Below are 135,046 nucleotides of genomic sequence, written 5' to 3'. Positions count from 1 at the left end.
CAACACCACACCCTTAGATCCCTGACCCACTTTACCCAATAACGAACCCTTTCAATTCCTCAGCAAACAGTGTGTTTCTTCAACAAATTTTATAGCAAGTATAACACTAGCAACAAAAAAAATTTGTAATAAACTTTTAAATAACTAAATCAATCATTACACTTTCAAAGTGACAACAGAACCTTCACAATATTCAAATCATGTCAGTGTTATATGCTCCCAAAGGAAGAAGCTGGGAAGGGAAACTTGCTTTGTTTAGTGATGAAATACAAATAGTAACAGAAGAGACTTTTATGCACTTTTTGTTTGCTGTGGATAATTGACTGAATCCAACTTGAGATTTGACACCAAAAAGAAAAACAGTAGTACACAGGGAACAGAAAAAGTAATCCATCAACAATTCCCCCAAGGTTTGTCCTTTGAATTGTCCAATTTTTGAGCAGCCAGGGGAGAATATTTCTGCTCTGTTTAAATACTTTTTTATTTAATTAAGCCTTTGTTTATTTGACAGTGCTGTTGCCCACCGTGACTATGTGAGAACGGAAACTTCTGAGGAAGCTAGGGTGTTAAAATTGTTGTTCCCTTCACTCAAAGATAACATGGATTATCTAGTCTGAAATGGAAATCAAACTCTTAAGGTAATATTGTCACTGAATTCTCAATATACAGAACTGCTTATTTTTCAATCCCTTAATAAAATTCCATTAAAATCCCCTTGAACTCCCATATTTGAATCTCCATTTGTCAGCAACAAGACTAAGAATACTTCAAGGCATTAAAGCCATTTTACATGTACTGTTGTCCAGAAACTTCTCACTGGGAGACTGCAACTCCCAAACAACTATGCAGACAACCACCCAAGACAATGGCCAGCAACCATCCCCCAAGTCTGAGTTAGATGCTTTCACGACTTCTGTACAGTTTCTGCGTTAACATGTAGCTAAGTAGCAGACTGACCTCTGGCTCCTGTGCCCTGACAAACTTTAAAGGTCCTATTGGACTCAACTTTAAGCTATTCATCTCAAAACACATTCATGATAAAAAGCTTTGTAAACAATTAGCACTGCCTTCCCCTCCTACATCATAATAATCATGATAGTCTGAGACATGTCACTACTGTTACTTGGCAATTTGAGGGGGATTTAGTTGTTTCTTACCTGAAGCTGTCACATTGCAGGAAAAACCTCACACTGAAACACAGCAAGTGATGTATGACCTCTCTGAGTGGGTTATGCTGCTTAGATTTGTTTTCATTGGCCTATTGAAAACAATGCAACAGAGTAGGATACCAAGTATATATAATCATACTATACTCTTTTGGATAAAAGCATTAGAGCAATATATGAGTCTGCTTCCAGCAGGCATCACTGTCAATTCAGCAGGACTTGTATTAGCAGATCCTAGCTAGAGAGACTGCCGCCTGTCACCATCAATTACTATTTGTTGGTTATCACATCAGGCATCAGGGACTGTCTAAGAAGCTCTTGGTATCCAATGAGCACCCAAACAGCTGAATTCAGTTCTTACTCACTTCCTTGATCTCAACCTCCCAGACAAGAATCAAGATTATCCCGATAAAAGTAAAGTAGCTCAGGAATGCAAACCTTTTGCTGAACCAAGAACTAGCAGCAAATCTCAACTATCAGAACAGCTATGGTTGACTGAAAAGTGTCTAGAAACCTGGCCCAAGAATGATCTGCAGGCCCATAAGCTAATTTGTCTGGCACTGCAGTTTCTGTAGCCGAAGGAGTCACTCCTGAGGAAAGTATAAGAAACATTCTGACCTACCTTGTTAGCATGTCAAAGATCGGCAGGGTATTAACTCCATTCCAGGTGACGGGGATAAATAGCCCCATTATTTTCACTGTGCTGGACTCTGCCTAAAGAAACCCTGGACCAGTTTGCTGGTAGGAGCTGCTGACAGCTCCAGTGCTAACACTCGGAGCCAGCATCTTATGGTTTAAACCGAAAGAGAAATAGTTGCTTAGAAAAATGTCAGTGAGAAGGCCTGCCTCACTTTCACAAAGCAAAAAGAAATTTTTTTTCCCATTTAAATAAAAAGGCATGGGTACTAGAGATGTGAGTCTGTGGTCATTGTAGGGATTAAGCTTATGTTGTTGGTTCAGATACATTTATCTGGGCACAGAGACCTCAAATTCAAATTTTTTCTCAGTGCACGGAAGGAATTTTTTGTTGGTTTTGTTGTTTTTTAATTCAGTCTCTCCTAAGAACATGAATTTATAAAAAATACTAATAATGCACTTGACAAGATTCTAAAACATATTATTCTTAAAATTAACATGAACCAGCAATCTTTTGCACTCATATATAGTAAAAATAATGAGACCTAAATGGAAGGATCAATTTTTCTATGGCCTTACCCTTTGTCAAAGTTTCTCAAAAGCCATACAACACACATAATAACATGTACAAAAAAACTGGCAATTACTCATATTTGATAAGAAAAATAGGGGGTACATTCCTAATATGTGAGGCTAAACCCACTCCTTTGCTTCAAGCAGAGTGTAAGCATTATAACAAGGAGTTAGAGCATAAACTCTAAATCAGACTGCCTGGGTTCGAATCCCATCTCTGATCCTTAACTGTGGCCTTTCAGCAAGTTACTTAAGAGCTCTATGCCTGTTTCCTCATGTAAAGTAGTGCCACACACAGTAACTACCTCCAGGGCTGGTGTGAAGATTAAATGGGCAAGGTATGCTTAGAACTGAGCCTATTATATGGTGACTATTCATTAAGACAAAACTGTCATTATTATTATTAAGCTCATTTCAATAAATATACACAATATCCAAAATGGAGATGAATTACTAAACAGCCAGGTATGGTGAAATATATCTATTAGCATCACAAATCTCATTTCAGGTAATATTTATAAGTAAGATTTTGCCTTAAGGCCTATGAGATATCAGCTCGAGGAGGTGTGTTAGTCACTGTTAATTGTCAGTCTTCTGCCTGGTTATCACTTGACACTTTCGACCCTGCCCTGCATTTAGCGGATCATGCAAGGACTCTAACCCAGGACTGACACAGAAGAGGGTAACTGTAGTAGACCTGATCCATGTGGTAGTTGGTGCATAGTTCAGGCAAGCTCAAAGATTCCTGCATGAAAACAAAATAACAGTAGTAGTAGTAGTAGTAGTAATAATAATAATAATAATAATGGAAGCCATTAATTTTCAGTCATGCTACACTAAACCAAAAAAGATTCAAGGAAGAAAAAAAAGAGTTACCTATCATGAACAGCTGTGCTCATTATCCAAATTCATGAACCATGTCTAGAATTCATGCTGACTTCTCAGCTTAAACATGAGAGAATACTGAAACTAATTATCTCCTTTCATCCCTGTGACGGGGATTTCTCCAAGCAAGAGAATATTAACTGAAACTTCCGCTCTCTGAGAAAGCGCAGAGAAAAACAGCTTGGTGAGGCAACAGCCACCCTAGGGAAGGCCTGTGGACTTCCACACGCCTTCATTCATTCATTCACTCATGAATGGTCTTGCCCCATCTTCCACGCAAATTCCTACCAGCCAGACCTAACCATTTATAGTCCCCGAGGGAGGCTGTGTTCTCGCACACCATGTTACTATAGATGCATCCCTCCATCTGCACATTCTTCCCTGGCACCCACCCTTAAGACCAAGGAAAATTCTCTTCTTCACAGTGAACCTCTTCCTTGGAAAGTGGTTATTCATGTTGGGTAAATTATTGAATCAGTAACACCACATGAATTAGCGCTAAAAGACAAGTAGTAACAAGTTGGAAAATTTGGGGAGTTTCAGTTTAGCAAAAAATGCTTTAAAAATGAAATTTTGGGCACTTTCTGCAAGATCCCAAATGAAATCAAATATTAAGGTTTAATAGTCTCTTAGACTCTTTTCTAGCTAGAGAATCATCTGTGGTCCTTCTCAACAAGTGGATAAAGAAATGCAAGGAAGCCCACCATGGTTGCTAGAAATTATTGCATATGTGAAATCTTCATGGGGGGCCTGGCATGGAGCTGAATGAGCTAAACTAAGTCTCAGTGTTCTGATTATCCTGTTCCTAGTAGAGGAATGAAAAGGAAGGAGGTCTCAGATTTGGGAGTAGGAAAGTATCTTCCCTTTCCCCCTGTGCTGGTTCAGCTGCAGGGCTGGAGATAAGGTCTCCCTCTAGGGCCCAATTGTGCCACTGTAGTCCTGAGGCACCACTGCAGCCCAGACCTGTGATTGAGGGAACAATCACTTGGTGCTGGACATTTACCAAAGAAGAGGAGGACAGATGGGCTAGAGAATTTTAGAAAATGGTGTGCTGGAGGGTTACCTTCAGAACTGTGACACCAGTCCAGTTTCTCTTTAGCCCTCCCCCATTTCACTCCTCCCTCCCCCCCAAAAATAGTTTCCCTATGCTCCCCAGCTTCTTCCACCAAAGTGGCCCACAAACAGGCCTGTCCTCTATCACATGAATCTTTTGTGTGCCAACCCCCAAACGGCCTGGTTGAACCGGTCTGTGCCAATATGATTAAATGTTCCTGTTATCTTCCAAGTGGCACCTCATTTTAACAAGGACTTTCTAAAAATAGAGCAGAACCAAATAAACAACCACATGGAATAATTGAGGCCCCTTGAAAATAACAATGACATGCAGAACACTGGCAGGGCTTTCCGGGCCCTGGGAACCACACCAGCACATCAGCTACCTTCTCCTGTCAGGAGACAGCCAGTTCTACCTGCACAGCCCTGGACCAAGAAGAATGCTAAGTGTTCACTCCTCCACGCAAGGCTGCCATGTACAGTTGGGCAGTGCACAACCAACCACTCACACCAGCCCACACTCCATGTTCCCTGTGCCTTCCCTCTCTATAACCAGAGCATAGACAACATCAATCATGAAAAGATCCCTCACTTATTTAACCCTAGGAAAATACTTGGTACCTCAAAAGCAATTTGGCTATGGGGACACATTGGTAATCACCAGCAACTAAGTGAGGCGAAGGTTGCTCCATGTCTCAGAGTTCATAGGATTTTTTTTTTTTGACCTAAGAATTTAAGCATAAATCAGAGGAGTGGAAGGCAGCAGACTGCAATTGAGTCCTACAAGCAACATAAACTAATGCAGAGACTCTTGAACTTCATGTGTACCAAGATTACTAAAGCTGCTTGTCAAAATGGTAGGTCCCTGTCTCCTACCACAGGATGCTGATCCTGTAGGTCTGGAATGGAGCCTAGGAATCTACACTTTTCATCAGCACCTCTGCTGCTTGCAAAGCCAGTTTTGCATGGAATACTCCTTGAGAAACATCGAGATAGTGCATGCAAAGCACTTAACACAATGCCTAGCATGTTAAAAGTGTTCAATACTTACTAGCTGTAACTATTAAGAACCATTATCCATCCCAACTTCATATACTCTACTTAGACTTGACCTTTTGCTAAGTGGAAATTGCACATGGGTGTGGCAGTGTGGTAGAAAGCCAGGTGCTGGTTTAGCACAAGGAAAGCAAACTGAGAAGAGGAATACAGGACAAAAACAGCCTAACTTGTATCCTTCTAATGATCTGTGAGCCTTTGATGAAAATTCTTGAGCTCGCAGTACCACCCCCATTCTACAGTATCAACCGCTTTGAAACAATAATGCAGGAATATTTGAAATAACTGCATATGGACCAGAAATCTCCAGAGTAAAAACACCCAAAATATTGGCATTTTCATTTTCTGCCGCAGACACCCAAGCAATATGAGGTTATTTGTTTTGTGGGCAAAGCAGGCCCCAAGTAATGAGGGAGTTTTTTAAATGGCTGAGTCCACCAACATTAGCACAGTATAGATGTAAATCCCAGACCTGATTGGCTGCTCTGCTACTGTGAGTCTTGGCTATTTTCCTCTGCTGATGATGTGGGGGCTCCACAGGTGTCTGGAACTAACAGTGTCCACTTACCACTTGGGATCATTCCTCATAATAAATAGGATGGCCCTTCAGGAAATCTTCTGTTTAATTTCCATGCTCCTGAGTATAGGACAAAGCTCTGTTGTTTAAGAGCATAAGTAACAAAAGCTTTGTTCTTTCAAACCAAGAGGAAAACTGTAGATCTATCCAAAATCACTTGGTCTTAAAATGTGTAAGGATGACAAGCATGAAATACTATTTTAGGCTGCCCAACAGCATCAATCACTCAATCTCCTCTCCTGGCTTCAGAAAACAATGACTCAATATGGTCTTTTTCTGACAGGCTGCAGCCTTAGGAAAATACTTTCCTGCATTTAAATCAATGGAAGCCATTCAAAGCCCACTTAGCTTTCTCTCTTTGAAGCTGGGGCATAGGAACACAGCTGTTTGTATTCATATAATGAAAGGAAAGTAGAAACTGTGAATGATAAAAAAAATCAAAGTATTTTCTTACTCCATCCCAGGTGGTTGACATTTGTTTTATTGCTTGATTCCCTCAGTGACCTCTAAAACGTTGACTTTATTACCCCCATTTTTACCGAGTAAGAGAAGTTAAATAAGTTTTCCTAAGGACACAGAGTTGATAAGTGGCAGAGCTGCAAGTTAAATAAGAAAGTAAAAGTAGCCTCAAATCCTACATGTTAAGATTTAAATTAAAAAACCTCCCATATTTCCTATGAAGTTATAGTTGGGAAAGGTTTAAAAAACTCCCATACTTCTATCACATAATTTTATATAAATGTGTATAAATGTGATCATTTTGTTTTGTAATCTATTTTGTATCACTAAGTATTTCTCCACATCATGTATATGTAAAACTCTGCATCATTATTTTTATCAGCAACACAGGATTTCTTGAAAGGTATTTACCATAATTGACTCTGCCTACTGAAGTTATTTTTAGTTTTCCCTATAAATATGCTTTTGCAAACTTTATTATTTTATTGTTATTCAATTACAGTTGTCTGCATTTACTCCCTACCACTCCCCCTCCACCCCAACCAAACCCTCTTCCCACCCTTTCTTCCACCCACCCTTGGTTTTGTCCATGTGTCCTCTATAGTAGTTCCTGAAAGCCCTTGGCATGTAGTTCTCTCCTTAGGTTAAGTCTAGACTGAAAATTGCAAAGAGACTACACATTTTACATTTTAGTACACATCACCCAACTGCCAGGTAAGCTACATGATGTGCTCATTTCTTCACACTCACAGGCATACCAGGTTGAACCAACCATTTATATTTCTGCTAAAATGATATGGGGAAATGATAGCATTATTTTTATTTCCCTTTATCTCATCATTAGGGCAGTAAGACATCTTTTTCTATGTGTTGGCCATTTGCAATTTTTCCAGAAATTAATTATCCCTATTCTTTTTCTAATTTTCTATTAGAATCTGATTCCAAAATTCATTGCAAATGCTTTCTCCTGACTCTTGCTGCTTTCTCATCATCTGTACGGATGTATCAGAGACTTTAATCTCTAGCCAAGAAAAGTTTGGCAATATATTGCCAGGGTGATTACTTGAGTTCCATAAAATATGTTCCAAGAAGAAAAACTAGTTAAGTCTAAAGAATAGAAAGCCATAAACTTCTCAATTATCTGCTTCAGAAATAGGTCATCCTCTGACTTTATCAGCAATTGTTTATCTTACAAGAAGCAATGATCCGTTCAAACTTAATCTTATTCTTTTACAAAGAGAAATTTGGATAATAGAAGAAGGAGCAAGAACAGTTTGGAGGAACATCCCCAGAACCAGGGGTGAAATGGAGGGAGGACCCTCATACACACACACACACACACACACACACACACACATATTTGCATGCCCTGGGCAGTGACCACAGACTCATAGATTGTGCCGAGACCCAGGTTAGAGATTCCCTCACTCTGAGGAAACTGTGGCCCACAGACATAAAGTGACTTGGCTGAAATCAAGTGGCCAATGGCAGTCCCTAAATTCCCCAAGCAGAGCTCATTCCACTAGTGGACACTAACCAGAAGTAAAACATAGCCCAAAATGAGTCCCCAGTGCTTAAAACACTAATCCTGCCTCCCACAGTTCCCAGATCATGTTGAAAGGCATTATGACAAGAGTACCCTCGTGCCCAGCCCAGGGGCATGTGCACAGGGAGCCTGGACCATATGTTTGGCCAGCACCTTGGCTGCTAGTGTTGGGCAGCATTCTGACTGCCTGTGGCCAGAGGGCTACAGGGATGATGTTAGGCTGCCCTCTCTTTTCTGTACTCAAATAATATTACCAAATCTCAATGGCAAAGTAGGGCTGCTGTCCAGCTTCTGTGGTAACCAGCTTTTTTCTTATAAAAAAGTATTTGTATAATTAGCTTTGTTTACTCATTCCTATCTGTCAGATTTAGCCAAATGCAGGCTCTCAAACAAAGTAAGCCAAGCCTAGACATTACTGTTCTCCCAGATGCGCTTCTGCCTTATCCCAACAGAGACCCAAAGGTGACCAAAGTGTCTGACAGGCAAACTGGACAAGGGCTGCCCTCTCCCATCTCACCAGTAGAGAAGTGGATGGGTCAGTGGCCCCACATTCATTCCACTGAAATGACCAAAGACAAGCAGCCAGCCAGCTAGCCAGTGGCATTAGCATCTTCTCTGTAGTACTCAGGCTGGTTCCATGATGAAGCTCCTACCACACCTAAACAAAGACTATATAGGGCGTGGCAAAAGTAAGATTACTGCTGTGAGTATGCAAAACGGAGTTTATTCTTGTATTATTATTTATCATTGAATTATTTTCCATATGAACAACTGTAAACCTACTTTTGCCCACCCTGTATTCCACCCAACACAGATGCTTGGTAAAGCCTAGAAAGGCAGGTTTCTCTAAATTTTCTCAATTCAAAAGCTTTTTTCTTAACTCTTTAGACACCATGTGGTCTAACAAAATAAGTAGTTCACATTGAAACTTAAAGAATAACTGGATAAGCAGACTTGTGAGAATGGCCTAGGATTCAATAGTGATGACTGTCCTGTGCCAAGAGACACACGTGCATTATACTATCTAATCCTCACAACAACACTCCAAGATGGGCCTTTTTTTTTCATCTGCACTTGATGCATAAGGAAACAAAGGAAACAGTAAGAAACACCTAATTTCTGGACTCAGTTGATACTTCTACAGAATTCCATGAACTTTCATTGTAACTTTGAGCAGTTCTCCCAAAAGAATGGAGGAGCCTATCTCGAATGTTAACCTGTCTTGAAGGTTCATCCCTGGCTGCTGGACCATCTGGTTCCCCTTAGCTTCCTCCCTGAAAAAAGAAGTGATCTCATGCTGGTGGCTCTCTTTGGGAATAGGATGTTTCACACACACACAAAAAAATCTTCCAAAACTTAGTCTTTATTTTAGGAGAATTGTATAGATTCCCAGCCATCTTCACACAGGAAGTTTGATACTCCTGAATCAAAGATAGACTCAAGTAAATTTTGGCAACCCTTTGAATCATTAAAGACTCAAACAGTAAACAAAGAACCAGATGGGGGAAGTTATGCTGGTCCAGAACATTTGTGAACACATTAATTCTCAGCAGAGATTTTTCTGATCCCTATGGTATATTTCTCTTATCTCCTTTCAAGTGTCCTATCAACTTACAAAGTTCCTGAGGTCTTATTTTCTGGCTCTGAAGATTGGACTACGTACAATCACATTTTGTTTCTTGAAACATTCATTCGATTTAGATTAACAGACTTGTTTCTATTCTTTTTTTCTTCAAAAAGGATCCAAAAGAAACAAATACATGATACCAAGGATGGAAGTGCCACCATTTGGAAATATTGAAGATTCATGTATAATATACCTTACACAATACAACATTGAGAAAAATACCTAATTCCATAGACTATCCAAAATGATATCTGACTTGGTACTAAGCACCTACAAGAAAATCAATAAATGCATGTTAATTAATTTATATTCTTCAGGATAATAGTAATAATGTGCATTTAGCAGAAACTTTGTTGTTTTCAAAACACTTTCAGAAAAATGTCATTTTAAATGAACCTCAGGGTCTCATGGAGGACTGAGAAGGGGCTTTGTGAACATAAACATGAAGCTTTATATCCCAGGTTTGCCACTTGTTACCTGTGTGACCTTGGGCAGGTTACTGAAGGGACCTGAGCCTTAGCTTTCTCAACTGTAAAACCTGAATGGTAACTATTCCTTCCTTGAACAGTTAATGAGAGATGTAAAGGTAACATATGCCAAAGGCACAGCAGAGTATCTGACACGTGGCAGGAATTTAGTAATGGAAATTTTTATTATAAAGCAGGACTGATTGAATTAACCCCCGTGACAGTTGAGGCAACTAAGGCTGAAAGAGATTAAATGATCTAACCCAGTTCCTACAGCTGCTAAGGGCCAACACTGGGACCAGAACCCAGGTTTTCAACCCACCAGAGGAAAGAGTTCTCTGCTCTGTTTCAAAATCTGAAGGGTGAAAAGTAGAATTATTGCCAAAACAGGGGTGTTGATCTCTGAATCTTGAAGACGGTTGATTCCACAGCAAATAAGGCAATTAAAGTAAAACACTCTCTGTGCTAGTGTCAATGGGAAGCAGATTTAATTCAGGAGAATCTCATTTCTCATTTTGACACAGGCAAAACTTTCTAACAACCTGATGAGTTTCATCTTTACCATCACCAGTATTTTTCTTCCAATCTGCTTTCAAAAATTAACTAAACTCATCCCAAACAGCTAGAGGAGTTTATTGTGATGGAATGCTGCATAGTTCAAGATCTAAAATGCAAAGCAGGTGCTGGAATGATATCAAAAAAGCACACATTTGGGGAACTCTGAGTACAGGAAACATCTGAAATGAATACAGATAAACAGTATTTTTGTCATACTCATTGGGGACATCTTCTGAATCCTGGAGACCTGGCGTTGGGGGTTGACTTGGCAAACTATAACTTAAATGATTATCATGTCAATAAAATGAAGTCAGAGTCCCCAATGTGGTATTAATCAAAAAGAGCTATGACCGTACAGAATATCAGTGTCATCGGAACTGGAGACTGAAAGAGCTTGCAGGAGATAGAGAAAACGTGGATACAGATGGTGAAAGGCAATACCAAGATTTCCTTGAAGATCTTGAAGGAGATGAGACAATTAGAAAAAAAAATGTAATCATTTACAGAGATTCAACCATTCCTGTGGAAAGTGACACAGATGATGAAGGAGCACCTCATCATCTGGCTGAGATGCTTGAAGACATTCACATTTCTCAAGATGCTACAGGTGGACGAAGAAGGTGACTCGATGACATAACGAGATCATGCTGCAGATGGCTTCCATGTCTGCAGGCCCAGGATGTTGGACAAAATAAGCTTTTCTGTGCCTTTTGTGCCTCCATATTCAGAGAGGAATAATTTAGTTTTAAACCTGAATAAGTATGACTATTTTGGTTACTCACTCAAAAAAATTTTTTTCACTAATCCTGACATTTCAGTATGGGTCATCAGCCCTTCAATTAATGAATATAATTCTGGACCAAACAGACCACAGAGTGAGAGAAGCTTGCCAACTCAGGAACGTTGCTGGAGGTCCTCTTGCTTCAGTGTCATTTAAAATACATAGCTCATCCCTCCAAAGCAGGAATAAAGGTCACTTTAAGACCTGGTGTGGCCTCTGACATGTGACTGGCAGAAGTGTTTTACCTGCATTGTTTCAGTTCTAGAACATAGTTGGGAGGTCTTCGTCTTGGAACTTCTTTGTAAGTTATTACATTCAGCATTATTGACAATAATTTGAGACCTGCCACAGGTCTCAGCTTATCAAAGGTTCAGAAATGTTCTGAACTTCACAAAAAGTACAAAAATTAGTAGTGCTTTCTGCAACAAGCCTAACAGTTTTTGTAAAGTCACTGAAATAACTGACTAAAGTTCAGTATCGCTCACAACTCCCTATTTTTTGACCATGCAGGTAGAACGTCTGGAGTGCAGTCAGCCACACTAGTACCAATATAAATCCTAGTGAACGAACACAGGGAGAAAGTGTTAGAGAACCCAGGTCACTCCCTCCCTCACTAGCTGGCAGAAAATAAGTGAAACACGCGGTGCGCTATAGTCACGTACTCTACGTGTGAAAAGGTCGCCAGCCTTGTAAATAACTATTTAACACTACTACCCAGTGTACAATTTAGTTAACTATTTCAAGTTAGTAGGAAATTCTCCTTTTTTTAATTCTTGGCTTTTTTGCTTTGCCTTTCTTTTGTTCTTTGGGTTTTTTTCTCTGCATTGCTTTAGTAGTCCTTGCATTTATTTCTATTCCTTCCTTTACCCCTCTGTTCTTTATTACACGAAAGTGCTTTCAGAAGAATCAAGAGCTAAACAAATGTAAAACTGTTGTATCATAATTACTCTTATTGTCTTTACTATTTATGTCAAGACTTTATTAAATGTCACTTACTATTGTATCTATATCCTATTTCTCCAGCTTTTATCTTACCTGGTCTTTACAGATTTTTCAGGATATGCCACATTGATATTAATAATAGGAGTAAAGTCAAATATCTTTCTATTAAATTTTTTTTCTTACTCTGGAAGTATCCAATGAATTAGGCAACATTGGCTAAACACCATCTGCAGACACAATCATTGTTCCATAACCATAGAGGAAATTCCAAAGATAAGAAAGACAGGTTACTTGACCTTAATAAGCTTAGAGCCTACACAGAGTGACAAGCTACACAATGAGTACCTCAGGGGGACATCTGTAAGATGCGCAGATAACTAGAGTTCAAACGGAGGAGGAAGTTTGAGTTAGCCAGGTAGGGGTGACTGTGAAAGGTTTTTGAAGGTGATTTCAAAAAGGAAAAGAAAGAGATGATAAATCTTGGGGGGAAAAGAGTATTTATTCTATCTAACCCACCAATGTTATTAAACCCTTTTCTATAGCTTTTAGCAGTCTCCTAGGGACTACCCAGTTTTCTGATGCCTTTCCTTCTTCTGTTCTAAATATATCATCAAAAGCTGCTTTGGAACCTAAGAAAGATCTAATACGTCTTACTTTATACAGATTTTTTGTGTTGTGTGTGTGTGTGTGTGTGTGTGTGTGTTTTCTACTTCCATGATCTTGCATATCGCTTTTGTATAACCACAGCATGCTTCGCTAGTTCTTTCAAGTTTTCAGGTCTTTTTCAGTATTCATTCTTAGCATGACATGTAAGAGCCAGCACTTTTTGAAAAGCAGCTCAGTGGCATCTGCTGTCTGAGGTACGTGGTACAGCACAGCAGCCTGGAGACTTTACTGCGCCCCTCACCAACACTCTCCACTACCCCTTAGTTTCGGTTTTCTCTGCAAAAAAGATCAAGTGAAAAAAACAGCCTCCTCCACACTGAAATGGAGGCGCCAAACCAAAAGGATCTAAATTCAGTCTGAATCTGGTAGACAACTTCAGTAAGCTCCAAGCCTGGAATGTAATTGTTTCCACCATCTTTTCCAACAGGCTGCACCTTCTTTTTCAAATTTATTGGACATTAAACTTGATGCAGTCACATTTACTTGAAAATGAAAATTCATCCTGGGAAGAAAAAAAGGGGGTATGCTTTTAAATGAGAAGCCAGACTTCAAATACCACAAAAGTTTCTGTCTAATTGTGTTCTTGATACCAAAAAGGGCTTGAAACATGGGCTGCCAATAGGAGAGCGCCCTTGAACCTGTCCTCCCCACCCAAAAGCATGAAATCCATCACCTCTGCTTGTAGGAAACATGCATTTTGTTCCAAGATACAGAATGTAGTGTCAAGTTCTAATATCTGAATGGAGTCAATATAATTACATTCCCACAAATGTGTGCTTGATTGATCATCCCTGAAAGCTAGTGTTGCTTGTGAAGGGGGCGTTTGACAACTGGGAGGAGAAATGTGGAAGAAGGTGCTGTAAAATGGGAGACTGAGGCAGCAAGATAAAAAGATCAACTTTTTCACATTATTTCCCGAGGTCAGGCATAGCAAGGGTTGCTTATGGCATTAGCATTATTCACCACCTTCCAGTCACAACAGGATCTTGTACAATTTGCATGCTTGTTTCCAATTGCATAATTTAATAAAATCTATTGTTCACCCATGTGACTTTGGATTTTAAAAAATAACACTGGGGTAAAGCATCTGTCTCACTGGCTAGCCCTTTCTCTACCCAGCTCAGTCTTTTGAATGGGAGTGAAGAACTCTCAGCCCCGGGCAGCACAGCAAGGCATGTTTTTCTCCACCAGGAGACACTGAGCTGAGCACTCTATAATACAGCCATGGGTGTTTGCACATCAACACATTTCCCTGGTTCTTTTCATCATAGGCTTGATTTATCAGGCAAATGTTCAAAGCTCAATGCTGATGGATCTACCCTGGAGCCAACTTCAAAGCCAGACCTTAGATTTATAGAAGTAAAATAAGCATAGCACTTCTGTGACAAATACCTACTTTGAATTCCAATTTACATGTAGAAATGTTCATCCTATAAATCCTAGCCTTGATTTTTGACTTGGTTAGAAAGTCTTCCAATTCGGTCCTTAGCTCCTTCCCCGAGGTGTCATTTTAATTCAGCCTTGCATTCAGACATACATAAATCAACTTCCACTGTCTTGGCTAATGTATGTAACTCTTTGCTAGTTGCCAGGCTTTGGGAGAGATTGAAAGTCACCCTGCCTGGCTCAGAAATAGCCTGGCAGCAGCTGGAGAGACCACAGAGTCAATCCAATTTGCACCATCTTCATCAAAGCTTTCAGAGTGTGGACACCAGCCCACTGGTACCAGAGTGCATTAGGGTGTCTCCCTCCTGTGCATAGAGTCTGAGCCCAGGTGCCAAGCTCTGAGAGGTCTCTAAGCCGCAACAGGCCAACAGGCTGTGAACACTACTGGAGTGCCTGCTCCCATGGAGCAGGTAGGAAATGACACTATTCCTGACCTGGAAGAACAGAACATGCATTCACACACATATGCACACACTTTGCACATATGTGCACACTCATGCATACCTGTGTACACACATGCACACTTGCTCCTGATATGGAGAAATACTTGTGAAATCTCAAAAAGAATAAAAATATTTAAACTAACACAAAAATACCAAGGCTCTGAGGTTTAGAAGGGACTATTCCATAAATGCTTCTTCTACCTTCTGAAATTAAAAAAAAAATAACAGAGTAGAGACAAGGAAAATGGGAGAAAGGGGAATGGTTCCCCAACAGATAAGAGGAGAAAAAGGCTAATTGTGCCAAAGAAAAGCAGGCAAAATTAAAATTTAAAAAGAAAAAAAGATGGGTGAAAGAACAAAAAGGAGAGGAGAGAGGCCAGCATTGGAAAGGGGGCAGAGTGCAAGGGTCTGAGCTGAAACGACACCGACCCCGTGGGAAGAAAGGGGCTGGAAGTGAATACGTGTGAAATAACTGAGTTTGCATTTTACCTTTAAGCCAGAACAAGTGATGAGACATTTTGAAATGTAGAAACTAAGAGAAAAGGACAGGTCTTCCCTTTAGTAATTCATAGTTTCAAGTACGACAAAATGTTATTTAACACTTTTTTCTCATTATAAAAATATACAGTCATTTAAAAAATTGAAAAACATTTTTAAAAGAATAAAGAAGGAAAGGAAACACCGATAGTCCCATTATCAAGAGATAACCTCTGGTAACATAGATGCTGCGAGTCACACGTTTACAACTCGTGATCACAGTACATACGTGGTGGTTTTTTCCATGTGGTGTCACCACAGTTTTTCATTATATTTAATCATTTAAAAAAACCTTTTAGACACTCACTTTGATTCTTACTTTTTATAATCTAAACAATAATGCTGCACATATTTTCATACATAATTTTTGTCCTAGTTTCTAATTATTTCCTTAGAATAGACTGGTTTTTTTTAAGATTTTATTTATTTATTTTTAGACAAAGGGAAAGGGAGGGAAAAAGAGAGGGAGAGAAACATTGATGTGTGAGAGAAACATTGATTGGTTGCCTCTCGCACACCCACAACCAGTGGCCTGGCTCACAACACAGGCATATGCCCTGACCTGGAATCGAACCCATGCAACCCACTGAGCCACACCAGCCAGGGCTCCTTAGAATAGATTGTTGAAGGGCAAATTTGGTACTTGGCTCAAGAGGTGACAAATATCTTTTGTAGAAATTTTGTACTAATTTATACTGCCACTGACAGTATAGGCAGGTATGTTTCATCACACCCTAGCCAATAAAGAGCATTTTCTGGGAAAAAAAATCCTCTATTAAATTGATAGAGGTGCAAAATACAACACCAAAGGCAGTAATAACCCTAATCCAGTTTACTATTTACTATCTATTTACAGTCAACTTCTGAAGATGCACAAAATACTTAAACTTTTTAGAATCCTGAGCTTCTTTGAGAACCAGATGACATCAGTGAGCCTCTTAGAACTCATCCTTAGACAACCTCAGACTGACTACTAAACATCAGGCCTAAGTGGACTCTCTGAACATGAGCTTATTTGTAAGCCTAGACCCCAATGATTAGTTTGAGCACATAGAGCATACAAGATTTAGGGGGAAAGGACTCAGCCTGAGGCAGGGGACTTGGTTTCTGATTCTAGCTCTGCCTCTAGGTCTTTAGGTCTTTATCACAGGCCTCTGGAATCCCTTCCATCTGTAAAACCCCAGAGTCCTCAGAGTGTGTCAGCCTTTACTGGCGTGATATAGATAACTGCTCTGGGGACACTCCGTGGTTACTTTTCGTACCTAGGCTGGGTTCTTTGACATATCCAAGAGCAGGTAGGACCTTCTTAATTCTTTCTGACACCTGTTCCAGGAATACAAATTAATGTCAGTACTGTTGATTACCTGTATCTCGTTGCATTCTGTGGTAGATTGGGAGCTCCTTCAAGACACAAACTGTGTTTAACTCAACTCACCTGAATTACTTGACATATTCACCAATAAATGTCTGCTAAAGTAAACCAACCTAAACAAAAGAATAGAGCATCTTCCAAAATTAAAGTAGTTTTGTTTTGTTTGGGTTGACTACAATTCCACAAAATGTCTAAATATGCATAGTCATTTGCCATATTTTCATCTTAAACAAAATGTTTATACAGTTCATTTCTAGCATTCACAGTAGTTATATTCTACTAGTCACTGAAAACTCAGAATTAGTGAATCCGTTGCTCCTGGGGAAACACAGGGTTAGGTTCCTGTGAACCTCTAGTCGCAACAATTTTATCAACCAAATGACATATAATCTTGCATTATGTGTATTTCTGTTTAAAGATACCTTATTTAATATGTATTGTCAATTCATTAACATTGAACTCATGGCCAACAGCTCTGACTCATGCCTGAACGAAGCCCACCTAACACATGTATTTTCTCCTTAAGGCACATCACAGCCTTCTTTTGCTTAGGAACATGAGGCAGCACTTTAGCACTACACTTGGGAGCCATTTTACACATCAAAATCATCATCAAAAAACACAGAAATACCAAAACATGCAGCACTAACTATACCAAGAAGAGGATCCTTATTTTCTTAAGAGCTGAAACAAGAAGGCAGAACACTGCTTTGTTAAAGACTCAATAAATGCTTCTTGTATTAGGATTCTCCAGAGAAACTGAATCAGTAGGAGATATATTTAATATATATCTGCAGATACACACATACACACACACAGGGCTGGAGCCCCAGGAAAGCTGGTGGTAAAATTCTGAATACTAGAAGGCCAACGGTGTAAGTCCCAGTCAAGGGCAGGAAACTGGTGTTTCAGTTCAGCAGTCAGGTGAAGAGGGTTAATTCGTCCCTTTTCCACCTTTTTTTTTCTATTTAGGCCCTCAGCATATTGAACAATGCCTACTTTCACAGAGGGTTGGAGGAGATCAGCTTTACTCAGTTTACAACTGCAAATATTTGTCTTATCTAGAAACATCCTCACAGACACACCCGGAAATATTGTTTAGCCAAACATCTGGACACCCTGTGATCCAGTGAAGTTGACACATAAAATTAACTATCGCACTTGTTAAAATAAGAACACAGAATTTAGTATATGCCATTGGCTCACATGTTCACCAAATACATATCTTTATAAACTCCAAAAAATAAAGTGCTATTATTTTAAATTATTTATCTCATAAGGAACCATTCTTCTACCAGATATCATCTGCCAATATAATAAAGTATGCTATAAATGAACTTAGCAGGCAATACTATACTGCAGAAATTTTCAAATTAATAATAATTATAATGGCTACCATATATAGCATGATACTAACTCATTCCCATTTCACTTATTCTTGAAACATTGTACCTAACATTGTTAGGTACAAATTGCCCCAAATACAGATAATAAAACTAAGACTTGAAGAGCTGGAGTTACTTTTCCAAGGATACACAACTAATAAGTAATAGAGCTACTATTTGAGCCCAGGTTTGTCTTACTCTAAAACCCATATGTTTTAAAAGATTTTATTTATTTATTTTTAGAGAGAGGGGAAGAGAAGGAGAAAGAGAGGAAAAGCAATATCAATGTGTAGTTGCTTCTCGCACACCCCACAATGGGGAACCTGACCCCACAACCCAGGCATGTGCCCTGACTGGGAATCAAACTGGCAACCCTTTGGTTCTCAGGCTAGTGCTCAATCCACTCAGCCACACCAGCCAGGGCTAAAACCCATATTTTTAACTGCTACATTATATTGTAGTGGATTTTTGTATAGGTAAAAATATTTTAAAGGGTTTCATTCACATGTCAAGCCCTATATGAATGCTAAAAGAACTTAATATTGCAGCCAAAATACTTTTCTATGTACAGAAATAGTCGTAAGTCAAATAACACAGTCATCAATCTATAGGCTCAGCAGAGAGGCATCACATTTATTTCTCCAAAAGTTGATATCCAGAAATGTAACTATTCAGCGAAACACTGCTAACCAACAACCATGTAAAAATAAAATTATAAGTGATCAGGAAAGCTAATACAGTACAAGGCAGAATCTTTTGGACTGACTTCGTAAATGAAAAGGATACGGAATAGTTTTACATGTGTTCCTTAGAAACAAACTCTACTCTGAGGCTGTGAAAGCAAAGTTCAAGCAAAATATTTGCAAATGCGCTTTTTTGCATTATCTTTGCATACTTTTACATTATTTCTTTTAACCTAGGTTTACATAGGTTTTATTCTCCCTTTTTCTTTTTGAGGGTTATAAAAATACTTTCTAGAGTATGTTTCAATAATCCTGGACTGCCCTGCAGTCTCCATATTAAACAAAGATCTTTATGTAAAGTAATCAAATACCATACTTGATTCCTTTGAGTATCTGCACTTGAGATGAAGGTTTTTTAAATTTATACTAAACATTTGTAAAACTTTAAATTTCATAAAAATAGAACTAGCTTAAGCTGTAACACATATCTACACACAAATATATATACATGTATACAAAGATTGTGATGTAAAAACCTATTTTCTATTGTTGATCTCAGTCAAAAATATTTGAGAAACCATGCTCTGGAAACTATTTTCAGCAGAACTCTAGTTGCCATTACATGTTATATTACCTGGTACTTATTCAGTGTAAATGGATTAATAGCTCAAATAAAATGACATAGACTGGCTGAGTGGACTAAAAAACAAGATCCACTGCTTAAAGGAGACTCACGTCATAACGACAGACATCTACAGACTGAAAGAGAAGGGATGGAAAAATATATTCTAGGCAAATAGAAATGGTAGCAATCCTCATGTCAGAAAAACAAAATTTAAAACAAAAAATATTTTAAAAAGACAAAGAGACACATTACATAATTATAAAGGGATCAATCCAAAAAGAAAATATAATAATCATAAATATCTATACACCCAGCACATGAGTACGGGTCCCTTTCTGAAAACCATTGTATTGTACTTTTGCTTTCCATGTGCTTTGGCCTTCCAGACTCTCCCTCAGTGGCTGAACAGTCACCTGCCACCACGTCTGGCTCTCCCTCTTTTCTCTCAAGAACAGCCCCCGCAATTTGCTCTCTAGTCTCTCTGGTTCAGGACCATTGTCTCCCTTACGGTGTCTCCCAAAAGAGATTGGGATGTTGAGACGTGAGAAGGAGAGCAGCTTTAATGGGAACTCTGGGTTATGTTACCCCACCCAGAAGAAACCCTGTAGGTCAAATATCTCCATATGGCATAGCAAGTAGTGAAAAGGATTTAGACTTATATCAAAAATTATAATAATGATGATGATGATATTTAATATTTATATTGAGTATCTATTTTGTGCCACACACTGTTCCAAGCATTTTACATGAATTAACTCATTTATTTTTCACAGTAACACAGGTAGCTAAGGTTATCCCCATTTTGCAGGTCAGGCCAATGAAACACAGACTTTCTAAGCAACTAGCACACAGTCTCACAGCTAAAAAAGCTGTGGAGGGTGGAGAAATAAAAGAACTAAAAGCAAACTATGAAGTAATCCAGAAAAAAGAGAATATTGAATTATCTGCTTGACAAAGTGGGAGTCTGTGCTTTCTCAGGGCAACTTCAGTTTTTCCTCAGTTAGAACTACCAGAGTTCACACAAACACTCAAAGTAGGCAGGTGCTTGGATTCCGACCGCCTTTACCTGTCAACTTCTGTGTGGCATTTGTGGAAACTGCCAATGTCAATCTGAGAGAGTTTTTTCCTTAAGGAAGATACTGCTCTTGTAACTTCCAAACTCTAGTCCTCACAATAAAATGTTGGAAAGTTTCTGGGACTCGTGAGGACACTAAACTGCAAAGCAAGAAGCCTTAACATCTGATAAATAAAACTCACCCTACTTATTTGAAACAGGTCTGTCCCCTACCTTATTTTGGGAAACACAGCAAAAAGGCTAGTAGACAAAAAGGTATTTTGAAGATCAACCAAACAAACCCCTTAACACATGCATCCAAAATCAGTGGAGGGGAAAAGCCATCAAATCCCAAAGCCAGTGAAATACCCGCTTCAGAAATGAACATCAACAGCTAGGCGAAATATTAGTGATTAGACAGTGGTTTTCAAGGAACTGAAAAGAAGAAAATCACTAAAAGGTGGGAAGATAAGAAGGAAGCACAGGGCTATTACTAGCTCTTATTAGCAAATCTGAAGTATCATTGCAAAGCGACAGAACCTTCAGTTTGACATTCAGACGTTGTTTATGTGCTATGCACTGTCGCGTTGGAGCCCTGACCCAAATGTAGTAGTTTAAAAAGAACTAAGACTCCGCTCCCCCCATTTCCAAATGCCAGCTGAGAACTCAGTTCTCAGACCCTTTTCATCCACCAGAAAGCCCTGAGAACTTTAAAAAATTTTAAGGACAAAAAGGTCAGAAAGTTAAATCTCAGTATGCAGTCTATCCTCCTTCCTAAAATGGCCATTTGGCTAAAATCCATGACAATGAAAGAGTTAAAATTCTGCACTGTTTAAGGACAACCAGTTGACCTTTAAATATGCTGGTTTGAATCCAATCACCTTTCAACAAGCATGAAATCTGGCACAAGACGTACTAACACACACCAATTATTTTCATAGTGTACATGATGGAGCTCACAGCGTCCTGTTTAGAAAAAAGAATAAATGTTCATTTTTCAAAAGCCAGACTTAGAGGCTGAGTGTCTCTATTGATGGTTTTGTCCTTTGGTTAACTGTCTCTAAAAGTGCTATTGGAGAAGGCACTTTCTGGAAAAAGCACAGTTCCTTAAGGGAAATAACTTTTTCATGTTGTTTAAACTCTGCTATGTGAAATGGTTTCCCCCAACTTTTAGTACATCAGACGTAAATATAGCTGGGAAATAAGGAATTACTATGCTCAGTTAAGCACTTTGCAGGCCATGTATGTAAGAGGAAAACGTTCCCCTCACATTGAAAGGGTAAAATGCTGAATCTACTCTGAACAAATGTATTAAAATCCAGAGATTCAACACCAGTCATTGAGTATCTACTCCCTAAAATGAATCTTTGCTTTTCAAAAGTAATTCCAATGAGTCTCCTTTAAGTGGTGTTATTCCTTCATGTCTTCAAAACAATTCCACTTTCAAAATTCTGTCACAGGCTTCTGAACAACATATTGCTTGGCTGTGTTAGTGTAATGTACAGAGATAGGAGCCCTCTCTGCAGGACTATGCCAGCCAGCCAGCCTCTGGGTGATTGAAAGGCTTGTATTCTTTATCACTTCCCTAATTCTCTATCTCCAGGTCTCCTCTGTGACTCACCCCAACCGACTTCGGTCAACCAGTTACATGGAATATTAACCCCACACTTAGACCATATATTCTTGCCTGACTGTGTTTTTTCTTTGTTTAATCCTTTGCCTTTGGACTGAGACTTCTGAGATTCCTGCCCAAATCTCAAAATCCTCCTGTCCCTCAGCGTCTTGCTCCAGTGAGAGACCTGTGCTGGCAGTGCCCATGTTTGCCAGCCCCTCCTTGCCACAATATTTGACTTCCCTTCATTCACTCCATGACATTTGAGTACAGAAAGAAAACAGGTCTCACAGCAACGTGAGCAGTGGCCCAGGCCAGCGACCAGATCATCACCCACCGGCCACTTCTGCTTTGGGACTGAGGAGGGAGAGGCTTGATTCCAGAACAGAGAGGATCTCCCGGCTTGGGGGCTGCTCCAAGGCTGTCAGGAAAACATCTGCCAGCCCGAGGGGTTTACTGTCTAACAGGACGACTTGGTTATATGCATAGTTCTGAGGGCTCCTTTGAAATCAAAGGGATCAGTGGGGTCATCCTACAGATGTGTCAGGCATGACTGGCAGCCAAGACTCCCACGGGCCTCACTTGCTGCCCCTGACCTAATTCTCACTCATTCCTAAGAAGCAGAGTTCCCTCGCCAGCTTCTTCTAACAGCCACTCATTCCAATCCCATTTTCCTGCCTCCAGATTGAGTCAGTGTTAAAGTCCAGATTCTCATCATTGACCACAACTCACAACTGATTTCCGGCCCCTACCCCCATTTGCCTTGCCAACATTTGGGGAACAGGGGACGTGAAAGCATCTTTTGCTACCATCCTCAGCTCAAATACCAACAGAAAAGCTCTGTCACTGGAGTACAGGTATGAACTCCCCTAGGCCTGCACCTGCCTTTCTTAGTTATTCTCCTTGCGTGCAGTGAATGATTCCCTCGGTCACATAGCCCTGAAGTCTGTGACTCACAAAAAAAACCCAAAGCCCTGTATGCCTGAAGAATTGCATGGCAATACATTTAGTTAACACTTGCTATTCTATTAGGCAGGGTACACAGTTCTGTGGTGGATGAGATCTGCTCAAGTTTCCCAGACCAGCTACGACCTTCTGTCCTTTCCGTCAGCATTGTGCACACGACCACCTCCACCAGAAATGCCGTGTGGTGTGGAGAAAAAGAAGACAGGAAAGACCCGAAGACAGAAGACTGAGGGTTCAGTCTCATGGTTGTTTTGACTGAGAGACTGGCCAATTCACTAAAACCACTAAAACCTCAGTTTCGCCTTCTGTAAAAATGGGGAGTGTAATAGTCACCTCCCAGGGTGCTACCCAGGAAGCAAATGACATCATCAAAGTGAAAATAATTTTGAATTATAAACAGAGAAAGAAGGAAAAGGGGGAAGAGGGAAAACTAAAAAGATCTGCCTCCCTCATCCTTTGACACTAGAAGGTAAAATAAAATGTTCAGACAGGAAACCTAAAGAGGTAATTCAAAATAGACTCTTCCTCAGAGCTTTCCAAGGGAGAAGCCACTATAATCTCCAAACTGATCAAGAGCTCAATCTGTGCAGCACATTTGCACCCCTGAGCTCCCTGAGCTCTGTGCTTTGTGCCTGCCCTCTGGGACTGACCTGCAGCAAAAGACCAAAATGCTTTCCTCATTTTGTTCCCAGGAGTAGGGAGACCAGAGCATCTGAAGGACAGACTTAAAGAGTGGGGCAAGACAAACACCAGACCATGAACTTACGTTATTCCCTTGGCAGACCAACTTCAGGAGAAAATTCCAGCTTTGTGTTTTCTGCTTGGTCCCCCTCAAATGGGAAGTTCTGCTCAGAAGCCCAAAATAGAAAACAGGAAGTTAACAGAAATGATTTTCCTAACTCCCCCAAAGCAAATCACTGCACTTGTTATGGATGAGAACTACGGTGAGGTGTAAACCCCCTTTTGAAAGGAGGTACCATATCAATTTGCCAGTTGTGCACAGTAAACAGCCTACTCCCAAAAGAAAGGAACAGCCTATCAGCTTCCTTCCTAAGTGGGGGAGGAACGCAGGGCAGGACTGACAGTGAAGTAAAGGATACCCAAACTGCCACTAGAAAAACGCAAGTGCCCACTTGGATGCTGACACTCTTCTTTGAGTCGGTTCCTCTAAAGGCACTTTTCTTAAAGGGCAAGTACTCACATGACTCCCCTCTCAACTTTCTCATTACTGTTCATGGTATCAATATTTCCTTAGAGTTTGGGTTTGAAACTTTCAGGCTGAAATGCCAAGCTCCATCCCCACATGTAAATGACTGTTCAGTCAGTGGCTAGCCTGCACCAACAGGTGCATCTCATTTGCATCAGGTACAAATTCAGCTTATTTTCCTATTTCAGCTCGGCTCGAGTTTGCCATGCCTTGTCATTGTCCTCAGCTGTCTCTGGTCAGGACGCCTAGCACCCATCTTCGTGCCTGCCCTCTTTCACAAGACTGCCGGATGAATCTTCCCAGCGTACTGCTTACATCATCCCCCCACTCCAAGGCCTGCCACAGCTCCCTAGCAGTGATCAAATCTAAATTGTTCACAAGTGGTCTCGCCATGGCCATCTAGTGCTTTGGCAGCATGTTCCAGCAGCAAGTGCTGGAGCCTGGGTGCCAGATGCACTGGGGAAAGACCTATCCTAACTAAGCTTTATTGCTTAAGTGGCTGTGTGAATCTGAGCGAGTTATGAAACGTCTCTGCACTTGTTTCCTCATTTGTGGAAAGAAGATACTAACACTTACCTACATAGAGATTAAGGATTAAATGGGATAACCCTTACAAAGTGGTCGTAGTGGGTTTCAATATGAAAAAGAGTGATTAATGTTTGTGGAGTGCTTACTGCATTCCAGGCTCTGTTCTGAGTGCTGCACACATACCCATGTTTACACAGGTATTATCATCCTCATCTTACAGAAGAGGAAATTGAGGCAAGGGAAAGTGAAATCACCAAAACCACATAATGACTCAATAGAAGAACCAGTGTTTGAACTCAGGCAGTCTGACTCCAGAGCCTGCACACTCAACTCCTAGCCCCTTCACCTTCCCCTTCCCTCCCGCTGGCACAGCCCAAACGTCCCCCACCCTCACCCGCCCCATCCGTTCAGGCTCCGCTCCACATTCCAGTCTCCCCTGATGTGTGTCATGCTGCATTCTCTCTCCAGCCTCACCTGACGTCTTAAAAGCAGGTATTGCATTTTCTCTGTACTCAAGTGTACCATCTCTCTACTCTTTACTTTGCCTTCACTCATATATCAGCTTGTAGTTTTTCTCTGGTCCTTTCCGTAATCTATTCCTAAAAACTACATCAGAAAAATAGACCATATCTCCAAATTCTGGGATGTCCCGAAAGGAACATATTATCTGCACTGACAGCCCAGCCGCCATTACCAAGCCAGATCTCCTGACTTCCATTCACTTACCCAGCAAGCATTTACCAATCACCTGCCATGTTCATTTCAGTAGATGACGATTACATGGGCCCTGTCCTCTAGGAGCTCACAGTCTGATGAGGAGATCGTGTTTATGTTATGTAGCAAATTTTAGTAAGTTGTGGTAAGTACAAAAGACATGCTGTTAGTGACATCTCCATCTTTGGCTCTTCTCGCTCAGAAATTTCCCTTGTCTGTCCCTCATCAGGGCTGTCACACTGCCCCTTCCTTTTCATCTCTGCTGCCACCCTGTGGTTGACTTGCTCCCTACCTTGTTCCTGAACTAGTGCAATCACCTCCCGACTTGTCACTGCCTGCCTCATTCTCCTGCCCCCCCAAAACCAGCCCACCTCCTGCTGCAGAATAACCCATGTTGTCACTCTTAGGCAAAGCTGCCTGAGAATAAACTTGCCTTTTAATCCTTGCTTCACTCCATTTCCCTCCACACATGTACACGCTACCTCACAAACCCTAAGAGAGGCTTCTTGCATTTCTCCAAAAATGGTTCACCTTCTTATTTCCTATTGTTTCCTTTGCCCACCCTGCCCTCCCACTCTATCAGCTCATTGTTCTCTCTGAAACTGCTATCTCTGAGTGCTCTTCCAAGGTTCAGGTCAAGTCACCTCCTCCATGAAACCTTCTCTCATTCCCCACAGTGTGTGATAGTTCCATTCTCTGATTTACTCCAGTGAGGCATTTACACCTTCTTCAGGGCGCTGTGACTCTATCTCGCATTACAGCCATTTGTATGTTTTATCTTATGGTCTCTGTATGTTTGGGAGAGTACTTCATCCTTATCTTTGTTCACTACAGCACCTATGTTATGATTCAAGCATAGTGTGTGCTGAATAAATAATGAATATGCTCTTTATTTTTTATATATGATATAATGGCAGGAACATTGATGAGGACCCAAGAAGAAACTCAAGCTTTTTCTTTTTTATATTATCACCCAATTTTTAATCCATAGGTAATATACTAGGCAATGAAGGTACAAAAAAAGCAAAGATACAAAGGCCTGCACTAAATAAACACATTCTCTAACAGGGAGACTGACACATAATGAAAATAAAATAATAAGATACAAGCAAAATAATGTAAATTGCGAAATTATGGCAGTTCTACCACCAACCAGGTGTGTGAGCTTGGACAAATTACTCTGTCAGGTAAGTGTGGATGATAATAAAATTTAAATTTATAGGCAGGCTGTGAATTGGTGATTCCAACCATTGTGTGGCCTACTCTGGTAATGGACGGCCCTTCCATCTTAGTAAGTGACAATACACCTGCAAAAGTTATTAATGCTCGTTAATTCTAGGGAAATTAAGTATACAACAATCAAAGAAAGGCAAAAAACCAGCAACTGAAACTGATAATTACAGAAGGAGAAAAATCAATTATATGGGCTCCACCAGCACAACCAGATAATTGTTTTTAATTGGCTGCCAGTCTGCTGTCTGTAGTCACGGCACAAGATGGCACACCACCCTCCTGCCCGTGGCAGCAAACTGTGGGGAAACGCAGGGTACGTGTATCTGGGCGGCCCTTCCAGAACGTGCGTGAGCCATGCTGTGAGACACCGCTCCTCTGTCAAACCCCCAAATGGAAATGCCCTCCAAGTTCATGATTCAAACTATTTAAAATTAGTAACCAGAATAGCCATGAGTTTTGTCACCTTAAAGACAGTTGCCTATAAAACCACTGAAAACATATCATTAAAATAAAGACGCAATAGGAAGAGTGTTATCACTCATATAATCATAGGAAAGAAAGACCACAGAGGCAAATGTAGACAGTGCTCACCCCAGATCTTTCCATGTGAAAAGGAGCCTTGGCCAGCAGATTTTGAGTCTGACATTTCTCTCCCAAGGCTACTCCAATGACAGAGGTGAACATTCTAATTAACCGCAGCCTAAGACATATAGCTCTGACTCTGTGGTCATCAAGCCTGGTTATTGACTGGTTTGCTATAAGGTTTGTTAGTTGGAATAGAACATGATGGTCAAGCTGATGAGTATTTTGGTTTTCGAGACAGTTGTCTTTGTCATCACAAATTAACATATCACAATCATTGACACATCAGTCTCATTAGCTGCCTAATATGCGTCCTCCTCTACAAAGCCGAGGCCCTCTCTGTAGTCTCACAAAATCAAGTGTCTGGACCTGAAAGGCTGAGGTCTAAACCTTGGAACTTGGAAAATCCTTCTGCAAAAGCCCCTTGCAGGGACTCCGGAAAGACAGTGAGTGCCCTTCTGTTAGAGACTTACTCGACCATTACACACGCCATGTACCCTTTCTTCAAACCCTTCTACTTGGTACTTAAATTAGGTAAGAACTAGGTTGCTTTTGCCTTGAGCACTGGGGAGCCTCGTTGTGAAAAATCCTGTGGTAGCCATGAGAGACGCCGTCCCCTGGGCTCCCATATTGCACCACTAGTATTGACCATGGGGACTGGAACTGTGTGTGTGTGTGTGCCAGTCAGCCTCCCCTCTGTGATGTGGACTTCTTTTTGTTCATCTCCTTACCCCTGCACCAGGTAGTAGCAAAGGTATTCAATAAATGCTTGGGAATAAAGCAATCAGTCAATACCGTAGAAAAGTACTGAGGATTTAACGAGCTAAATTTAGAACTACAAAGGATACACTTCCTGTCCTCAAGTAAAATCAATGAAAAATTGAAGACCTGAACTGTGAGCCATGATTTGGTCTTAGGTATGGGTCATTATCAAAGAAAAACAACTCAGCAATGAAGAAGTCATTTCAAAACGACAAAGTCTCTTTTTCCAGTTCTCAGACACTGTGAAAGGGAATGTTAGTCCACAGCAACAAATCAGGAAGCCCTTTTCTTTTCATGTGGTTTCTTCACATCACTCAAGCTCTTTCCATGTACCTCTCTTCTTTAGATTCTCCCACCAAATCACCTCTTCCAGATCTAGTCCTCAAGCCTCAGTCCTTCTAGTCTTCCTTCCCTTTGATTCTGCATCACAAACGCCCAGAAAACTGGTCTGGCAATATTAAACCATGCGTGAAATTTAGAGGTAGAAAAAGATGAATAAGCAAAACTAGAACCACTCTTTGTAGGCAGTGAAAGAAGAGCAGTTCAAAATTATCATACATTATAAATGATGGCCTGTTCATATACAGATACAGTTTAAAGATGCCAAAATAACTAGGAAATAATACAAAGAAAAAAAAGTGCTTAAATTTTTTAAGCTTTCACAATGTTTAAGGGGCTTACGACAGACACTCTGCTACCTGATATTAAAATATATTACAATTTTTCCTTTTTTTATTGTTCAATTACAGTTGTCCCCATTATCACCCCATTACTCTCCCCCTCCCTACCCACCCCCACCTCCCCCATTCAATCCTCCCCTTGCCCCGTTATCTTTGTCCTCGGTCCTTTATAGATGTCCCTTGAGACCCTTCCCCTTGGTTCCCCCATTATCCCCCATAGTAATCAGAACAGCATGGTACTGGCCTAAAAACAGCCACATAGATAATGGAACAGAATAGAGAGCCCAGAAATAAAACCACACCTATATGGTCAATTAATCTTTGACAAAGGAGGCCAGAATACCAATAAATGGTGATGGGAAAATTGGACAGATACATGTAAAAGAGTGAGACTGGATCAATTTCTTACACCATATACAAGAGTAAACTCAAAATGTATTAAACACTTAAACGTAAGACCCAAAACCATAAAACTCCTAGAACAAAATATAGGTATAAACTCTTTGACATCACTCGTAGTGATGTTTTCTGGATATGCCTCCTTGGGCAAAGGAAACAAAAGAAAAAATAAACAAATAGAACTACATCAAACGAAAAGTTTTTGCATAGTAAAGGAAACCATCAACAAAATAAAGAGACAACCTACTGAATGGGAGAAGATGCTTGCCAATGATACACCTGATAAAGGGTTAACATCCAAAATATATAAGAAACTCATATAACTTAAAATTAAAAAAAAAAACAATTTGAATAAAAAATGGGAGAACATGAGTAGACATTTCTCCAAAGAGGACACACAAAGATGGCCAATAGACATATGAAAACCTGCTCAACATCACTAATCATTAGGTAAATATAAATTACAGCCACAATGAGATATCACCTCACACCTGTCAGAATGGCTATCATCAATTAATCAACCAAAAAGTGTTGGTGAGGATGTGGAGAAAAGGGAATATTCATGCACTGTTGGGGGGGGGGGGGTTGTGAATGGGTGCAGCCACTGTGGAAACAGTATGGAGGGTCCTCAGAAAATGAAAACGAGTACTGTGTGACCCAGCAATTGCACTTCTGGGTATTTATCTGAAGAAACCCAAAACACTAATGAGCACTCTGCTCACTGGAGCATTATTTACAATAGCCCAGATATAGAAGCAACCTAAGTGTCCACCAATAGTGAAATGGATATATAAGCTGTAGTACATATATACAATGGAATATTACTCAGCCATTAAAAAGAATGAAATCTTCCCATCTGCAACAACATGGGTGAACCTAGAAGGTATTATGCTAAAGTGAAATAAGCCACACAGAGAAAGACCAATACCATATGATTTTGCTTATATGTGGAATCTCAAAAACAAAATAAATGAGTGGGCAAAACAGAAACAAACTCATAGATACAGAGAACAGACTCACAGTTGCCTGATGGGATGGGGCTTGGGGAAAAGGAGAAGTAATTAAGAAGCACAAATTGCCAGTTATAAAAGCAGTTACAGGGATGCAAAGTACATCGTAGGGAATATAGTCAATAATATTATAATAACTATGTATAGTGTCAGATGGGTGCTAGAATTTTCAGGGTGATCACTTCATAAGTTACAAAATGTCTAAGCACTATGGTGTATATCTGAAACTAATTAATATTGTATTTTGACTGTAATTGAATCTTTTCAATATTCTTAAAAAGAGACTTAAAACACTCAATCACAACATACTCATTGAGCACCTGCTATAAAAATTGCTTCAGAAAGGCACTGTGTCAGGGTACCCAAGATCACTCCTACATTTGGACAGTCACTGAAAGAACCACAACACTCAGCTTACGGTTGAACTGACAGCTACAGTTTCTTACAGTGATGTAGTGAGGACACACGACCAGATCACATGGCGAAGTCTAGAGGATTCCATGTATAGACTTCCTGGTGCTGTCTCCCTCTCAGGAGAGATCACATGGAGAACACATCCTCCAGCAACAAAAATGTAGCAACATGTACATGATGAATCAGCCTAGTGAAGCGCCTTAGACACTTAGTGCCCGAGGATTTTACTGGGGGTTGGGCATGTAGGCACTCTCTGCCTAAAACATAAAAAAAAATTTAAACTCCCAGGGGGAAGCAAGTGTTCAAGCATAAACCATCATTTGCACAAAACTCTAGGCACAGTGAACCACGCTTATCAGTTAACTGTTGACTGAGAGCACTCTGAGAACGAAATTCTTAGATGTCAGCCAAGACTGACCTCGCTATCAGGACTTTCTAAGGGAGAGTCCCTTTCTAAGGGACTTTCTAAGGACTTTTCTAATTAACAAGCCTCGAGCCAGCTGTGTTAATTCTTTTCTGCCCAAAGACAACCTTCTTGCCCTTGAGACAATTAAATATAAAGAATTATGATTTACACAGAAAACATACAACACATACAGCAGGTATACCATGCTGGATAACACTAAAGCAACCTTTCCCAAATTGACCTCTGGACAGACTCTGTTGGAGTCACCAGGGTGCTTGTCAACCTACCAGCTACAACTCAAAGCATCCTAAGAAGTAGAAGAATTGGGCATCAGTTGAAGCCACAGGTTCAGGTGACATTACAGAAGACCTTGAACATCATAATGAAAAATTTGAACTTAATTGCATAACCATGGGGAACCACTGAAGGTTTTCTTTTCTCTTCACCAGCTAATAATAAGATCAAAACACACTGTATGTAGATGAATCTAATCACCTCAGACAGAACATAAAGGGTGAAAGTAGTAGGCCAGGAAACCAGAACCTCAGAAAGAAAATGATTATAACTAACGTCTAGGGACCCTAGGGGTTAGAGTTAGACACCACTGTCCAAGGTGATTTACATGAATCTTCATGTCAACTTTCTAAAGTAGGTGCCATTTTTATTGAAAAGTTTGCCCAATGTCACACAAAGGATTCCAATCTAGATAGTGTGATTCCAAAACTCGTGTACTTACTCGCCCTCCAACAGACCTGCACAACAGGAAGCCAGGGCAGTAGAAAAAGAAATGAGTGGTAAGCCAGTGACCATGGCAAAGAAGAGGAAGTGAACGTGGGTGACTCCCACATGTAAATTGTCTTTCCTCCCTTTGGGCATTTTATTCTAAGGCGACAGGCAGAAAATCATATTTCAAAAATGGTAGATCAAAAGAGAACTGAAACCCAGAAATTCTCAAATTCTTCTGAACAAGAGAGGTGAAGAATAAATAGGAGTCACAGCTTTTTCTTGACCCAGATGGGGGGTAAGGAACAGAGTACCAAGTTGCATCTCAATTTAAAGAGAGAAGTGGAATATCTTTAATATCTCATAAATTTATTCTATTAAAAATCTTCCTTCCTGTTTCTCTCTGATATGACAGAACCCGAAAGTCACTTAATAACCAAGCTACTCTTGAGACTGTAAGTCTTAAGACATCTAAAATTAACACTCCAGAATCATCACAGATAACATTTATTGATCTTGATTGTATGAAAAGTCTTGGAGAGGCTAGAGTAAAACACTATAACCCCCAGGGCTTTAGTGGACAGTAATTTGCTTAATCGATAAATATCTATCTTAGTATGTCGTAAAACTTAGAATTAAGCAACAAGACAAGCCACTATTTACAGGGAATCAATCTGCTGCCTCAGTTGGCATTAAGCAGGAGGCCAAAAGCCATTAAAACAAGTTGAAATTAATGCAGCAAAATAACTCAGTCCTGGGGTACTGATCTTATCATTTTGAAAATGACTCTAAAATCTTTACTAGCCATTAACATAACTTCTAAGTGAGCTGCCTGTATCTCTTCAACTCCAAATCCCTGTCGGCCAATTTAAGCACTCAGAAGGATGGCCAAGAAGTGACAAGGGGGAACAGTTTGAACAAACTCTTCAAAACCTTTGACACCACTCGGATGGCCTGTGGGATGCACCCTGCTATTGGGGAAAATTCCTTCCGATTCAGATACCCAGCTGAGTTACAGCTTGCTTGGGAATTCTTTTCCCCTAAGAGGTAATGTCAGTAAAGTTCTTTGCTCATTTATGGTTACAGCATTCAGACATGGGATAAAGGAATGAAAAGAGACATGACCTGACTTCCAGGAATCTCATGAGAAAAATGGGACAGACTCAGATAAAAACAATATGAATGTGAATATGCATAGGTGAATATTGATGAATGGTGGTAAAACCATGAGTTGTGGAAGTCAAATGGCCAAGGTTTGAACCCTGGCTCACTATTCACCAACTACAGCAAGTTTTATAACCCTCACTAAGCCTCAGTTTCCACTTCTGAAAACTGAGTAAGTAATAATTCCCACCTCACCCTGGCTGGGTGGCTCAGCTGGTTGGAGCATCATCCAGTACACTGAAAGGTTGTGGGTTCAGTTCCCAGTCAGGGCATATACGCAGGTTGCAGGTTCAATCCCTGGTTGGGATGCATTTGGGAGGCAACTGATCAATATTTCCCTCATTCTCTCTCTCTCTCTCTCTCTCCACCCCCCTCTTCCTCTCTCTCTAAAATAAATGTAAAATATATCTCCGGGTGAGGATTAGAAATAATAACAATAATACGACCTTTTAGGTTGTTGTGAAGAGTTAGTAACATAATGAACACAGAATGCTTAGCACAGAAAAGTTTGACAAATGTGAGCTTCTATTTTTATCCTAAAATTATTTTGTTTTTACTACTTTTACCACTCCCCCTACCACTGTGGCTCCTCTCGTCTATATATTGCCTGTACCTTAAAGATAAGGAGGCTCCCAGGCTTCATGAAGGTGTCCAGTGCAGATGGAATAATTCCTCTCAGGCAGGGAACTTAAGAGGATCATGGTTTGTCAGAAATGTCACAGAAGAATACTTCAGGTGGAGGAGACAGCTGTAGAAGGGAGGAAGCACAGCCCAGATAAAGCAGATAAGTCCGTTGGTTTGCTCTAAATGGCTTCCTGACTGACTGAGAAAGGCACATGTTCACAGGTCATGAGATTTTCAGAGCTGGAAAGTTGCCGTAGAAATCCTTAAGTTACAAAAAAAAAAAAAAAAAGCCACAAAAATGGCACTTGTGGCATGTTGGATAGCCACAAAAAAATCATATGCTTTTCTTTAGTGTTATTTGAAACATTTAAATAAATTTATTATGAAGGGGGAAAATAGATGGATGCAACAGTATCTTTGAAAAAAATGTATTTTGATCTTGAAAGATACACACTCCTTCCTTCGATCATGTGGCAACAATGTGAGCACAGAATCTGCTTGCTCACCACTAGCGTTTCATTTCTAAGTAACGGGGCAACGGAGCCCCATGCAGGTTACTCTCAATGTCAAACTTATTTGCTGCTTTATTTTCAAATGTCATAGGACACCATCACCCTGACTCTGATTCACCCCACATGGGCCGGGACAAAGGGACCATAAGACTCAAGTGACTGTGCTTAGACACACAACTAGCTGGCAAAGGAAAGAAACAGGAGTTCTGCTGAGAGAGAGGAAACTCAGAGGAGAAAACAGAAATGACGGCGAGGGCTCAGAATAACTGGCTGTGGAAAAGCAAGTGATGTGGGCAGCTAATTAGCTTTGAGCAAGGAAGGGACTAAGCAAGAGGACTTTTTAAGAAAAGCATTCTTGCTTGCTGTACACACAGCACGATAATTGAACAATGTTAGATTCCTTATCTCAACAGAACCTAGAATGAAAAAATCAACAAAATATATTAAAAGGGAAAATCCAGTTGTAATTTTTTTTCATTTGAGGAAGTTTTCTATTTACAATCCGTGCTTAACTCATTTTAGGAATGAAAATGATTATTTTTTTTCTTGGTTGGTTATAACACGCTTGAAGGCTAAGCAGCTGAAAGAAAGAAAAGTCTGTTTTCTATTTTTTTTAAAGACAGGAAGTTACAATCTAAGTACGCAGGAGCTTGGACTTTTTGGGGTGCTCCCCACATCAAAAGTCGAGTGTCAAAAAGTCCTGCTTCCCATAGAGACGTGCTGTTGCTCTGGCAATCCAGGGAACTTGGATTTTCAGTCCAGGGAACTGGGGGCAGAGCACTTTCCCAAGAGCGTCCTCATATTTTGAACCTTTCTTTCCTTCCCAGGACAACTGTATACATATTGACCGAGTACAGACCTGTGTGTTCCTGGTAGATCCTCAGCAAATGTTTGAAGAGGACCCTGGCCTTCAAGACTCAGCCACCTCCCTTAGCTTTCATAGCCTTTTCTCAAAGGGGACAGAATAAAAAAAAAATGTTAAGACTGGAATTTTTTTGACTTCACCACTGCCCCAGCTAGTTATCAAAGGCTTTGCCAATGGGAATACTTGTAAAGGGCAACATAAACACACCCTTGTTTGAGTTGCCATCTAAAACCGAAGTCAAATACACTTGTAACATTCCACGTGCTAACCAATAAGCTGCAGTGTTTTCTCAGAAGGAAAAAAAAAAGGGTTATTTTGCTCTTGAAGATGTGGGAAACAGGGATTTGGGGGCTCCAGAGTTTCTATACAGGAAGGGGTTGTAGCAGGAAGCTACCAAGAGGAGGGGCCTAGGGGACTTTGCTTGAAGCTGTGTCTGCAAGCACCCTGCTATTGCGTGCATTGCAGGTTTATTGGACAGCTTCTCAGGTTTTATCACTGATGGAGCTGATAGTTAAAGTCCTGCATCCAAGCCAGCCCCTGGCCTCCCACTGGAGAGTGAATGAAGAGGTGAAAGGCTGGAGTGGGGAAAACCTGGGAAAATGATGAAAATCTACCGTTGGTGTGTCTACTCTGGTGTCTGAGTCTCTGAGGTCTCTCGAGCTGCTTAGGTCCTGGGAAGCTTCCAGACCCAGGCCACTGAGGAGTTTAGAGCCCTTATTGGAGCGATACAAGCAGGTCATTCCACACCCACCCTCAGCTTGTTCTATTGTATTCATATCCTGTGTTGGGTTCGACAAAAAATGAATTTTCTGAGGAGATATTATAAATGGTACAAAATTCAAAAGTTATACAAGAAAATACTGTCAAATATAACATCCCTCCCCTACTTTTATCTCTTAGCTACTCAACAACTGTTAGTTTCTTGAATATACTCCCAAAGCTATTCTATACAAACACAAGGATGTATGTGTTTTTACAGAAAATTTACATGACTTACAGAGAAAAGTAGTTTTGAAATATTTGTTACTGTGATCCACACAAAGAAAGGCGCTTTCTGGTCCACCCCACTGATGTAGTTCTCTGTGCCCCGGGCCAGAGCACCTCCATCCTTCAGCTTTGTGGTGCGTGTGAGGCAGGGCATCGGTGCTTCTCATTGCTACTCTGACTCAGGGCTTCTGTTCTGGCGGTTCCCTCTCTTTCAGTTTGCCATACAAACTTTAGCATCAGCCTCTCTGGGCATATAAAGGGCCCTTTCTTGCTTTGTAATTTGTTACCAACTGTTGTTTTCTAAATATTCTGCAGTTTCAGTTTCAGTAATTATTTAAAGAGTATAATTTCCAGGAGGCAAGGCTTTTTTCTACCTTTATTTTTAATTTCTGATTTTTCTGCAGTCATCAGAACATACTGTCTATTTTTACTTGGGAGAATATATCACAGTTTTCTCTGTGGTTTAATGTGTAGTTAATTTGTGTGACTGCCCCACCGTTCTTTTAAAGGAAAGAATAAAGTTTTCAGAGTGGAGAGCCGATGTGTCTCTGTTAGAGCTAGCTTACTGAATGCCAGACAGTCCGTATCCTCATTTGCCTTTTTGCACTTTGTCAGTAGTTAAGAGATCAGAGTTAAAGTTTTCTATTACTAAAGTACTTCTGTCTATTCCTGTAACTCTGGCACCCTGCTTTTCATGAGGTACCCACCTCGCCAGGGGCAGACCAAATGTGGTATTGCTACATGTACCTTTTTTAAATTCAGCGCTGCTTTCCCCACTTTTCTATGGGATCAAATAGGGCACAGGGATGCCCCAGCAACCCCCCCACACACACACACATTCGTGTGCACACACATGTAGTGACATCCCTGTGGTTCCACGGGAAGGGTCATTGGTTTTGCCCCTCACAGTGTCATCTACCGAAGAAAACGGTTTCCTGCCAGCCCGCTGTGAGATCTGCATCCTCAAACCGTCCCTTTGGGACTCCTTTTGCACCCGCACTTGATCTTCACTGCACTGGCACCCCTTCCCAGATATTATCATTTGAGGGTTAGTCTTCAAGTTTTATGAAAAGTGACATTCATATTTCTGTTCATTTTCTTCTGGCAAATTCTGAGGAAAAGAATTGAGAACATTTATTTAATCTGCCCTTTTACCAGGAAGCCCCAGTATTTACAAAAGGTAAAATAAAGTTTAAAGTAAACTCAAAAGTGGCCTTAATGGGGAAACGTCCTGGCAGGGAGACACATATCCTGAGAACTGAATGTGAAAGGGAAGGTAACGACTAAGTCACCAGTGCCTTAGGGGGGATCAGAACACCGACGTGCAGACTGTGTATATTCTAGTCCCTCCCATGAAACGCATCCCCCCTTACCCCCCCCCATGGCTTTGCCTTCTCTCTCCCTTTAGAGTCCTTGGTACTCAAACTATGGCCAAGGGACCTGAAGCATCGGCATCATATGCAGCTGGTTAGAGATGCAGAATCTCAGGCCCCCCTCCCAGACCCCGGAACCAAAATAGGAATCTTCATTTTAACGAGATCCCCGTGTGACTCATGTGCATACTGGGAAGCACCAGTGTACAGTAATTCCTCACTTACCATTGTCAATAGGTTCTTGGAAACAGCGGCCTTAGCTAAATAGCATATCAAACCTGATTTTACCATGGGCTAATCAATGTAAGCAGGAATTAAGACTCTACAGCATGTTTCTGGTCACAAAAACATCACCAGACTTCTAAATAAAGATCCCCAAACACTTCTGCTATTAAACATTAAGATAAATATGACCTATATGTATATTTAAGGAAATGAATAACAACAACTAAGAATTTGTTTCCAACCTGTTTATTCCAGTTCTGGGTTTCGGATGCCTGGAGCCTATCCCAGCAGCTCAGGAGGGCACAAGGTGGGCACCCACTCTGGACAGGACCCCTTCCATTGCAGGGCACACTCACGCCCACTCACACTCACTCACACTGGGACTATGTCGACATGCCAATTCATTTCATGTGCGCGTCTTTGGGATGTGGCAGGAAACCGGGGTACCCGGAGAAAACCCAGACAGATGTGGAAAGAACATGAAAACTCCACAATGACAGTGGCCTCGGCTGAGAATAATTTTTTTTTCCTCATCAACGTTATAACAAAACATCAGAATATCTGCTGTAGATCTCAACTTAAGCTTTACTTCCCCTTGCTAACCCAGTCACCTCAGGCTTCTTTGTTAAACACTCATAAAACATCCCTTTTCTTTTGAGCTCTCACTCTGCAATTTTATATCAGGATGATTTTTCCTATTCACCTCTATCTCCCCAGCTACACTAGTGCCAGGCTTCCTGACTCTCCACCAACTAATCAATAAATATTTGCTGAATGAGTAAATGCACATACACAATGTTATATTTGTGTCTCGCTGTGTTTTTAGTGCCAGTTGGATGGCCCCTGCCCACCCTCGCACGGGCAGCCTCCCTGCATCAAACTCATCCACCCTGCAGCAGCCTGGAACTCCTCAAGCCAACTCTCTGACTGGCCCAACTGCGTCCCCAGGCATGGCTTTGGAGAAGGCCCTGTCAAAAGAAGTGAGGAATTCATGGAATCAATGGCATCACTGAAAATTCCAAGAAATCCCACTAGGCAGAGCACAGTTCCCCAACATCTTACATACTTGTAAATGGTACAGAGAGATCCTGTTACTTGGGTATTATTTTGGAAAATCTCATCATGATATCTGAGGGGGGAGAGAATCCAGTCCCCACCCATCAGAGCAGACACAGCCCCACCAACCCTGCCCACAGAGGGTGTGTGCAGCCGGGAGGTCCCAGTGGACAGCAGGGGGAAGATGCTGAGACAGACTTCCCTGAGGGGCGGGGCTCACAGGGAACTCCAGCAGTGGAAGTTTTCTTGTCCATTGCCCTCACCAGGTGTAGCTGAAATTGCCATTCTCAGCTGCCGGGGCTGTTTTGATGAGCAAGGAAAGAAAGGTGACAGCTTGAAACTGGTTTCCCTACTTGGATAATTAAACCTTCACTAAATATAGCAGGTTTAAATGAATGTTCACAAGATTGAAACAGAACATGCTAATTCTAAAAATATAGACTCCCTTCCTGTGAAAGTCCTCTCGGGAAAAGCGGACACGGAAGCAAAACAATGTTTTCATCCCTCCTGCCCACCACCCCTGACCCCGTGATCCAATCTGTTCCAAGACGAGGGTCACCACAAGGCAGGGAAGAAAACAGAGCTGTTACCAGACATTCCATGAAACTCTCAGGAAACTGATGGTAGAGGTTGTGAGGCTGAATTGTTCTCTTTGTGAGATCCTGCCCAGCACCAAATCAAGCTGATCAGCACTTGTTATATATACTCAGTATGTGCAAAACCCACGTTCACGGGGAAGGAATTTTCATTAGGTTGCTTTGCCTTGTACCCCAAAATGCATTTTGTTTGCAAGGAAAGACATTGCAATGAGAGATTCCCTTTGAAGAAAGTGTAAACCTTCTAGGAAGCTGCTTCCCTGAATGATTAAATCAAAAATGGCCTTGACTGGCCACGGCCTCCAAAGCGATTACGCACAGATCTCAAAGAAAGCTGCCCCCCCCTCGTAAAAAATTCTCCTGGTGTAATAACAAATGATCGACAAGCCTCCTTGGAAGAGTTGAAATCACTTGGTTTCTACTTCTAAACCACTCCTACCACAGAAAAAGTTTGTATTGAGGTTACAATGTCCCTCATGTAGCTCCATCCACTGATCAATCCCCAGCCATATCAGCCGCATGTGATATGACTCATCACTCCCGTCTTGAAAATCTTCATTCATTGGCTTTCAGCCCACCAACCCACCATTCCCTCTTGGTTCTCCTAGGACCTCAGGGGGGACATCTTAGCTGGAACAGAAACTCAAATTCTGCTTAAATGTGACTTTACCTCCAGTGCCCATGCATTTGATTTTTGAAAGACTTGAAATTTCAATTATCTTTATAGTGAAATTGTGTGTGTGGATATGACAAAGTAACAGCCACTTTTCTCCCAAGATGACATGTGTATCTTCAACCCTCTACACAGGCAAGGTCTCCTTTGCCTGTTTTCTAAAAACAGTCATTAGTGCTGAGATGTGTGTTGCTGTAAGATATTCTGTAAAGCATTTTCACTTAATGTTCTTTTTTCACGGGAAAAATATACGGTCCAATTCATAGTTTTTGAAGAGCAGGAGAAAATCATGGCTCTGTGAAGAAAGGAGGCATCATTTATGCCTCTAAGGCTCTTCAGTAGGTTTAGATATTACAGCAACCCCCTCACCTGGTCTCCTGGGACATCCTCCTCTCTCCAGTGCCACTAGCATAACTCCCACACGGACACCTGAAGGCAGAGTTTTTAGATGAGTTTCTCCCTCTTCTGGCTAAGAGTTGTCACATATCAAAGAACAGATTCTGTAGATCTGAATCCCTCAAATTTGGCCCTTAACCGATTCTTCCTTAGTGAATATGCAAACCTCTGGACTGGACTCAAATATTCATAAATTATACCTACAGTTCAGTGTAGGATAAAGACTACTTGGTATCATATAATAGGTGTCTGATCTTGAGTTTTAAAAATCTTAGGACTTGAAGAAGGGCCTAAGCCAAAGTCCTGAGCTTTAATGAGAGAATGAAGGCTCAGAGAGGTACGTGATTTGCCCAAGGGCTCACAGTGGTCATTGCAGGACCAGACCAGGCTCTGCCATCAGCAGGACAGGGCTCCTTCCTGCATTCATCTTCTCCTTCAGGTTACTCACCCAGGCTTTACAGAGTTCTGTCTTCTGCTCGGAAACACGTGGCATAGGGCCCCCCGCTATTCTGCTCTTGGTCTCTTGGTGTGGGAATGACATTTGCAGATAATTCTTAAACACTGTAGTCTCTGTTTACATTGGGCTCATTAGGTCTCTCTGATCATTTGTGCTCCTGCCTGGACTTCTATCAAAAGCGATCCACTCACTAACAAAACTTTCAGGAAAAAAAAAATCTCTCTTTGGGATTTTTAGATGTTGAATAGCATGGGTTGTTAAATTTATTTTTTCATTTGAAGTCAACCAGAGAATTATTCTTTCTATCTTCCTGGGAAATGGTGATATTCATTTGTTTCTCTAGCATAGAGCATATGAATGTTCTCAACTAATATTAATTGACTCTGGGTATGAACTACAGATCTGATTTTCCTTAAAGAAGAGGTCAAGATTTCTGATTTCACTTTCTTCCTAAGATAATGTATATATTTTACATAGTTATGTTTATGTAAAGTTATGGTCTTTTTTTTTTTTCTTAACAGAGTAATACGTTAGCAAATTCTGTGAGCTTCAGAGTACCAGCCTCGTCTAGATCTAAGTCTCCATATTTTCATAATAAATAATCTTGCTGACTCCTGTCTACTAAACTGCTTTTTACATGACTGTGTTTTTTATAGCAGGGAAGCCCACACTGCAGATGAACAGATATAAGACCTCTATCCATGCCCTTCCAGTTCGTTGGGCCTAACCATGTCCTTTTCTTCTCCTGAAACATGACTAAAGACTAGCTTTTTTGCACTGCTTTTTCAGGTGGACCTCCCAGTCCCAAATCTGGTCTCATCCATCAGACAAACTTTTTAATCGTGTCATTAAGACATTATAGATTTAATTTATAAATTCTTTGGATTGTTTCTGCTTCCTCAAGAGCAGGTATCCCATTTTCTCCCATACGCATGGTACGGCAGGTAGTACCTACCTGACTAACAGAGTAGTTAGTAAGCATTTCCTATGATAAATCATTGACTCTTTTCGACTCTTTATAATCTTCTGACCCAAGAGGCGACCTGAATTGGTCTTGCCTTGGCTATATGCATAAAGTAGAAAAAGGGAGAAGGCAGGATCTAGTCTTCATGCTTTTGAAACAAATGTAATGGGTATGGATTGGTTCCACAACTCCAGGTCTACAAAATGCCATGTTTCTTTACTTTCCTAAATCTAATTCTCACTGGATGAGCCCTCTCCCACTAGGACTGTGAGAAAATTCGGTCTCAGCCATTTTCGAGTCACCATATATCCCACCACCAATATAAGAATGCAGGGGTTTCGTAATCCCTTTGGGGAAGAACCTCTGGTCCAATCCTCTGTCTATCTTGGTGGCATGATCTTGAAGCATATTGGCCAACCCAAGGGACTCATTCTACGGTGGGCGATTCTGTGATTCGCAGGATCCACTCACCGCTGGCATCTTTGCCCTGCCTCTGAAAGCCACAGCGTCTCTCCCTCAGTCAGCAGGCACCCCCACCAGGGAATGCTGCATTCCAATATCCTTCCTCTGGGGTTCAACCTCTCCCCTGAACTTTCTAGTCCCACCTCAGCATCAAGACAGTGCAACAGCTCCGGAGCTAGCTCTCTCCTGGAGAAAGGGCAACTCAGACTTCCGCACAGAACCTCCTAGCTACCCTCAACCAACAGGGATAGAGAATGAGGAGAGGGAAAAAAATTACAAAAGACGGTGATGTTCTCAATCATTCCATTCCACCACAGAATAAAATTATTCCAGAAGAAAAGTTAGGAAGTGGTTTTTTTTCTCTTTTAAAAGAATTGGGGGCAAGTAATGAGGGAGATATGAGGCCAGGAAAAATCTATTTCAGAGGTATGAAAGACTTATCTGCTTCTCCCACTCCACAGTTCTCAAAATAACATAAACTATCATCTTTTTTAAATGGGAAAAGGCCATGCTCACAATCAGCTCACTTCATTTCCTCCTGTGCCCTCATCCGTTATATTCTTGACCTGTCTTCCAGTTCAACATAATCAAACCAGATTAATTAGGGAAATCGGAATAATTTCGCATATTCTGAAAGTCTTTCTGCATGACATTGAAAGCTTTTCCAGAAATATTACCTAGTGAGTTAGACTTGAAAAGAGGAAGCTGATTGTTTCAAAAAGCCTTTCGCCTTTGGGTCTAAATTCTTTAATCTGCCCCTGCTCTGTGCCGTCTTGGAAAGACAATAGCTCATCTATAATCTACAAGTTTGTACAACTCAGGAATTTTTTTTGGCTTAAATTACATAAAGCACATTCTTAACGTCTAACATGCAATGGGTGTTTTATGTTGTGTTTACTTTTTCCATGGGAGCCGAGAAAGAAATCTGGCATGTCTGACACTTTTAAGAGTGGTGCTTGTTCTCTACTCTGAATCCAAGTCAAACGCTGAGAGTTCAAGAGAAAACACCGTACACTTGAAACCTGTATGGCTTTGGGAACCAATGTCACCCCAAAAATCAATTCAAAAAAAAAAAGAGAAAGAGAAAATGCTTAAAGGGAAGTGGTTACAATGTATATCTTTCCCACAGATAATGACATTTATAATATACACAGTCTGTTATATATAAATATACAATCTATAATTGTTAGAATTTAATTATTTGGTAAACTTTCAAATAGGCAGTTATTTTTAGATCTATGTATTTATTAAACTGCGGAAAAAGAGATGTAAGATACTATATTTTGTTTACTTTATACTATACTCTCCCTTTACAAGCAGAATATCAGCTCTTTGTTCATTGTTTTAAGGAAGGAGTAAACTGAGGCAGAAAGCAGGTAAGGCCTATGGAATTTCCTGGCATTGATTTCTGAGGAAGGGTGTGAGAACTAAACCCATAAGGCTAAGAAAATATACTGAGGTCTTTACAAAATGTCTGAGACAAACAAGAAAGGAAAATAACCTCTTACCTCACCTTTCCCCCAGCTCACATAAAAAAAAAAAAAATGGTTTCCCTGGACTAGAGGAGAACACAGACTTGGGGGAGGGGTCTCCTACAAAGAGGGTCCCTGGGTACCAAGTCTCCAGGAGGAGAGTGGCTGCACCTGTGCAGGGATTCTGGAACCCCAGCACTTCCGAGCAGCAGCAGACTGTAATGACAGTGCCCCGAAGCACAGCGTGAACCTACGCGGTGGGACCTGCAGTGGCACAGACAGGCACTGGGAATGACTCAGCGCTAACCCACAAGGCCCGAGGACCCAGAACCACAGGGGAAAACAGTCCAAACAATTGCACAGGACCAGATGGCTTATCTGAAACATTAGCAACATTAACAACATGCCCTAGAGCCAGGACTCCAAGAGGGGAATGAGAGAAAAGGTGGCCTCAGGCCTGTTCAGGACTATTTCCACTACAATAGCAGAATGGAAACTGGTAACAGAAATGAAGATGGATTGTAGGAAAAACACCAGTATTTGTGGACTGAGATTCATACTATGAAGGTAATATTTAATCTTCTACAGTAAGTTTTCCAACTAAGCAGAGACATTTATGGTCTTTATTTCATTGAGACTATCTGTATTTATTGCATTATGAAACCAGTGCATTGTGAGGAAGCTTAAACATCTACAAATGTTGCTGCAATCACAATGCCCTCTACTTGGAGGTCAGAAGGAAAAGTTTACTACATTGCACATAAAAACACCAAGACATAAAAATCAAACCAGCAGGTTATCAATAGAACTAAATGCAGTTTTGTTTCACTTTTTATAATGGATGCTGTGGTCCTCAGAAAGTATTCTAGCCATTATATCATAACATAAGGCATCACAGTGGCCAAAATAAATATTATTTAACCATCCGGCATCAGAAAACCCAAAGACATTTGCTTGCTTATTGTAGCCACAGGGCTGATACTGCTAAAATTCAAACATAAAATTTAATAGTGCAGGTTGCTGAATTTTCAATGTCAGCTGAATTCATAAGCTCACCAAGTTTCTCAGGTGAAAGCGAGGGCACTGATTCAGTAAGAATGGAGCCCTAATATGTGGAATGAGGACACCTGGTTGTACTGAAATGAAATTGACAATCCTGAAACCCCCAAGTCACCCCAGGGCTTCCTTACCCATGGAGTAACTTGCCCCTCTTGTCTGAGGACACCAGCCTTTCTTTGCTTGAAAAGCCTATGACTATATCACCTGGAAAGATGGCTGGAAAGAGGATGATCTTTCGTCTCAAGACCCACCACAGCTACAACTATTGCTTGTGGCCACTTAACCAATACCTCAGGCTAATTGTCAGCATGCTCCAGGGAGTCAGGCACACATGATAACATGGAAGTAAATAGCTCATTCTCCAAAAGAATTGCAACATTTTGCTAAATTCATTGGCATGAACCTGGGAAATACATGTGGAAGTAGATTCTAAGGGTGATAGAATAAGGATGGAGTATAATGTTCAACTGGGCCAAACTCACTGATACAGCTGTACTTACTAGAATTACGGATTTAACATGTTAGTTCATGCAGCCAGAAGTAGCTCTAACGAGGTACGTGGATGGTTGACTGAAACTTGGTCTCAACAGTGGTCTACATTTAATGAGCTTGAGATGTCAGGGAATACAAACACTTAGGGAGATAAGAGTGTTGGAGAAGCTTTATTATGTATTACCTGGACACCCACCTCCCAATTATATTCCCCAAGAAGGCCCAAAATATATTCCCTTCCCTGAGGCATTGATGCATATAAAATTGGGTGGAGCACCTGCATCCTTGAAAAGCTCCGTGGTTGCTCACTGTGTAGGCCAAGTACGACCATGATAGGAGCTTCCCTTGAAATGAGCCCCTTGATTTCAGTGGGATGATGGGATTCCAGGGGAACAGAAGCCATGAGGCAGCAATTTACCACCAAAGACCACCAGATAGACCCATTTACCATGAAGGGCACCGAGGATGTAATGGTTGTCTGAAAATAGGATTTAATAGGAAAGAAAACTCTAGGTCTGGTGGCCTAATACTTTGCTTGAGTTGCAACGAAGAATGAGAAGAGGTATTTGGATAGAATCCTCAGAATGAGCATAGTATAAAGATATTTGGGTTGCATGTGAATGCTTACCAAAGGGTATCCACTACAGAAGAGGCCCTTTCAATCCTGTCTCCTGATGTCAGTCAGACATTTTGCCCAGCTGCTCAAAGGACCCATGAGCAAAGTGGCCAGAGTACCATGGATAGAGACGCTGCATAGGCTCAACACAGACTGGTGCTTAATAAGGCTGTCCTGGCTACCGCTGCTGCTGATTTTCTAATTGGCCAACTGTGGAGACAAACACTGAGCCCCTGATATGGCGCCATTTACCAGGGGAACCAGCCAGCCACCTGCTAGCAGTTTGCTTATGTTGGACCTCTTTCATTATGGGGGGGGGGGGGGAATTTGTCTTCAATGTACTACACGTAATATCTGGATGTGGGGTAGTCTTTCTGCCCATAATGCTTCTGTCAGAACCACCATTCATGGACTCAAGATTGCCCCACCCAACAGTATTGTATTTCACACAGCGCTGCTTCTGATCAAGGGATTAATTTCAGAGCACATGAAGCACAGCAATGGGCTTATGCCCAACTAATTCACTAATTTCATCACATGTCTCATCACCCGGAAGCAACACCACAAACAGGACCTTTTACCTAGGAGATGCTCCATAAATAACTGAATTTTTGCTCACTAGAATTGTAAAATTTGCCTTTTACAGGATGTGGAGAAATGGGAACCTTCATGCACTGCTGGAGATCATGAAGTAGTGCAGGCATTCACTTTGGAAAGCAGTGTGGCGGTCAGCTCCTCACATGGTAAACACGCAGTTACTAAATCATCCACCAATTCCACTTCTAGGTCTGTACTCAAGAAAATGAAAACATATGCCACACAAAAACTCGATCATGAATGTTTGTGCCGCATTACTCTTAATAGCCAAAAGGTGGAAACCATCCAAATATTTATCAGTACATGGATAAATAAAATATGATACATGCGTACAATGGAATGATTTACCATATAAGGTAATGAATGTTTGTGTGTGCAATAACATGGATGGACCTTGAAAGTGGTATGCTAAGTGAAAGAAGCCAGAGCCAGTCATAAAAGACCACATAGGGTAAGACTCCACTTGTGTGAAATGTCTACAGCAGACAAATCTATACAGACATGAAGTTCATTACCGGTTGCCTAGGGCTAGGGGAAGGGGAATGGGCAGGAATAGAGAATGACCACTCATAGAAATGGGGTTTTGGGGGGGGGTTGAGGAAAATGTTCTAAAATTAGATTGTGGTGATGTTTTACAGCTCTGTGAATATAATAAAAACAGTAATGTATACACTTTAAATAGATAAATTTAAATGTACATGAAGTAGGTCTTAATAAAGCTGCTTTGAAAATTTTCCTTTTAAACGGTATAAAGGGACTAAGTGGTAATGGAAAAAAATACAATAAAGATTAAATTAAAAAAAAATCATGGCTCTAGTTCTGCCACTATAGTTCATGAAATATATCAAAGTGAGACTACAATAAAACCAAGAATTAAACCCAGTAAGTCAAAAAATCTTTATTTTAAAAAGTGTATCTGGCTATTTTTTTTGCTGCTTCATTGTATTTGTTTTCAATAAACTTGTTTTGAGAAACATCTGAGAGGATATTGGATGATTTTTCTCAGATGTTTTATAATAGGCTGTTTCATCAGACTGCCCGAAGGGTGTGCTTTGTGAGCATGATTTGAAGTGCAACGATTCTAAATCAATGTTAAAGAGCAGCTCCTAAGAGATAATAAGCAGGAAAGTGCAATGGGAAATGCCAGGGGGTGCCCTGCTAGTTTCACCTCTTCAAAGGAGACCAGAGCTGTGGAAGGAGCCTTCATATCTGGGGTGGGGGGAGGGACAGCTCTCTTCTAATCTGTAAACTGAGTGTTGAAAAGAGATGGTCTCTGAGGACCTCTCTGTCTAATTTCTGTGGGTCTGAGATTCTGCTCTGTAGATATTCATATTCTTTCATCAATGATAGAAGGCAAAGGTAAGTGTGGTGAGATCTAAGCAAATTTTGCAAATGGAAATAAATTTTTTATGTTAAATACTAAGTACCATGTATTATGGAAGTACCATGGCCTAGACGACTATCGAATTTGCCTGGAAGCAGAGTCGCTCCAAATCAGAAGCTAGATGGAAATAAAAACAAAAACTGACTCTTCGCAATAAGAACTCTCTGATGAGGTTTAAAAATTATTTATTACAGTTATTTGCTATATTTATTGCCATTTTTCCTAGGAAAAGTAATCATTTTTTTTAAATAAAGTCATCTGTAGTTATTCCTGATTTTTCTTTAAAAAGGGGCAATTTTGAAATAATTAAATCCACTCAGGGGTGTCCAGACTTTTGGCGTCTCTGGGCCACACTGGAAGAAGAAGAGTTGTCTTGGGCCACACACTAAATACATTGCAACACGTAATCACAAAGAATCTCATAACGTTGTAAGTAAATTTACGATGTTGTGTTGCGCCACATTCACTCCCAGCCATCCTGGCCTCGTGTGGGCGGACCGCAGGTGGGACACCCTGTTAGTTTCCTTTCCTATTTCTCAGCTATTCTCTTCCTCCCTGAGGATCTTTGCAAAGCAAGGCACCTCAGGAAAAATAAAGGAAAACACAATTCCTTTTCCTTTCTCATATTTCTTTTTGTGCACAACAAAAGAGTCCCCATGAGAGCCTTCCATCATACAACTCCCACAAGTGTACAAGTTAAATCTAATTCTAATTGCTACTTACATCAGCTAATCCCACATTTAAGTCATGTTGATAACATTTTATCAACGTGTTGAAAGCTGCTTGAGCCATTTCTGTTTACTTGAATGAATTATAAGCTAGATGCTGCTCAAGGACTTTTAAAATTAAATTTATTCCCTCAAATATTACCTGATTTAATTTACTAGGTAAGTAAAGTAGTCAGATATTCAGTGAATGAGAATCTTCTACCCACAAAATACAAAGGAAACTAGAGACTTAGCCTTTACTGAATAATATAAAATATAAATATAAAATGAACAATTATAAAATATAAATATGTTCTTATAAAAATATGAAACAAATGTAAATGTATATATAGAATATTTGATATAGAATACTATATACTATTTAGATACAGATATATAATATTAAACACAAAATAAATATTTAAAATGAAAAAAGAAATTACAAATTATAAACTTTTAAAGGTAATAGAAATCACAAATGTCACAAAATCTAGAAAATAATTTTATTAATTAACTGCCTAACACGTTTCTAGAATACCTTTATCCCTGCAGTGTTGGCTGAATACTCTTTGGTTGCCTTATCATATAATAATGGTTTTTTTTTTCCCAAAATATTTAATTAAGAAGCATCTCTTTTGTCCAGTGGATGTCCTCTTTGGTTCTGTGCTGTAAATATTATGAGATCATGAGTCTGAAAAAATAATTAAATGTTGTTGGATGAAATATTGCTCAAAACACAAGTAACAACAGAAGCCGGCTATTTATCCAAATTGATGCCCTGTCATAATGCAGCCACACTGGCCTTCACGCCCTCCTCTTCTGTCATACACACTGAGGTTTCCTCTCCTCTTGTTCCCGTCTTCCTTCCACTTGTTCACTTTCTGCGTGAGAAGGTCCTGGCTCTCCTAAGCGTCTTTATGTCTTCTGTCTTTATTGTTCATTATAATTTTTGGTGTTCTTAATGCTCTTTCTTATCTTCATGATTTTGAGCATCCAAACTATTGTGATCAAATAAGAGAGTTTTTGATATGTTGAAACTGCTTCTAGCCTCCTTTCCATTTTTGTTTTTGGCTTCCCCTAGGGATACTTCATTCATATTTACATTTTTGTGTAGTGAATAATTCTTCAATAACTTACATAATATATAATTAACATGCGATGTCATATAGCTTATACAGCATAATTCATCTGAAATAGAGGCACACACAAGAGTAGGAGCTGGTAAGCTCTTTAGTAAAGGGCCAGATAATAAATACTTTTGGTATTGCGGGTCTTATGGTTTGCCTCAACTCTGGAACTCTGCTTTTATAGCACTAACAGCTACTGGCCATATGTAAATAAATGGGCATGAATGCATTCCAGTAAAATGTATACACAAATAAGGCAGCTAGCTGGATTTGGGCCCCAGGCTACGGTTTGCCAACCCCTGCCCAAGGGCAATTCAAATGCATTTTCAGAATGCTGCTAGAGTGTATTGAGCTACACAATTACTCGTACTGCCTACTCCTACAGTAACTTTTATACTGCATACATTGATTTATTAGTGAATGCTATGAGTTCAGTCACTCAAACACTTTCTACTTCTGGCTGTTTTACTGCACTGCTGGCACCAGGCATGCCATTTCATCTGGAACCACAGGATTTTAGCAGGACAAGGTGCATCTGAAATGTTGAAACAATCCAATCCACAGGGAAACATTTAAAAAAATGATTTCACACACATACACTGCTTGCAGTGTGGCAATGGGTTTGGGTCTACATGGAAATGCTGATCAGTTCTATTTTGCACATTTCCCATCAAAAGAGAAATATATACATATGGCATATCTGTAATTGGCATGAGGCATTATTGAACATATTGTTGATAGGAGAGAAATTCCATTCTGACTAGAAATCAATGTAAATAATTTTACAAATCTGGAAATTAGAATAGTAGTTTTTCCAGACTAACTTGTGGTTCTCTATCTTTCAAACCTTGCTACATGACCTACATGCTTCTGTTGCTAGACACCATGTGACACATTCAGATCTTGATAAAGCTCTGGTTCTGTCCTTCCAGCTTTCCGCTCCAACGTGTGGGCTGATGCAGTGGGCCACAGGACGGTTACTGGCAGCCGTTCTAACAGCAGCACAGCCAGCAATACCTCTGCTGTCTACCTCTATCTGTTTCCTGGGGCTGCTGTAATGATGACCACATACATGGTGGCTTAAAACAACACCCTTATTCTCTTAGAGTTCTGGAAATCAGAAACATGAAGTGAGTTTCACTGGGCTAAAATCAGGTGTCAGCAGGGCCACGCTCCCTCTGGAGGCTTTGGAGGAGAAACAGTTTCCTTACCTTTGCCACCATTCCTTGGCTTGTGGGACCGTTCTTTATCTCCAAAGCCGGCAAGGTAGTATCTTGCATCAGTGGTCACTTTGTCCTTTTTTTTTGAGTTACATATTGAGTCCTTTTTTGAGTCACTCTGCCTCCTTCTCAAAAAAATACTTTTGATTCATTTAAGGCCTGCCCAGATAATCCAGGATAACCTCCCCATCTTAAGATACTTAATCATGTCTGCAGTCTCCTTTGCCGCATAAGGAGACACTCATAGGTCCCAGTGCTAATGACCGGGATATCAGTGGGGACCATTACACAGCCCATCACATGTGTAAGACTTTGTATGCCAAAGTCTTACACATACACCATGTACGTCTCACAGCTAACCCAGACTAAATGCATGTCTCGTTCAACCTCCTATCAGCTGGATTCAAACATGCCTGTGGCCACTTCACCACCATAACCCAAAGGGAAAAATAACAAAAAAGTCAGAGTGGAATGAGCAGTCTTAACTAATTGAACTTGGAATATATTACTTTGGTAAATTTTACAGAATCTAGGACTCTGTTGTATCAACTCAGTGAATACAACTCTATTAAGTTTTATAGCTAAAGTACCTTAGTTTCAAAGATATTGTAAGGGCCCCCAAAATTAACTTAAAATGGGGCCATGCAAATGAAAGACCCTCCCACTACAGCTTCAGTAATTTCAGGTAAATTTTTCTCTAACCCATTATTTACCTCTCCTAGTGTTTTTGTTTTGGTTTTCATTTTCCTGGTAGTAAATGGGAAAGGCTGAATTTTTGGTGAAAGGCATCTCTATGCAGATTTTCAGTACTGTTTTCTGTGGTTTGTTTCATTTTTTTTAATTGAGGTAAAATTCACACAACCTAAAATTAACCATTTTAATGAGTACAAAATTCAGTTACTTTTAGTGCTACACAAACATCAGCTCTGTCTAGTTGCAACACATTTCCATCAACCACCCCAAAATAAAACTCTGTATTCATTAAGCAATCACTCCCCATCCTTCCCTCCGTCCAGCCCCTGGCAGCCACTAATCTGTTCTGTTTCTCTATGGATTTGCCTATTTGGGATATTTCATAGAAATAAAAATCATACTATATGCAGCCTTTCATGTTTGTTTTTCTTAGCATGTTTACAATGTTCATCCATGTTGTTGTAGGTATCGGTACTTCGTTCTTTTTTATGGCTCAATAATATCCATTGTATAAGTATAACACATTTTATTTATCCATTTATCAGATATTTGAGTTGTTTCCACTTTTTAGCTACTGTTCTTATGAACATTGTAAGGATTCTACACCCAATTCCAATGTGTAGGTTTTCTTCCCCACTCCACCAACCAATTCTCCAACAGCACCTGGGTGATTACAATTCAGCGTAATTCTAACACAATCTACTCAGGGATAGCATATTCTATAGCATGCACAAACACTTCAAATGTCACTCGAAAGTTCAGGTATCACCTGTGCTTTTGACTAACTGACTACAGAGTGCAGGTTCCAGTGACCCCTCCTTGGGTGGGATTAAACTGCTAATGCAGCTCACAGAACTCAGAGAAATACTTTACGTACTAAAAAGGATATAACTCAGGAATAGCTACATGGGAGAAATGCCTAGGGCAAGGTATAGTCTCCCAGCATGCCACTCTCCCCAAATCTCCCTGTGTTCAATAGCCTGGAAGCTCTCTGAGCCCTCTTCTTTTGGGTTTCTAAGGCAGGCTGTGTTACATAGTTGTGTTTGATCAAATCATTGGCCACTGGTGATGGATTCAATCTCCAGCCCCTCCACCTTCCCAGGAGGCCAGGGGGTGGTTGGTTCCCCTGACAATCAGTGCCCATCCTCAGGTGCTTTCCAACAGTCACCTTATTACCATAACAAAAGACAATCTTGTTACTCTCCTTACTTAGGCAATTCCAAAGGCTAGAGCTCTGTGCCACAAACAGAGATGAAGAGTAAATATACTTTTCTTATTACAAATCACAATATCACATTTGTGTAGAGGCATTTGTTGAACACTTATTTTAAATTTATTTGGATATATAACTAGGAATAGAACTGCTGGTTCATATGATAACTTCATGTGCAACTTTTTAAGGAAATCCTGGGGGTGGGGGGTTGCAATTTAAAACTTGTCCCTTAGAGTGGCATTAAACTAAAAATAAAAGGCCAAAGTGAGAGGAAACTAGTGTTTGAGATTTAAAAAATAGCTATTTGGGAGTATCAATTCAAGCAGAAACCAAAACAGTGTTCAAATTAGGGAGTGAAAGCAAAGAGGTTTTATGAAAAAGGGAAAGGAAATATTTACATGAATAGAAGGGAGGAATTCCTGTAGGTACAAATAAACTAAGTTATTCTTTAGCTAGACATGGGGGTGCTAATCCTGAGGAATGTCTTATACTTTCAGCCTGGTAGCCAGAATGTCTGCTTTCTTGTTAGCTTTACAAATAACTCTTTGAAATACAATGATGGTTTGGCCCAGTCCAAAGGTTTTTTTACCTGTTCAAAGATACCAAAGGTTTCCAGAGTAAGACATGCAAGGCAGTCCCCCAAATGGCTGCTCTAGCTCTGTTTTAAAATGGCTCCACTTATGTCAACTTTTCATATCGAAATAAAAAGCAATCTCTCTTAAGCTGGTCATGTAGGGTAGAGTCATTCTGTGGGAGAGGCTGGCCAAGAAAGTCGAGAAGAAAAATGAAATGTCCCAAGTGGCCCTCAACCCTGGCTGCACGGAAGAATCAGCTGGGTAATTTTTTTTTTACCAAATAGCAATCAAACATTTCAGGAAAACTTGATTTAAAGAAACCTTGGGAAACCGATTATTGCACCAAACCTCTTCTGCAACATGTTGGAGTAAAACTGCACCAACCTGACAGAGTCCTTGCTTGTAGTTGGTGGTACTGGAAGAGACTCAGCCCCTCCTACGGGCAGCATCTGCTCTGGCTTTGGGATAACTGTACATGGACAATCCTGAAGAAAAGTGAAACTACTCAGAACCTTTTTCACTGCTCACCACGTGAGTGTGCTATGAACCTTTGAATTAAAACTATAGTTGCCAAATGCTGTTCATATTAGGGATCTTATAGTAGCGGGAGGCATAGAAGACGGAGAGAGTTACCAGGAGAGCAAAGAGGCCAAAGACAAACTGCTTTACAACACTGTGGCTCTGGTTGAATACATGCCTAACAACCATCTGTCTAACTTCCTGGCTCACAGAACCCTGTACAGCAACCTGAGAACCCCAGGAAATAAACTATGATATAGCATTTTCCAAGCTATAGAATATGATCCATTTCTGAGTTATAAAATCAATTTGGTAGGTCAAAATCAACAACTAAAGCTATATTTATATTTCTTCAATTACAAGACACTAACAAATGTTAAGATACAACATTAATTTTTCAAAGTTTCATTAAAATAATAGTACATTCAATATATATATATAATTTAAATGCATCTTAATTTTCAAAAGTAAACATGTATATCTTAGATTCTAGGATATGAAGTCATTTAAATGAAAACTAGCATCAGACTGGTTCATGCTTTTGCTATACAATAACATCAGCAGACAAGTGAGCCCTGAAAAAGGAATAGCTGAATCCATCAGTCAAAAAATTTCTATCAGGTAAATCTGTAAAGTACAAACATTGTGGATGGTTCAGATACACTGTGGATAGAAACTGGGTTTTTTTCCAACTCAAAGTATTGTACAGAAAGGTCAAGGATCTAGGTTTTCTACCTTGGACCCCTGGATCACACACACACAAAATAATACAACAGTACTGTTCGTTGAACATTGACTGCCAGATATTATACCAGATATACCAGATACATTGGTAACATTAGCTTAGTTGGTCCTCCCAGCAACTGTTATACTTAAAAAATAAAGAACCTGATGAGTTCCAGCCAAGATGGAGGCGTAGGTAGACACACTGTGCCTCTTTGCACAACCAAAAGGACAATGACAATTTAAAAACAAAAAACACCCAGAACTGACAGAAAATTGAACTGTATGGAAGTCCAATAACCAAGGAGATAAAGAAGAAACACTCATCCAGACCGGTAGGAGGGGCGGAGACAGGTGGTGGGGGGGGGGGGGGGGGGGACTCAAGGCAAGGCAGTGGCTGGCAACCCAGTGAGGTGGTGGATTGTGGAGCGGGGTGGGCAAAGCTGCAGCTGGCTGGTGGGGCAGCAGCTGGTGGACCAGGTGACAGACTGCAAAACCCGGAGTTCCAGCACAGGGAAATAAAGCCTCAAACCTCTGATTGAAAACACCTGTGGGGGTTGAGGCGTTAGCGGGAGAAACTCCCAGCCTCACAGGAGAAGTCCTTGGAGAGAACCACGGGGTCCTAGAAGGTACACAAACCACCCACTCAGGAATCAGCACAGGAGGAGCCCAATGTGATTGTGGGTAGCAAGGGAAGTGACTGAAACCCAGCAGAGAGTGGAGCAAGTGCCATTGCTCCCTATCGGCCCCTCCCCCACATACAGCGTCACAGCCCAGCAACCAGCGTTACCCTGCTCTGGTGAACACCTAAGGCTCCACCCCTTAAAGTAACAGATGTGCCAAGACAAAAAAAAAAAATGGCCCAAATGACAGAACACTTCAAAGCTCCAGAAAAAATACAACTATGTGATGAAGAGATAGACAACCTATCAGATGCACAGTTCAAAACACTGGTTATTAAGACACTCACAGAATTGGTTGAATTTGGTCACAAATTAGATGAAAAAATGAAGGCTGTGCTAAGAGAAACAAAGGAAAATGTACAGGGAACCAATAGTGATGGGAAGGAAACTGGAACTCAAATCAACGGTGTGGACCAGAAGGAAGAAAGAAACATCCAACCAGAAAAGAATGAAGAAACAAGAATTCGGAAAAATGAGGAGAGGCTTAGGAACCTCCAGGACATCTTGAAATGTTCCAACATCCAAATTATAGGGGTGCCAGAAGGAGAAAAGGAAGAACAAAAAATTGAAAACTTATTTGAACAAATAATGAAGGAGAACTTCCCTCATCTGGCAAAGGAAATAGACTTCCAGGAAGTTCAGGAAGCTCAGAGAGTCCCAAAGAAGCTGGACCCAAGGAGGAACACACCAAGGCACATCATAATTACATTCCCCAAGATTAAAGAGAAGGAGAGAATCTTAGAAGCAGCAAGAGAAAAGGACACGGTTACCTACAAAGGAGTTCCCATAAGACTATCAGCTGATTTCTCCAAAGAGACCTTAGAGGCAAGAAGGGGCTGGAAAGAAGTATTTGAAGTCATGAAAGACAAGGACCTACATCCAAGATTGCTCTATCCAGCAAAGCTTTCATTTAGAATGGAAGAGCAGAGAAAGTGCTTCTCAGATAGGGTCAAGTTAAAGGAGTTCATCATCACCAAGCCCTTATTATATGAAATTTTAAAGGGATTTATCTAAGAAAAAGAAGATTAAAAAAAATGAACAGTAAAAATGACAGCAAACTCACAGTTATTAACAATCACACCTAAAACAAAAACAAAAGCAAACTAAGGAAACAACTAGAACAGGAACAGAACCACAGAAATGGAGCTCACATGGAGGGTCATCAACATGGGAGTGGGAGGGGGAGAGAGGGGGGAAAGGCACAGAGAACAAGTAGCATAAATGGTAGGTAGAAAATAGACAGGGGGAGGGTAAGAGTAGTGTAGGAAATGTGGAAGCCAAAGAATTTATATGTATGACACATGGACACAAACTATAGGGGGGAAATGTGCAGGGAGGGGGTGCGCAAGATGGAGTGGAGTGAAGGGGGGGAAATGGGAGAAATGTAATAGCATAATCAATAAAATATATTTAAAAAAAAAACCTTAAGCTCAGGACATTAAATAACCCCCAATTGTTTACATAGTAAGACATATACTTTACATAACTCATAAATGCAAGAAATCACAATAGAAATAGAATACACTTCACACTGACATAATAAAAATCACACATATCAAAACTCATTGGAGGCTACTAAAGCTGTGCTTAGAGGGAAATGTATAGACTTATATGCATGTATTAGAAAAGACAAAATTCGGATAATCAATAATCTAAGATTTTATCTCACACAAAGTTCAAAGAAAAGTAGCAAATTAAAGTCAAATAATTAGAGTGAAGAATAATAAAGGACACAAAGTAAAGAAATAGAAAACATATACGATAGTGTCAACAAGCTAAAAATTGGTTCATCACATAGGATGCACAATTTGCCTAAACGGCAGGGCTGAGACGACCCAAAGCTCTTTGGCTCCCCAAAGCAAAATCAGGGGTGGTCTAAAACACTACCCATAACCTACGTCTGGTCCAGAGGCCTCTGACCTGCAGAATCTTAATAAAAGCAACCACTTCTAGAAAACAGGTCCAAAACGTTAACAAAGTCTGCTTTTACAAATCAAATGGATTTCAACAGTGAAATCATTTTTAGTATTGCAACATATTTACAAAGATTTTTTGAAGCCCACATCTTTTCTATTTTAAAATAACATTCTCAAATTGTCTTATAGGGGAAAAGTCAGAAATAGTCAATTGCTGCTTATGGAAATAATTCTGCATTTACGTACTGAACAAAAAACTATTAGAGTACTATTTTAAATGAAAGGGAGAATTTTGTTAAATAGCGTTCTGTGAGATTATTCAAATTACTTAGAAAACCAAAACGCTGTGTTACAGTTGATATTAAGATCCTAGGGAGCAGAAGTTGTATACACTTACCTGAACTAGTTCCCAGACTCCTCCCATAATACTCTGCACCCCGTGATAGTTAACAAGTATTAGCTCAATTCCTCACTGCACCAGTTTCCCCGTTTTACTTAGGTTGTTTACATACCTGTTGCAGCTAAAAATCCCAGTGGCTCTCAAAGTGTGGTCACGGGACCAGCAGCATCAGCATTAGCAGCACCTGGAAACTTGTCAGATATGCAAATTGTCAGGCTGTATCTCACACTGAATCACCCTGTGCAAGCGGAGCCCAGAAATCTGCGGTTTTAATAAGCCCTTAAGTTTGAGAACCACTGCTTTAAGAGAAGTTGAGAAACACTTCCAGAAGCATCGCCAAATGTCATCTGCAGCAGCAGCCATAGGAAGCTCACAGGGCTCTGCACATCCGCAAGTGTTGGCAGTGACTAGAGTTGCTAACAGCTCTGAATAAGACAGGAGACTAATTATCAAAGAGGAGCTTCCGTGGCTCTCACAGAAGACAGGTTCTACGCTGCAAAAATGGGCCGCAAGCAGCACTTCCCCACTTACCGCAAGGAAAGGCAAGAAATTTAATGAGCTTATTACACCAAGATATACTAGCTTCAACATTTGATCATTCACTGGGGTGGAGTTGGCCCCTTTCCTAAAAAGAACATTAACAGAAAAATAGAAGTGAATGAGCAAACGGAAAAAAACACTATTTCAAGAACAGCCAATTAGAAAAATGACTTGATAAAGTAAAAAGGTGCATCAGCACTTTATCACCAATTTTCCTAAGGGGACAATGACTATAGTTACCCACCTATATTTTCCTTTGCCTCACTGCTCCCTTTTACTTTGAGAAGAAAATGAAGAAAAATGTTTCCTCTAAATACCCCTAAGCTCACACTTTTCCAGCTAACAGTGGTCACACCTCTGGAGTGGTCTCCAGAGGCTTCTGGAGTGGTCTCCAGAGGCTCCTGGAGAGTTCTGTTAGCGTGGAGCAGTGTGATTGCCTTTCCAGGTTTTCTTGTTGGGTTGTTCTGTTTTCATTACTCTTAATGTACTTTGGCCCTTCCAAATCAGACAAGAGATGAAACTGAAGATGGTGGAGTTTTACCGGGGATGGGGGTGGGTGGGGGGAATGTGTGCACATTTCACTACTATTTCTTTGCCCTGCTTACCTGATTTCTCCCACCAACTCACACTGTGTGTAAGTTACTGCCCCAAGTCTCCTGCTGGGAGACGAGGAGCAGTGAGCTGGGGGAGCATCAGCCGTCTAAGTATCTCCACCATATCATAGTACAGGTGTAAACTCTGCTTGGAACTCAAAAGAAAAACATCTGTTTTTTTAATAATGATTCTGTAGTCTACTTTCCAAATTCCAAAAGTAATTCATACTCATTTTAACTAATTCAAGCATTCCAAAGATGCATCTATAATACCAATGTTTAATGTAAACAAATTTGCAATGGACAATTGTGCGGAAACCCTGTTGTGTGACTTTGGGTGAGAAACTGCTGTGCTTCCTAAAGAATTCACACATTCTCACTCACAGGTGCTGGCACAACATTCTCACCTGGGACAACTGCACCAGGAGGAGGCGACACAAGACTCTGTGGACAACTGGTAGCAGCGGGTTAAGTCTAACGGAGGCCATGCTAGCAGGGGGTTCCTAAACCACTCTGCTTTGCAGTGTGACCCCGCTGTGTTTGCGTCCTTTACTGCCACATTCTCAGACACATCCCTGAGCCCCCTTCTCCTTTGGTCTTCACCTGCCAACCAGTTCTGTGAGCCTCATTCAGCCAAATCTTTGGAATACTCTCAATAGTGGTGAATTTTTTTTCCTTTAGGGGTAAATTTGAATTTTAAAACAGCCAAGAAGCATTAGGAAACAAGGGATGGCACTAGTCCACACTACATAAGGACGCACACTGACACTCACACACAGGTGAGCCGTGATTGTGAAGTTTTGACATTTTCCTGCCTGGCAAAGACAAAGGCAAGGGTGCCAAAAATGTCTTCGACAATGGAAACCTTGTTAATTAAGATGAGTGGACTTTAATATTTCTTAATCTCACTCTTTAAAAGGATGGAGTTAATTTGAATTAAAATGTGTAAATTAAAACCAGTCTCATCACTGCCTACCTGGTGTGCAGCATATCATGAACCCAGGCACCACAGGGGTCGCAGAGACCCCCGGGATACTTTAGAATTGATAGGAAAATTAGGCTTACAATCTGTAATTTAATGACATAGGGTAGTGGAGAAGAATGAATCCTAAAAAGCAAAACTTAACTGATTATTCAATTTATATTGGAGATACAAAAAAAGGCTACAAAGGTCATAACTAGAAACAAGAACTTCTGGAATAATCAAAAAGAAATATTTTCAACATACAGGATTTACTACAGAAAAATTTAACAAAGACACAGGATTTTGAAACAAATATTAAATGCTCCTAATGTCACAATATTCAAATAGTTCAATTATGAAATAAAAGGCACGTACAACCGGAATCATGGAAATGCCATTAACGTCTGACGCGGTTACCGAACAATCAAAATGGTCAGCACAGGACTCTGGTTTACAGCAAAACGACTGGTTCAGGAGGCTCTCGGAAGCGCGCCATGCTACTTTGCAAGATGTTTTCTGAGAAATCTGCATGAGCTGTAAAAGCAGTAAATAATATGAACAGCAGTACAAGTCCTGCCAGTTCGCCCCTTTCCTACATCTGCAGACTGGTGACATGCATAGTGAGAGAAAAATAGTACCCTGTAGTAGAAGAGTACAAATGAAGTATAAAAAGAATATAAGAATTTAAAAACTACATCATGCGAGACTCTGTTAAATTACATCGAGCGAGCAGACAGCCATAGCATTTAAGCTTGGCCAATGTTAACTGCTCTTAACTCAGTCCCCTATTTACATCTACTAGGGGCTATAAAAGTTTATAAAACTGGGTTTACAATCATGAAAATGTTCAACACTAGTAATGGGAATACTTTGCATCTTTTGGTGCAAAAAGGGGCTATCAAGTCAAGGACATTTAATGAAATGAGGAATAATTTAGAGATGCTTATTTAATATTCTCATTTTATATTGGGTCAATTAAGGAAAAAAACCCAGATAATCTTGGTTTTGACTTAGTAATAAAACCTGAGACCAGGCGTCACGACATGAGTCATTGGATCTCTGCGCCAGCTCTCATCCCCAGCCTCCCAAGCCACTGAAAATTACCGTGAACGTTAATAACAATATAAAAAGAGAGTCTGGGTTATATAAATGCAAGTCAATACTAACAGGGAAAAGACCATTTATTGTGATGGATGTGCTCGCTGAATGTAGAAAGCAAATTATTAGAGGTAGAGTGGAAGGGGGAAATCTATAAATATCTAGGCTCCCTGCAGTGGAAGGGGATTAACCACATGGAAATTAAAGAAAAGCTAAAGGAAAACACTGAGTTCACATGTGGAGAAAATATTAACAGCATCTCACTGCAGGCAACAAGATTAAGGCAATGCATTTGCAGAGCCAGCTCTAACATTCATTCAACGTCATGAAATAAAACAGTGCAAACCCAGAGGCATGGAATTGCACACTGCTGATGGGAAAAGAGAGGCAGGCAAATAAAAGGATCACTCTTGTCAACAAAGCGCAAGGTTCATCAACAGCAACATTTTTTTGCAAGCTTAGTAAACGTATTGTTACAAACAAACACTGGCATGCCCTGTGAAAACTTTGAAATAGAAACCACGAGATAGCAGCAACCTAAAACTGATGCAAAAGTCAATTCCAAAAAGCACTTGGATCTGAACCCACTGAGCTGGAATAAAAGGAAGCCACCTTGGAGATGTTGTTCAAGAGATGCTGTAAAACTCTTCAGTTAAAATAATTCCCTGCCTGCTTGGCCACAGTTCATGAAATCCTCTTATAACTCACTCCTTTACATAAAGCCATTTAAGACTCTGTATTAAAATATTAGTGTTATTTGGACAATATGGAAGGGCAAATCATTTCTAGTTGCCACTAGAGCCTTTATTTCATGCTGGTTCTGCTGAGGAAATGCCTTTTGCCTTACTTCCCTCGCTGCTGAACACATTTTTCAGGGCTCAGCTCAAATGAACTCCTCAATGAAACCTTCCCTATCCCTCCAATTGCCCTGGAAAAATTGCCTTTCTCTCCCCTGTGTCCTCTGCACCCCAGAGGGCTCCATAGCGCCAAGGTTGCCACCCACAGTACCATGTAGACATGTTCATTTTTTTAGTGGCTAATGTCCCTTTGGAGTTCGAGCTGTCTTTCTTCCTCCAGCACTGCCCAGCCGAGCGCCTGACATAGCAAGGCTCTAAAAATGAAACGAATGAATGAAAGAGCTCTCAGGATCTAGATAACTATCTGATCTCAAGAAATGAGGTGTGGCCAGGGTAAGTCCTGCTGAGGACAAAGGTGGGCATCATGGTGATGGTCCTGAAGCGAGAGGGCAATCCCATGGGGGCACTGGGCTGTTCTGCCAGCTCCTCAACGGGTCTCATACAAAATAAACACATGAGCAGAGGCTCAGAGGTGGAGGGTGAAGAGAAAAAGACCCCCATATAAAAAATGGGCACAGGTGGAGGACACAGGAAAACAAATACAAGCCCCTCCCCTTCAGAGATTCGCTTGGATCAAGCCCACATACCACCTGCGTGGGGATTTGGTGAGGGGAAGGGAAAGGTACAGATCATCAGAGACCAGAGTTGAAGGGCTGCAGTTGTAACCGGATCCCCCTCTGAATCTGTTTCCTCATTTTATTCTGGTTGCCTAGTAGGACTTGAAAGGACTAAGTCAGAAAATATACATGAAATCACTTTGCAAAGTCCCCTAGGAATGAAAAGTATTTGTTTTGGTCTAACCAACAAGCCAATAAAGTTAAGAAGCCACCTGTTAGTGAAAATAAACATATCATATGTAAGGAGATTAAAGGTCGGCTCTAGCAATTTAGGTTGGCACAACGACTATCAAAAATTCTTGAGTATTTTACCCACAACTTTGATGTAACAGGTACAGACATATAACACAAGTATCGATATGAGTAAGAGAAAGCTTTTGTTAGCTATTAAGGATTAAACCAACCAGCATATTAATATAAACATAAACAAATGCTAATTCAAGTTAGGCACATTATGATAAGCCAAAGGATGAAGATAAAATTTCTTTCAGAAAAAAATGTTTCATGAGGCATTAGCATTGACTTTAAACTTACCCTGACCAGCTTTCTTCTATCTGATACCGAACTGAATTTGCAGATACAGCTGTTTCCCTCGGAAGCAGAGGAGAAAAGATACAGATAGGAAAATAAGCACAAGGCCGTAAAGGGCCCAGTGTGCATAATGGTTTAAAAACATCACAAAACATGAGCACTGGAAGTGGCCTTACAAACCATCTAACCCAACGATCATCATCTTTACACAGGATTGTTCAGCCCGCGTGGGGCACTTGACCTCCTACCGCATCCAAACTTTGTCCTAGGAGCTACACACTCCCCCGGCCCCACCAGTCTCAGCAACTTATCTCTTCCTGTCCCGGGAAGATGGACTTTGTGACCTCTGAAATCCACTCCCTTCACTTTACCGAGGAGGAAACCAAAGCCCAGAGAGGTTGGGCCTGGGTCAAGGACACTTGCTCAACTCTTTACTGGCAGGTAGTGCTACAACTTAAAATCCAAGTAGCTACAAATTCTGCAAAAGCACCAGCTACAAATTCTGGTACAAAAGACCCTTGGATAACAACTTAGTCAGGAAGAAGGGTCTCAGAGTCTTGCCTTGAGGTTGCATTTGAATAGCAAATACAGAGCGTTTACTTCAGCATGATTAAAGTGTGGGAGATAGAAGCCTCCCTGAGCTATCCAGAAGCACTTCTGCTGCTGCCGACACACTGCTTTTTGCAGGGCACGGTGCACCTCCAGTAAAGTCACTTCTCCCAGGAACCTTTAAAATCTTTTCTGGCCCTGGCCAGTGTGGCTCAGTTGGTTGGAGCGCCATCCCATAGCCAAAGGTTTGTGGTTCTATCCCCTGTCAGGGCACATACATAGGTTGTGGGTTTGGTCTAGTCCGGGCGTGTATGATCCCTGGCCCGGGCATGTGCGGGAGGCAACCGATCAACGCTGCTCTCTCGCATAGATGTTTCTCTTTCTCCCTCCCTCTCTCTCTAAAAGCAATAAAAAAAAAAGGGTTAAAGAATTAAAATAAAATGATATTTTCCAGACTATGCTTGCTTGACTGCTTACAGTATGTTGACAACTCTAAGACAAATCCAAAGGCATTATTTGTCAATTCATGTTTTATCTTATTTCCATCTCTGTTTTTATGATGAAGTGTTTGGTTTGGAGAGCAAAGTATTAGCTTAGTCCAAGGAATGAGAGTGAAACAGATTTATTTTAAGGAAAGAGGGCGGGCAGTCATCCCACATTGCAGATCACAGCTAAGGCAAGGGGCTGGTTTGCAGAGTCATCTTACCTATTTTTTTTTCCCTTCAAACTGAATTTTGCAGTCAATGTTTTTCACTTTAAAACCTAATAATAGGACATTTTCCCCAAATCATATGCTGCTGAATTTAGATAACTGCTCATTTTTACCACTTATAGCTGACTTTTGGAGAGTATATAGCAAACAATTTAGCCTTCTGAGACTTTAGGGAAAAACATAATAGAGGAGCCAAAATATGACCCAGTTACTTTTGTTACAACAGTGATAATTGTTTTTTATATTTATTCTTTCCACAATTAATGACTTACTAATCACATAAAATATACTGGATTTTTAAATAAAATCCCTCATTTGTCCTTTATGATACCATCATTACCAGCACAAGACCAACCCCAGCTGGGGACATCTGTCCTTGTCGGGTGGACCGTGACTCTGAGAAGCCAGACACCTGCCTCCCAGACACCTGCCTCCCAGCACCTTAACATCGTTTAACTCTCTATGAAAAAGAGGAACTTTCGGAAGCCAGAGCCTTCATCATATTTAAGCAGTAATTGTGTTTAATTATATTTGGTATTTTGATAAGTAGAAAATTTTAAGGAATTTACAAATGATGTCACTGTATGTTTTAAATGCTAATTATTGCTTCAGATGATTTAAGAGTTAGAACACTGAGGCAGTATTATCCAATCAGATTTGACCACCTGGGCATAAGTATGAAAAAGCTTTTTGAAAACTGGAATATTTAGGACAAAGTTGCATGTGGAACAAAACCAAGTTTAATAAAAAATTATACAGAACACACTAGGCAAATGACTGAATTTAGTTGTTTTCCTCTGGGACTCACATTATGGTCTGATTTAAGATCTCATGTGAAGTGGATTTCAGCCACAATGATTCTAATCTTCAAAACATCTTTCCCATTTGACTTCGCTTTTTTAAATATGTAGCCAAGTCTAAAATACACCTGATTTTAAAATACTAGTGTAAATATCAAGTAACCAGAGATAAACCGGCTCTCAGAAAACCAGAGATTGCATTGTCTCCTGACATAACTACTTTTCAGCAGCAAACCTGCTGCTATCTTGGTCAATTATCACTGAAATGTTTGCTGCCAGGACTCTGCAATAGGTCACCAGTTCTTAGTGGAAACAGTGAGCAAAAGGCTTCTTTCATTCCCATGTCGGATTTGCCTACAACTAATCAAAACAAAAGTACTTCCATTTTCAGTATCACTTGTAGTATACTTATTATGAAAATAAAATACTGTCTAGTCCTCTGGTGTCTTTTCTTTTAATTAAGGCTGCATCTGTCTCACTAGAATACTCAAGAAGACCACCTTGTCATCGCTACGAGAGAGTCTGATGGCAACGTGTAATCTTGTGGGGGCCGAAGAAGGAAGGGTGACTTGCTATGCTCCTATAGAAAAGGCTCTGGGTACTATGTGTTCTCAGTTTTGACAGAAGAGCCCAAAAGGAGATAATAGAGAGTGAACAGACCTAGCCAAATACATGTATTATTTTTTTGTTTTGATAGGCATGGTTTATGGAAAACAATTTGTTCTAGATCCTCAAGTGAAGCAAGCAATTCACTTAACAATACTCAAAGGTGCAATTTTGAAAAACTGCACATTTTTAATTAAATCTTACATTCATTAGGAAATTATAAAACTTATATAACAACACAAATATGCACAAAACTGAAAGTGACCTTTTTAAAAATTGAGCTAGTACCCTACTTTCCCAATATTGTTCCCATGTATTTCCTCAAATTAAAAGCTTGAATATTAAGCTTTTATTTTATTAACTAGACAGTGAAACACCAAAAAATTCATCAGGAGTTACTCAATGTACTTTAGTGAATACATCCTCCACTTATTCCAGGCGGTATATTTGTTCTACAAAATTAAATAATAAATGCATTTCTAAGTTGACACAAAGAAGCAAATTCTGTTTACCAATGTAGTCCTAGATCCCACCTTTCAAATCACTTGTATACCTAGGAGCAAATAAATTTTTAAAAGCCTAATAATCATGGCTTATATATTAGTTTCTTTGCCTGTTAAGACCCAATATGCAAAGATGTCGAGGTATCATAATTTTTTGCAGGTTATGTCGTCTTAAGCAAGGAAATGCACGAATGATTCCAATGCTCTAAGATTAGAATTTCCAATGTCTCTTTCTGAATACTTCAAATCTAGGCAAATACTATGAAGATGGATAGAAATAATTGAATTGCCTCTTAATAGTCTTACTTGACTCCAGGCCTTTAAAGTTTGAAATTTTTGTTCTTGAGGATAAAAGTAAAGATATAATTTAATAAAGCCAAGTCTATATAGTAAAAGCCATTTTAATTGATTCCTCTCTTAACCACAGTTAAAGATTTTTATGACATTTCAAACATAGGGATATTTCGTTTCCTCTTCTTGTACATAAGCAATTTCATAAATGCCAGCTCTTTTCAAGTTCCACTGCCTATAAAAAATGTACAGAAACTCTCTTCTAGAATGAGAATCCAGCTCCTGGACAGCACAAATGCTAAGTCATGACCATATGTCTACTGCACTCGCTAGACCCCAGATAAGACTTCCCTGAAGACAGACCTAGAGGTGTGAGAAGTCAGAACGATGAATGGTGCATCCCATCGCCCTGCTCACACAGCAGGTATTTCAACCTTACAAATGTGCAGTACTACCCTCAAGTTTTCCATACAGAACACTCACTTGATAAATTCCGTATTATACTCTCTGCAATCAGGAAAATCACTGTCATTTTCTACTGATATCAACCTAAAAATAAAAGAAATTATACATGAAGATAAAACTACTTTACAAATCATACCTACAGATAAAAAAAAAATACATGATTGCATTCACAGAGCTCCAAAGGAATACTTGGTTTTCATCGCTAGTGTGGTACTTTTCATGGGAATCTGTGGGAAACTCGGTGAAAAATCATCAGCAGGTGACCAGAAGAGACTGGAAATGAATTTGGCAAAGCTAGGTTAGGACAATGAAGACATTGCAAATCAAAGCAAAATTTGAGATTTGGAAAGTATAGGCTGAAAAAATAACACATGAGCTTATGTGTAAGTATCTAAAAAGTGTTCATAAAAACCATAAAGTAGTGCTCACTGGGCGATAGTAAGACATTAGTCAGGAGCCTGGGCGCTGCAGTCAGACAGAGCTAGCTACGGCCGGCTACTATGTTACCCTCAAGCTGGGTAATCTTAGGGAAGTTACCCAACCTCACTGAGTCTCCACCTCCTGAGCTATAAAATGGATACAAATTCCATAACAACAGATATAGGAACTTAACAAGGGCAGAAATGGAAGAAATGCAGCACAGAAAGACAGCCTCATGAAAGAAGACAGCACAGAGTGAGAATATCTGAAATATGATTAGAGATGCAAAAGCAGAGAGACTGTGACAAAGACAGTATTTGAAGTGATGAAAGATTTCAATCCTCTTATTTTAAAAGTCCCCAAGTCCTAAGCAGAATAAATGTTTAAAAAGTGTATCATGTAAACTGACGACTACCAAAGACACAGAAGAAATCCTGAAGAGCAGCCTGCCAAAACAGGCATATCTACAAGTAAGTGACAATGAGAGTGGCAGCTGACTTCTCAACAGTAACAATGGAGGTCAACTAACAAAAGAATGGTAACTACAATGTACTGAAGTAACTATCAACCCAGAATTCTATACACCACAGAAATAGCTTTAAAAAATGAAGACATTCTTTATAGTTGAAGATGATTAAAATGGTAAATTTTATGTTATGTATATTTTGCCACAACTTTAAAAAAATTAAAACTGTAACATACCAAAAACCATGAGTTAATTGTGTGTTATGTTAATTATCTCGATAAAACTGTTAGAAAAAGAATATGGGCAAAATAAAAAAAAAGTTTTCAGACAAATACCAAACCCTTACTAAAGATAAATTCTAAAGAATGCATTTTCAGAAAAAGAAAACACTGGTAAAATACATGGGGTAAGTCTAATAAACAAGGATTATTTATAATAACAATATAGTATGAAGTTTAAAAAATGAAATTAAAATACATTACAATAGTATCTCACTTGAAAGGATGTTCTTAGTGTTTTATAAGGTCCCTGAGTAGTCTGAGAGCAAAAAGTACTAACTTTTAATTTTGATAAATTAGTATGCAAGATATAATTTCTAGGGACTCAACAAGATTAGAAAGAGTGCTTAAGTTTCAATTAGTAGAAAACATGAAATTATTTTTAAATGTGAACAAAGGCAAGAAAGTGAAGACAAAGAGAAAGTATTAATAAAGATTTGTACCCAAATAAAGACTAATTATATTACATATATTTTGTCTAGTCATGGCCAGCAGCTCCGTTGGTTGGAGAGTCATCCCGTGCACTGAAAGGTTATGGGTTCAATCCCCAGACAAGGCACATGGATCCAATCCCCGGTCAGGGAATGTACGGGAGGCAACTGGTTGATGTCTCTCTCTTTCTCTCTCTCCCCTCTCTGTCTCCCTTCCTCTCTCTAAAATCAGTAATTATATCCTCCGGTAAAGACATAAAATTTGTCTAAATTTAAAGATTGTTTAGTTGGCTTCTTTAAAAAATAATCCAGCTGCATGCTGTTTGTAAGGGATACGATTAAAATACAAGTATACAGAAAGATTGCAAACAAATACAAGAGATAGTGACATTTCATAACGATAAAATAATTAAATAAAGGTGGCAAGGAGGGAGAAGAAACAAGAATTGGAAAGGATATCATATCTACTACCCTACCACTTGTAACAAATAACCCCATAATTCAGTGATTTAAAACAACAAATATTTATTATCTCAGTTTTTGTGGGTCTGAAATCCAGGCAAGGCTTGGTTAACCCCTCTGGCTTAGGGCCTCACCCAGGCTGCAATCAAGGTGTTAGCTAACTTTATCTCGAGGCCTGACTAAAGGAGATCCCACTTCCAAGGTCACTCACGTGGCTGTTGGCAAGCCTCAGAAGATCCACCTCCAAGACCACTCACACAGCCGTTGGTAGGCCTCACGCCTTCACTGGCTACTGGGCAGAGACATCAGTTCCTTGCCTGATGGGCCTCTCCATAGGGCAGCTCCCAACAGATCAGCTGGCTTTCTTCAGAGCGAGCCAGGGAGAGTGAGAGAGAGGGGAAGCAGGATGGAAGCCAGAGCCTTTTTGTAGTCTCTTCTCACAAGTGATATCCCATCACTCTTTGCCATATTAAATTTGTTACGTGTGTCACTAGATCCAACCCACACCACACTCAAGGAAGGGAGATGACACAAGGCCGTAAGGACCAAGAGACGGGGATTTGGGGACATTTTGGATGCTGTCAACCACAGAAATAAACACCAAAGTCTTTGTCTGCTTATACCTAATGAAGGTACAAAATTCAAACGAGTCATACTAGATGCTTAAAATAGGAGTCTAGCAAAGTTGTTGGGTACAAAAATCAGTACACAAAATATACTGCGCGCGCACACACTATACACAACCAACAGAGAACAGGAATTTTAAAATAACCTTATTTATAATAGAATCAAACATCAAGGTACCTATCAGTTAAATAATTGTTAAAGCTAGGGATGAGTTCTATTACCTTTACTTTTACATATATTTGAAAATTCTGATACTTACATTTTTAAACATATCTAATACCTAGGAAATCTAAAAAACATTTGCAAACCTTTACAAATAAATTTAAATATTCTTGGTTATTCTAAATAAATGAAGGTATAAACTATGTTCATGGATTAGAAGACTTAATACTGTAAAGATAGCAAGTCTCTCCAAGTTGATTCATAAATTCAATATACTCCAAGTCAAAATCTTAAACTGTGTGTGTTTGTGTGTATGTTTAGTTTGATAATCTGGTATTAAAATTTCAACAGAAGTGGAAAAAGTAAAACAATATTTGGGAATAGTCTTTAGCCATATTAACAATGCAAAGTAAAACCACAGTGAGATTCACCCACCACAGGGACAGTTCAAACTCTGACAGCGGTAGGTTTTGGTGAGGATGTTAAGCGAAAGGAACTCATACACTGCTGATGGAGTGTTAATTGGTACAACCACTTTGAAAAATTGGCACTATCCATTTTTCGATTTCACACTTAGGCAATGGCAATGTTTTATGATCTCTCTGTAAGTATGTTATACTTAAAAGAAAGGTAATAGTAAGGGGAAAAGAGAAGACTAACATATTTTCCAAAGATAAACAACAGGAGAGGAGACTCTGGACAGTAAACTTGACTTTGAAGAGCAAACTGAATAAAAGTACGCTTGTTCTTTGCTCGGAACAGAATTGCAAGGTTTGAGAATAAATACTGAAACACTAAACACTCCCGTTACTAGTACAAATACTTTTATCCACTCTTATGTAAGCAAAATCCGGGTCAACTGTTGGAGGCATTTTGCCACAGAAGAGCAAGGGCAAACCCCAGTGCAAGGGGAAGACAACGAAGCGCAGAGCACGCCCGTCAGTGAGTGTCACTCTTACTTTTGGCTAGTAGCTCTCAGAAGCCTTCTAGATACTACATAGTCCAAGTGTTCCACTATCTGCAAAAGCATAAAGCAAAGCAAAAGAAACAGACAGAGCATCCTCCTGCTCTGGTACAAAACCCAAATCTCACTTCTTCTGTCATAGAAATAAGCGACTAATCTGAGAACAGGGGCCAAGGCAATGTGACGTTAAGCATCCGCGGACATTCTCTAACTTAAATAAATGCCAAAAAAAGAAACACCATGTACAATATCTTTTTAAAACAGCATTTATTTACGTTCTATTTACTTTGAAAAGGATGAAGAAGTTGGGGGAAATATGCACATATTTATGAAGAAGGCAGTCTCATTTTACTTAACTGATTTGTGTTTTTCATGAACTAACAAAGATTTGACTTAGAATCGCATGTCCAAAGGGACATGTTCAGGTTTCCATCTCTAGCCAAGACTGAAATTATACCACTGCAGGCACATGGAAATCTACTCAGCTTGCAGGTGAGCACCAACTAAGGCATATGTCACGAAAGAACCAGCTTTAGTAAAATCTGCCAGAGCACCCAACAAATCGCCAATACAACACACAGCCGTCATAACACAGAACATTTAACAATCTTTCTGCAACAATGAAAAACAGAATTTACACAGGAAATATCATAATTGACTATTAAGTCAACAGTATCACGTGACAGCAGTAACAGTACCCAGTGCCTTATTCAAGTATGTGCACTAGTCCTAAGACTTGGTTATAACAAAGACTACAACTACACATGAAAATGAACACACAAATATTTCATAAACACCATGAAAAATAACAAATAAAAATACCCTTAGCTTTTCAAATAATTATACACATGTTAACATTACCACTATATATTCATTTCATGTTTAACTGACTCGTACACTTGAAAAATAGCACTGAGTTTTAGAAAAATACTGGTAATGGCTCAAAGAAAATTTTGTGAGGTCAGATCATGTTTATATTTCAGTAGTCTCTACTTTCTGTTCTTCTTTCTTCCAAAATCATACTCTCTAATCACTCATTTACTCAAAACGGCATCAGAGATCTCTACCAGCTGTGGAAGTGTTACATCCGAAAACTTCGAGTTCTTTGAAATGGCTGGAAGGGGTTTTTTAGTGCCCACAGTAGGAGTTGTGGTTTTGGTTTTGTTTTTTCAGGAAACAGAAGTGCTTCACTTTCTGGTGTAGGAAATCGTTCTTGGTAGACTTCAGGATAGGATTTTTGAAACTACAAAAAAAACAATGATCCACATTGAGTCCATCATACAGACAAAAGCCAATAAAACTGGGCAATCTAATTTTAAAAGCTTCTGATCCCCTAATTTCCTATTTTTGTTTTGCTTTAATGTTTATCGTTTTCCATTAGAAAAGAGAACAAAGAAGAAAACAGATCACAAACAAATTTACTTCAACACAAATCCATTTCTGCATGTTAAATCATTTGATTCCATTTTCTATGTATTAATACATCTCTAATTTGGTCCAATCTTCAAATAAACTTCTCATTTAAGTAACATTTCTTAAAACTTCCCCCACTGCCAACAAGTAAAGCTCACTTTTAAAACAGACACAAGTAATCTGACTTGAAAATAACTTAACATTCTAAACAAAAAGAAAATTTCAGTCCAACCACATTTCAATCTCTCTCTGCATCTCCAACTCGGCCCCACCTGCCTCTGCCCAAATGAAGACATTTCAGTTTATATTATATTATGAAAAGCTTAAAAAGAGGCAATAAGTTGTTCCTCACCACTGAACTCTTCCTCAAAATTACTGAGAAAAATGTGACTGGGAATCTAGAACTCTGGTGCTCTGTGTATGTACAGTCCTGAATGTACGGTGTGATCAGGAATCAAGCCACGCAGGATTCAGTCTTTAAAAATAAAAACCATTCATTTAACCTTGGGTCCATATTTTAAGAATGGTCATAGTAAACCTGTTTGAAGCTGAAAACTATTCTCTGAAACCCTAATCCATGTTGCCCAACAGGAACTAACAATTTAGGGATGCCTGAGGCAAGAAACCAATGTGAGCCTGGGTATCTAAAACCAAAGGCTTTTAATTTCTAGACCTTTTATATTTGTAAATTCAGTCTGATTTGCCTTTCAGAAAAATCTGTCCTCATTGAATAGCTTCTTTAAATTTAAAGTAATTATTCCACTAACTCACATCATATGCCACATACCAGAATAAAAGACAAATATTAGAGAATAAATGAAGAATTCAATAATGATAAAAGATCCACATTGGAGAATAAAGATATGAGAAATGGACAACTGTGTAAATCAGTGAGACTTCTAGAATACATGAACTAAACAATATATTTTCAAAACTGCTGTCTCAGAAGATGAGACTCGCATGAAACCCATTACAATAGAGAATTTAAAAACACATAAGAACAATAGGAAGAAGATATGACTAATAAAGAATATCCTTTTTACCTGCTTCAGCTTTTTCTTCTTCTCTTTGCTAGAGAGTTTGGCATCTGTTATAACTTCCTCCAACAAATCTGCCAGAGGTTCCTGAGAGCCGTACGCTCTCTGGTACTCAAACTCCTCTGGACTGATTTGACGGCAAAATGACGGAGCAGATAAAGTGATATCCATGTCGGCTCCGGGGTACTTTATCTGAGGCAGAAGAATTAATAATGAGAGAAAAAACTGTATTTTCAAATAAATTACAAAAACTTGTTCAGATCACACACAGAATGTCTCCTTTGAGGAATGCCATGCCATTTCTCAGTTCCATTGGGGAAAACTCCACACTAAAAAATTCAAGTGTTTCCAGAACTTAAAAAAAAAAAGTCATTTAATGCCACAGGTTTAAAAGAAATTTTTACCTTTTTAAACCCAAGAGCCATTTAAATAAACCAAATGCCCTCTTATTAACCAGGTCTGAAGTTAAAACATAAACTGAATATGTTAACTATAAACAATCCAAAACAGTGACAATGTTGGACACGCAGTGAATTATCCAGGTTCCTCCCCCACCTGAAGAGCCTGGTCCTCCCTCCCTTGGGGATGAACAGAGGCACACCTAGCTCAGCTGTCACACAGAGGGAAGTACTGCAACTTTCTTACAAACACGTAAATAGTGAGAATCAGGTGCAAACGAATGTGCAGACACTGCACAGGACAAAGGGAAAAGAGAAAAATGAGAGGAAGGATGATACCAAGACCTGTGAACAAATGAGCATCCATTAAAAATAATTAATTTTAGCCCTGGCCAGTGTGGCTCAGTTGGTTGGAGCGTTGTCTGGTAGACCAGAAGGTCACAGGTCCAGTTCCTGGTCAGGGTACATGCTGGGGTTGCGGGTTTGGTCCCCAGTCAGAGCACATGTGAGAGGCAGCTGATCAATGTTTCGGTCTCACATCGATGTTTCTCCCCCTCTCTCTTCCTCCCTTTCCCTCTCTCTAAAATAAATAAGCATGTTCTTGATGAGGGGAAAAAATTGTTTAATTTCAGAGTCCAAGAGGGCCATCTTCTCAAAAATACAGCACCTATTGTTCTCCTGCAGTGGATAAAATTGCTACTATTACATTCACTTCTTTGACTTCAGATTTTTTTTTCCAGAAGCCACAGTTAAAAATATATGTTGCCAAGAAGAGTTATTACATTAAGTACATTCCAGGCCTCACCATCAGTCTACCAGACTGGCTAGAGACAACCTAGGAGAGGCAGACCAGAACCAGGAAGGAAGAGGGACACACGCACGACACTTTCTTTTTTCATTTGATGCAAGGAGGCCAGAAACAGGAGGACAGGGCTGGAATAAAGTGTGAGTCCTAGGTACAAGGTGACAGGCAGAGCCTAGGACAGCAGAAAAACACTAGATACTTGTGATTTAAGGGCACAAGAGGAAGAGGAGGATTGCAAAGAAGGTTGATAGAAAGTTAGTGTAAAAAACCAATGCCAGTCTCACAATCGCTCTCTCCCGGAGTCAGCCCGAAACTGCCCCTGACCATCCACCAGAACAGCCCACGGAACTCCACTCGCTCTCAGAGAAGCACTGCCCCAAATGTGCCGTGATGTAGGTAGGGGCTAAGCAGTCTGTGCGAGAGAACAGAGATCTCTAGGAGCTAAGTGCTACAACAAACAGCTCTGGGGCAATCCCACTGGATAATTCTAAGAGAGGAAATGTCATTGGACAATTGAGCAGTTACTGGTTGTGTTCAGTGCCATCGCAGCTAATTAATCACCACAGCTCAGCCTTCTGATCTTCAACTGACAGCAAAGGGCTGGCGAGCACAAGTAGCTTCGAGACATGCCCGAGCTGTGTGAACATACAAACCCAGCCAGTGTACTGCGCAACACAGTTCTTGCAACCACTTTTCCTTGCAGAAATTCAGTGAAGTATTTCCTTTGTTTGTTCTTTAAATTTGACTCAAAAATATCAAGGAGAGGCAGGGAGATTAAAGTAAAACAGCAGTAAGATTACACTTTTCACCTGTTGAAATGGCAAAGGTATGTATTTTAATGATAACACCCGAAGAAGGAAAGGATGCAAAGAAATGAACACTGTCTTGTACTACTAACGGGAATATAAATTGGAATGATCGTTCTAAAGGGAAATTTGACAATATGCAACCAACACTTAAAATACATTCATGGCCTTTACCATGCAATGCTGCTCCTAGGAATTTATTCTTAGAAAATAATCATGATAGGAGCTACTATAAAGGACACAAGGACAAAATCAAGGGGGAGGGTAGAGGTGGGGGAGGGAGGTAGGACTGGCTGGGGTGGGGTGGAAGATGGGGAGAAAATGCAGACAATTGTAACTGAATAAAAATAAATAAATTTTAAAAAAGAAAATAATCATGGATCAACCAAAAAAATAAATAAATAAAAGCTGGCTATAAAAACATGTACTGTCACGTTGCTCACAAAAGAAAAAAATGGAAACAATCTAAATACCAACCAAAGTAAATCATTTAAATAAACTATGGTATAAGCATATTTTGGAACACTATGTTACCAACAGTAATGACATTGTGGAATAATAGTGATAAAACTACCAATTGAGAGCTTACTATGTGATAAAACATTATTCAAAGCACTTGACATTTTAAGCCATTCAATACCCAAAGCAACCTGGAAGGTAGGGATTAACTACGATCTTCCCATTGGACAAATGAAGAAAGAGAGATGTTGGGACAGATGCCGAAGCAGAGACACGTCACATTATGTGTCCAGGGTCACACAGCTATAAAGGACATGCCAGGAATTGAAACACCATTGAGCTCCATTGTCTGTGCTCTTGGCCACTCTAGTGTCAACCAAGAATATTTAACGATGTGGGAAATTTTTCTTGTTGTATTATTAAGTGAGAGAAATACCTGAAAGACTAATACTGATAGAACATTTAGTGTAACTCTGATATTTTTGGTGTGTATTTTCTATACTTTCCAAATTCCTTCAATGTAGAAAAAATTTTTCATTTTAACTTTTAAATTGCTCACTGGAAACAGCTAAACAGTTACTTCTTTTACTCACACGTTGGCAGGTAGCAGTTCACTGGGCCTTAACTGAGGAAACTCAAAACGTGCTTCAGGGAAGAGGTCCAATCACACAGAAGGGACCAAGCAGAATTTCTGCCAAACGACTTGTTACCAAAAGTTTCTGCTTCCACGGTCTGACATACAACCCCACTGTGGGGTCCACATAATAGTAATACATTACATTTCTTTTGCATCATTTTAATATAATAGCAACAACAATAATAATACTCCCTTTCAAAGAGTACCTGCCGAACGTCAGACACTGTGCCAAGGGCTTTGCAGTAATCCACAGTGTCGTGTTACGCTGCAAAACGCTTCCCAACAACCTTCTACAGCACATGTGGCCCATTTTAACCCTTACGGAAACTAAAATCAGAGAGGTTAAGGGACGTGCCCAGCGCCACACAGCCAGGAAAGAGGAGAGCCACGAGTTTGACCCGGGTCTTTATGGCTCTTGTTCCTCTACCACACCACAGGGTAAAGCGAGGCAGTATGGCATGGTAGACAGGGGCACTGACTCTGGAGACTGATCTCATCAGTGTGAACCCTGGCTCTGTGACCCTGGACAAGTTGCTTGAATTCTCTGTGCTGCAGTTTTCTTATCCATAAATTACAAATATTAACATTATCTAGGTTGCAGGGCTATTAAGAATCGAGACTGTATTTCACATAAATCATTTCCACCAGGAAGTATATGTAGACTCTGAACAAACTCATTTAAGGGATTTGCAATCAAAAGTATGTAGTTTTCATTGATATGACACAACCAAGCAGGCAACCACAGATTTTCAATAACGAATGTACAGTGCTCACTGCAGTGCCAAGTCTTGTTGTAAGCACCTCGTACACATGAATTCACTTACCCCTCGTAACATAAAGTCCCAAGAAGCCTACCAAGCTTACAGGCTTTCTGCTGACAATTTCACAGGATCTAATAATATCCTTTCCTTTACCTGCACTCTTCGCAGGTGAGCTACATGCTCCTCAATGGAGGTCTGCAAGGCCAAAGGGACTTTCAGAATCTCTTGGTAATTGTCCATCAGAAACGTCACCAACCTAGCAGCTAATAACTCATCCAAGTCCACTTCATCCTTGGAACACAAGATGCAATGGGAAAATGTCTGAATCATCTAAAAAAAAAAAAAAAAAGGTGGGGGAATTTTTAAGTAAATACAGATGATTTTTTCCCCTACTCTGAGGTGAGTACAATATAATTTTCAAAATGCAAATATGACTAGTCAGTGAGAAATGGCCCACAGCACAGGCGTACATCCCACCTGGCTCGTGGCCACACCTGGTCATCTCGGATGGGCTGATTTTCTCATTAATCAGCATGAACAGAATGTGCATCGCATCTCACAGACACTTAGCAGAGATGCTCTTCTGAAGAGCTTTTAAACCCCTTTCACAGATGGTTTTAAACAAATTCTGAAAATTATCATTACCAAATGACCTGGATTGTGTAGCACCCTTAAGTTTGGTGCCATTTACTCTGATAATACCTTAATTTTATTACCGATTTTTTTCTTGAAAAAGATCTTCTAGCACAGTCTGTGTTCCTCAACTGTTATATATTTTCCTATTTAACTGTTCGTTTCTCTAGGACTTTTGAATGTACACTTGACAGTCACTTCTGAAGAAAACCATGAGACATTACGAGAAGTGCATTAAGTGATGAGACTCTCCATGGTAAGCAGAGATATAAGAAGTATGATAGCAGCTGCTTCCACAGAATTCGTATTAACTGCTCCATTCTTAATTCTATCCTGTGGAGGGACTTCTTTTTCCCTTTCTCACTAATCTTATTGCTGGCAATCTTATTTCAGAGCCTACAAGCACGTAATTCTCTTCAGTAAGATGTCACTTTATCAACACTGCAGATAATACTTTATCTCCACTCACACTTGCGTGTACAGAGATTGTTTACCAGAAGACTATGGAGCCCAGGAAATCCATGAATGCCTTGCAATTATATGAAAAATTTTACACATGCAATCTTCTGGAGAATAAATGCAAACTTTTCTTCAGCTTTTCAGAAAGGTCCATTAGCTTCCCTACCAATCCAGCCCCGCCCCCCCATAAAAGGTCTAGAATCACTCCAAAGGGCACTGAGCACTCCTCAAACCTTACTCCCCACTTCTCAAACTGGGCCAGTGGACCCCCAGGGGTATACAGGGGTTCACCAGGATGAGAAAAGAACATATACATACCAATGAAGCATCAATTTTACTCCAAGACTTGTCTTTGAAAGAAATTAGGAAATTTAGCTAGTGAGCAATTCTAAACATAAACCGTATTTTAAAACATGCTGACATTACAAAGTAGAATTCAATTATGCAATTTTAAGCATAATTGAGAATATTTTACGAAAAACCCTCACTCATGGACCCTTAGATAATACCCCAGGAGATACAAGTTCTCTTTCTCCTTTCAAATTGTCTTGTCCAACTCCGTATTTTACTTCTTCCCAATTTTACTCCACTTATATATGCTGCAGGCTTTGCAACCCTTTCTGACCTGGGGAGAGGCTGTTGTTTTCTCGGGAGGTCCCTTAGCCCTTCTGTTCACCCTTCCTTCTCTCTGTGTTGACAGTAGGCAGGATACCGCAGATATCTCTGCACTAAAGAGCCTACCCCTACTCACTCTTTGCTTCTCCTTAGGTTCTTCAAGACCCTAGGGCCAAAAGCACAATGCCAGTCTGGGTGGATTCTGAGCCGTGGCTCTTTAAGCAACTCTGCCAGGTACCTTCCTCTGGTTGCCAAGCTAGTGAACTGTACTCAGGTGAATTTTATTCCAAAAACTCAAGCCATGTTAGATGTCAGAAATCAACCCACCAGTGTTCGGGTACCAAGGCCATCACAAAGTGGTGGCATCTCCTTATTTAAGCAGATCCTTGTCATCATCCTCATCAACAGCTGTAACTTTCTCCTATTTTCAGGGGGCAGGAGGAGGCAGCAAATCTGAAATGCTTCGATGGCCATTTTCTCTTCCTGTAATAAACCTGATTTAGAAAGAAAATTTTTAATCTTTAAAAACCTATAGACTACTTGACTCTCTTATGTTAACATTATTACAAAATATATATTACTAAAATTATATAGAAATGTTTACATATTCAACTATACTGGATCAATTCATTAAACAATAGATCCACTGTCACTCACAACTCAGCACAGAAAATGCAAACCATCCAGTGCTGACAAATATGTAGAACACACACAGCCACTTCCCCCTCCACACCCTTGATAGATGTAACTAAACTTTCACAGCATTCCTCCCCACTGAACCAAGAGCAGTCAGACTGAGCCCAACCTACCCCCCAACACTCACACTGTTAATGGGTCCAAGATAACACGAGCAAGACATGAATGTGCCATCAATGCCCTGAGTTCTCCTCCTTGTATTATTTCCTCATGACAAGGAGATTACCATCCTACATGATTCTGACAGACTAAATGACAGACCTAACGCTCCTATGGTCAGTCCACTGCCAAACGGCTCTGCTTCTTTCTAAATAACACCTGTCCCATAATCCTTCCTCCCACTTATGCTGTTTTTTCTAGTTAAGGGGGCTGATTCAATTGTGTTACATGCCATCCCTCCTCACCCAGGATGATTTTGCTAAAAATTAGGGTATTCTAACATCATGCACTCCCTATTTGTCCCTGGGACATAGCCATTCCAAGACCACTAGAGATGAAACTACTTCACCAATTTACAGGACCAGAGCCAACCTTTTCAAGTTTCTAGTCTCTGACTTGCAGGCAAAACCATCTTTTACATCCCATACATATTTTCTGACCATGAATGATATGCCAGGAACTATGGTCCTGGAATTACAAAAATATGCCAGCTTCCTTCCTTTGACGAGCATATGCACTGTGAGAAGGAGAGACCCACAAAAAATAAATGACAAAATGTAAATGTAAGGTGATGTAACAAACATCTGCAAGGGGCATATTAGGGGAACTATAAGTCACTCAACACGAACGCAACATAGGCTATGAGGGTAAGGGCTCAGTATAAAAGCGAAGCTAAAAATTCCAGCAGAGATGAGATCTAAGACATCCTTGAATGGCAGATTAAGGAGCTTGGGTTTGATCCCAAGGCCAAGGGCATTGAGAGAAAGGGGCTGGAGGAGGGAGCTTTTATATACCAAGTTCAGATCCTAAATGTTCACCAGAAATATTGCTGTGGATTATCATTACCATTTATGTAGATCTGCTTTCAATTCAACATAATCAAATCCATGAAAAGGAAAAATGTTTATGACCATATTTTAATTCCTTCATGTATCTAACAAACATTTATTAAGCCATGCTTATATTCCAGGGACTATTTCAGAAAGGATACAGTGAAGAATGAAATAAAATCCTCTCTGATCTCATGAAGCTCCAATTCCAGCAGATAATAAGCAAAAAGATATATAAATATGACCTAAGGTGGAAAAATGCCATGAAAAAAATAAAGGACAGCAGCTGGGGGTGATGGGAAAAACTTCTAGTATTCAGGGGAAGATCTCTTTCTAGGCAGGTAACATTTGAGCTGCCATATGAAAGAATGACAGTAAGCCAGCGAAATATCCAGAGACAAATTTCAATGCGGAGGAAATATCAATTATAAAGATTTTCATGTGGGAGTATGTTTGAGGTCTTTGAAGAGCAGCAGTGAGGCCTGTGTGAAGAGAGAATAGGGTGTAATGAATATTCAATCAGAAATGAGGTTAGAGAGGAAGCCGAGAGGCACACAGAACCTTGTCAACTACTATTAATGACTTTGGATTTTATTGTAAGTGACTTGAGAAGTCATTGGAGAATTCTGGGTTTGTGTGTGTGTGTGTGTGTGTGTGTAGTATACATTACATATACACATATATACAAGGACTTCCAAACTAAGTCCTTGTACAGGAGTCTGGAAAAAGTGGTCATTGTTAGTATAATGAGAATGGTTTGTGCAACATCGATATAACCTGGCAGCCAAAGAGAGTGGACTGGAATGCGCATGCATGAACAATGACAACTTCACTGTACCAGTCAGGGGGGTAGTAGGTACCACTGAGTGAGTATGTGTACTGTGTGGCCTTGGCATTCAAAATGACTGAGCAAGTAGAGCAATGAATCTGCATCGAATTTGTGTTAAGACTGAACACTCCTCTGGGAAAACTATTCAAATGATTCAGAAGTCTGCAGCTATGGGCAACGGTGATTGGCAGCTTCATCACGCCACTACACACGCTCATGCATCACGTCTTGTGTAGAGATTTTTGGTGAAACATCCAATCACCCAGGTGACTCAGATTTGGTACCCCACATCTTTTGGCTTTTCCCAAAACTAAAATCACCTTTGAAAGGGAAAAGATTTCAGACCGTCAGTGAGATTCAGGAAAATATGATGGGGCAGCTTATAGCAATTGGGAGAACTGTGTGAGGCTCCCAAGTGCCTACTTTAAAGGGGACTGAAGTGTCATTGTTCTGTGTATACTGTTTCTTGTATCTTCTTCAATAAATGCCTCTATTTTTTATAGCACGTGGCTGGATACTTTCTGGACAGGCCTCGGGTATTTTTAATATATACACATATACATAAAACATAATAAGATAGGTGACATCTGGCTCTATAATTGGAACAAGGGATTTGATAGAAGGAATTGTGATAGAAGGCTTCATGGAAAAAGAAGGAGAAATAAATACAGAATTTAATTACTTCCTACCAGTTCCAACTGCTACTTCATCTGAACTTTGCGTCTTCCTTCTTCCTTGTTACCCACTTACAATCTATTCTCTATACTGGCTGCCAGAGTAAAAAGGAATTTGGAAATGAAAGATAAAGGTATTGGCATATAAATATGTTACATATTCATAGGTATTCTATGTTTACATATTTATAATAAATATGAACACAGTGAGGAGAGAAATGGAAAATATAAAAGAGAACTAAATGATTGTTCTAAAGTTGAGTAATACTAAGCCTCAAACATTCACTGGATGAGAACTATAACAAATTAAACACTGCGAAAAAGAAAATCAAAAAACTTAAATACACTGTAATATAAACTAGCCAAAATAGAAGCAACGAGAGAGAAAACAATTGGGGGCAAAGGATGAACAGAGCTGCAGCAATCTGTAGAAAAACATCAAGCGATTTAGAAAAGAGAAGGAGGTGTAGAAAAAATATTTGAAGAAATAATGGCCCAAAAGTTTCCAAACTACATGAAATCTGTACATAAACAAATCAAAGAAATTCAATGAATCAAAGCACAATAAACTCAAAGAAAATCACATCAAGGTACATTATATTTAAATTCCTAAAAATCAGTGATCTAAAAAAACCTCAAAAGCAGTCAGAGGGAATAAAAAGACACATAATGTACAGAGGAACAAAAATAAGGAATTACCACAGAACTTTTCATCAGAAACTATTTAAGCCAGAATACAAGGGATTGACACTGTAAAGTGCTAAAAGAATAAAAACTTGTAACTTAGGATTCTATATTTATTTAAAATATCTTTCAGAAATAAGTCAAAACAAAGACTTTTCAGAGTCCCTCCCCCCTCCAAACCCAGAGAATTTATTTTCTGAAAGACTTACACTACAACAAATGTTAAGGCTACTTCTCAGGCAAAAGGAAACTGATACCAAATGAAAACCTGGATCTACACAAAGGAATGAAGAATACCAGAAAAGATTAATATATGGGTAGATAAAACTTATATTTTCATTAATTTCTTTGAAGGAAAATTGTCTCTTTAAAGAGAAAACAGTAACAATGTGTAGTAGGGTTTATAACATGTTATTAAAAAAATACATAGGACTAAAATGTATGAAATGATAGCACAAAGGGCGAGAGGGAGAAAATGAAAGAATACAATTACAATGTAGTGACATTATATGTGAAGTAGTGTAACACTTAAAAGTTAGGTAAAGATTTCCTGGGACACAAAAAGCATGAACCATAAAAGAAAATGATAAGGTGAACTTCATCAAAATTAAAATTTTTGCTTTTTGAAAGACATTGTTAAGAAAAAGAAAAAGAGCTGCAGCTGGTGTGGCTCAGTGGATTGCGTGCCAACCCACAAACTAAAATGTCACCAGTTCGATTCCCAGTCAGGGCACATGCCTGGGTTGTGGGCCAGGTTCCCCAGGTGGGGGCGTGTGAGAGGCAACAGATCCGTGTACCTCTCACACTTGGATGTTTCTCTCCCTCGCTTTCTCCCTCCATTCCCCAATCTCTAAAAAGTAAATAAATAAAATCTTAAAAAAAAAAAAAAAGAAAGAAAAGAAAAAGAAAGCCATGATCCAGGGGAAAAGACTTGGAATACATATAGCTAAGAAAGGACTTCCTATAAAAGGACTTTATATGAAAGTATGTTCACTTCCATATAAAAGTAAACATACATTTACCATGTGATCCAGCAATTATTTTGTATGAAAATAGTATTTTCATATACAAAAGTCTTATGTACTTCATATATATATATAAAAGTCTTATATATACAAAGTCTTATACATGGATATTCATAACAGCTGTGCAAAACTTTAGTTTGATATAGTCCCATTTGTTTATTTTTTCTTTTGTTTCCCTTGTCCAGGACCTAAACATGAAATAAAACCTTACACAAAGATTTCATGAGACACACAAATTAATTTGACCAAAGTAAAACACAAAAGCTCTTCAGCTCATGGTTAAAATCATAGACAAGCCACAGACTAGGAAATGATACCTGTCAGACGGAAGGTAAACAGGATTAGTATTCAGAATATATGAGGTCTGTCCAGAAGGCATCCAGCCGTGTAATATGAAAAATACAGACATTTATTGAAGGAGATACAAGATACAAGAAACATTGGACATTGGACAATGACACCTCAGTCCCCTTCAAAGTAGGCACCTTGGGACCTCACACAGTTTTCCCAATTGCCATAAGTTGCCCTGACACATTTTCCTTGATCTCACTGATGTTCTGAAATCTCTTCCCTTTCAAAGATGATTTTAGTTTTGGGAAAAGCCAAAAGGTGTGGGGCACCAAATCTGGGCTGTAGGGGGCTGAGTCACCTGGGTGATTGGATGTCTCACCAAAAATCTCTGCACAAGACGTGATGCATGAGTGCAGGTAGTATTGTGATGAAGCTGCGCATCACCGTTGCCCATAGCTGCGGCCTTCTGAAACATCCACATAGTTTCCAGGGAGGAATGTTCAAGCTTATGGCAAAATTTGACATAGGTTCGTTGCTCTATTCGCTCATGTGTGGCTGTTGAATGCGACAGCCACACAGTACACATGTTCACTCAATGACACCTACCACTTCACTAACTAGTACAGTGAAGTTGCTGTTCACACATGCACATTCCAGTCCACTCTCCTTGGCTGCCAGGTTACATCAATGTCATACAAACCATTCTCTCTATATTAATAATGACTGAACTTTTCCCAGACAGAGCTCGTACTTTTAAAATGACAAAAAGAAAAAATCAAAAGAAAAAGTGGGTTAAGAATAGTTCAAATACTTCACCCCAGAAGAAACCCACCTAACCAATAAATATCAATAAGATTCCTTTTCACACCCATCGGATTACAAGAATTAAAAAGCCAGATGAAACAAAATACTGGTAAGGAAATGTTCGAGCAGGAATATAGTGCTAATGGAAATGTAAATTACCAATAGAACCACTCTGGGAAGCAATTTGCTAGAACTAATGAATACCAAAAAACCCCTGAAATTTTGCTCCCACATACAGACAAACACGCGGATGCCTTTGCAATATTGTAAATGTGGTGTTAAGCTGGGGGGTGTACACAGGGTTGTCTGTTATATTAGTCTCTGTTCTGCTAATTTAACACCATCCCCCACCCCAAATAGTATTTTTGATGGAAATCTGGAAGTCAAATTACAGATTTGGTTCCTTTTTAAGTGCTATTTTAAGGATGTTTTCTTTTCATGAACCATAACTCCAATAACAATGAGTACATTGAGTACTAGACCTTGGCTTCTAAATATCATTCTTTACTAAAAGGAACTGAGAATCCTTGAAGGAACAGCTGACTCTAGGGCTGGGAAAAGAAAGTACAAGATGAGTCTGTAGTGCCAGTAAGTGCTCAAAGAAAGATGGGGATGTGGCAAAGGATGCGTGAGCCAGCTTGAGAAGCCTCCTTCAGGGGTTCTGATTACATGTATATTAGACTGCTGGGTACTGTCCTGGACGTCACCAAGGCTGTTTCATTCAGTCCTCACCACCGGTCTTTCTGTCTCTCTGTGCTTTGCTCAGGCTAGCTTTCATGCTATGTACTTAAATTCCTTGACCTTTTCTTCTCCATTGTCTAATCTGTTCCTAATCCCGTCCAATGAGCTTTTCATTTGCAATATTCTATTTTTTTAAATCCTACAGTTGAATCTGTTCTTTTTCCTTTGTTCATTTTATGGGACTTTTTTTAGGGTACAATTCAATGGATATTTTTGTTTTGGGGGTTTTTTTTTGGTTTGGTATATTCATGATATTCATGAAGCTATGTGCCTCGCTACTATTTCATATTTCATTCCCGAACAGTTTTGTCACTCCAAAAAGAAATCCCCATTCCTATTAGCAGTTACTTACCATAACCTTTTCCCAGCCCTTGGAAACCACTAATTTCTGTCTCTGTAGATCTGCCTGTTCTGAACATTTCATGTAATGAAATCATATAGTATTGTAATCTTTTGAGTCTAGCTTCTTTCACTCAGAATAATGCCTTTAAGATTCATCCATGTGGTAGCATGTAACAGTATTTCACTCCTTTTTATGGCTAAGTAATATTCCACTGTATGGATACACTACATGTGATACATCATTTGATGGGCATATCAGTTGCCTGTACTTTTTGGCTGTGCTCAGTAATGCTGCTATGAACATTCATGTACAAGTTGCTGTGTGGACATATGTCTTCAATTATCTTGGGCATATACCTAAAAGTAGAATTGCCGAATCACATGGTAGCTGCTTGTTTAACTTTTTAAGGAACCACCCTAAGTGTATACAAAATGTGCCACTTTACACTCCCACCAGCAACATTCTCCACATACTCACTAACACTTGGTATCCATCTTTTATATTATAGTCATCCTTGTGTGTGGTAAGTGGTGTCTCATTGTGGTTTTGATTCATCCAGCTTTGAGGAGTATTACCCTAGAAACGTACAGCTTACTGTTTATTCAAAAACGGATTCAAGGGGATCCCTATGCAGATTTTTAAAGCTCGCTCTCTGCATGACTGGCTTGAATTAGTTTGGTAGGGCTGTCATAACAAAATTATCACAGACTATGTGGCTTAAAGAGCAAAAGTTTATTCTCTCACAAATCCAGAAGCTAGATGTCTAAGGTGAAGGTGTCAACAGGGCTGGTTTCTCCCGAGACTTCTCTCCTTGCCTGGTCGATGGCTGCCTTCTTGCTCTGATCTCACCTGGTCGTCCCTTAGTCTGTGTATTGTCTGTGTCCTAAACTCTTCTTATAAAGACACCAGTCATACTGGATAAAGGTTACCCATACAACTGCATTTTACCTTAATTATCTCTTTACAGGTCCTAGAAGAAATACAATCTCATGCTAAAGTAATGGAGGTTAGGTCTTCAACATAAGAATTTTGGAAGGACGCAATGTAGCCCTTAACATTCTCTGGTTTTCTGAACTCCAAGGTCCAACCGCTTCATCCAACTTCTGTCTGACCAACTGAGAAAAACAGACATGCTAGGCTGGGCTCCACCTCCCTGCATCACAATCTGAAAAGTTCTCCCGTGCAGGAGCCAAGTCAACTGCAGAGCTCACTTCATTGTTTTCACTTCTGTCATGGGCCACAGTCCTGCACGTGGTCCAATGTCTGAATGCAGTTGCCTCTTATTTTGTCCAGTTTTGTAGTTGTTTTTTGACAGAAGGGTAAACCCAATCCCAGTTTCTCCATCATAGTCAAAAGCAGATAAGTTCCTCCATTACCTTTTAAAAAATAAAAACTTATATATTTAGTCTTGAGTTCGCAATTCATGGGTCAGTGATCTTCAAAAAATAGCAAACATACATACATATTTTTGGCTTAATTTTCATGATAATGCCAAGTCACATAGCTTATAAGTAAATAAGCTGGAGTTTGTCAGGTCTAGAGTCTGCATTCTCAACACCTGTACTACCTGCATTGCAACTGACAAAAAATATTCCTTATTCTTATTCCACAGTGATGTCAGCTCTGCTTGCTACATTTCAAATTAGATTTTAAAGTATCAAGGAAACTCATATAAATAATTTCCTATAACACCTCTAACTTATAAAATTTCCCCAAAGTTACCAAAGAGAATTTTAAAAAGTCATGTCATATACTCAACATTTGAAAAGCAGAGGTACTAGGAGCATGGAATGACTGTATAGAACAAAATGACTGGAAAAATTACTTAACCCCTTTTTCAAATCTACTAAAATTCTCCTCATCTGCAAATGGAAATATAATAGTAACTAACAGTACCAATCTCACAGGAGTATGGTGAAGATTATTAAAGTAATACTTAGGTAATAAAATGAGTCCAAAGTTTTGAGAAATGCCTTTCTATTCATAATGTTTGAGAGAATATCTATATGTTTATTAAACTTAAACACAGAATTAATATGGGAAGGTTTCACACATTTCAAATCTTAATCTGCCAAGTATCTTTTCATTTCCTACCCTGGAGTCTAGAACATTACAAGTGCTGAATTAATGTCATTTCAGTGACTGAAAAGACTTGGGACATCAGTAATACCACTGTTTTGTTTGCTTATGAATCAAATGAGACTCAGAAAGCCTTGCTCCTTCATCTTGGAAGACTGAGTAACATTACTGAATGCCGTCTAGGTCCTAGTACTATACATTAAGCAATTTTATCTGTTCACATTTAATCATTTTGATGATCCTGTAAAGAACGAAATATTGCCCCATTTAACAGACAAAGAAACCAAAGTTCAAAGTAGATAAGACTTGACCCAGGAATTCAACTGGTATTCAAATCGATGTGCTAGTCCTCCTTATACACAACTGCTTTCTTTACTTCTTATCTGGCCAATAAGAGGATAGCTTCCTGAAACAACGGTTGTCAACCGCCTCTCAATAAACTCTACTTGGTTTTCATTTGGTGCTAAAACTGAGTGGTCAGCAATTATTAATTATTAATTAAAAGATTACACTCTCTACTTAATACCATACTCTATATATGTAGGCACACTTTTCTGGGCTACTGTGTATGTCTTAGATAAAAATTATTTTCATTTTGGATTGTGTTTTAAAAGTTCAGCTACCTGCCACCTATCATCATTGTACCAGGTCAGAAGTAATCTTTCAGCAAAAACTCCAGGAACCTGAAAAAAAAACCTTAAGGCCCAAGTAGTCATTAAGTAAATCTATATTTAAGAAGAGATTAAACCTAGAGTGTAAGGCACACGTGAATTAATAGCATTTCTCAACCACATTAAGGCTATAATTTGAAATCACAAAAATATTAATTATTAGAAAACTTACAAAACTGATAGGGAAATACTTGATAATTTTTTAAATGTTCTTGAATGTTTAAAGGGGCAGCAGTGTAAAAGGTTACATGCCTAGATATCTGTCAGTGTTAGAAACACAGATGCTAAAGACAGGCTAAGAACTGAGTCGTAAGAACATTTAGCTGTGCCCCAGTTTATCACATCATTATGCGTATCATATAAAAATAGAATAACAGATTAAAAATAAAATAAAACCTATGTTTACAGGAAGTAATGATATAACACATGACCCATGGACATGAACAATGGTGGGGGGATTGCCTGAGGGAATGGGGGGTGCTGGGTGGAGGGGGCAAAGGGGGAAAAATTGGGACAACTGTAATAGCATAATCAATAAAATATAATTAAAAAAATTAAAACTAACAATAGCAGCTAACATTTATAATGATGAAACTAATTTATAATGTTGAAAATAGCTGGCATTTATTAAGCATTTTATTATGTACCTAGCAGTGTGCTAAATAGTTAATATATCTCATTTATTTTTAATAACAATCTCTGAGGTAGATACCACTATTATTTACATTTATAAATTTTAAAAAGGGGAGGCTTAAAGAGATTAGGTCATTTGCCCAAATCACACAGCTCCGTTGGTGGTAGGTGGGATCTGAGCCCACAGAGTCTAAGTATGTACTCCTACTAAATACTATACTGCATTTCCTACTTTTTCTACGTGGCCAATTATTTCCTATGGAGAAGGTCCTACAAGTAGAAATGCTGGTTCAAAGAGCACGACAAACATTTTGCAAGCAGAGAGACAAAGCAAGTGGCATTCTACATTCTTGGACTTGGGGGCATGATTAGAAACAGTAAAGAGAGCAGAGAATTTCTGAACGTAACTAAACCCGAAACTAGCTCCTTTATGTGAAGGAGGGCACTTCAAAACCATTTTGTTGAGAGTCAACAATAAAGCCAGGTGATAACTATTGCTCGTTTCCCTCTCAGAAAGCAAAATATAGAATGTAGTTTATGCCTGAAGAAACTCAAACCACTTTAAAATGCCAACTCCACAACACATAAGCATGAAAAACTGAATACAACTCCAAAATATGAGCCATAAGCAACAGGTATTTTTAATCTAACTGTAAGGAACAAACCATGTGCTTTTTACCTAAGCATAAAGGATAAACCGTATATAATACAAGCATCTGTCACAACTAACTATTATTAGTAGTAATATTTGAGCAATATTATACTTTCGGAGAGGCCTTTACATTAATTAAATCCTCACAATCACCTTCCTATGTAAATTTAGAGCAGGGTTTTTTTTAAGTTGTTTTACAATTAAAATTAAGAAAATACATTTTACATAGTAACAACGCATATTCATAGGATTTTAAAACAAAAAAAGTTGATAAAAATACCTAATCTTACTATACACAAATACCCAATAAAATACCTAAATACCTAATCTTACTATACACTCTGAGAGTCTGTGTACTATTCTATGTCTTCTTTTATTTTTTTAAATGTTATTCTACGACACAGAATTCACATCCAACGTGCAGTTTCTGAAACAATGGCTTAGGACCTACTGAGTTTGAACCGAGGCTCGTGTACAACAAACAGCTAGGAACACACAGCCAGAAGTCAGCCACACACTCTGGTCTCGATTTTAGGGGACAGATCTGAGATAAGGATAAGAACTGAAAATACTCAGCACTCAGTGATTCACAAAGTGGTATGGATGTGATCAAAGAAAAGATAAGAAAGGGCTTGAAGTATGATGTGTCTATAATACTTAAGGCCTTCTTGGCACCCAGTCCCAAGGATGATACTTATCAATCGTCCAAATGTCAAAGCAGGACTCGCTTTTCGTTCTGCCTTTGAATCTTGGCGTGCTATGTATTGCATTCCTCAGTTCAAATACATATAAGAATACTTAGATTCTCAAAAGTAGTTTAATCTGAGCTCTCTATTTTTGTTTCCTAACTTCTTTCTCTTTGCTCACCATTACCTAATCGTTTTTCCCCTCTTCAATAAAAGCCCACTGACAAAAGCACACTACAGGATTCAGAAAAAAGACGAATGCAAGAGAACATAGCTCTAAAATGCAGTTGAACTCAAGAGACATCTTCAGCAAGCACTTTCAGGTTCTTCAAGATCATAAAGTGTTAGTGATTTCAAAGAGCTTCTTGGTTTTTTTAGGTTCCGTTTTAAGAACTTCTGAAGGACATTAGCATTCTATTCTTATTTTATAGCCAAAGAGTTTTAATGTTGTGCCTATTTTATTATTTAGATTTATTTCATTCTGCTAAAACAGAAGCTAAAAGAGTAACTTTTCATCTTGCATCATTTCTACAATCTCAATGCCATCATAAAAATAATGACTCTTCCTTCTCCTGAGAAAATGACCAGGCCTTCTGCAGCCCCAGAGGAAACTTGTCTCCTTTTCGGAATGATGTAATAGTGCTTATCTCAACTACAGATCGGAAAGATCTATCACAAGTAGTTTTACATAAAAACCTTCCAATCATTTGAGAGAAGAAATAAATAGATGGCAACATATGATTATCCTATCTTAGTTACGCATTGTCCCGCAATTTTTGTAGTTTTCAAAACAAAAAAAAAGATGTACTTACTGCATAGGAAAACAAGTGTTAGCCGCTGCTTTCCGTTTCGCGTCTTTGTATCTGTGAGTATGACTGGCATTACTGCCACTTATCAATGAGAAAACTGGGGCCCGGAAAGGCAGAGCAATTTGTCAAAGTCGATACAACCAGGTCCACAAACCAAGTTACCTGATCTTGGTAATGTTTCCATTGGTAAAGTAAGAATAAAATAATGAAAAGATACTAAAAAATCCACCAAATCATCTGTGAGTTTTTTCAATCATGAAACCATTTCATTATTTAGCTAGACTGAGGAACAATAAGTGAATAAATAATTTAATACTCAAAGAAACTCAACTGTTCCTTCAAATAGAAATAAATAAAACCAAAGTCAATGACAATTTATAATACTCTATGGTACTAAAGGTTAGGTGACACTTCGGCCATGATAACCTTCCTGTGTCACCCTCCCTCCCATTCCCCAGAGTTACATCAGATTTCCATTTTCAAATCATTAAGAAAACAAATTTTCATTTTGGCAAAGTAGACCTAATCACTCGCTAACATCTGTAATATTAACCATACTATTCCTTATGGGAGCTTCAAAAAAGAAGTAAAGTACGAAGACTTTTGATAGGGCCTGGAATTTGCTCCCAGAAAGGCCACCGGGACCATGTCTGTTCAGTCACAGAACAAGAGACTCAAGAAAGTTTCACTGCAGTTTTCCAACAACCAAAGGGATAAAAAATATGTCACAATTTCATTTTCACTTAAAAGAGGTTTAAAAAGGAAGAGGTTTATACTAAGCCAAAAGAATTCAGACCACACATCAATTGGTAAGAAAACCCTGCCTAAAGAAAGACAGGGCAAGAGAGACTATTTCCTTAGGGGCTTTTAAAGAAAGGCAAACAAGTTGCCTTTGTAAATTGCTTAAAAGTAGATCTAGATTCACCCGCGCACGAGATGATGCCCTTTCCTACATGAAGGGTCCCGATGCTTGGGCATACTTATGACTTCTTTTGCTTTTATGCTTAGAAAGTCCTTCATCCACCCCAACATCAAATAAATATCAACTATATTTTAGATTTGCATTTTTTACATTTAATTCTCTAGCCCAGCTGGAATTTATCCTGCTGAATGTATGAGAAAGGTATAAAATTATTTCCCAAAAGTTTTTTCAATTATCCTAGTAATTACCAGGTTGCTTATAAATAGCTTATGTATTTACTTGTAGCCAGGGAATACCTAGGCATTCCCCTAAATTCCCACCTTTAAGGAGTACCTCAAGCCACTTAGCCAACAATCTCTACACAACAGTAATCATTACATTTGGAGGTGCTTCAATACCCTTACCTTGGCCTATCTGTATCTTCAAAAGCTCCAGCCATAAGCAAGCCCTGGGCCCTGACAGCAGAGAGCGCCAACAGCAAGAACTTTGGACTAACACGGGCAAGAGCCCTCTGTCTGATCAAGACCACCTTGGCACTCTGTAAAACAAGAACTGTTTTCCCTTAGGAATCATCACTGGGTAAGGACCCCGAGACAACCTGAAGAACTTAAGCGTGAAGAGGTAACAAGGCAGGGGTGGAGCACATCGCCAAAGATTTCCTAGAAGTCACTAGACAAAGGAACCAAAGAATAGAAAACCTAACCTTACGGATATTTCTAGGCTGAAAACACAGGGGGGAGATCTCAACCTATTGATCAGGATGATCCAGTCTACAATCAGTAGTGAATTTCAAAATCCTATCTTCTAACTTAACATTTAGGGAGAAGGAACAACAAAAAGTTACTATCTCAGTCTTCCAGCCTGCAAGCAAATAAACCAGGGGTCTCAAGCCAACTGCCTACAGGAGCAGATAAATGGAATAAATGAGCAAGTGAAGTTGGCTTTCGAGTCTGAAAAGCAATGGGAGGCATTGGAGACTCGGCATTTTGCAATTCAGGTCCCTGAAACAATAGCTCCTTCTAGTGGAGACAGTACACAGCTGCAGCAGTTGGTGCCACTGAAAATTCAAGCCCACAATTGCCAGACCTTCCAGTTTTTCTAAAGCCAAAATTATAAATTCTTGTGTGAATTTTTTTGTTTCTTAGGGTTTGGCAATTAATTAAATCTCTTTTAAAAACACAGAAGTCAAACCAGATGTGTTTACGAGCCAGATATGGCCCACACAGCACTAGGGTGGGAGCTCAGATTATAACATTAAATATACAAATCCACAAGTCACCCAATTTTCCAAAGTACTCTTCCCTGCTCCCATGCCCTATTGTGCTTCCTATCCGCCTCCTCTTCCCTCAATATGCCAAATGGTGCAAGCTACACAGATTCTAGGGTGTGTGCACAGTGTGAGTAAATGATGCTCTAGTAACTCATTCAACCCATCGAAGAGTCAGATGAACTATGATCTTAATACAAGGATCTTTATTTTTGAAAACAAATATTAATTACTGTGCAAATGAGTGGATCAAAAAACTGGGACATTTACACAATGGAATACTGAGTAGCAGAAAGAAGAGACTCTGACCCTTCACAACAGCATGGATGGATGGGACTGGAGAGCACTATGCTAAGTGAAATAAGCCAAGTGGTGAAAGACAAATACCATGTGATCTCACCTATAAGTGGAAAATAATCAACAGAACAAACAAATGAGCAAAATAGAGCCAGAGACATGGAAATAAAGAGCAACCTGACAGTGACCAGAGGGGAGGGGGAGAGAAGGGGGATTTGGGAAGAAAGAAGGGGAAGGGGCAAACCCAGGAACACGAATAGAGGACTCATGGGCGCGGACAATTGGGGTGGGGGGACTGACTTTGGCAATTGGGGGGGATAGGGCAGGGGAGAGCAATGGGGAAAACAGTGAGGCAGCTGTAACTAAGCAATAATAAAAAATACATATATATATAAAAGAAAACAAAGATTAATTATTATTAATAGTTATGTTAGGTCAAACTGCTGAGTGAAATTACCTCATTTTTTTAATTGTAAGTAAAGAATGAGTCCTACATCTTCAAAAATGTCTCTTTCATTTCCCCTTAACGACTCTTAGATGTCCTGTTTCATGTACCAGTAATGAGTAACTGATCTCAGGGTCACAGCTTTGGCACCAAGCTAGCATTATTTCATGCTGGAAGTAAAAGAATAGGCCTCAAGGGGAATTTATTAAGAGAACTGAAAATCATTTCCACTGAAAATGCTGTAGGGTTTTCAGCTTCTACGCAAAATAGATTGATTACCTCCTTTAAAATATTTTTACCTAATGGCATCCTATTCCAATCAAAGTAAGTCGAAGGTTTAAGGAAGGAGTTAACCCTACTGGGATTCAACCTACACATCTGCTTTGTCGATACATAGTTTCTAGATGATGTCTTCTCCCATAGACTTTAACCGGATTTCTCTATTAGATAATCTTTGTTAATCGTACAAACAAACAATAGTTTTCCATAACCTAGAAGACCTTCTGCTTTTACTACGTGAGGATGTGGTTTCAATGCAGAGTGTCTAGAGTATATTCACGTAAGGGCTGGGTCAGGGAGGTCAGTGCATCGTGACCACCTGCACACATTAGTCTGGTCTTGCTGACGCCCACGTACAGTGGAACTCCCATTCCGTCTGGCCTTCTCCACACTAACCCCTCGAAAGATGACATTTTAGAGGATGGCTGACTCTGACATCAATTTGGAAATAATCAGCTTTAATTCCTAGCTGAGTTCAAAACGAAAATTGTGGTAAAACAGACCAGTGACACCACAAATATAACTGATTAGAATTAGACTTCATTTTTTCAAAGTTCCAAGTTCTTTCATTTCTAAAACAGATAACTGTACAATAAGACATTATGAAAATGGAAAATGAGGGGGGAAAATCTGAGAAGTGATTTTTAAGCCAATGTTTAGATTCTTTTACCAGTAGCACAATGGCAGTCCAGTGGCTACAATGAAAACCTACTCAGTCAGTCCACACGCATATTAAGTAATAACAAGTATCCGTCATCAGGCATGATATTCACAAGTGCATAGGCCTCCAGTCCTCCTTGGTTGAAAACAAAACACCAAGAAGACCCAGTGGCCTCAAAACTCAGTAACGGGACTAATCCATTCATCTGTTCCCAACATTGGTCTCTCTAAAAACAAAACTCACTCTTATGTACATGATTTATAATGGTTGTTTTTGTTCCTTATTATCAGAAAACTTACAAAGTCTTTAACAAATTTAAAGTACCGTGCTAGGAGATCAGTACATTATTCACATATTGTTAATACATTGTTAAGATACTATGGCAGCACCCATACTCTCCAAGAAGAAAGTAAGACTGAAAGAAGAAAAAAGGGAGAAGGTTGCTAATTCCAACAAATGTACATAGCATAGTATGGTACCCACACAAAAATTTAGTGATTAAAGCAAATCTTCTGACAAGAAAACAACAGTACTTATTAAACAATCATAACAGCAAGAAGAAAATCAGACTTCCTAAAGAAAAAACAATATCAGAAAGACCCATAGCAATAAAGTTGAATTTTTGCTTTTACAGTTTTTTTAGGGTGTAGACTCTGAAGTATAAATCTACATGAGGAATAGCAACAAGTTTTAGAGACTGATAAAGTTACTATCTTTTACATGTCACAATTAACAGATAGTTCTACAAAAATCTGTTCCTGCTACAAGAAGAAATTAGATTTCTAAATGAAAATACGTCTACCAGGCCTGACAGTTCATGAAGTCACGTTCGGAGCTGCAGATTTACTCATCAACAGTAAATGTCAAATTTACATTCTTCTCTACCAATGAAGTCACACTTTTTTGTACAAAAATGACATACAACATATTGTTCTTTACTAAGAAATAATCAGTGGCCCTTGCTTTGAGTTTCCTAATATAGCTTAACCATTTTCTTTTCCTCCCTCAAAAGCAGGACACCAACTAGGCAAGTAACCCATCAGTTGTTATTTCAAACATGCTTCTGGAAGTTTGGTTAATGGAGGTCTCACGACAGTGAAAATGAAATAATTTGGTATCAATGCACAGATGCTCATTATATTCCAACTTACCTAAAACACTGACAAAGGCATCAAAGAGATGAAAGGTAAGCAGAGGCTCTTTCAAGTGACCATAGTAATCCGCTATTGTTTTAAAGACATCTTTCTCAAATCCTAAATATGTAGGCTGCTTCAAATCTGAACAATTAGGCCCTATTAAAAAAGAGAGAGAGAGAATGAGATAGGAAGAGAAACATTAGCATGACAACCACCTCTAAGTATTAGTCTCTGTGCACGGTGAAGATCGGAAAAGATTTCATGGGGAAAATTGACATTAAATAAATTGCCATATATTTTGTTTACACAAATATGATTTATGTCTAAATTGAAATCTATTATAAAACAGTGAGAAAAATCACTGGCTTACTTCCATTTTTAAAAAATCCACTCTTTCTTTTATGCCCCTCTGAAAGGCATTTTTATTAAATGTAAACAATGCTAATTTTCTTTGAAATATTCAATATTTTCCTAGTCTTGTTACAGTTGATGATGACAATTAGCTCACATGTGTAACAGACAAGTTACAAGGATATTTAAAAACTTTTCATTATTTTATTATTGCTAGATTATAAAATTCTAGAGTCAGAGTTGAGTGAAATAATCAGTTTCTGCCTCTACATTATTTCAGACTGATAAGAATTTATACATTTTTTTCCTTAAAGATATTCTGAAAAGGAGATTTTACCTTGTACCTTGTAATTCATTCTGATCATAAAACTCTATTTAATCCCCAACCAACCATCAAAAGATAGTTAATCAAGCAGTCCCGTTAAAAGCTGGAGTCACTGTAAGCAGCCCGGGGCAACCTGGTCCCGGCCTGATCCTAAGCCAGCAGCAGGGCAAAGATCCCCTTGCATGTGGGACCGAAGAGGAGCAAGAAATGCTTAGCTCTCTCTACAGAGCTGGCAGCAAATGCCCTAAACAATCCACACAGAGACCGCAGACTCCACTGCCACGTGGAGAGAGGAACTACAGCCCCGCGCCTTCAGGGACATGGCAAGTAGTCCCAGGAGGAACAGTTTAGCCGGCCTTCTCAATTTCCTTCACAGCAGGGAACACAAGAGTCCAACTGCACTGGCCAGTTCTGGGCCAGAACACAAGACTCAACAACTGTACCCATACAGATCTCCACCCCCAGAATAAAAGATGAAGCCAGTAAAAACTGAAAGGAAATTCAAACTACAGAACTGCTATAACCAAAGAGAAAGCATCAAACTAAAAAAGACAAGCACTCTGGGCCTTCGCATTCCAAGGGCACTGAGACATTGTGAATGTGGTTTTTTGTTGGTGTCTCTAAAAATTTCTTACCTTTTAATATTCTAGTACACTTCTTATAATAACTTAATTTGATTGACTGAAATAATAAAAATGTTGAAAGATCTCTATGTGTGGTACCACATTAACCTAGCAGCAAAAATAGCCACCATTTTTACCTGCTTCCTCCTCTAAAATACGGCAGGCTTAGTCAATGGCAAAACTGTCATTAGCATGATGTGTCTCAGCAAGCAATGCACATTGCCTTGACTTCCTCCCTCCCAGGATAAGCATGCAGTTCATTCTAAGCAACTGTACCCTTCTGTGAACATTTCATTATATACGAAAAAAAGGCAGGGGGAGTTTCTCTAAAAATGCCACTGCATACTGAGCTCTGTAAGAAGAGGCCATATTTATAAGGTCTTTTATTTCTTAAGCATCTTGAATTTCAGAATATTTTTTAAACTAGTTCTTTATAAATGTTATTCTGACAGATTTGGAAGAGTTGTTTGTATCCATTTCTAATTGAATCCTTGCAATCCACATGCACAAAGAACAAAACACAGTTAACCAGGCTTTATATATATTTAGCGTCAGTCTTTCATTCCATGGTCAACCATAAGGCTGGTCAACAACAGAAGTGCCCAGGCTGATGTACACACGGCCCATGGTAAATGCAGACAGGCTTAAAGGAAACAAGGAAGCAGCAGACTTACAGAAAAGACGGCACTAGGCCTTCAAAATATCATATAATCAGTCTATCCTTTCTGTTCCCTTTTAGATGTCTCTAAGGGAATCTAGACTCATTAAAAATAAAGGGTAAGGAATAGGCCAGAATTTTAATAGACTCAAAATAAATGTGGGGGGCCATTAAGAATTTGGGAAATTAATAATTTTATACAATTATTCAGAAGGCTAGCCTTGCCCTTTGACCACCTTTTCTTCTTTGATGCATAAATATCTTTATGAATATGCCAACCATCCACTGTACTTGATACATATGAGACACGTCCCCATCCCCAAGAATTTCCACTTAATGTACCACCACCTGACACACACGGAAAAAATTACTAAGTAGCTCTTCACATCTTTCTTCTCCATTCATGAGCTCTTCTCCACCTTTCTGCAAAACTTTGTGGCTTTATGATACATCTTCCTTGAAGGAAAACTATACTCTTCACTAAGTTTTGATCATCACTGAAAATTCAACATCATAACCCTACCTTAATAGTATCAACAATAATAAATATATATAGATATATACATATACCTATACCTATATCCATATACACACACACACACATACACACACACACATTTTACAACATATTATAGCCTAGGTTTGTTATTCCGGCTTCCTCTGCTCATTCCCTGCTGATCAACCACCAGATGCTAAATTTGCCAGTAATTCAGAAATGGGTAATTTAACCTCCCATTTCTACCTTCTATCTTGTCACTGCCAATTCTGGCCAAAGATATCATTTAAATTTAATTGATTCCAAATGATTGAGCAAGAAGAATAAAAATCACTGTCCCAAGGGAAAACCACAGAACTCTACATCTCAGAGGTCCCAAAATATTAACCAAAAAATTATGATAGTCTTAGTGGTTAAACACACAGAACTTTGGGCTTCACATAAACTTATTATATGACTAGTCCCATTCAGATCAATAGTATATAATCATTTTCTGTATATCACCACTGAGATTACGCACAGCAAACTAAATAGTTATTTTAGCTTCATTCTAATCAAACAAAACTAACTTCAGTTAAATACATAATTCAGCGTCTACTAGTTCAAGACTTTATACACCTGTCTCTGTACATACTAGTCTCACTCAAAAGGGATGAAAGAAACTACCTCTCAGCAGTGTTCTGCAAGAGAGGCTGCAAAAAGCCCCGGAGACTAACATCACCACTATCAGTCAACCAAGATCACTAGAATTCTTCTCATTAAAATCATTTGTTTGGGAAAATCCCCCCCCAAAGTAGTATGAAGTGAGAAACTATAATCACTCATTGCTTCACAGTGCCTGTGATATCCAATAAAGTGGATATCATCCCTGTGAAATGGATGTTTACGAAAAACCTCAGAGGGCCCACCCTGATTCAGGCATCTTCATCGTATTACTGAAAGTCTTTCCTGTTTCTCTGCCTGCAGGTTCTTCTCCTCCCAAACCATCCTGCACACCATTAGATTAGTCTTCTCAAACATTTTCTCCTACTTAAACTATTACCCTGTAGAAAGCCAATAGTAGACAGAGTCCGTTAAGCAAATTGATAATGTGAATATAGGACATACTTAGGAATAAATGTTCTAAGAATAAAAATAATCCACTAGAAAACAAAAGCACAAAATTCCTTTAAAAGCGTTCTATAACTCAGCCCTTTCACCATGTGACAAATTTATCACTAAAAGTGCAACAATCCCCAAACAATTAACTACCAGTCTCACCGGTGTCAAATCAATGTTCAGGCCATTGAGCAAAAATATATATATTTTGTGTGTGTGTTTAGCCTTATTTATTTGTTACTCTTAGAAGACCTCATTTTTGGCTGGACTCAGACAGAGGTAGAAGCTCTCAGACAGGACAGCCTACATCTCTTGGCAATTTGTTCCTGGTGTTTTTCTTTGGCCTCCTTCATCCTCTTAGCCAAAAGTTTAGCATACTCTGCAGCCTCGTCCTTATTTTTCTTCGTATGCTGCTTCTTCAGAGCAATACGCCAATGTTTGTGTTGAAGGACACATGGGGTAATAAGACGCTGAATCTTAGGTGCTTTGGTTCTAGGGTTCTTCCCTTCCTTGTTTAGGGGCTTTCTCACAACATATTGGCGGACATCATTTTCTTTAGAGAGGTTGAAAAGTTTGCGGCTGCTGCTAGCTCTTTTGGGCCCCAGGCAACAAGGCACAGTAGTATCGGTGAGATCAGGAATGTCTTTCTCCCCTTTTTTTTTTTACAAATACCAAGTTGAGGACACTGAGATTGGCATCCACAACGCAACCCCAAACTGATCTGTGCTTTCGCTCTCCAGTCCTCCTTGGTCTAACGGGAGTGCCCCTTGCCCAGCAGCAGGAGGACACGGCCATGGGTCAAGACACCCTGCTTCATGGGGAAACCTTGTTTGTCATTCCCACCACTGATGTGAACCACATAACCATTCCACTCTTCACCCAGAGCGTCAGCAGCACTTCCATGGTCATACACTTCTCATAAAAAGTACGAAGATTGCATTCATCATCCACTTCAATGAGTTTCTGACAGCCATTGGCCGGGAAAGAGATGTTCAGCTTCATCTTGAAGCAGTGGACCGCCTCCGAGGTGCCACAGAAAAGAGGACCAGCAAAAGTATATTCTAATTCAGGGCATTTATTTCTGTTAATTTCATAAAACTGGCAAATTAGTACTTACAATTTGCCAAACACTTCATTGCTGATAGTACCCAGTGAGGAAGTTCTTCTGCAGAAAAATAAAAATAAAAAGATATTTTAATCAATTGCATATAACTCTAGGAATTATATACATTGCTGGTATCATAAGAATGTAGTACTTGCCCAAGTAATATGAAACATATCTGCCAATCACAAGTCATCCATGTATCACATTTAAAAGATGGAAATTTTTCTTTATCAGCAGTGTTTCACATGTTTGTAATTATCATGCCTGCAAAATTCTCTAAGGACAAGATGAACTTTTCAAAGCTTTAGTGACAAGAAGTGGTGTGATGGTTTATTCCAGGGAAACAAACTAACAAACAAATCTATTATCCTAAGAACTAAATCAGGCAAAGAAAAAACAGGAAAAGCAAAAATACTTGTCATCAAACGCACCTGTGAAACCAGTTCACCAAACACTTAATGAAAGGTGAACTCTCTATATCCGAAGTCCAATATAGCTATCACTTTATGTTTCAATTTTCAAAATGTTTTAAGGCAAAGTTCTACTGACATATTAATATAAGCCATTCATATCAGAACAGCCTTAAAATAATAATGGTTAACACTGCTACAAAAACCCCTAGAGGAGCCACTTGGTAGAGTCTCTGCTTCCTTCTGGCCCTGCCAAGGGCATTTGATGAAATGGATTGGCACTCACACAACCACTTGCAGCAAAACTGCATCCATCCTCACGTTCAGCAAAACTGCAGACGCTGGTTGAACTGTTAGGTCTAATGAGGCTGAGTCTTGTGAAACGCTCTCTTCTTTCTTAAGAACTTACTTAATATGTCAAAAGATGACCGGTCATCTGACTGATGGCTAAAAATATTAATGTTTGCTGTACTTAGAGAATGTGAAAGGACTTCAGATGCATTTCAAAAGCCATAACCCCCTCATTCTACGTAACTTAATTTTACACGTGGTATTAACCAGACAACTCGCAAATTCACAAATCTATTTCTGTTTCCTGATGTCCTCCATTCTTGATACAGGGGTTATAGAAGGGGAAGCATTTCAGGTTTCAAAGACACATGCTGTGCCTGTCAGGAAACTTGGCCTCAAGCAAACTCTTCCCCTCTCACCCCTGCTCAGGCCCCTTCTAGCACAGCGCTGTCTGCTGCCTGGAACCTCCAGCCTTAACTCTAACAGTAAATTATAAAACCCCTTCCCACAACCAAAGGTCATTCTAGTTCCACCTAATTCCCAGGATCAAGGGTTTGAAGCGAAGGAGGAACCAATCAAGCAGCCCATTCAATTCCAGGCCCTCCCTTATCCAGGGGAAGGAGGTTGTAAAATCAGTGTGGAGATTCTAACCCACTCCATGTACAGTGACTGTATTTTTCCAAAACTGGGATAGGTACCTACTAAATGCCTTTCTTTTTTCTGATTTGTAAACTGGCTTGGGGAAAAAAAGGCATAAAAAAATTAAAACACCTTCAACGTACCTCTATAAAAAGAAAAAAATAACATAAACCAGGAGTATCCTGGAAATACTGATACAGAGATACCATTACAAAAAGGTCAGTGAGAACCTAAAATCAATCAGACCCCAGGATCCACCCAAAAACTGACTCAAGCTCTCAGGTAGGTCTTCAGTCTACTCACTTTTCAGGGATTTTTCCAGGGACAATACAGAACCACTTAATGCCAGTGCAGCAAACAGCGAACCAGTCTCTGGATGGATTTTCACCCTTGAGTATGCATCATTCCATGACATTTCTTTAATCCAAGCACTTAGGTAAAAGGTACTAGGATGTGACAGGAGGCTATGTGTAATGAGGGGTAAATTTATTTAGGGTTTAGGGAAGGGTCAAGTAGAAGGTGACAGAACCGTGCACCAACATACTGATCAACCAGATCAATGGTTTTTATGCACTTACTTGACTTGTCATCGAGGATAACAACTCCCTGCTTGCTCACACTATATACATTATGAATGATGAACTTGGATTTGACAAGTTTGACATCTAAAACTTCTTCTAAGGAATCTAGGCCAAGGATTTTCTGTAAACTAAAAAGATAAATAATAATTACATTAACTAGTTACTTTTTTAAAAATCACATTTACCAAAAAAACTGGCACTGTTTAAAAAAATCAATATTTAAAGTGTTGTTTTTATGCATTTCACCCAATCTTCATGGGGCAAAAAAGCTAGAAATTCAGTATGATAGAACACACTTGAAAAATGTCATTTTGCCATTAACGTATTGCTTCACGAATTTAATAACATAACACTTTGAATGCAAAAAAATGATTTTATAACATATTATAAAAACAAAAAGTAGCTTATCCAATGATGATAAACTGCTACTAGTACGTCTTTGTGAGGAAAAAAAAAAAACTTGCTATAACATCATTAACTTTACCTATGGTATACCTAATATCTAAAAGACCAAACTTCTCATTATGTGTTTCATTAAGAGTTCAGAGTTTCTAGAACGTTTAAGAACTTTCAAATGTCTATTCTTAGCTATTATATAAATGGCATAGAAAACACCCAGAGTTCAGTTAAATTATGTTTGATAAGCAGCAGAGCTGCAAGTAATACAAAGTTGAGATTTTCATACATAAGTTCAGAAAACTAAATATGCCGAGAATAGTGGAGAAGCAAGTTCAAAAAAAATCACAAAAAAAGTCTCCGTAATATCAAATGCACACACTGTGATAACGTCATAGACTTCCATATCTCTTCCACGTTGGCCTCTGTCAGCTGTCTGCGGCACACAAGACGGCACGCCGGCACCTCTCCGATAGCTATGCTGTGACGCTTGTACCACATCTCAGAGTTCTAATGGTGCGGAGGGGAGTGAGAAGAAAGAGAATAAATACTTCAATAGATGGTGGTAAGGCTTTATGAGAAATTTCTTTAATTTGATTATTTTCTTTAATTTGATTATTTATAATTTGATTTAAAGTAACAGCAAATATAAACTAACTTTCTTTGTATGAACTGCAGAGAAATAAAGTATGACTCTTAAAAATCAGGTCATATTGTAAATGAACATTCAAGAACTGCAGAACAGCTACGACAAGAAGCACGACATTTCTTGTGGGAGTCCCAAACACTCAGTGAAGCAACAATGAAATAAAATGTATTATTTCAAAATTTAGAGGAATACCTATCCAAATTCACACACTATCCAAATTAAATGATTGTTTAAAATTATATTAATTTCAAGAATTCTCTGTTTTTTGTAAACAAAGATCAAGTGAGTACAATGTTGAACAGCCAGCACAGATCGTTGGCATCCACAACAGGCAGGTAAAACAAGGACTACACAGGGACAGCTGGAGATGGCAGGGAGCAGAACTAAAGCTCAGAGAGACATGCAACAAAAATGTTAATATTAATTCTCTCTGGATATTATGGGTAATTTATTCCTCTTGTCTCTGCTGTGAACAATTCTACGAAACACATTAATAATAGAAACAACACTAAGTTACTGAGTCCCTGTGAGAACTCACTTCATCATCACAACGACCCTACCCCAGAGGGGTGTACCATCCCAGTTCCACCGAAGAGAGACTGAGACACAAACCCAGTGAATGAAACAGAAACAAGCTCAGTAGCTAGTAAAGGAGGAGCCAGGATTCAACCCAACCGTGTGGCTCCAGAGTGCACACTCCTACTTTCCACATGGTACTTGTCCCCTCAGCAAACGCAAGAAATAATTTCATATATTTCATTTTATTTGATACAATGGCTAGGCAAGGGAGAAGACAGAACAAAACAAAAAACAACTAGTAAAGTGGAGGCAGAGACAGAAAGAGGAAAAGCAATAAATGAATAATGAACTCAAGTTCTTTAAAAAAGATGAACTGTTTCTCTATTGACTATTAACCTCAACATTCTAAAACCTCTATCAAGGGAAAGAGATCCCACTCTGCCATTGCTTCTTGGGATAATTCTCAAGAAGCAGGAGCTTAGGCTTTAACAGAATTATAAAGCAGAGAGCTTCCAAACTTCTACCACTTCATTTAAAGGGGAAGTATAAGAAAAGGCAAGACAACAGTTATCAAAACAAATGCAGAGTCAGATGACCAGGAAAATGATACACTGGGCAGAGGTGCAGGGCAATGGCCGATGAATCGAAACACTGGTCTACCACTTCAGGCTCCTCAAAATTTGAATCTGAAAATATAAGATAGAAGTCACTGTCATTAGTGCACTACAGTGTGCTAATGAGCAGTTGGTTTTCCCAGAGGTAATACCAGGAACATTACAACTTCACAGAAACACACCGAATAGAAAAGGGAAGTTATATTGATGCCACAAATACACATTAATTTAATATGGGATTTTATCTCTTTTGTATAAACACTGGGTGACCTTATAATAAAAAAAATATCTGTTGACAAAGGTCTGATCTCCAAAATATATAAAGAACTCACACGACTGCACTCCAGGAAGACAAACAACCCAATTAAAAAATGGGCACAGGACTTGAACAGACACTTCTCCAAGGAAGACATACAGAGGGCCCAGAGACATATGAAAAGATGCTCAGCATCACTAGCCATCAGAGAGATGCAAATTAAAACCACAATGAGGTACCATCTCACACCAGTCAGAGTGGCCACTATAAACAAATCAACAAACCAATGTTGGAGAGGATGCAGAGAAAAGGGAACCCTAGTGCACTGTTGGTGGGAATGCAGACTGGTGAGGCTACTGTGGAAAACAGTATGGAATTTCCTCAGAAAACTAAAATGGAACTGCCCTTTGACCCAGCAATTCCACTGCTGGGATTATACCCTAAGAACCCTGAACACCCATCCAAAAGAACCTATGCACCCCAATGTTCATAGCAGCACAATTTACAATAGCCAAGTGCTGGAAGCAACCTAAGTGCCCAGCAGTAAATGAGTGGATCAAAAAACTATGGTACATTTACACAATGGAATTCTATGCGGCAGAGAGAAAGAAGGAGCTCATACCCTTTGCAACAGCATGGATGGAACTGGAGAGCATTATGTTAAGTGAAATAAGCCAGGCGGTGAGGGACAAATACCATATGATCTCACCTTTAACTGGAACATAATCAACAGAAGAAAAAAGCAAACAAAATATAACCAGAGACATTGAAGTTAAGAACAATCCAACAATAGCCAGAGGGAAGGCAGGAGGGGACAGTGGGGAGAAGGGTTTTCAGGAACTACTATAAAGGACACAAGGACAAAACCAAGGGGGAGGGTGGAAGCAAGGAAGGGAGGTGGCTTTGGCTGGGATGGGGGTGAGGGGTAGGGAGAAAATGCAGACAACTGTAATTGAACCACAATAAAGTAATTTTTGTAAAAAAGTGTGTTGAATAACAACTCTACTGACAGGGTCTACTGATGAGGTGTTTAAACATGAACGTGCAAAAAAAAAATGTACCTTATTTCATAGAGCTTATAATTTAATTTTCTCTAGACAGGGACTATCAAGTAGACCTTAATTAAGTACTCCTCATTAGGAATTAATTAAATAGTCCTCAAATACCCTTTCTGCTCTCTCAGAGTAGTTCCACTTTATTTCCTAATAATCTATTTCTGTATTGCATGCTTCTCTAGACTATAAGCCATTTTAGAGCAAAACTGTATGGCATATCACTGTACCTGCAGAGCCCAGCACAATGCATGATTCACAACAGACCCTTAGTGCTCCTTTGTTGAGTGAATAACAATGACTTCCAAATATGACCTCTCCTCCAAGTGCCAGTGCCATTCTCTCTGTGTGCCTATTAGACACTTCCATTTAACATAACGCACCTTTATCATCAAACACATTTAAAACCAAATTCACTGCTGCCCCTGACATGTCTGCAAGCCCTTACAGAGTCCCCATTTCTGTCAATGGTGTCACTTTTTCTTAAATTATCTTTGATAAAGCCTAAGCTGCTTAACTATTCTCTCCAAGATGCAATACAACCTCTTTAGGTAACTCCTTTCTTTTCATTACACTGCCAAAAAATGTTTACATGAAATCTTTGCAAACAAAAGTATGAATTGGACATCAAGTCCTATAAGACTAGATTAACTTAAAACATTGGTGTTATTCCAATTCCTAAAAACTGCTATACAAAATTATTTTCTGTATTTTACTTTTTAAGCATTATTTCAATCTTGGTAGTCTTTACAGGGATATTTCAAAGAAAAAGTATTTCCCCCAAAAAGGAGTTCAATGAGCTTAGGTTTTCCAACACTAGTAGATTCTGTCTTTGTGTGTGTGTGTGTATGTATGTATACATTCTTTTTTTTTTTAAATCCTTACCCAAGGATATGTTTATTGATTTTAGAGGAGCTGGAGAGGAAGGAGAGAGAGAGAGAAGCATTGATGTGAGAGAGAAACATCGATTGGTTTTCTCCCATATGCGCCCAACTAGGGGTCGAACCCACAAACTAACTATGTGCCCTGACCAGGAATCGAACCCACAACCTTTTGGTGTATAGGGTGATGTTCCAACTAACTGAGTCACCTGGCCAGGGCTTCCTTTGTTCATATTTGGTGTAGGGCTCATTCCACAATACTCCACATCCCAACCTTCTCACTCTCAGCTGGTCATAAAATTCAGAAGGAGGAAACAGGAAAAAGAGCAAATTATAGAACAGAGAGGAAAAGGAGATAATAAGGGAGTTTTACCAAAAATCTGCTTGGTCTCAACATATGAAAACAGCTACCATATATTTGGTCAAAACGTCAATACATAAGAGTGAAAAAATGCAAAACCCAGTCTTTCTTTGTTACTGGTCTCTCAGCTATTCACAGATAAGATACTGCTTTGAAGTACTTTCAGACCATAGCTCACAATGAGGAACTGACAGAGGGAACCGGACTGAGGCTGGAGGTTCCCAGACTACTGCTCACTCTCCCTGCCGCCAGCCCCTGGTCTGGTAGCAGTGACACTCACCATCACAAGTGGCTTCACTGGGATGTTCTCTTGTGAAGTGCCCGGTGGGGGGTCATTCCACTGGGGAAATTTAATAGCATCCTTTTGGCACGGGGGCCTCTTTGGATATGGTTTCAGGGGTGAGGAAAGAGGAAATCTAAAAACCAAGAAGAAAACCTCTATTATTGTAGTCAGTGGAAGACACAGATATTTTAACACAGTCGCTTCTTATATCCTTGAAAACTTATATAACACCAAACTCCATATAATAAATGAGTTTATACCTAATCAAGTCATTATACAGGGCTAATTACACCCAACAACATATAATTTTTAAAAAATATTCTTCATCGTGCCTGTCAAATAACATTTATAAAGAAAAAAATGTGACACAGTTTCTATGACTGCAGTAATGAGTTTATTACACAGATTAATCATTTTGAACATACAAGCTCCAAAGGAGCAACAGGATCTTTAAAAACATACAAGTATGTACATCAAATGAATCTTCACTCTTACATCCAAAGAGATCTGTGCAGTTAAAAACAAAAGAAAAATAAGAGGTACTAGCTATATATCAATTGAGAAACCACATACAAACCAAAGAAAACAGAAGAGAGAAAGGGAAGCTGAAAGGACAAAGGTTAGAGGGTCGGGAGATGTAAAAAAGTGGGAACAAAGCCCATCACACTTTATGTACAAATAGCTCCTATCCAGTCAAACTTAGACCTTAAAACGCAGGATATGGGTAGATTGTAATCTGGTTGGTCATAGCTTTTACCTAAGGCGTAGGTCCTTCAGCACAAAATGAACACAGAAACAGCTTTGTGTTCTTTGCCTTGTTTTTCATATTTTTTTTTGTTGTCGTTCACTTTTTTACTGTTGACACTATTGCAAATGCCTCCATTTTCCCCCCTTTGCCCACCTTCACCCCCACTTCCCCGGGCCTTCACCACACTATTGTCTGTGTCCATGGGTTATGCATATGTTATTTAGCTAATCCCTTCACTTTCTTTTATTCAATCCACCCCCACCCCTTCTTCTTAATATCTGTTTTGAGAGTAAAAATATTCCATTTAAAAACTGTCTCCTACTGGTCAGTGGAGCTGTTTTCCTCCATCCAGGCACATACCATATCCACCACCCCTCACCTTGCCATCATCCAAGTTTAAGTCAACAGGAAAGCTTTCAGTCCCAAACCTGGGTTAAACTTGGGTTAAACCTGGAGAACTGGCTGTCACACACACACTTTGCCGCTAGGGGGCAATGCTGGTCCAGAAGCACAGTGTTTCTAGTTTGCTGTAACAAGCCTGTACAACACGCAGCATGGCTGTATCAGGTAAACAAGTATCAGGTAAACACAGGGGATGATGAGGCAAGAGCTCATAGAAAGCAGTCAAAGGGAAATCAAAAGACCTTCCTCTTTCCGAGTCCCTCTATCTTTATTTGTAGAAGTTATCCAATAATAGCTTTCTTTCATTACATCACATACTTCTGAGTCCATCCCTGAGCTATTCTGCTGTACTTGTCTCTGCCAGTTTTATAGGCCCCAGCACTCTCAGGCACCAAGGGATAATCTGGGTCTGGATTGCACAACAGAGAACAGGTGGACAAGAGTCCTTCAGAAAATTAGTGCAGAAGACCACTGTGACCACAGAAAATCCAGACAAATGATGCCGTTACTGTTAATATCTGAATGATAAATTCTTGTTGTAAATGCAGGCTTCAGTAGATTGAAGGGGTAATCTACTGGTAAATGAATTGATGAGAAAAATACTCCACCCCGACAGACACTGTCCTTTGTCCCCATGATTGCACCTTGAGGAAGGAACCTATCTCCAACAGGACCTGCAGAACACTGTGCTGAGCCGGGGCGGGGGATCCCGTGCTAGGTCATCATTAAATTCCTTGTGGATTCTCTTCCGAGCCATCGTGGTAGGCGGCAGGGACAGAGGTGGGATTAGGAGAGGGACTGGGAAGAGGTGCAGGGGCCCCCTCAGTGATCACAGGTCCGGTGGAACCCACTGAGGGCTGAGGCCAGACACCTGGCAGCGCTCCCTGGATGTGCCCTTCCTCCTCACCTCAATGCCGCTGCCTCCTCCTCCTCCTCCTCCTGGGTTCTGGGGATCCCTGAATCCCTCTGGGGGGAGCAGGAGGCCAGGCTTGGGGCTGTCCCTCTCAATGGGACAGCAGGAGGGGCTGACTGCCTGCTGCAGGTAGACAGAGGGACATGCATGCCACCTAGCATAACACAGTTTTAAATAAATAAAACTTGTCCTGTTATCATTTGAATTTCATGACTAAATATGTTCTCAATGGGATGCTTGGGTAAGCCATTTCTTTCACTTAGCTCAAAATCTTGGCTGCCTCATAACTGCAGCTGAAATGTGTAGATAAGTATGCAAATACAAATTATTGATAGATAAATCTTCAGTAATACCCGCTAAGGAAGCATATATTAGAACAAAATTCATTTGGCCTAATAGTCATTTTTATAACTACTTCTAATAAAGATTAATCCTCCTTCCCTGGAATATCCAACACTTCATATTGAGATTGAAGCTTCTGTCTAGAAATCCATCTGAAAGGAGGTAGAAAGCTATCCAACGTCCTTATTCTGCCTTTCAATAGCCCTCAGTTCCTAACACTCCTAGGTATCAAAAGTATCACTCCTGAACAGTAACACATGCAAGCCTAAACACAATCTAACTCTCTTTAAACTGATCCAGACCATACCTGATAAAGAACAAGAGAAAGGTAATTAATACATATTTTCCTTGGAGGACCTTTTTATGTTAGCTTGTTAGAAAACAATAAACTACATTGCATTTCATTGATAAAACAATGGAAGAACTCTAGTTCTTAATGTTGACAATTAGCTTTTTATTTTGACTTTTTATGTAGTTAGGCCAAAATAAAGGCTTAAAATTTTGTCCATGACATCCATAGAAAAAGATAACTCAAATTAATTATAAAGATCTTATTCCTAAGGCAAATGCAGAAGTAATGAATTTTTAAATATTTATAGTTTATAAAGAAAAGTTTCATCAAGGTGAATTAGGAGAATCACAAATAAAGATTAGTATGAAGAAACATTTTAAAAGCAGTCACCATAGACTTGAAAAAAGGTGACTGATGGAGAGAAGCTGAGTTTCATCTTCTCTGAAAAGAACATCCAATAACCACGCTTTATTTGAAAGGTCAGTTTTGAGTCAGTAAGAAAAAAAAATGAGGTCTGCAAATCATTAAATCAAGTTAAAGATAAATAAACTGAAAGACAGCTTAAATTTTCGGTATTTAAGTTACCAAGGCAATTATTTCCAAACAATTCCAAAATACAAATGAAATTAAATGCTAAAGCCAGTGAAGTTACCCTGGTTGGTAAGTAGAGCCTGGCTTACAGAAGTCCAAGCCTGCTTGTTAGATGCCAGAAATCACCACGTTTGTGAGCAGAGAAAGAAGCCGTCTTGGAAGTGAATTCTCTAGCCCAACTGATGGCACATGGGGAAAGGGCAAACTGCTAAATGAGCTTTTTCTAAATTTTTGACAAAAAAAAAAAAAAACCCAATGAGCAAAATACAACACATTAAGTCATCAAAATAATGTCACAAGGAGACAGCATTTCACACTTAACAGACTGGCGACAATTTAAGCCAGTCAATATCAAACTTTCTACGACTGGAATAAAAATTAGCATACCCACTACGGAAAACAGATGCCACTACCGCGTAAGGCTGAACAAGTACATATCCTCTAAACACATTCCACTCCGAGGTAACTCTAGGTGTCCTAAAGAAACTTCCACATGTGCAAAAGGAAACATATCCATAAATGCTCGTGGGGGCAAAGCAGTAACATACTGAAAGCAACCCCAATCACCACTAACAGGAGGACAGACTGTGGTATATTGATGTAACACAATAGAACACAGATGAGAAAATCCCACAAACTCTAATTAAACACATCAGCCAACTGGATCAATCTCAAAAATCGTAAGAAATAAAAGAACAAGTGAGAGAAGAATAAAGACTCTTTGGTATCCTTTGTATAAAATTCAAAAGAGAAAAATATTTCAGGAACAAATCAATACATTGTTTGAGGATCCAAGCGTAAGTGGTAAAACAATAAAGAGAAGCAAGGGCACAATTAAGACAGACACCAGGACATTAATGACCTCAGAGGAAAAGATGCGAAGTGTGGGTCAGCAGATGTTCATTTTATCCTTCGTATATGAGTTGTTCAGCTACCGTTTATGCATTTTCCTATGAAAGATCTATTTTTCAATAAAACTGCTTGAGAACATTAAAAAGAACAGAGCTCCCTCTAGTGGGCTACATTTGTTTTTGCTTTATAAATTACAAATTTAATCCTAACATTATGATATGGATTCCAGAATCAAAAGTCCCTTGGACATGATGTAGTACAAACTCCACTTTCTACACTGAGGCCAGAAAAGGTACTGACCACAGCTAGTCATCCAACAAAACAACCCAGGTCTCCTATTGCCACCTCAACTGCCAAATATTGGTTGCACACACAAAAAATTAGAAAATAATCTATACTAGAACTACTATTCTTTGATGAATTTACTTGAAACAAATTTGAATTCATTATTTAATCAATCAAAATAGTCTAGGGCATCTAAACCATAAGGAAAACATAGTTTATAATTTTAATAAAATTGACCCATAAATGACAGAGGACACAATGACAAACTCCTTTCCATAATACATACTGAAATTATTTCTTTGGCGTTATCAGAAATTTGCAGCATCTAGCAGGGGTGTCCAACCTCTTGGTATCTCTGGATAACACTGGAAGAAGAGTTGTCTTGGGCCACACATTAAATACATTGTGACATGTAATCAGAAAAAATCTCATAATGCTTTAAGTAAATTTATGACTTTGTTTTGGACCACATTCACAGCCATCCTGGGCTGCATGCGGTCCGCAGGCCGCGGGTGGGACACGACTTTTGCCAGCCTGAGCCTGCCTCTGCCTTCGGAAGTAATCTATCACCTTTGTATAGAAAAGCCAGCCAGGCAGCGGTTATTGCAGGAGCTGACCTCCCTGAGACCGCCATTTCCCAGAAACCCACATTACATTACACAATACTGCCTGAAGGTCTATCAGGAACGCAAGTGTTGGAGGGAAGAAGAATAAGAGACAAGAAAAATAATTAGTTGTCAAACTAAGGAAGCCTTTGAACTCCCAGCCCCGAAATCATTCCTTATTCCATGTGAATAAAGATTCCATTATGAGTAAAGGATCAAATGAATATTTTTAAGGAGGGGAGAGATGTGATCCAATCTGAAAGCCACTCCTACTGTAGATTAACAGCAACTATTTAGAAAATAAATTCTGCAGAAATGTTGTTAGATTTAGATCTAGGTAGTTCATGGTTTTGGTGCTATCGTAAATTAAATGGTGGCAGTTCTTCCTGTAAATCACGTACATTTTTTAGAAGTCCTAGGTAGTTTATACATTTTCTTCTGTTGCAGAGTCTGGAACTTAAAGCTACAAAACACTGCTGAGAGATGAAAACCCTACATAAATTGAAAGCTGTACCATATTCATGATTTGGAAGACTCAGTTTTGATAATTCGCCAGATCTCTGCAAATTGATATACAGATTCCACACAATTTTACTCAAAATCTCAACAGAAATTTTTATAGAAATAAGTTGATTCCAAAACTTATATGAAAAGGCCAAAGCACTAGAATAGCCAAAACAATTTTGAAAGAGAACGAAGTTAGAGGACACACTAACAGATTTCAAGATTTAATATAAACCTACTGAATCAAGACAGTGTTGTACTGGAGACAAGCTGTGTGGTGCCAGGTCTCATACATACAAGACCTGGCCAGTAACAATGGGGTGGAAGCAGGAATAGCCTTACTCACCCCCCTCCGCAGTGACCCACTCCCACAACTAGAGGCCCCTCCCCCTAAAGAGCAAGCACTCTTGCCAGGAAACGTAGCAGGGTGCTTTGGAATCCTTGTGGCAGGGAGCAGCAGGCAAGAAGAGCAATCACTAACTCGGCAGCAGTAACCAATCCCAACCAGCAGAAAGAGGGCCAGCTGCTCTGACCCCACTGAGGCAGGGATATGTGTGGCAGCTCCTGGTACTTCCTTGTCCCACTGTGACTGTGACCGGACATGTGCAGAAACACCAGCCTGGTAAGTGCATGGTTATCAAGAGTTCCAAGTCTCAGAAATTAACTTCTGGGTCACACTACCAGTCAAGCCAGGCAAAGCCTGCCAGGGTGACAGGTGAGGGTAAGGAAATTTACAGTGGAGAGTGGAGAGGGGAAGGATGAACACCAGCTGCAGCCATGAGACCCGCAAAAGGGACTGTATTCTTCCTAGTATTTTCCTTCTCCTAGACGTGGCTGCGGGAAGAAAGCCCCGTGAACGTGGGTGGAGAAGCAGATCTGGGCAGCACAAGAAAGGGACTGTGTCAGCCATGGAGATGCAAAGCCCACGTCTCCCTTCAAGAACCCAACAGACTCCAGTCTCTAGCTGCTGTACCTTTCATGCTTCTCCCAGGAAGCTTCCAGAACATGCATGAGCACAGTGGGGGTTCTGAAGCCAAGCCAATCCTAACAGAATACACAGGACTCTTCCAGCAGGTGACCTCTACCCAAGGACTCCCCATCAGCCTGGCCAAGACTTCCTCAGAACTGCACCGTGTGGGCTGAGGCCCTTCCTATCCGATTCTTTCCCTCTCTACTGCACAGAGGTCAGACCTGTATCACAATATGAAGGCTCACCCCCATTCCTGTTCCTTTTCCATTTATCCTTTCCAGGGGCCCCAGGGTTCCAGGGGCCGCAGAGCCCTGGCATTAAATCACATCCATTACCTAGGTCCATCTTGGCATCTCCTTCCTTTCTCGGAGGGCCTGAACTAACAGAATCTTCTAGTAATTTGCACTCATCTATGTGTGATGACTTCACATCACTTCAAACAATGTGAGCGCCTACCACATATCTGATACCACTGGATAACAGAAATATAAGAATTAATACCGGTTCTTGCCCTCAAGAGACTTAGTTTAGAGCAGGAGTAAGCAAGCGTGGACTGCAGGCCAATTCCCACTGCTTCCTTTAGTAAGTAGTTATCCTGGAACCACAGTCATGCCCAACCCTTTATTTACATGTGCTCAGCAGTCAGGCAGTTGTGACTGAGGTTGTCTGACCCACAAACTGGCCCTACACAGAACAAGTGTGCTGAGACCTGGGCTAGCTGGACCAAAGATACCTTCAAGACAGAAATGTGAGCATCCTTACTTTGTAGATGAGGACATGGAGGTTCAGAGTGTAAGCAATTTGCCTAAGACCATATGGGGTAGCAGTAACTTGGAGCTGGGATTCAAACCCAGGCCTGCCTGCCTCACTCCAAACCTGTGCTTGTTATGGCCCCTGCATTACTGAGCTTGCGTTATACTTGATGTGGGAAAAGACTGAGTCACCGTAACTTGGGAACAGAGGTGGGGTGATTATTGCTTAACTCTTGCCCAGTACAAAGGAAACTCTCCATTGACTAACCTTTGAACTTCTCTCTCAATAATAAATGAGGCACTGGACTAGGTGAGAAAGACACAGATAAAAGCAAATTGTCTCACAACCTTATCTCCCACCACGCCCCACATAATGACAGGCAAGATGTTCTCACACACTGCAACCTCACTCGAGGTCACCCTTTGTAAGCAAGTTCCCTTACCCTGACCGACCCCTCTCCCTTCCTTGCCTGGCAGGCACCTGTCGACCATCCATTCTCCACCCAAGTGTCACTGCGGAAGCAAAATATTCACTGACTCACTCAAGCCGAGTTGATTCCCCAGTCCTCCAACAGCAGTGAATTCATGTTCTCACGATGGCACTTGTGACGGTGAATTCTAACGTATCTGTCTGCCTCTCTAAACTTTAACTCTGAAGATGGGGTCATGCATCTGAAGTGCTTAGCGCTGTGGCTGGCATAAGTAGGCACCCCGTAATGCCTAGAAAGGAAAGGGAGGCAGGCGGGGAGGAGGACCGGGAGAAGCAGCATGTGAGGATCTGATTAACACTGACCCCAAAACACTGCGGAGCTCTAAGACAAGGCCAGAACGTAAGTATTCGCCGTGCAACTGGTGAAACACTAGCTGGACATCAGTTGCATATAAATGCTTAAATAGACTATGCTTTCTGATACTCACATAAAACATTTTTCTGGCCTTTCCCGCTTCTACTTTGCAAACGTATCAACTCCTCCAATCCAGGGAGTGGAATACCCTGACCTCTCAAGGACTTTTGTAAATCTGATCTTATATGTAACCTGCATCTCAAGGCAAGTTCCCACTCCCTTCAGAAAGTTATGGTTTGGGATTAACAGAAAAACTGATTGATCTTGATTATTTTGTTTCCTGATTAACGGTATTTGAGAAGTACTCCTGTCCAACCCACCTCCTCTTCATTTAAAATGGGGGCATTCAGGGAGCCACGCTCCTTTGATTTTTCTGGCTTCCTACTCTACTCCCTATTAATGATAATAACCAGGTATCATGAATTCACAGGAAAGAAACCTAAGCAAGGATTAAAGAAAAGAGGATTTCCAAGGGCAAGTTGGCAAAGACCAAGAGACTCTAACAAATAAATATAAAGGGAAGGACACAGAAACCTGACAGGGGACATGACACACGGGAACTAAGACCGCAAGTGAAGGGCCAGGATAGAAAGATAAGTCATGGGTTTGAAATTTTTACACCAAAATTCACCACCAAAATTCATCACCAAAAGCCTTTAAAAATATTACAAAACAGAAGTTCATCAGTAAGCAGAAAGTGCTATTTCTTAGTGAGGATGGTACAGGTAGATCTGGCCAGACTCTGGAGTGAGAGGGGTCACAGGAAATGCCTGAGGAAGCTGGGGTGAAGCCCCTGCTGCTAGCACGGTGCATGAGGACAGACTTCCGGGCAGAGATGTGGCCAGAGGGGGCCCTGCCTTGCGCAAGGCTAGCGAGGGTGACTTACAGAAGGAGAAGCCCTCCTACTCCCTTCTGGAACATGGCAGCAGGGGGAGGTGCTGACCTGCCAGTCTAGCCTGGGAAAAGGACAGGGTTGACTGGGGAGCTGGACCCTTCCAGAATGCATAGAAGCTTGCAGGGGGAGTAGAGACTTAAATGAGGGAGGGCACAGACTCACCCCTTCTGTTCCTCTGGGATCCACCACAGACAGAGCCCCTACATGACCCGCTGCTCCCAACCCCCTGCACAGGAAGTAGCCACTGTGTGGCAATGGTGGCGCTGGGCCTGCCTGCAGACTCCAGGGAACCTGAAGCTGGAGAGCAGTCCGCCTAGCAGCCTTGTGTCGGAAGGACAGGTAAGGGTGGAACGGGATTTCTGGGCATGGTTTTGGGTTCCAGTATTTTGGGGAACAAATTTTTTCCTTGTGTTTTGCAAAAGAGGGGTGCCTGGAGTTGGGGAGTCTATCCCCCCAAATGGTGCAACATTTTAATAAAGACCTCCTTCCTTCCCCACCAACCTTTGTCTTCGGAATACACCTGTGTTCAACAGCAGGCAGCTGAACACCACATTCGTTCAGTAACAAGGATAGTCTATTTCAATGCGTCATTTAACGCACCTACATGCACTGGCATCTTTCGCATCCAAAGACGTCAGTGGTAATGCAAACTCAGAACTGGCTGGACTTAACGGCCCAACACAGAATTTTCAGCCCAGAGCCAAGTGCAACAGCCTCCTACTTACTCCTAGTGGACTGTGCTCCCCCATAGCCACGTATTTAAGAAACTCCATCAAATGTATCCCTATGACGTCCTGACCTAAAACTTCCGCTGCATCCAGGCTGGTCTCCTCCTCCTTCTCCCAGTAAAGCTGAGGTACATCTCTGAGAACCTTGGTCTTACCACTCTTGTCACCTAAAATATCATCTCCCTTCCCATCCCTTACTATTCGGATCCCACCCCATCCTCAGGACCCAGGCTGCAGTCCTCCCACTCCCCCTCCATGAGGTCTTAAAACGCTCCAGTCTTCACCAAGTAGGTCGGACACAATCCCTGCACTGGCCAGACAAACAATATAATCACAGTACAGTCTGGTACCATGTAGGGAAACGGTGGGAAATGTGGCAACCGGAATGAGCTTGCCCCGTGGAAAGACTTTCAGGTTCATCATTTTTTAAGATACTGTGTTAGAAACGAATAGCATTAGGTGCCTCTGTAGAAGGGAACTGGGTGCCTGGGGAAGAGAGGTGGAAGGGAGACTTCTTGTTTTCTTTTTTTATCCTCACCCGAGGACCTGCTTATTGGCTTTAGAGAGAGGGAAAGGGAGGGGGAGAGGGAGAGAAACATCAATCAGATGCCTCTCAATCACGCACCGACCAGGGACTGAACCCACAACCTAGGCGTGTGCCTTCACTGGGAATCAAACTCACCACCCTTTGGTTTACGGAATGACATTCCAACCAACTGAGCCACACAGGCCAGGTATTTTTTTATTGTAGATACTTTTCTGTACTTTATAAATTGTGAACCACATGAAAGTAGTACCTTCACAAAATACACAAAATGAAAAACTTAAATCAGATAGACAAAATTTTAATGACCAAAACACTATACAGGTAAAACACAATAGCTAATTTATTATTCGTTACGGGCTCCTTTGGGCTAATTAGTGAAGTGCTGCCTTGGTTCTGCCACTTCCCTTTCTCACATGTGTACTCTACCAAAAGAGACTGCAAAGTGAAGGGGGAATAGAATCATGTTACATTTCTTTTTTGTCTTCTTCACTGCTTTGGACTGAGAAACATGTGATTATGTATCCAATATGTGGAACCATAAAAGTTTGGAATTTAGAAAGACTTTAAAGATCTACTTCACCCCTGTCATTTTTTTAAATTACCTTTTTTTTCCAACCCTCATCTGAGGATATGTTTATTGATTTTAGAGAAAGAGGAAAGGAGGAGAAATATCTATCAGTTGTCTCCCGTAGGCCCCCCAACAAGGGATCAAAACTGCAACCTAGGTATGTGCCATGACTGGAATCGAACCCACAACTTTTTGGTGTATGGAACGTCGCTCCAACCAACTGAACCGCCTGGCCAGGGCAACCCCTGTCATTTATAGATGAAAAAAATGATGCCTCGGAAGGCTAAGGAACTTATCCAACTATTACAGGCCAAGAGCCTAAGACCTGAAATAAAAACAAAAAAAAAACAAAACCACCGGCACACATTCTCAGCTTGACTACTAAAACAAAGGATGTCCACCAGAGGGAACCAGCAGTACATCAACTTGAAGGTCACGTTCCTAAAACAGTTCCCTTCAGATCTACAGGGTAGTGATGAAGAATTTTCCCCAGGCCACTGAACATTACTAAAGGGCCACCTATCTAAAACCAATGTAAATTCAGATTTCTTTCACTAGAGGTACAAATAGAGACTTTCTAAATCTCCAGCATTAAAAAAAAATGTTATTAGCAGAGAGTAAAACTGATTTTTTCTTTTTCTTTCTTTCTTTTGGTGTATAGTTCTATGACTTTTAGCACACGTGTACAGCCACCACAGTCAGGAGGCAGTCCAGCCCCGATATGCACCAACAAACCCCCCTGCTCTCACTGTATAGCCGCAGCCTCCCGCTGCAGTCCGCACCCCGCCCCCAACCCACACTAAGGAGCATCCCATTATATAGATACACGATGTTTACCCACTCACCCACTGAAGAACATCTGGGCTATTTTTAGCTATTGGTGATTAGTAATACAGCCGCTATAAATATTAACGTACAAGTGTTCATATGAACATTAAGTTTTCATTTTTCTAAGGTAAATGCCCAGGAGCAAAAATATTTAGTCATAGCAAACATGTACATTTAACTTTCAAAAAATCCTGCCAAACTGTTTTCTAAAGTAACTACCAATCTAGGCTTCCCATCAGCAATAAATTAGATTTCCAACTACTCTGCCTCCTCCCTAGATCTTGATAATGTCGGTATTTTTATTTTAGCCATTCCAATAGATACGTAGCAGTATCTTGCTGTGATTTTAATTTGCATCTCCCTAATGCTAACTATACTAACATTTTTCCAAAAGCTTATTTGCTACCTGGTTATCTTTGGTGAAGTGTCTGTTCAAGTGTTCTGTTCGTTTTTTAATTAGGTTGTTTGTTTTCTTACTGTTGGGTTTTGAAAGCTCTTTATATATTCTTGATACCAGCCCGCTGTCATTTGTGTGGTTTGCGATCCCCATCTGTTCTCTTGTCCCCTTATTAGTACACTATCTTATGGAGCAAAAGTCTTTAATTTTGATAAAGTCCAGTTTATCATGTTTTTTTCTTTTGTAAATCACACTTTTGGTATAATGTTTAAGAACTCTTTACCTAACCCCAGGGCATAAGGATTTTCTCCTTTTTAATTAAATTGTTGTAGGTTTACATTTCCATCTATGACTCGCTTTGAATTTTTTGTATCAAGTATGAGGTTTATAAAGGGAAAATACTGTTCCCTTTATGACTCACAAGTATTCTGTAAGAGAAATTGGGGGCTGGGGGGTCATTATTTCATGGACGAATTTAATGTGTACACTCTGTTTTTTAGAGAGGAAACATGAGGAAGTTTTTATACTGAAGCGAACATGTTTCCAGTCAGTGCTGGGTAGCTGGCTCCTAGAGCATGACCCTGTTTTCCAGATCTGATGGCTCTTAAAGCTTCATGGGACTCAGTGAGAGGTACCCAATTTAAGGTCTCAATAGAACAGATTAAAGTTGCTCATCCAGATAATGTTTTAGCAGTGTGCTCGCTAAATCTTGATGAGGTACAAGCAACTAGTGTCCCAAGAGTAATAATCACTGAAGAATTCCCAATAAAGTATGGCATGTGGGGCCAGGGCTAGAGTTTCTGCGACCTGATGCTAATAAGCACTATGGTCTCAGAATAGGCTAAAATCACACGTGATCCTAATTAGAAGTTGGATCAGCAGGCCAGAAATAACTGCCTAATGGACAAGCAACTAATTGATATCTAGATGCTTAAGATTGCTGATGAAACTCAATGAGGAAATTAGATTCTTAAATGTATGGCAATGTCTGATCTTGGCCTTGGCACTCCCTCCTCCTCTGCAACCTTTCTCAGCAGCTAGTCTCAAAGAAGCCAAACAAATGGTTCAGGTTGGAAAGAGTTAGGTTTTCGCTACTCAAACCCAGGTGTCCCAGTCGCCCCCAAATTGCCTTCATTAAATTATAATGAAAGAGATTAGGAGCTAGAGGCAGACTAGATTTGAATATAGACGAAGAGTCAATTCCTTATTTTTCTGGAGTAAAAGAAAGCAAGTACTGAGTCCATATTCTCCATTTTTTTAAAAATCCCTCTCACTTTTGTAACACCTTGGTGGGCCTCTCTGTAGGTAACTCAACAATTCCTCTTTTCTGGACTCATGAGACTTCATTCCTCTTTAGTCCTCTTCCATTCCCTGAATCTTAGGTAGGTCCCTTCCACCTCCAGCAATAACAGCCCAGCAAGCAGTGGGCATGGAAGTAGGAGCAAAAAGACATCCATTTCCCTCCGATTACCTGGTGCTGTCCAAACATAAAAAAAGCACTGAAATATGAGCAACGATGTTTGAGGAAAAGCATGCATACATTGCCAGAGTTAATCTGAGACATCAGGGAATTCTAGTACAATTCTTCACATGAGCCCTGAGTTCTGCCTAAAGGTCAGACCCACTCTGCCACTAGCGCCCTTACACGCCATCTCATTGCTCTCAAAGACCAACCCAGAGCTACTGTTTCTTAACCCTTTTCAGATTCCCTGGAACAAGTACTAGGCTATGCAGCCATCCTCTCAGGTGTGCAAAATGCTTGAAAAGATTTCCGTACTGAAAAGTCAGTGCAACAAAAGACTGCTATGGGGTGCTCTATGGAGTCAAGAAATATTGCAATTGGTTTTATTATAACAACAGATTCACAGGAGAAGCATCCCTCCAAGGGACAAGGTAAATTTTTTTCACCTAGGAAGTTTCAACAGACGCTGACCAGATGCACCCAGCCTCTCCACACTCCTCCCCTTCAGAGTTTACGGGTTGTCGTTACCTGTACAGGTGACCATTGTCTTCAAAATTTTCCTGACCCCATTTTCCCTTGATGTCTTCAATAACATGATTCTTCAGGAATTTTTTTAGCAGCTGCACGGTTTGTTTACGGGTCACTTCAGGGCCAAAGTTTTGATTGCACCTCAGCAGCTCATGTAGCCAATCCACAGCTTCGGCCGCCGTGAAGCAATGTTCGTAACTTTTGAACCGACAGCGATGTTTCCGTAAGGGCATCCTAGCCCGGAAAAGCTCGACCGTTTCATTCCACTGGGAGAAAAGAGAGAAAGGCACTTAGTAATCAACTGATTTTTTTTTTAAAGCTACTGAATCCAAAATATTTAAGACAACAAATAGAATTTTTCCATTTAGAGGACTGCCTTAGTAACAGAGCTTTGAAAACTACGTACTTACAAGCTTCCTACTCTAAAGAAAAAGTAATTTTTAAAAAGGAATTTATTCATTTAATAAAAACTTACTGGAGATATTGCTGCCAAGTTGTCCTATGATGTGAACTTAATGAATTTTTACACTGAGAAACATGTGATCAAAAATAATAGCAAACTGAGCCCACTACGCTTAATTCACTTCTTGGAGCCCTATGTTTAATATGACTTGACCTCACTTGGCAATTATTTACTGTTTATTCCACGAAACCTATCATACGGGGAGAGGAAAAGAGAGATATAGTGCCTAATGTCAAAATGTTGTAAAATTCTGCAGAATATGTTCCTACTTAAAAAGCAATCTACAAGATGGAGGCGTAGTAAACAAGCTTCGCCTCCTCACGCAACCACAGAAAGAATTACTACTAGACCTCAAAATAAAGAACAACAGAAAATCAAGCTGGATGGAAATCCGACAACCAAGGATTTAAAGAAGTCACATTCATCCAGATGTGCAGGAGAGGCAGAGACACAAAGATGGGAGGAGAGACCCAGAAGCCACCATGTGGCGCAGAAAGGCATGGTGGCAGGATGCGCGGCCCCGCATTCACTTGTGGTGGATAAAAATCAGGAGGGATACCTTGGGAGTGAGCAATCCTAGCCCCAGGCCAGACAGCACAGCCCAGGGTTCCAGTGCCAGGAAGCGAAATCCCTATAACTTCTGGCTATAAAAACCAGTGGGGGTTGGAACAGCAAAAGAAACTGTCAGATTTTCAGGACACTCTGCTTAAAGGGCCCACACTCACTTGGAATGGACGCAGATCCCGCTGGGATTCAGCACCAGGGCAACAGTGGGGAGGGTGCCAGTTGCTACCGATAAGCGAAGTGACTAGAAAGAGGACAAGTGCTAGGCAAACCTCCAGAAGCCAGGCAGCAGCACGTCCCCCTCTCCAAGCCCTCATCCCACACAGAACCACAAAGCGGTGAAGCGGTTGCCCTGCCTGGCGATTACCTAAGGCTCCGCCCCACATAATTTATAGGTGCCTTTTCTACAACAGGTCACACTACTAAGATAGGGAGTCAAAGCAGCTCTACCTAATACACAGAAACAAACACAGGGAGGTGGCCAAAACAAGGAGACAAAGAAATATGGCCCAAATGAAAGAAAAGAACAAAACTCCAGAAAAAGAACTAAATGAAACAGAGATAACCATCCTATCAGATGCAGAGTTCAAAACACTGGTGATCAGGATGTTCAAAGGACTCATTGAGTGCAGCAGCAGCATAAAAAAGACCCAGGAAGCACTGAAGTTTACACGAAGTGAAATAAAGAAAAATCTACAAGGAACAAACAGTAGAGGGGAAGAAGCTGGGATTCAAATCAATGATTTGGAACACAAGAGAAAAAAAGCATTCAACTAGAACAGCAAGAAGAAAATGCAATTCAAAAAAATGAGGACAGTATAAGGAGCCTCTGGGACATCTCCAAATGTACCAACATCCGAATCATAGGGGTGCCAAAAGGAGAAGAGGAAGAGCAAGAAACTGAAAACTTATTTGAACAAATAATGAAATAAAACTTCCCCAGTTTGGTGAGGGAAATAGACAACAAGTCCAGGAAGCACAGAGAGCCCCAAACAAGTTGGACACAAAGAGGACCACAGGAAGACACATTGTAATTAAAATGCCAAAGGGTAAAGATTAGGAGAGAATCTTAAAAGCAGCAAAAGAAAAGCAGAGCGTTACCTACAAAGGAGGTCCCATAAGATTGTTGGCTGATCTTTCAACAGAAACTTTTCAGGCAAGAAGTTACTGGAAAGAAGTATTCAAAATGGTGAAAAGCAAGAACCTACAACCTAGATTACTCTACCCAGGAAAGCTATCACTGAGAATGGAAGGACAGATAAAGTGCTTCCCAGACAAGGTAAAGCTAAAGGAGTTCATCATCACCAAGCCAGTAGTACATGACATGTTAAAGGAAGTTATTTAAGAAAAAGAAGATCAAAACAATGAACATTAAATGAACAAATTCACAACTATCAACAACTGAGTCTAAAAAACAAACTAAGCAAACAACCAGAACAGGAACAGAATCATAGAAATGGAGATCACATGGAGGGTTATGAGCAGGGAGGAGGAAGGGAGAATATAGGGGAAAAGGTGCAGGAAATAAGAAGCATAAATGGTAGGTGCAAACTAGACAGGGGAAGGTTAGAATAGGAATAGTATAAGAAATGCAAAGCCAAAGAACTTATATGTACAACCCATGGATATGAACTGAGGTGATTGCTGGAGGGAATGGGGATACTGGGGGCAGGAGGAGGGGGAAACAGGGAAAATTGGGACAACTGTAATAGCATAGTCAATAACATACATTTTTTAAAGATACAGGAAACTAAATAAATTAAACAAACAAATAAATCTAGGCCTCCACACCTTCAGCCATCCCTATAATAAATGAAATGTTCACATATGGTGTTCTTCCTACATAGTCACTCCATCTTTTAGGTTCCTGGGCTTCCCACCCACCCTCCTAAAAGTCCTGAAAACTCAGTCTTATTCTCATACGCATTCCCTCTCCTTGCGCTTTGCTCTTTCTAGTACATCACTGCACAAGCTGTGAATTTTATTATCTCCCTTCCTACTGAAATCAGATTTTCTGATTTTGCTCTTTTCTTTCCACTATAGTTTTGATCTTAGCATATTGTGACTTCAGTATATTCTTTTTATTTTGCCCAACAATGGTTCCTTGTTTTCCCTTCTGATCAGGCCTTTCTTCCAGGTTTCTCTTCACACACTCACTCTCTACTGCCCAGCCACCTCTGCAACTATTGTCCCACTTCTCTTCTACCTTTGATGGCTTTCTAAGCCACATTAATAAGTCCTGAGTAGACACCAGGTGCTTAAAGGGCTGAAGCAGGCAGGGGCAGTGAAAACAGGTTGGGGAAGGTCATTAAGAAGACAAGACCACTGCTTGGACCCTTGAGCTGGACCTGAGCTATTGGAGACTCCCCCACCTGTCCCTGAGTGTGGAATATGTGTTCCCACTTGCCGTCCCTACTCCCGGAAGCTGCTCCAAAGACACAGCCTTGAGACAGAAATGTGGTAAAGAGACTATCTGGACTGTGTACATGACTAAACCCAGTTAGGGCCTCAGTACACTTTTATGATTTGGTAGGTGGGTGCAGAAAACTATTCATCTTGCAGCCACCCAAGACAATCCTCGTATGTAAGCTTCCTTGCTTATTAAACCTGCCACTGACAAATCTTGAGTGGTCTGCCTTTTTCTTTGGACTCTCCCTGCCCTCCATGTATGGAGGCCAGTTTCAGATTACACCTGGGAGGCTCCCAAAGAGGTGGTGACCCAAGAGCATGCACCCTGGTTACGTAGCACAGTGCACAACACCCACTAGGTCCTCAGTCAGCAAAGGCGCATTTGATCTTTGACTTTATCTTGCTTTTTTAAAAACCACCTTCCAACTTCATGCCATTTAATTCCACTCTGACTCCCAATCATGTCTTCCTCCTGGCAAAATTCACACATCTTTCTGCCTTGTGCATATTAATCTTTTTACTTCACTTGACATTGTTCTAAGCAGTGCTCTAAATTATGTTGGTCCAGATTTAAGTTTTTTGTAACTGCTTAAAAACACGTACAGAAACGAGGCAAAGCCATAGAGTAGGGTAACATATAACCAGAGTTTCTAAAACAAAACAACAAAATTCAAATCAAGAACGAAAAGACAGAAACTCCAACAGAGAAATGGAAAAAGACTTAAACAAGCACTTCACATAAAAGGATCTCCAAATTTACCATAGAATTTACCATAGAATACACAATGTTCTTCAACCCCATTGATTATCAGTGAAATGCAAAAGAAATCCACCATGCAGTACCACTACAAACCTACAGAATGGCTAAAATGAAAAAAGCAATACTAAGTGCAAGTAAGAACGTGGAGTAACTGGACATCTCATCCATTGCTGGAGGAAATATAAATCAGTACAATCGTTTTGGAAAACAGGCTGGCAGTATCTATAAAAGCTAAATATATGCACACCTTACAACACAGCAATTTCATCGCTAAGTAGATATACATTAGAAATGCATACACAGCATAGGCAAAAGTAAGTTTATATTGTGAGTACCCAAGACACAGGGTTTATTCTTATATTATTATTGTTTATTAATTATTGTATTATTTTCCATATAAACAACTATAAATCTACTTTTGCCCACTACTGGATATAGTCACCAAAAAACACACTGTTCATAGTAGCAATATACTTAATAGGCAAAAACAACCTAAGTGTCCATCAACAAAATAACAGCTAGATAAACTGTGATTTATTCATGAAATATAATGCTATATAGCAATGACAATGAATAAACTATTGCTACATGCAGTAACATAGATGAATAACACAGATAAAATGTAATACTGATGTAAGACCAGACATGAAAAGTAAATACTAATGATTACATTTACATAAAGTTAAAAAGCAGGCAAAATTAATCTATGGTATGAGAAATGATAATTGTGGTTAACTTGTACGAAGGTGGAGAATGGGAAGGGGCGGAGGGACTGACTTCTGTGCGATAATGCTATACTTCTGGGTCTGGGTGTTGGTGCTCACTTTGTGAAAATTCATGAAGTTATACACTTACATTTTATGCACTTTTCTGTACATTATTATGCTTAATAAAAAGCTAAAACAACACACACGCATACACATATGTGCACACAAATACTCATATTAAAATCCTCTTTAAGAGCAATCCGCAATTTCGGATTACCAACCTGAAAGTTGGTAAGTACGAACTGGGTGGTTGTGGTGGTAGGTTGAATGCAGAAGGGAAAGAGAGGGGAGGTTGGAGAGAAAACCAGCTGAGCTGACGAAAGAGCGACTGAATGTAAACAGAGGAAAAGCAGGACAAGTGGGCTGAAACTAAATAATGAATAAGAGAAAGAGAGCCCATGAGGAGTCCGGGAACATTTATACAACTTGAGCTGCCTACCTACCACACCAGGTTATTGTGAAGTCAATGACATGATCACTCTAAAAGCCCTTTGTAAAAGACAAAGCATTCCTCACACATAAGGATAATATGTATAATTTCCAGGACAACCTCAACACAAATTAGAGGGGCTCAGTCAATTCTAGAGCTGAAAAGAATCTTTGGGGCAAAATCACAACCCAAGGAGGAATCAGAAATTGGCACACGTCACTCGGGTACTCAGTCTCAGAATAAAATCTGGAACCCCGTTGTATGCTCTCCTCCCCGAGAGGTCATTTCCTTACACAAAGTACCTATGAGCATTTACATTAAACAATGACCATGTATTTTTAACAATTTTTTTTAGTCCTCTGCTGACACCTAGCTTTCATTTTAGTCCTGCTGAAGTACGCTGGAAGGTGGAGGGGGAAGGAGGTTAATAAAGATTTTCATTTATTTTATGTTAATTGATTATCATAATCATTATCAACTAAACTTAAAGCATAGTACTTTATGTATTACATAAACACAGTAAAGACATGGCTCTATGGAATCCAGTATTTTGAAATATAAATAAATTTCAATAAGTAAAATGTATTAAATAGTCTATTAATGTAATCAGACTGGTTAGCAGTCCTTCTACTTGTTATTTTAATTACAGAATAATGCATATAGTAACAAATTAAATGCAAATGTATATGTTAAGAGTCTGCCTTCTCTCTCCCCAATTCTCTGTACATATCAAACACACACATATAGAACTTTTCCTTTTGTATGCATGTGTTGTTTATCATTGCTGTGGTTTGCGTCCTTTTTAAAGAAACAACATCAATCACATTGCTCTACAATTTGCTGTTGCATTTAACATAGCAAGGGTATCTTTCCAAGTCAACACCTATAGATCTGGCCCATTCTTACAAATAGGTGAGTTTCATAATTCATTTGCTCATTTTCTAACTGATGGACACCCAGCTATTTCCAGTTTGTTTTAAAAGTAAGCTCTTGTTTATACAACCTGAAGTACCACACCCTCATTTATTTACTTTTGGTATAACAGATTTCTATAGAGTTTCACCATATTTAAATCAGTTGTAGCAATTCACACTCCTACCTGAGCCAACTGCCTTATCTTTGCCCACACCTAGATGTTCCCATTCTTCTCACTACTGTCAACCCGGGTACAAGAAATGCTATCTCCACGTTTTGGTTGCATATTCCTATCTTCACCTTTAGTCATTTTTATTTCATTATCCGAGACTTGCCCTTTTTCTATTGGGTTGTTTCTCTAAATTTTAATCAACTTTAAGAACTCTTTAAATCTAGAATTTAAATCTAAGTGCATACAAATCAGGAACGTTAGTCTATTTTACTTAGTTCAGTATCCCAGCCACCAAGGATAGTATCTGACATGTAGTATGCATGTTCAATAAATATATATTGAATGAAGAAATATTGAGTACTAATGCTTCTTTAAGTATGTTAGCGTGTTTTCTCCTAGCTTATTAATTTATGTGGTTTCTAGCTTTGGGAAGGTTTTGTTGCTTACTATGTTGTTGTTTTAAGGAAAAGGATAATTTTTTTTCTTTATGGTTTCAGGGTTTACTCTCTTAAGAGTTTCCTCATCCTGAGATATTAAAAATATATATCAAAATTTTCATCAAAATTTTCTTTTAATATTATAGAGGGATTTTATTTTAATATTCGAAACTTCAACTGAAATTGTTATGGTGGGAGGTAGGAGAGCTCTAACTTTATTTTCTTCCAGACAGGCAGCCAGCTGTGCCATCCTTTTCTCACTGAACTGAAACATTGTTACCTTACATATTACCTGTCTTGACATGAAACTCTCTTTTTCTATCCCACTGAGATATTTGTCTATTTCTGTGCAATATCATATACCCTCGTGATTACAGTCAATTAACACTACATTTAAATATCTGGTAGTACGCACCTACGGTCTTTAAAATTTTTTTTGAATTCTTACATTTTTACTCTTGTGTATGAGCCTTCAATTCAATGCAGTTCCCACAGAGAAAAAAAAAAATCTATTAGGATTCTGACTGGATTTTTAGCTGTTCTCCTGACAGCTGATTTTCATGTCACACTAAAAGTTTTGTAAGACATCTTCATCAAAGGTTCATATCACTTTTTAAATAGGGACTTTGCAAAAAGAATTTTGAATTTATTTATTGTGATTTTTATTGGCATTCATCATTATGGTTTATATTTACTCAATCCAGTGTTTCAACTACAACTTCAAAACCTAGCGAGGACTGTGGTCTCTGCACCTACTTATTTCCAAATATAAGTAGTTATTTGGCTACTCTGCCAAGAAAGAAAGAAAATTAAGTTATCTTTAAACTAATTCACCATTCTCACTTGCATTTAGGAAGAAAATATCCTATGTCAACAAAGAACACAACAGAGCTTGAGAATGACAGAGCTTATTCCATGGCACATCTAAGGAAATAATCTTTATAGCAAAGGGAACAAACAGATTTGTTTTATGGTTAAAAAAACTATTTATGTTTCACTTATTTATTTCAAACCCCCCAGTGTAGGAGATAAAGAATCATACAGCACAACTGTTTTAGCTTAAATTAACATCATACACCACACTATAAAATACAACCCTGAGTGTTGAAATGTGCTTCCTGTTCCTTCCTCCAGAATATTTACTCCACTTCCTTCCTTCTTAGTATCAAAAATATTATGAGAGTGGTGCTATAGTATTGTAATGTAGCACCTGGGCAAGGAGTTCAGACAACAAAATTCTAGATCGAGTTGTACTTGCCACATAGCAGCAGGGTGAGCTGGGTCAAGTCAGTTCACCCTTAGGCCTCAGTCAAATGAGGGCATGGGACCAGACAGTCTTTGGAGTGCACGCTACCTCTCTGATCAAATGATGGCTGAAAGTCTTCTACAGCTGACCAGTTGCATCAGACGATATGGATAACTCAGAATTAAGCTCAAAGAAAGGATCAGTAGATTTAAGCAATTTTCAGTAAAAGCAATTTTCTTTCTCATTTCTTTTAATTAACTATTTATGTATGTGGGTTACAAAAATGAAAGCTATTTCCCTGATGATGAGTAGTAAATTGCTAATTAGCTTCCATATTCATCATGAATTGACTTATAAGTCTGTCTTTTGACTTTTGGCATAAAAATTTACCTAGTCATACAATGTTATTTTCAGATAAGACGTTGTTGCTTTAGAAAATGGAGCTGTATGTGGTCTGAGAGAGCAGAGTGAGCCACAAAAGGAACAAGTAAAGGCCTGCTCCTTGTCTGCCAACATATTTTCCAAAGCTTTTCCTGAAGATTAGGTTGAGGGTGATGTTGGGAGGAGGAGGAAATGGTAAGCTGAAGTTGGAGAAGGAAAGTAAAGAGCGAGCTATCATGAGCTTTAAGATTTTCCTGGTAAAAGCCTTGAGGCACAACTGAATTTTGCTCAGGAAAACAGTTATGGAATTTACAGTGGGGGCGGGGGGAGGTTGGGGAAGCACCTGTAATGAGAATAAGATCACTGACAAAGAATTCTCACTTTAAAAAACGGCTATTGTTTCTGTGTTTTCAAAACCTTAGTTTAAGATCAAGTTCCTCAAATAGAATAAAGTTTAGAACTGGATTGACTACCTGGGTAATTCTGGTGACACTGAGGTGTTTTCATTAATTATTCACATAATATAACTTCCCACTTAACTTTATCAGTTTTGATTAAACTTGGCTTGCCAATCACTTCTTGGGGACTGAAGACTTCTGGAAAGAGCACTTCTTTTTTTAATTTTTATTGTTATTCATTTACAGTTGTATGCTTTTTCTCCCCATCCCTCCACCCCACCCCAGCTGAACCCACCTCCCTCCCCCCCCTCCACCCTCCCCCTTGATTTTGTCCATGTGTCCTTTATAGTAGTTCCTGTAATCCCCTCTCCTCACTGTCCCCTCCCTACTCCCCCCTGGCTATTGTTAGATTGTTCTTAACTTCAATATCTCTGGTTATATTTTGTTTGCTTTTTTCTTCTGTTGATTATGTTCCAGTTCAAGGTGAGATCATATTGTATTTGTCCCTCACCGCCTGGCTTATTTCACTTAGCATAATGCTCTCCAGTTCTGTCCATGCTGTTGCAAAGCGTATAACCTCCTTCTTTCTCTCTGCTGCATAGAATTCCATTGTGTAAATGTACGATAGTTTTTGGATCCACTCATTTGCTGCTGGGCACTTAGGTTGCTTCCAGCACTTGGCTACTGTAAATTGTGCTGCTGTGAACATTAGGGTGCACAGGTTCTTTTGGATTGGTGTTTCAGGGTTCTTAGGGTATAATCCCAGCAGCAGAATTGCTGGGTCCAAGGGCAGTTCCATTTAGTTTTCTGAGGAAATTCCATACTGTTTTCCACAGTGGCCTCACCAGTCTGCATTCCCACCAACAGTGCACTAGGGTTCCCTTTTCTCTGCATCCTCTCCAACATTTGTTTGTTGATTTGTTTATGTTGGTCACTCTGACTGGTGTGAGATGGTACCTCATTGTGGTTTTAATTTGCATCTCTCTGATGGCTAGTGATGCTGAGCATCTTTTCATATGTCTCTGGGCCCTCTGTATGTCTTCCTTGGAGAAGTGTCTGTTCAAATCCTTGGCCCATTTTTAATTGGGTTGTTTGGAGCACTTTTTTTTTTTAATCAATTCCTTTGATAATACTATAGTGTGGCTCAGAATTAAGTGCTAATGCATAGGTACTCTGCATCTTCAAAAACTGGTAGTTGATACATTTCTGTGAGTGAGATTAAAAAACAGTTCTAATTATGATGTATTGTTTTTTTAGTATAAAGCAGGAAGAATGAGAACTAGTTACACCAATACTGAGAGCCCTCGGTTTCCCCTGCATAAACGATGTGAGTACATTAGGGAGAGGGGAGGATGTGTTATTTTCTTTCCACAAAGGAGAGCAAAGTGTCTTAAAGACCCTGAAAAAGCACAATCTCTAGTTCGTCCCTAATGTTGGAACTACCAATAACCCTGAGCCCAGATGGTCTGACATGGCAGAGACAATTGTAAAGCAGAAGCAGATATGGAAACATTATTTTTAAAACACCCTACTTGTTCCCTACCACCACCATTCGTACCTCTTAGAAGCTAGCCCAAAGGAAAACCCACATTTGTATTTGTTGATTTTTTAAATGAATCATTCTGGGGTGTCTGTAGTAGATTGTTTACAAAGATAAATGCAATCAGCCCTGACTGGTTTGGCTCAGTGGATTAGGTGGTGTTGTTCTGCAAATCAAAAAAAGGTTACCAATTTCATTCCCAGTCAGGGCACATGCCAGGGGTCTGGGCCAGGTCCCTGGCTGGGGGCATGCAAGAGGCATCCGATCTATGGATGTTTCTCTTACACATTGATGTTTCTCTCCCTGTCTTTCTCCCTCTCTTCCTCTTTCTAAAAATAAATAAATAAATATAATTTTTTAAAAAAGATAAATGCAATCATTCCTCCCATCCTGTTCACAGGCACCTCTGTGATGTGACTGCAATTCTGCCCATAAAGAAGAGGAGCTGAATGGGGAATACAGTCAGTGGTACTGTAATAACTGTATGGTGTCAGGTGGGTTAGACCTATTGGGGGGGGTGAGGGGGGGATCACCTCATCCGTTATATAAACACCTAACTACTGTGCTGCACACCTGAAACTAATACGATATTGCGTGTCAACTGCAATTGAAAACAACTTTTTTAAAAAAGGAAAAGAAGTGGAGCTGAATTTCTACAATCTGGACTTAGCTGTTTGACGTGCTCTGACCAACAAGAAGTTACAAGCAGAAACCTTCTTTCAATTATGTTGGAACCACTATGCTCTAAGTAAACACACTTGGCCCCACCAACAGCCAGAACCAAGTCAAGCAGCCATCTTAGACCAAGGCCAGTCACCAGATAGATGACTGTGGCATATGCATGACACCAACAGAAGAACCACTGACAAAAGCCCAGGCCAGATTGCTGACCCAACAAAACTGTGGGCAAGTAAATGGTTAGGCCAAATGAAACAATGCCACAGACTCCCCAAGTCCCCTGAAATCATATATAAAATTTCATGATTATGAGGCTTGTGCGGTTTTCTGGAAAAAGGAGATAGTAAGATTCTCAAAGTGGAATATGAGCCAAATAAAAAGTTAAAGAGCCATCTGACGCAACCATGATTTCTCCTACAAGCTGGCTTTCTTAGCTCTGGCTTGACGCCACCGGCCATTGTGTGACTGGCTCTAGAGAGAAAAGGAAACCCTAGTGATATTTCCCATTGTCCCACTGTCCACATCTCTTCCACATATAAGTCTAGTTGAATGAGAGTTTGGAACTTAATTCCCATCTTCTCCTGGATATCCATCAGGGTGCATTGAGGGAGACTAATTCCCAAGTTAAAGCGTGACCAGAAGTGGTGACAGATCAAGGAGGAAAGTCCCTCCCTCCCAAATTACCCCCACGCTTTCATAGAAAGCTGTGTGAATGCCTGCCATGGCCACACCAAATTGCACTACTTATCCCACTATGGTAATCCTTTGAAACAGACATCACTAAAATTACTTGCTCCGGGTCATAAGGAAATCAAGTAAGTACCCTCAGAACTCTGAATACCAAGCTCTTCTCCCAGGAGAAAGGGCAGCACCCTGGACCACCAGGGTCTACAAAGGCTCTCTCAGACCGATCGCTCGGGCCAAACCCTCATTTTTGTCGGTGATGACAAAAACAGAAACGCCAGGGACGGGAAATGTGGCCAGGACGACCCACCTCTGTTCTGAGCACCGTTAGAAAGAACCTCAAGGATCACCACAAGCGACACTCAGGACCGAGACACACCCTGCCCCGACTGCAGGAGCGGGGGGGGGGGGGGGGGGGGGGGGGGGGGGCGGGGTGGCCCTAAAGTAACCAACAGCGTTTTTCCTCTCCCGGAAGCAGGTGTGGGATTACGTAGGACAAAGAGAAGCAGGGGTGGAGAGGGTCACCTGGTCTTACGGGCTCCTCAAATTGGCAGAACACGGCCGAGGCCTGGGTAACGAAGCTGCTCCCCGGACTGCCCGGGCTCCGGGCTGGCCCCGTTATCCTTTCTTTGAGCTCTGTCCGCGACCGCGAGTCGCGGCCCAAACACGTCCCGCCTCCAAACCCCGGCCGGCCAGCCCCGGAGAAGCAGAGACTGAGCAGTGCGCAGTCGGCAGGACGCCGCGGGAATCGTGGGGCTGGAGGCATTGCCCAGGGCCCCTCATGCTCACTCACCAGCTTGGTGGCCCGGTACGGGCCGGGCCCCACGATGCGGTGATCCATGCCCCGCACACCGCGGCTGCTGGGCCCCGACAGCGCTAAACCCGGATACCCAGCCAAGCTGCAGTTTGAATCGCGGGCTTGTGCACAGCGGGCGCTGATTGGGCGGCGCTGCAGCACGTGAGGGGAGGCGGGACGCACGGGGTAGGGGCGGGGCAGGGGTCTCGTCGGAGTGCCGCTGCGGGGAGAGCTGTGGTCGCGCTCGCACCCTAGTTAAGTGGGCGGCCGACCCTCGCCCCACCTTAAGCACAGTCCAGGGGTGGTTGTGGACTGACTGTGCGGGGGTGTCTCGGCCACGCCCTGGGGCGAAGGTGGCTGGAGTTCCCTACCCTCGTTCGTCTGCGGACACACGCTTTCTCTGCAAAAAAGTCAATGGAAGTGTATGACTCAGTGACCGAACCCGGCTGGACTGAATAGGCAAACCCCTGTCCGCCCTCCGAAGTGTGCCATGAACCTGGGGGCGCTGCCAAGATTGGGAGAAGCAGGTAGTGAAATGAAGCGAGCGGACAGCATCTACAAGTGGAGTGTTGGTTGATAGCGTTGTAAGAACATTAAAGAGCTGGAATAGAGCCCCGATTCAGCTTTTCTGTTTGTACTTTTGGAAAAGTAGTCTTTCCCTTGAATTTG

The 135,046-nt window shown here is 40.0% G+C and overlaps 1 protein-coding gene across 3 annotated transcripts; it reads right to left on the bottom strand.

Moving 5' to 3' along the window:
* Positions 1 to 70,700: 70,700 nt before the first annotated feature.
* DEPDC1B (DEP domain containing 1B) lies at positions 70,701 to 134,492 on the bottom strand. Of its 3 annotated transcripts, none has more exons than XM_024578497.3 (11): positions 134,375 to 134,492; positions 121,738 to 122,003; positions 107,681 to 107,816; positions 103,451 to 103,578; positions 102,670 to 102,800; positions 100,764 to 100,811; positions 96,111 to 96,251; positions 78,810 to 78,976; positions 76,929 to 77,105; positions 72,916 to 73,101; positions 70,701 to 71,702 (listed from the first exon to the last, which is right to left on the bottom strand). In XM_024578497.3, the coding sequence occupies exons 1-11, from the start codon at positions 134,420 to 134,422 to the stop codon at positions 71,541 to 71,543; spliced, it is 1,590 nt and encodes a 529-aa protein (XP_024434265.2). In that variant the 5' UTR covers positions 134,423 to 134,492; the 3' UTR covers positions 70,701 to 71,540. The 3 variants fall into 3 exon arrangements, with proteins under 3 accessions (XP_024434265.2, XP_045042228.2, XP_045042229.2); XM_045186293.2 differs by lacking the exon at positions 134,375 to 134,492 and adding an exon at positions 134,107 to 134,251; XM_045186294.2 differs by lacking the exon at positions 96,111 to 96,251.
* Between the last annotated feature and the right edge of the window lie 554 nt (positions 134,493 to 135,046).

The sequence above is a fragment of the Desmodus rotundus genome, chromosome 1 (genome assembly GCF_022682495.2).
Source record: "Desmodus rotundus isolate HL8 chromosome 1, HLdesRot8A.1, whole genome shotgun sequence".
Classification (NCBI taxonomy): Eukaryota; Metazoa; Chordata; class Mammalia; order Chiroptera; family Phyllostomidae; genus Desmodus; species Desmodus rotundus.
The sequence above is the reverse complement of the archived record's forward strand: the minus strand, read 5'-3'. Positions and strand labels throughout refer to the sequence as shown.

Coding starts and splice junctions, on each gene's coding strand:
- DEPDC1B (XM_024578497.3), bottom strand. CDS start 134,422: ATGGATCACCGCATCGTGGGGCCCGGCCCGTACCGGGCCACCAAGCTG. Junction 103,579..107,680: donor CAGTGAAGCCACTTGTGATG/GTGAGTGTCACT, acceptor CCGCACCATTAG/AACTCTGAGATGTGGTACAA. Junction 102,801..103,450: donor AAGTCTATGACGTTATCACA/GTGTGTGCATTT, acceptor TTATCTTTTTAG/TTTACAGAAAATCCTTGGCC.